Source organism: Anomaloglossus baeobatrachus, unplaced genomic scaffold (assembly GCF_048569485.1).
Source record: "Anomaloglossus baeobatrachus isolate aAnoBae1 unplaced genomic scaffold, aAnoBae1.hap1 Scaffold_60, whole genome shotgun sequence".
Taxonomy (NCBI): Eukaryota; Metazoa; Chordata; class Amphibia; order Anura; family Aromobatidae; genus Anomaloglossus; species Anomaloglossus baeobatrachus.
The window spans coordinates 155,453-299,631 of NW_027444964.1; positions in this window are offsets into that span (position 1 = coordinate 155,453).

Consider the following 144,179-nt stretch of genomic DNA (forward strand, 5'->3'; position numbering starts at 1 on the left):
TGGCGGATTCCGTTGTTCCCATAGACTTGTATTAGCGGTGGATTGTGACTGATGACACTGCGTTGCATCCTCCGCCCGACTGATCAGTCATGGAACGACTGACCGTCGGGCGGCAGGAATGCAGCCTGTAAAGTTTTTTGAGCAGTGCAATCCGTAGGCTTTCGCTGCGCATGCTCTCTCTGGCTCCCTGCACACATAACCGGGGTACACGTCGGGTTACTAAGCAAAGCGCTTTGCTCAGTTACCCGATATTTACCCTGGCTACGTGTGCAGGGAGCCAGCGCTAAGCGGTGTACGCTGGTAACCAAGGTAAATATCGGGTAACCAAGCAAAGTGCTTAGCTTAGTTACCCGATATTTACCCTGGCTACGTGTGCAGGGAGCCCGACACTTCCCCGCTCAGCTCTGCCCCCTCACGCACTCCGCATGTACACAGACACACACACACACACACTCTCACCTGTCCCCAGCCATGCAGTCTCCGACACTGACGTCCTCAACGCCATGGCCCTGCTCGGCTCCACCCACCCCGCACTCCACCCCCCGGAACCATACTCAGCGGCCGAACGATCAGCTGATCACCCGGCGGCCAGCTTCTGTGAGCTATCAGCTGATCACCCAGCGGCCGGCTGCTGTGAGCGATCAGCTGATCACCTGGCGGCCGGCTGCTGTGAGCAATCATCTGATCGCTCTCATTAGCCGGCCGCCGGGAGATCATCTATTCGCTCTCAAAAGTCGGTGGCTGATCGTTCTCTCTTTTACAACAGAGTCCGACAATTCAATTCTTGTCATCCATTGTACAACGCATCAGTCACATGCGTCAAGCAATGCATGTGACTGATGCAAAACAACGGAAATGTGAACCTAGCCTAAGCTGTAATGAAACAGGCAGTGTCCCAAAGTGAATTCTCATAAGAGAAATAACCGGGGGGTGGGGGGACCAATTACAGTTATTAATCAATAAACTGTTATTATGCAGTCATAAACCTCCCAAAAGAATTCAGGGGGAGATATAGCTTAATTCAAAGCACACATAGCAGAGAAAAACACGTTCATGAGTATAGCCTAAACAACCCATCCCACTCAAAGCCTGGATAAAGGCAGTCTGTAGGCAGGAACCATGTATGAGTGAGAAGGTCAAATGAAGAGCTATACACATAGAATGTATCCTATGGTTAATAAAATACACCGCCCGGATGTTTCTGTATTTGCCCAGCATTATTCATGAGTAAGATCTAACTGCTCTACTGGCTACTGTCTCTCCCCTGATGAGTGTAACAAATTGTGTCGGGAGGTCCAGGAGCTTTGATGACTGAAGTCAAAGGGTTGCCACCAAGGAGAGTATGGTGTGGTAATAATATTTGAACTCCCCCTCTATTTTATGGTGACCTTTTTCTCTTACTGCTTTTTGTTCATATCATCCCTATGGTTGTGATAAAGATACGACTGTCCCCCCCCTCCTATATCCTAGATGGACATTTTAAGTATTTAATTGGATTTTTTTTTTTTTCCCCATTGGATCTTTCTCCTATGTGAATTCTTTTTGGGACTCTGCCTGTTTCATTACAGCTTATTTGTTTGTCTGTCAGTGTGTTTTTTATTGTTATTCATTAATAAAAGTTATATTTTACTTTGTTTTTGGCACCCACATATCAGTATTGCCCTGCTATTTCTATCATAAATTTTGGGTAATCTTACACCATATTGATTATTTTTGTATTTTTCTCCTTGCCTCGTGATTTTCGAGTCTCCTCACCACATATTTGTTGCCTGATTTTCAGCCTCTACACATGCGATGATTGCTTCCCAATCACAGTAATGCTGTAGCCATCTTAACTACTGGCATTATGGGAGGCGCAGTGGAAAAAAAATGACTTGTAGTCATTAAAGCAGTAGAATTATGCTTAGTGAGTTTCCCCATTGCTGTCACACTGCGTCCGGTCCGATCATTAAAGTTCATGAATATGCACTATTTCCCCGCCCACTCTCTGTAACAGTGTTGGTGATTTGTTGCAGTCTTGCTACCCCCACCCACCCTCTGTGCCAGCGTCTGTGATTGGTTGCCATCACACTAGCTGTCTGGGTCCCTAGCGGGGACTAAAAATAAGTAAATAATTTAAAAAAAAATTATGTATGGTCCCTCGTATTTTGGTACCCGGCACAAATAAAGCAGATGCTTTAATATAATATAATATAAATAAAGCACATGCTGCAGCACCCAGCTGTGTGCGTTTATCTTGGCAGTATATGATAATATGAGGAACACCATGCGTTTTTTAATTATTTAAATATATACATTAAAAAATCGTTGTGACATTTCCCCAATTTTGATACCCAGCCAAGATAAAGTGGCTAGTATTCTCAGGCAGGGGAGTTCCATGGTTATTGGGCCCCCTCAGGATAAAAATAGCAGCCCGCAATCGCCCAAGAATTGGTGTGTCCATTAGAGTAATTTGTGGGCGGTTTCCATTGCTTAGGCAAATACGCGACTCTCCAAGCATGACATGGCGTCTGATAATTATTCCAGTCAGTTTTGCATTCAAGAAGTCAAATGGCACTCATTCCCTTCCAAGCCCTGCCATGTGCCATAACAGTAGTTTTCCATCACATATTAGGTATTGGTTTATTTAGGAGAAATTGAACAACAAACTGAACATTGCATTTTCTCCTGTTACCCTTGTGAAAGTGCAAAATTTTGGTGCTATAGTAACATTTTTGTGGGAAAAAGTTAGATTCATTTTTTCCTTCCATATTGCTTTTTTTATTTTCCTGTGAAGCATGTAAAAGGTTATAAACTGGTGGAAACGGGCTTGAGTGGTGAACGAGCTAAAATAGTCTCTTTCTATGAGGCCTGCAGTATCAAATTGGATTCCTGATGAAGCCACAAAACCGGGAATCAGAGACTCCTAATTGCCAGGGTGTGAGGACCATTGGGGATCACTATCTGTCGGCATTCCTCATCGGAAGTCCGGGGGCGTCTAGGTGGGGGTTCATTCTCACTAGAGGAGTTAGAAGAGGAGGTGGAAACACAGAGGAATATTGAATCCTCTCCCTCACTCTGTCAGATGCATGCGTGTGCCTCAGCTGAATACACTGTTTGGGATGAATGGCACTTTTTTTTTCATGGCTTCTTTGTGTGTTTGTAGCGTTTTCACGTGTGTTGTGTAACCAAATTTTATTCAGATGTGTTTATATAGTAAACGAAAAATAAAAGAAGAAAAAAATTAGAAGAAAGGAAGAGAACTGAAAAATATATAAGAACATTAAAGTGTATAATGCTGTAATTGAATGTTAATAAAGACCGTTATTGAACTCCTGCAACTGACCTGCTGTAACAGTATATCTATAGAGCAGTAGGAAAATATCGGTAATAAAATAATGCCTACAATAATTGTCCAGTACATTTCTAAACTAAATTAAAATGTAAAAATGACTAACCATGGTAGGAAAAACGTGTTATAATTGCTCTAGAAACCTACACAAATTATAGTGAAGAAGACAGACTTCAGTAAAAGCAGTTACTGAGCGCCCACAACTTACAAAAAGGGGAGGTTTACGCCATTGTTTTCTCCACACTCGAGAAAACCAGTCCAATGAGTATGAACAGGGTTGCATCAGTTTTTCCTCAGAGTTGGAGAGGAAAAAAATCTCCATGTTTTACATTCTGCCAGACCGCGAAAATCGGTCAGATGTCATCAAAATGCAGTTCTGATTATTGCCACGGACACACAGACTTAGGCCTGTTTCACACGTCAGTGAAAATCACGGATGTTTTTCACTGACGTGTAAAAAATGCATATGTCCCTCCATGTTCGGTGTTCGGTGATGCATTCAACGTGGGTTGTCCGTGTGCAATCCGTGATCCGTGCTCCGTCATCCGTGATTGCACATGGAGATATACTCACCTGTCCTGTTGCTACTGTCCGTGGTGCTGAAGTCTCCAGCTCTGTAGCATCTGCCTGCCACTGTCTCTAGTTTCTGCAGCTTCTTCTGGGTCCGTCTCTGGCTGCATAAATGAATATGCATACCATAATGAGACAGCCAGGAAAAAGCTGAAAGCACAGGCTGAACACAGCGTCGCTGGAGAAGGTGAGTTGAAAATGTTTTTTATTTTCAATGTCCATGTTTTTCTGGTACGTGTTTCACAGATCATACCACTGTGTGGTCCGTGGAACATCAGTGATGCCAGAAAAACGGACATGTCTCCTTGCGGCAATCACAGACATGCGTGTACACCGCACGGAGACACGGTCAGTGAGAAATCACTGATGTGTGCGCAGACTAATTGATTATAATGGGTCTGCGTATGCCCATGATTCTGGTACGTATAAACACTAGCACATACGTACCAGAATCACTGATGTCTGAAATAGGCCTTACATTGCCTATTTTGATCCCACACTTGGATCAAAATCTGACATGTCACCGATTTTTTTTTTTCCATGCTGACCACTCGTTATGAGGAAAAAAAATCAGACATGTGCATAGCCCCATAGAACATCAAAAATACGAGTGCTGTATGTGAAAGCAGTTCTGTGAAAGTTTTTTTTATTGTAGTTGATAAGTTTTACATGCATGTAGTAATGTGTTGTGTTTTTCTTTTTTTTTTAATCTGCAGTGAGGTGTTTCCTTCGGATTCTTCTACATCTGGTATGATTACATCTGTGACTTTATATTTTATTCACAATTTGTTTTATAGATTTTGGAAAAGGTACATGTAAAAATGTTCTAACATTAGCAATAAAATCATAAAAGAGCATGGATCAGGGGTGAGCAATTATTTTTCCAAAGGGCCTATATGAGAGACTAGCATTGCGTTATATTTGCAGACCACCACATGTATGGTTTTAGCATATAAAGATCTCTAAATTATGGATAAAAGAAAATATTAAAAAATAATTCTAACATAAACAGTCCCATTCTCACACCACATAAAAATACCCAATTAAAGGGCCAAAGCTCTCATTGAGCCCAATAGGAGTCCTTGTGTCCAATCTATAAATCCAGTGACTCAAGTTGCGCAAGGGCCTTAAATAGGTTACCACCTCTAACCTCTGATCTATGGCTATGTGCGCACGTTGCGTACTGTCCCTGCAGAAATTTCTGCAGCGATCTGAAGAGCACATGTGCGCTTTAAATCGCTGCAGAAATGTCCGTAGTGAAAAAAAAAAAAGCCGATTCCATGCGCTCTGCCTGCAGCTCCTCCCATAGACAGAGCAGGGGCTGCCGGCAAAGCGCACGGAAGAAGTGACATGTCGCTTCTTAGAACGCAGCGCTTCGGCAGCAGCCGAAGCGCTGCGCTCTAAAACGCCATGTGCACACGGCCCCTGCACAATCTCCATAGACTGTGCAGGGGACGCAGGACGCATGCAGTTACGCTGCGCTACAAAGCGCAGCGTAACTGCATGAATTACGCACACGTGCGCACATAGCCTTTAATAGGTTACCACCTCTAACCTCTGATCTATGGCCTTTATAATTAATTTGCTTGAGTCAGATTTATGGTACAATTGGAAAAGCAGAGTGAAGGCAGATAGCCGTAACGTACATGATGGGTAAGTCATTGTCACAATTTCAATTCACAGCAGTTCTTAAAAAATGCCTGACAATATTGGGAGAGTCTCCAAATGCATTCACTTCACACTCATTTAGGATAGGAGCAGCAAGAGAAGCTGCTAGATGGGGCTTAGGGCCTGACATAGTTAAAAAAATCGGGAGATGGGAATCGAGCAGATTTAAGAGCTACATTAGATTGCATTTATTATAAATGGCGTACATGTATATATATGTGTACATTTTGGTAATCTTATAGTAGTTGTGTCTTCATTTAGATAATTGTGTGATAATTGTGTTTTTTGTTTTTGTTTTTAGCTGAACAGCAATGCCTGGTTTGGATCATGGGACATTCATTTGTTTTTTGGGGGGCCTTACGTGCAGCAGTCAGGCCTAATGGCAAACAGTTGGGGTTGCCCAGTTCCTTGGCACGGGTGACATGGATAGGAAAGAGGGGAATGCAGTGGCATCAGCTGTTAAAAGAAATCCAGTATCATGTGGAGTTCTACCGCCTCCCGGACGTCTTACTTATCCATTTAGGTGGTAATGATTTAGCAATAAGAACATCAAGACATTTAGTTAGGAACATAAAGCTCGATATGTTGAATTTATGGAGGTCTTACCCAGAAACAGTGGTGGTCTGGTCGGATATAGTAGCTAGACAAATGTGGAGAACAGCGCGATCAGTGGCTCGCATCAATAATACAAGGATAAAGGTTAATAAAAAAATAACAAAATTTGTGTTGGAAAATGGAGGGGTGGCCATACGTCACCAGATGCTTGAAAATACAAAGGAACATTTTTGCAGAGATGATAAGGTACATCTTAATGACATTGGCATTGATATATGGATGTTGGGAATACAAGAAGGAGTAGAACGAGCCATTAAGTTGTGGAGGAACTCACTCTTGTAAGGTGTCACAAGAGCGAGTCTTGGCGGGATGTGGTTGTTTAAACCCCCTCTTTGTTGGTTGGAGAATTATGTTTTTAATGGGGTCCCTGGGCCAGAGCTCAGCGGACAGTGGAATATGGGTCCCTGGGGAGGAGCTCAGTGGACAGTGGAATAGATGGGTCCCTGGGGAGTAGCTCAGCGGACACAAGGAAAATGATCAAGGGGTATACCCAGATTCCCCCTTGAGCTAGGTGTACACGGCGGAGGGGGATATGGGGCTGGGACTTATAACAACCACATCTCTGGGCCGATAATCTTGTTTTTTCTTGTTGATGTTTTTCTTATAAAATAAAGGGCTGCTGTGGCCAAAAATTTTAATCCATGTCACGTAGTGTGTGGTGTCTTATTTATTAGGTTACCAGGAGCGCAATTCACTAATCCATCAGTCATGTTTTGGTAGGGTTTTTAGGTGTTTCGTCTCATGCAGAGTCTTTGTTTTCTCAATGTCCCTGATGTGCTCACGGACTCCCACCTTTAAATCCCTTGTGGTCATCCCTATGTAGACTTTCTGGCATGGACACTGGGAGTAATATATCACGCCCTTAGAAGCACAAGTATGTTGGTGATTTTTTGTAAGTTTGTGTTCCTTCTGATTTTTTTTAAAGGGAACCTGTCACCAGATTTGGCGACTATAAGCTGTGGACACTATCACTGAGTCCTTTTTTGCAGCATTCCACAATACTGTATATAAGAGCCCAGAGACCTCTGTATAATGTAAAAAATATTTTTTTAATAACTGGAGGGAGGGGGGGGGCGGTCTGGTCTGATGAGTGTTGCTGCTGTCCAAGCCCAGCACTTCCTTTCTCCGGTCCGACGCCTGCTCTCTGCTGCGATCTCTGTCCTTCTTCCCAGCCAGTTTGGATGACGCGTCTACATCATCCACAAAAGACGACATTGCGGTCCTGCCCAGGTGCACTTTGATCTGCCCTACTGAGGCAGATCAAAGTACTGTAATGCGTAGGTGTGAGGGAAGGTTAATGACTGCTGTTATTAACCCCTTATTGCCCCAATTGCTACCGCACCAGGGCATTCGGAAAGAGTTGGGTAAAGTGTCGGGATTGTCACATCTAATGGATGTGACAGTCCTGGATGGCTGCGGACTGCTTTTTTTAGGCTGGGGGGGCACAATAACCATGGACCGACCCATCCTGAGAATACCAGCTCCAAGCTGTCGGTTAATCATGACTGGGTATCAAAATGGGCGGGGAAAGGACCGCAGAACATTTTTAAAAAAAATTATTTATTTAAATATTTTTTATTTTTAAAAGCTGCATGCGGTTCCTTTAATTTTGATACACAGCCAAGATAACGTGCAAAGTTGGGGACTGCAGCCTGCAGCTGTATGCCTTGTCCTTGTTGGGACGACCCTACGCCATTTTTTTTTATTTATTTTTACACCAATCTAGATGTAGACAGCATGTGCATCTAGATTGAAAGCTGTCTTTTAAGGGTGCTTTACATGCTGCGACATCGCTAGCGATCTCGTTAGCGATGTAACACACCAGATCGCACATACGATCTGCTGAGATCGCACATAGGTCGTTTTTGTAGCGCCGGTCACATGTGCGATCTCGGCAGATCGTATGTGCGATCTGGCGTGTTACATCGCTAACGAGATCGCTAGCGATGTCGCAGCGTGTAAAGCACCCTTTACAGTACGAGTCCGTCCATCACTAATCCATAGACAAACAAAAAGTGCATAGTGCTCATATTGTTGTGTAAACAGAAATCTGATATGTAAAATTAAACATGACATGCCATAAGGCAAGCAAAATCAAGAAATACAAAAAACTAAATTATTGAGTAAATGTATTAAATATTAGTTGTATCCTAACTATAATTAAATTGTTGTACAATGTTGTTCTCCACTTTTCTTAGATAATAATCTTTTTTCTTATTTTCTCATAGGCACTTCATTCAGGGAAAATACCCAATCAAAGTCAACATCTAAGTCACTGAGCGGGTCGCGTGAAGTACCTCAAAATTTGCAGACCACCACAGGTATGGTTTTAGCATATACAGATCTCTAAATTATGAATAAAAAAAACAATTAAAAATAATTGTAACACAAACAGTCCCATTCTCACACCACATAAAAATACCCAATTAAAGAAAGCAGCCAAAGCTCTCATTGAGCCCAATAGGAGTCCTTGTGTCCAATCTATAAATCCAGTGACTCAAGTTGCGCAAGGGCCTTAAATAGGTTACCACCTCTAACCTCTGATCTATGGCCTTTATAATTAATTTGCTTGAGTCAGATTTATGGTACAATTGGAAATTTTTTGGTAGCGATTTTAGGTGTTCCGTCTCATGCAGAGTCTTTGTTTTCTCAATGTCCCTGATGTGCTCACGGACTCACACCTTTAACCCCCTAACCCCTGGACGATTTTTCAGTTTTTGTTTTTTGCTCCCCTTTTTCCGAGTCGTAACTTTTTTATTTTTCCCCTCAATCTTGCCATAAGAGGGCTTGTTTTTTGCGGGACGTATTGGTCTTTTAAGTGAAACCATGAGTTTTACCATATATGGTACTGGAAAACAGCAAAAAATTTCCACATGCGGAAAAATTACAAAAAAGTGTGATTGGACAATGGTTTATGGGTTCTTTATTCACCGTGTTCACTTTATGGTAAAACTGATGGGTGGGTGTGATACTTCAGGTTGGTTTGAGTTCGTTGATACCAAACATATTTAGGTTTACTTTTATCTAAGGGGTTAAAAAAAGGTTTGTCCAAAAAATTGGAGCACTTTCAGCGCCATTTTCTGCAACTTGTAGTGTTCTTATTTGTCGGGATATGGGGCTCACTGATGGCTTATTTGTTTGCATTTTTAGCTGAACCATTTTTGCGCAGATGCTACGTTTTGACTCCCTGGTATTGCATTTTGTTAAAAATTTGCGAAGACCAAAAAACTTAACTTTGCCGGTTGGAATTTTTTTTTCGGCTACACCGTCTACCGATCATATTAATTCATTTTATATTTTGATAGACTGGGCATTTCTGAACTCTGTGATACCAAATGAGTGTATATTTATTATTTTTTTAACCCTTTGATTTTTAGTGGGGCGAATGGGGAGTGATTTAAACTTTTAGTTGTATTTTTTTAATTCTTTACAACTTTTTTTAAACTTTTTTTATTTTAATAGTCCCTCTAGGGGTAAGGATTAGCTGTCTGATCGCTTGTTCATTTCTGCTGATCAGAGCGGCAGAGCTCTGATCAGCTGAAATGCTGCTGTCCTGTTACAACCAGCTGGCTGTAACAGGATGTGAGTCATGATAGCGACATGAGTCATGACATAACCCTGTGCTACCATGGCAACCATCGGCTTCCCGTGATCGCGTCACGGGGACTCCGATGGCGTCGAGGAAAGGAAATTTCCCTGCCATGGCCATTTACATTGCGCTGTCAGTATTTGACAGCACGGTCTAAGGGATTAAAAGGCATGGGTGAATCGTGGATCCACCCTTGCTTGTAAGCTACACATGTCTGCTGTTCAGATCAGCATATACGTGCGGGAATCGGTGCCGGTTTACTGCAGCAGCCGACGGTGATTACACCGCCATTATCTACGATGTACCCAGTACGTCCAATGTCTGTAAGAGGTTAAGTCTCTTGTGGTCATTCCTATGTAGATTTTCTGGCATGGATACTGGGCGTAATAAATCACGCCCTTAGAAGCACAAATATGTTGGTGATTTATTGTGTAAGTTTGTGTTCCTTCCGATTTTTTAATGGGAATCTGTCACCAGATTTGGGGACTACAAGCTGTGTCCAATACCACTGAGTTCTTATATACAGCATTCCAAAATACTGTATATAAGAGCCTAGGCCGCTCTGTAAAACGGAAAAAGTACTTTTATAATACTCACCTAGGGTGGGTCCAGTCCAATGGGTGTCGCAGCTCTCCAGTGCGGTGCCTCCTCTTTCAGGTCTGACGCATCCTCTCTGCTGCGATCTTCGGCCTCCTTCTTCCCAGTCCGGTGTGGATGATGTGTCTACGTCATCCACACGAGCCGACATTGCGGTCCTGCGCAGGCGCATTCATCTGCGCTGCTGAGGGCAGATCAAAGTACTGTAATGTGCAGGCACGAGGAAAGGTTAACCCCTTCACGACCGGCCCACTTTCCGGTATTTGGGGGGGGTTTGCCATTCTTCTGACAGACGTAACTTTTTTATTTTTCAGTCAATATGGTCATGTGAGGGCTCGTTTTGTGCAGAATGAGCTGTAATTTTAAATGAAACCATGAGTTTTACCATGCAGTGTACTGTAAAATGGCAAAAAAATTCCAAATGTGGAGAAATTGCAAAAAAAAGTGTGATTGCTCTATTGTTTTTGAGAAATTTTATTCACTGTGTTCACTATATGGTAAACCTGATGTGTTGCTGTGATGCCTGAGGTTACTGCAAGTTTGTAGACACCAAACATGAATAGGTTTACTTTTATCTAAGGGGCTATAAAAATAATCAGAAGTTTGTCCGAAAAAAGTTCTGAGACCCATAGCGTTCTCATTTTTTTAAATCTATGGCTCAGTGATGGCTTTTTTTGTATCTCGAGCTGACGTTTTTAACAGTATCATTTTTGCGCAGATGCTATGTTTTCATTGCCTGTTATTGCATTTTGCTTTTAATTTGTGGCAACCAAAAAGCGTAATTTTGACATTTGGATTTTTTTGCTGCTACACCGTTTACCAATCAGAACAAATGATTTTATATTTTGATAGATCGGGCATTTCTGAAGACAGCGATACCAAATGTGTGAATATATTTTTTTAACCCTTTATTTTTTAGTGGGGGCAAAAGAGGGGTGATTTGAACTTTTAGGTGTTTTTACTTTTTTTTTTACTTTTTCAAAACTTTTTCTTAAATTTTTGTTTAAATTTGACTAGTACCCCTAGAGGGCTATAAGGATCAGCTGTCTGATCACTCATTTATTTATCCCGATCAGAGCAGCACCATTTAGATCGCGAGAAATTATCATCTCTTGTAACAGCCAGTATTTGGCTTTTTCTTACAGGACCTGAGTCATGTGAGCTACAGGAGTCATCACATGACCCTGTGCTATCATGATAGCCACCAGATCGTTAAGGGGTTAAAGATCTCTTACGCATATGCACATGATATGTTACATGGATCTGCTTTGAGCATGGCAGATCAAAGTGCGCCTGCGCAGGACCTCAATGCCAGCTAGTGAGCATGATGTAGGACGCGTCATGCAGATGGGCCTCAGAAGAAGGTGGATGGCGATCGCCACAGAGAGGAAATGCCGGACTAGAGAGAGGAGGCAATGGGTTTGAGATAATGATCAATAACTTTGCTAGCTATTTCATCATCAGCTGACGGTCTCCTTTTTTTCTCAGCCCCAGATCCCCTAGAGTGGAGCCCCAAAAATTGGTCTGTGCGATTTCTTCCTGTAAGCTCCCAAAGTAAGTCTGCCATCTTGTCTTTCTTCTTCCTGCTCCAGCTGTAAGGCTACTTTCACATTTGACAGGATGCAAACCGCATATGACCGGATCCTGTGGATTGAATGTGCAACGCATGCAACCGCAATTGTTATTTTATTGTATGCTTCTATTTCTACTTGTGATGGATGAAGGGGAACACAGAATTTATCGGCTGGCACTGGAGTCAGCTGATCGGGAATAAGCTCAACTCCTGATCTCACAGCCCACACACGCTGTGATGGATGCAGGTTAACAGCAATCACTGCCTGCTGCCGATCACGTGTGACCATGTTCGGGCTGTGTGGTCATGAGTTCAGCTGAATTCAGATCAGCTGACTCCAGTGTTGGCCGATTGCTTGTTCTGTGTCCCCCTGCATCCATCGCAGAGTGTGCGGGCTGGAGTTCAACAGAGTTCAGATCAGCTGACTCCAGTGTCGGCCGAATTCAGCTGACCTCACAGGCAGCACATGCTGCGATGGATGCAGGGGGACACAGAACAAGTAATCGGCTAACACTGGAGTCAGCTGATCAGATTTCTTGATCTGCTGGCTGTATGGTTAGAAGTAGGGATGAGTGAGCACTAAAATGCTCGGGTTCTCGGTAGCCCATGAGTATTTTTTTTTTTTAAATTCATTAAAAAATAAACAAAAACCCCAAACACATAACCCTAACTCTAGGGTTAGGGGGTAAAAAAAATATAATGTGTGGACTCCCGCTGCATTTTCTATTGCTAAGGTAACCCAAGCAGCTACTGGCTGCTAACCCCCACTGCTCATATGACCTTCACAACCCCCAGCTGCCTATTTGTACCCGGTTGGGAACCAAAAATACAGGAAAGCCCTTTTTTAATTATTTCATGAATTTCATGAAATAATTAAAAAAAAAACAAAACGGCATGGGCTTCGCCCAATTTTTGTGACGAGTCAGGTACAACTAGGCAGCTGGGGATGGGAATACGCAGTGCAGGGTGGCCCAAGCTTTCTTGGCCCCCCCGCTGCGAATCGCAGTCTACAGTCGCTCCCGAAAATGGCGCTTTCTTAAAAGCGCTATCTTCTGGCGTTGTATCCAACATTTTTCCCTGCGGCCCTGGCCCTTGGGTAATAAGGGGTTAATACCAGCTTTGTTTTACCTGCTGGTATAAAGCCTGAGATTGCTAATGTCAGGCCAAGTTTGACCCGGCGATTAAGAATCTCCAATAAAGGGTTAAAAAAAAAGACATCACACAGAAAAAATACTTTATTAGAAATAAATACACAGACACTTTATTAGAAATAAATACACAGACACACTTAGGGACTCCATCTTTATTACTCCCTCTCACCCCTTCACGATCCTGGTCTTCTGTCTGAGAGAGAGGGAGATTTCTGTATTGACCATGCCAAGTTGCTTTCTGGGCATGCTCAGTACAAAAAACAGGATTCTGTCTATCAGGATCCGGCGACTTCCGGTACAGCAGGATCGGGGTCATTGAAATACATTGCAGGTACCACTGCATGTACTAATACAGATAGCCACCGGGTAGCGCTATAATAACACAAAAATCTAATATCACCCATGTAACGCAGCCTAAGCCTCAAAGGCTACCATTACTATTACCGATAGAGCTAACAGCCATGAATCATCGTGATCCGGACTCACCTATAAAGTGCACTTATAACTGGATGTTTTGAGTAGCCCTGACACGCGTTTCTCAGGCTTCCTCGCTTGAGGAAAGTGTAATGTGCATGTTTTTATATGTGTTATCTTGGGCGAGATCGTCGCTGTTTGGGCGCGTGCAGGGGGTGGGACGCCGCACATAGAGTCCGCCTCAGCCGGTCATTCCAGGGGAAGTGTGGATTGGAAGAATACTTCCACTAACGTCAGTTAACCCATGCATCCTTCTAAGGAAGCTCCCTTGGCGGGGACTCATGCTGAGGCAGCCCCGCACATGCGCACCCAACGAGACCATATCTACTACTGGCAAGTGAAAGGGCACGACCAGGGTGGTAAGAAAATCATCCAAACATAAGGAGAATCAGCCTTAGCCTAAAGAATATGACCATGTATAGTCCTTAAAAGATTTTCTAATGTCCCTATATCATAGTTTCATAGTTTCATAGTTTTTAAGGTTGAAGGGAGACTCTAAGTCTATCTAGTTCAACCTGTCGCCTAACATGTTGATCCAGAGGAAGGCAAAAAAACCCCAATGTGTCAAATAAGCTCCAATGGGGAAAAAAATTCCTTCCTGACTCCACATCTGGCAATCAGACTAGTTCCCTGGATCAACACCCTGTCATAAAATCTAATATACATAACTGGTAATATTATATTTTTCAAGAAATGCGTTCAGGCTCTGCTTAAATTTTACTAGTGAATCCCTCATTACAACATCATACGGCAGAGAGCTCCATAGTCTCACTGCTCGTACAGTAAAGAATCCTCATCTGTGATTATGATTAAACATTCTTTCCTCAAGACTTAGCGGATGCCCCCTGTTCCAGTCGCAGGCCTAGGTGTAAAGAGATCTTTGGAAAGGTCTCTGTACTGTCCCCTCATATATTTATACATTGTGATTAGATCCCCCTAAGCCTTTGTTTTTCCTAACTAACTAACCCCAAGTTTAATAACCTGTCTTGGTATTGCAGCCCCCCCCATTCCTCTAATAATCTAGGTCGCTCTTCTATCTACCTGTAAGATTATGCTATTTATAACCTTCTATACTTTTGCTAACAAGAAATGCATCCATTCCTCTCTTAAATTCATTCAGTGAGTTGTCTCATGCAGAGACAAAATTCATATAGTAATATGTGTGTATATATATATACCCCTAGATTCTAAATGGACCTTGCGATACCACAAATTTTCAATCCTGTGGGACCACAGTCATGGCGCAGCTGGAAATGTCTCTGGATCATCCTCAGGGAATCAAGATCCACAACATCACACACCGCAATTATGTCCCTAACATGTTCCCTCGTGCGGACGCGTTGTTCCCTTGATGTTAACCCAATATAAATTAGGCTACAGCAACATACTGCATAATAGATAACGTGACTTTTACTGCATGATTTGTAACTTTTTATTTTATACTCTTTAGGTCCATCCCAAGCTGACAACATCTCTGGGCAGACAAAAGGAAAACAACCAAATTTGGGACTCCCTTTCTCAAAGCGAGATACCACCCTAGGTACGTAATGGTTCTTCACCAGCATATCCTTTAGGCTTTTCCCCCTTCTAACAGGTAAGAGTGGGCGATGAGTAAAACGTCGTTCAAACTCTGGTCGGTCTTCAGTAACGACCAGTGTTTGTTCAAGATCTGCCTGATCGCCCCCCTCTGACTGTTAACTTGGAGATGAAATGTATCTGTGAGGGAAAAGATTCTTCCCTCTTACTTGTTGATAATAATTGTACCCGTGGAGAACCCTTTTCTGTCTGGTACCCCATTTTTATATTATAGTCCAGAAAATCAATTGCCTCCCGATCTGCCTTATAGGTTAGTTTGATGTTATATGGGTTATTGTTCAACCAAGTCATGAAGCTCTGCAGTTCAGGACCGGTACTTCTCCAGATAATGAAGATGTCATCTATCTTACCACCTAGATGTAAAATTAATAGATTAGGGATAAGCCAAATGGACGACAATGTTTTAATTTTGTTACATACATTTTTCCTTCTGAGTCCCAAGTCAATGGGAAACTCGAATAATTTTCCAGAGGACGTTGGAAATAGGCCTGCGAGAGCTGTAAAAATATTGCAATGGATGGAAAATTGTTGAAACTGAATGGCAACAGCATGCGGAAGATGCCTGAATCTATTTCTGACTCACATTTTATTTCTGGGAGTAATTTTGCTAAAGTATTTCGCCACTTTTATGGATAGTAGTGGTCACTCAGTTCAATGAGGTCACCTGAGGTCAGGTTACCTGCGATCATAGGTGGATGACAATGGGCAGCTCCAGCTGTGACCGCAAATAACCTAAGTTACGTCACCACACATCGCTGCGACTCATTCTCTGCCTTAAGATCACAGCGGGTGGTCATATTCTATGCCCATGCGCTGTCACTTCAGATGTAGCAGAGCTGCAATCATTATGGGACCTTGTGTGGATTACATCAGACCTGGGTGTTTTTAGGGTTAATAAAGGAGTGAAAGAGGGTGTTGTTTTTATCTTATTTTGTGTTTATTTATTTTCACTTACAGATTAGTAATGGGGGTAGGGTTTTCATAGACCTGTGAGCTGTTATTAACCCCTTATTAGCCTCATTGCCACCGCACCAGGGGAATCGGGAAGAATCGGGTAAAGTGCCAGGATTGTCACATCTAATGGATGTGACAATCCTGAGTGGCTGTGGGCTGTGTATGGTAAAACTGATGGGTGGGTGTGATACTTCAGGTTGGTATGAGTTTGTTGATACCAAATATGTTTAGGTTTACTTTTATCTAAGGGGTTAAAAAAAGGTTTGTCCAAAAAATTGGATCACTTTTTGCGGCATTTTCTGCTACTTGTAGTGTTCTCATTTTTCGGGATATGGGGCTCACTGATGGCTTATTTGTTTGCCTTTTTAGCTGTACCATTTTTGCGCAGATGCTACGTTTTGACTCCCTGGTATTGCAGTTTGCTCAAAATTTGCGTAGACCAAAAAACGTAACTTTGCCGGTTGGAATTGTTTTTTTACGGCTACGCCATCTACCGATCTAATTGATTCATTTTATATTTTGATAGACTGGGCATTTCTGAACTCTGCGATACCAAATGAGTGTATATTTTTTATTTTTTTAACCCTTTGATTTTTAGTGGGGCGAATGGAGAATGATTTAAACTTTTAGTTGTTTTTTTAATTCTATAAAACTTATTTTTTTACTTTTTTTAATTTTAATAGTCTCTCTAGGGGTAAGGATTAGCCGTCTGATCGCTTGTTCATTTCTGCTGATCAGAGCGGCAGAGCTCTGATCAGCTGAAATGCTCCTGTCCTGTTAAAGCCAGCCGGCTGTAACAGGATGTGAGTCTTGATAGCGACAGGAGTCATCACATAACCCTGTGCTACCATGGCAACCATCGGCTTCCTATGATAGCGTTACGGGGCCTCCGATGGCGGTGTAGAAAGCCAATTGGAATAGTCATGGGCCCTCGTGTGGATTTCCACAGACCTGCGTGTTTTTGGGGTTAATAAAGGAGTGAAATAGGGTATTGTTTTTATCTTATTTTGTGTTTGTGTTTATTTCTTTTCACTTCCAGATTAGTGATGGGGGTAGGGTTTTCATAGACCCTGCCATTACTAATCTAGAGCTTAGTGGCAGCTGTGAGCTGTTATTAACCCCTTATTAGCCTGATTGCCACCGCACCAGTGCAATCGGGAAGAGCCGGGTAAAGTGCCAGGATTGTCACATATAATGGATGTGACAATCCTGGGTGGCTGTGGGCTGCTATTGTTATAACGCGCCTGCTTTAATCTTATTTTATTTAATTTTCCTTTATTTTTTATTTCCAAAGGTTCCGGATCATTATCCGGAGTTCCCTGAGAACTCCAGGCCCGGGTCCGGTACTCGGGTATTTTTAAAATCGCTCGGATCCTAAATTTTACAGTCCGGGTCTGTCCATCACTAATCAATAGACAAACAAAAAAGTGCATGGTGTTTATGTAGTTGTGTAAACAGAAATATGATATTCAAAATTAAAAATGACATGCCATAAGGCAAGCAAAATCAAGAAATGCAAGAAACTAAATTATTGAGTAAATGTATTAAATATTAGTTGTATCCAAACTATAATTAAATTGTTGTACAATGTTTTTCTCCACTTTTCTTAGATAATAATCTTTTTTCTTATTTTCTCATAGGCACTTCATTCAGGGAAAAGACCCAATCAAAATCAACATCTAAGTTACTGAGCGGGTCGAGTGAAGTACCTCAAAATTTGCAGACCACCACAGGTATGGTTTTAGCATATACAGACCTCTAAATTATGGATACAAAAACTATTAAAAATAGTTTTAACACAAACAGTCCCATTCTCACACCACATAAAAATACCCAATTAAAGAAAGCAGCCAAAGCTCTCATTGAGCCCAATAGGAGTCCTTGTGTCCAATCTATAAATCCAGTGACTCAAGTTGCGCAAGGGCCTTAAATAGGTTACCACCTCTAACCTCTGATCTATGGCCTTTATAATTAATTTGCTTGAGTCAGATTTATGGTACAATTGGAAATGTTTTGGTAGGGTTTTCAGCTGAAATGCTGCTGTCCTGTTACAACCAGCCGGCTGTAACAGGATGTGAGTCATGATAGCGACATGAGTCATGACATAACCCTGTGCTACCATGGCAACCATCGGCTTCCCGTGATCGCGTCACGGGGACTCCGATGGCGTCGAGGAAAGGAAATTTCCCTGCCATGGCCATTTATATTGCGCTGTCAGTATTTGACAGCGCGGTCTAAGGGATTAAAAGGCATGGGTGAATCGTGGATCCACCCTTGCTTGTAAGCTACACATGTCTGCTGTTCAGATCAGCATATATGTGCGGAAATCGGTGCCGGTTTACTGCAGCAGCCGACGATGATTACACCGCCATTATCTACGATGTACCCAGTACGTCCGATGTCTGTAAGAGGTTAAGTCTCTTGTGGTCATTCCTATGTAGATTTTCTGGCATGGATACTGGGCGTAATAAATCACGCCCTTAGAAGCACAAATATGTTGGTGATTTATTGTGTAAGTTTGTGTTCCTTCCGATTTTTTAATGGGAATCTGTCACCAGATTTGGGGACTACAAGCTGTGTCCAATACCACTGAGTTCTTATATACAGCATTCCAAAATACTGTATATAAGAGCCTAGGCCGCTCTGTAAAACGGAAAAAGTACTTTTATAATACTCACCTAGGGTGGGTCCAGTCCAATGGGTGTCGCAGCTCTCCAGTGCGGTGCCTCCTCTTTCAGGTCTTACTCATCCTCTCTGCTGCGATCTTCGGCCTCCTTCTTCCTAGTCCGGTGTGGATGATGTGTCTACGTCATCCACACGAGCCGACATTGCGGTCCTGCGCAGGTGTATTCATCTGCGCTGCTGAGGGCAGATCAAAGTACTGTAATGTGCAGGCGCGAGGAAAGGTTAACCCCTTCACGATCGGCCGACTTTACACTTTCCGGTATTTGGGGGGGGAGGTTTGCCATTCTTCTGACAGACGCAACTTTTTTTATTTTTCAGTCAATATGGTCATGTGAGGGCTTATTTTTTGCACAATGAGCTGTAATTTTAAATGAAACCATAATTTTACCATGCAGTGTACGTAAAATGGCAAAAAAATTCCAAATGTGGAGAAATTGAAAAAAACAAGTGTGATTGCTCTATTGTTTTTGAGACATTTTATTCACTGTGTTTACTATATGGTAAAACTGATGTGCTGCTGTGATGCCTGAGGTTACTGTAAGTTTGTAGACACCAAACATGAATAGGTTTACTTTTATTTAAGGGGTTAAAAAAAAAAATAATCAGAAGTTTGTCCGAAAAAAGTGACGGACGTTTTGCGCCATTTTCTGAGACCCAAAGCGTTCTCATTTTTTTAAATCTATGGCTCAGTGATGGCTTTTTTTTGTATCTCGAGCTGACGTTTTTAACAGTATCATTTTTGAGCAGATGCTATGTTTTCATTGCCTGTTATTGCATTTTGCTTAAAATTTGTGGCAACCAAAAAGCGTAATTTTGGCATTTGGAATTTTTTTGCTGCTACGCCGTTTATCAATCAGAACAAATGATTTTATATTTTGATAGATCGGGCATTTCTGAAGACAGCGATACCAAATGTGTGAATATATTTTTTTTAACCCTTTATTTTTCAGTGGGGCAAAAGAGGGGTGATTTGAACTTTTAGGTGTTTTCACTTTTTTTTTTACTTTTTCAAAACTTTTTCTTAAATGTTTTTTTAAATTTGACTAGTACCCCTAGGGGGCTATTAGGATCAGCTGTCTGATCAGTCATTTATTTATCCCGATCAGAGCAGCACCATTTAGACTGGGAGAAATTATCATCTCTTGTAACAGCCAGTATTTGGCTTTTTCTTACAGGACCTGAGTCATGTGAGCTACAGGAGTCATCACATGACCCTGTGCTATCATCAGGGGCGGACTGGCCCACCAGGAGGTCGGAAGAACCCCCGGTGGGCCCCTGCTATTGATGGTCACGCCCCCTAGGTCCCGCCCCCCTACCCCCCTGGGCCCCTATGGATATGTGTGAGAGGGCCCCCCCCCCGCCGGTAATTTCACTAATCATATTGGCACATTGCTGATATGATTAGTGACAATCCCATTTCCTCTGCAGCGGCAAGCAGGGAGAGCGATCTCCCTGCTCTGCCTGCTGTCACTGTCAGTGCCGCGTGGCTCTGACTCATCTGCGCAGCGACACTGCAGGAGGAGGCAGTCTCAGAGGGTTGACTGCTTCCTTCCTGTGCAGGTGCTGGCAGCTGCAGGAGTGCGTGAGTATAGAAGGTGGGGGCCCGGGGGGAGGGGGAGGTGCGGGGGCCCAGGGGGGCAAGCAGGGGCCCCGGGGGGGGGTGTGCAGGGGCGTGTGTGGGGGCCGGGGGGGGGGGGGGGTGCGGGGGCCCCGGGGAGCGAGGAGGGGCCCCGGGGGTATGTGCGGGGGGGCTCTTCTTCTTACCAGTCACCTGCCTGTATCTATCAGTGTGTGCATGCCGGGCACACTAGCAGGAGGCAGCGCGCTGTGCTGTTCCGGCCCTGCTGTGTGCCCAACATGCACACACTGATGAGGAACGCGCCGGTGCCGGTGACCGCAGCTTCTTCCTATTGAAATGTATTTGCGTCTTTCAGATGTGAATACATTTGAACAGCGCGCCGGGACTGGGCCCCGCCCCCGACGTGTAGCAACGTGAAGAGATCAGCACATTGCCGACGTCATCACAGTGCTGCGGGCGCCACACTGGATTCATCAGGAAGCGAGCGCTCCATGGAGGAGCCGAAGAGACAGGTGTAATTAATGGAGATGTGTGGGGAGGGGCTGAGAACACATAACGGGGAACATTTGTGAAGGAGACACAGCTTTGTGACAGGCAGAGGAGGAGTACTGTATTACGAGGGAGGGGGGGAGGCAGGAGTGTGTAGTGATGGGGTAGTGTAATTTGTGTCTGCAGGGAGTGGTGATGTGGGGTGCAATTTATTATGTCTGGGGAGGGGTAATGGAGGGTGTATTGTATTGTATGGGCGGGAGGGGTAATGGAGGGTGCACTGTATTGTGTGTGTGTAGGGAGTGATGGGGGGCTGCATTGTGTGTGTGTGTAGGGGGTGATGGGGGGTGCATTGTATTGTGTGTGTGTGTAGGGGGTGATGCATTGTGTGTGTGTGTGTGTGTGTGTGTAGGGTGATGGGGGGTGCATTGTGTGTGTGTGTGTTTGTAGCGTGTGATGGGGGATGCATTGTATTGTGTGTGTAGGGTGTGATGGGGGATGCATTGTATTGTGTGTGTAGGGTGTGATGGGGATGCATTGTATTGTGTGTGTGCGTGTGTGTATGTAGGGGGTGATGGAGGGGTGCATTGTGTGTGTGGGGGGTTATGGGGGTGCATTGTGTGTGTGTGTGTGTGTTGGAGGGGGTGATGGGGAGGTGCATTGTATTGTGTGCGTTGGGAGATGGTAATGGGGGGTGCATGGTATTGTGTGTGTGTGTGTGTGTGTGTAGTGGGTGATGGGGGGATGTATTGTGTGTGTGTGTGTAGGGGGTCATGCATTGTATTGTGTGTGTGTAGGGGGTCATGCATTGTTTTGTGTGTGTGTGTGTGTGTATGTAGGGGGTGATTGGGGGGTGCATTGTGTGTGTGTGTGTGTGTGTGTAGGGGGTGATGGAGGGGTGCATTGTGTGTGTGTATGTGTGTGTGTGTGTGTAGGGGGTGATGGGGGGGTGCATTGTGTGTGTGTTTGTGTGTGTGTAGGGGGTAATGCGGGGTGCATTGTGTGTGTGTGTAGGGGCTGATGGACGGTGCATTATGTGTGTGTGTGTGTGTAGGGAGTAATGGGGATGCATTGTGTGTGTAGGGAGTAGTGGGTGTGCATTGTATTGTGGGTGGGTGTGTGTAGGGGGTGATGGGGGGTGCATTGTGTGTGTGTAGGGGCTTATGGACGGTGCATTGTGTGTGTGTGTGTGTGTGTGTGTAGGGAGTAATGGGGGTGCATTGTGTGTGTGTGTGTGGGGAGTAGTGGGGGTGCATTGTATTGTGGGTGTGTGTGTGTAGGGGGTGATGGGGGGTGCATTGTATTTGTGTGTGTAGCGGGTGAAGGGGGGGATGTATTGTGTGTGTGTGTGGGGGGTAATGGAGCGTGTATTGTGTGTGTGTGTGAGGGTAATGGGGGTGCATTGTAGTGTGTGTGTGTGTAGGGGGTGATCGGGGGTGCATTGTGTGTGCGTAGGGGGTGATGGGGGGTGAATTGTATTGTGTGCGTGGGGAGATGGTTATGGTGGCACGTGGGGCATAATTACTGTAGGGGCAAATTAGGGGACATTATTACTGATGAAATATAAGTTCATTTTGAGGATACTGTCTCCAATGGGGGAACAAGAGTCGGACGTGGTGTAGAAATTGGGGAAATAGTGAGGAATGTACTCTGGGAGTGATCGGCTATAGGTGACTGTTATTTTCTGCAGAGTCGCGTCTTGGCAGGAAGAAGTGATGACGGTCAGCGCCGGATGAAGAGAAAAAGCGAAGATGAATAAAGTCAGCTAGAGACGTCACTGGTAAGTCAGTCACGGTATTTCTCCCTTGTATGTGGTTGTATTCGGTCACTATGTGGTCTGGTCACGGTGTGGTGGTATTTCTCACTTGTATGTGGCTGTATTTGTTCACTGTTTGGTGGTAATATGTGGTCTGGTCACGGTGTGGTGGTATTTCTCCCTTGTATGTGGCTGTATTTGGTCACTGTTTGGTGGTAATATGTTGTCGGATCACTGTGTGGTGGTATTTATCCCTTGTATGTGGTTGTATTTGGTCACTATGTGGTGGTAATATGTTGTCTGGTCGCGGTGTGGCGGTATTTCCCCCTTGTATATGGTATTATTGATTTTGGTATAGTGGATTGTGTTGTGTATGGAGGTTACTTTTTCTCTCTATAAGGGGGAGATTTTTTCCAGTAGAAATTAAATACTTAAACATTTAACCCCTCCCCTCCCTGTCCTGCCCTGTCCTGTGACTATTACACTGCAGTAAATATGCACTTACAGAGATTCTCCAGTGAAAACAAGTAATCACCTTTACTAAGGCCACGTGCACACACTGAGTATTCAGTGAGTTTTTTTACCTCAGTATTTGAAGCCAAAACCAGGAGCAGTAAAATCAGAGAAAAAGTGTGTGAACGTAGCCTAAAGATAAGTGATAACTTATTCATCTGTGTGGACCGATTGCTGGGACCTGCACCGATCGTGCAACTTTTATCCCCCATTACACTGGAGCTCGTGTCCGACTCGACCCCTGATCCATTCATTCCCTCAGTGGCTGCGAGCGCTGCGCTTGTTATTATCTGGCTGCTCCACAGAGGATGAATGGAGCTGCGGTCACACATCCCACCCCACAGAGGATGAATGGAGCTGCGGTCACACACCCCACCCCACAGAGGATGAATGGAACTGCGGTCACACATCCCACCCCACAGAGGATGAATGGAGCTGCTGTCACACACCCCACCCCACAGAGGATGAGTGGAACTGCGGTCACACATCCCACCCCACAGAGGATGAATGGAGCTGCGGTCACACACTCCACCTGCTGCTGCAAAAAGTTCCCCAATCTTCCTATCGGTGCGGTTTCCACTGGTCTGGTTCCACCGATCAATAAGTTATCACCAACCTACCCTGTGGATCGGTGATAACTTGTTTTCACTAAAGACCCCATTACTGCAAACTACTATAATTGTACATCCCAGTTATGGTGCACAATATAGATGTGCAGGAGCCGTTTGTGTATACAGTCAAAGCAACACAATAATGGCAATAACACTAATGGGTGTTTATATTTAGCTGTAGGGTGGGCCCCTAGAGTCAATTCTCCTGGTGGGCCCCAGACAGCCCAGTCCGCCCCTGGCTATCATGATAGCCACCAGATCGTTAAGGGGTTAAAGATCTCTTACGCATATGCACTACAATACATGGATCTGCTTTGAGCAGGGCAGATCAAAGTGCGCCTGCGCAGGACCTCAATGCCAGCTAGTGAGCATGATGTAGGACGCGTCATGCACATGGGCCTCAGAAAAAGGAGGATGGCGATCGCCGCAGAGAGGAAATGCCGGACTAGAGAGAGGAGGCAATGGGTTTGAGATAATGATCAATAACTTTGCTAGCTATTTCATCATCAGCTGACGGTCTCCTTTTTTTCTCAGCCCCAGATCCCCTTGAGTGGAGCCCCAAAAATTGGTCTGTGCGATTTCTTCCTGTAAGCTCCCAAAGTAAGTCTGCCATCTTGTCTTTCTTCTTCCTGCTCCAGCTGTAAGGCTACTTTCACATTTGACAGGATGCAAACCGCATATGACCGGATCCTGTGGATTGAATGTGCAACGCATGCAACCGCAATTGTTATTTTATTGTTATTTTATTGTATGCTTCTACTTCTACTTGTGATGGATGAAGGGGAACACAGAATTTATCGGCTTGCACTGGAGTCAGCTGATCGGGAATAAGCTGAACTCCTGATCTCACAGCCCGCCCACGCTGTGATGGATGCAGGTTAACAGCAATCACTGCCTGCTGCCGATCACGTGTGACCATGTTCGGGCTGTGTGGTCATGAGTTCAGCTGAGTTCAGATCAGCTGACTCCAGTGTCGGCCGATTACTTGTTCTGTGTCCCCCTGCATCCATCGCAGAGTGTGCGGGCTGGAGTTCAACAGAGTTCAGATCAGCTGACCCCAGTGTCGGAGGAATTCAGCTGACCTCACAGGCAGCACACGCTGCGATGGATGCAGGGGGACCCAGAACAAGTAATCGGCCAACACTGGAGTCAGCTGATCAGATTACTTGATCTGCTGGCTGTATGGTTAGAAGTAGGGATGAGTGAGCACTAAAATGCTCGGGTTCTCGGTAGCCCATGAGTATTTTTTTTTTTAAATTCATTAAAAAATAAACAAAAACCCCAAACACATAACCCTAACTCTAGGGTTAGGGGGTAAAAAAATAAAATGTGTGGACTGCCGCTGCATTTTCTATTGCTAAGGTAACCCAAGCAGCTACTGGCTGCTAACCCCCACTGCTTATATGACCTTCACTGGCAATGGAAAATCCAGGGAAACCCTTTTTTTAACGTTTTTTGCCCAAAAACTAAAAAAAAAAAGACAGCTTCACCCTGTTTTTGTATGCTAGCCAGGTACAGCAAGCAGGTACGCGCTGCCCCCAACCCCCAGCTGCCTATTTGTACCCGGTTGGGAACCAAAAATACAGGGAAGCCCTTTTTTAATTATTTCATGAATTTCATGAAATAATTAAAAAAAACCAAAAAAACGACATGGGCTTCGCCCAATTATTGTGATGAGCCAGGTACAAGTAGGCAGCTGGGGATGGGAATAAGCAGTGCAGGGTGGCCCAAGCTTTCTTGGCCCCCCCGCTGCGAATTGCAGTCAACAGTCACCCCAGAATATGGCGCTTTCTTAAAAGCGCTATCTGGCGTTGTGTCCAACATCTCTCCCAGCGGCCATGGTGCCGGGTGGCACGTTGGGTAATAAGGGGTTAATACCAGCTTTGTTTTACCTGCTGGTATAAAGCCTGAGATTGCTAATGTCAGACCAAGTTTGACCCGGCCATTAAGAATCTCCAATAAAGGGTTAAAAAAAAGACATCACACAGAAAAAATACTTTATTAGAAAAAAATACACAGACACTTTATTAGAAATAAATACACAGACACACTTAGGGACTCCATCTTTATTACTCCCTCTCACCCCTTCACGATCCTGGTCTTCTGTCTGAGAGAGAGGGAGATTTCTGTATTGACCATGCCAAGCTGCTTTCTGGGCATGCTCAGTACAAAAAACAGGATTCTGTCTATCAGGATCCGGCGACTTCCGGTACAGCAGGATCGGGGTCATTGAAATACATTGCAGGTACCACTGCATGTACTAATACAGATGGCCACCTGGTGGCGCTATAACAACACAAAAATCTAATATCACCCATGTAACGCAGCCTAAGCCTCAAAGGCTACCATTACTATTATCGATAGAGCTAACAGCCATGAATCATCGTGATCCGGACTCACCTATAAAGTGCACTTATAACTGGATGTTTTGAGTAGCCCTGACACACAAAGTGTAATGTGCATGTTTTTATATGTGGTGTCTTGGGCGAGATCGTCGCTGTTTGGGCGCGTGCAGGGGGTGGGATGCCGCACATAGAGTCCGCCTCATCCGGTCATTCCAGGGGAAGCAGTTAACCCATGCATCCTTCTAAGGAAGCTCCCTCGGCGGGGACTCATGCTGAGGCAGCCACGCACATGCGCATCCAACGAGACCATATTACTACTGCCACCTACTACTGGCAAGTGAAAGGGCACGACCAGGGTGGTAAGAAAATCATCCAAAGATAAGGAGAATCAGCGTTAGCCTAAAGAATATGACCATGTATAGTCCTTAAAAGATTTTCTAATGTCCCTATATCATGCAGAGACAAAATTCATATAGTAATATGTGTATATATATATATATATATATATATATATATATATATACACCCCTAGATTCTAAATAGACCTTTTCAATACCACAAATTTTCAATCCTGTGGGACCACAGTCATGGCGCAGCTTGTAATGTCTCTGGATCATCCTCAGGGAATCAAGATCCACAACATCACACACTGCAATTATTCCCTAACATGTTCCCTCGTGCGGATGCGTTTTTCCCTTGATGTAACCCAATATAAATTAGGCTACAGTCACATACTGCATAATAGATAACGTGACTTTTACTGCATGATTTGTAACTTTTTATTTTATACTCTTTAGGTCCATCCCAAGCTGACAACATCTCTGGGCAGACAAAAGGAAAACAACCAAATTTGGGACTCCCTTTCTCAAAGCGAGATACCACCCTAGGTACGTAATGGTTCTTCACCAGCATATCCTTTAGGCTTTTCCACCTTCTAACAGGTAAGAGTGGGCGATGAGTAAAACGTCGTTCAAACTCTGGTCGGTCTTCAGTAACGACCAGTGTTTGTTCAAGATCTGCCTGATCGCCCCCCTCTGACTGTTAACTTGGAGATGAAATGTATCTGTGAGGAAAAGAAGGATTTTTGTGTACTCACCGTAAAATCTCTTTCTCTGAGTTTTCATTGGGGGACACAGGACCGTGGGTTATGCTGCTGCTGTCACTAGGAGGCTGACACTAGGTAAACAAAAAAATTTAGCTCCTCCCTAGCAGTATACACCCTGAGCCGGAGGCGTACTCAAATCAGTTTGGTGCACAAGCAGTAGGAGAAATACAAACACAACCATACCCAAATCCAGGTAACTACTATAATAAAGTCGCCATGCTAAAAGTGGCCGAGGAACATGGACCACTGAAACATTGCAGGCAATAAGTAAATGACAAAATAACAAAACCATAAACCAAAACCAAGCAGGGTGGGTGCTGTGTCCCCCAGTGAAGACTCAGAGAAAGAGATTTTACAGTGAGTACACAAAAATCCTTCTTTCTCTTTCGTTTTATTGGGGGACACAGGACCGTGGGACGTCCAAAAGCAGTCCCTGGGTGGGAAGAGGCAAGCCCCACGGATAGGATGGAAACGGCCTCCCTCGGCGGGCTTGCCCAAGATGTGAATGCACCTACCTTGTTCAGGTGTGCTACTGCCGCCTGCAAAACCTATTTCCCAAGACTGGCCTCTGCCGATGCTTGGGTGTGAACCTGGTTGAACCTGGTAAAGGAATGCAGACTAGACCAGGTGGCGGTTCCACGGACCTGGTCGGCCGACGTCTGATGCGTAAACGGCCAAGAGATTCCCACCGCACAGGTAGAGTGCGCCTTTACTCTCCGAGATGGAGAGCTGTCCTTTATCCCAGAGGTCTTGGAAATGGCGGAACGGATCCATCTGGCAATTGAGGCCCTGGGTACCAGCATGCCCCTCTTGGGTACGGATGGAATGAAGAACAGACCGACCGTCTTACGGGAAGGTGCGGTCCTGGAGGTATAGAGTCTGAGGGCTCGCACCAGGTCCAGAGTATGCAAGGCCCTTTCAAGGCTGTGAGAAGGACCAGGATCGGAGGACAGAGAAGACAATCTCCTCATTTGGCTGGAACGGCGAGACCGCCCTGGGCAGAAGGGAGGGATCTGGCCGGAGCACCACCTTGTCCTGGTGGAAGACCCGAAAAGGGGTAAGGACCGAAAGATCTTTTAGCTCTGATGATCTTCGTATAGAAGAGATGTCAACGAGGAACACCACTCTCCACAACAGGTGAGAAGGAAAGAATCTCGAAAGGTGCAAATGGTGGACCTTGAAGCGAACCCAGCACTAGCATAAGGTCCCACTGTTCAAGTGGACGACGATACGGCGGAGCTGGATGGACAACGCAGCGGGAAGAAGTACGGGAGCCTGCACTGGGTCCACTCGTCGACCCCTAGTGCCAGGTGGTCGCGGTAGCCCGCGATGAACCATGGAAACTGACAGTCGAATCAAGAGGCCATTAGGACCACCTTCGGAGTCCTTTATCTGCCACCGATCTGGTTGAAGCTTTCCCTGTTGAGGGACCATTCGCCTGAAGCGAGACCTTCCTTGCTAGGTAGGCATCTTGAATGTACAGCAACGGCAGAACTTCGCCGACTTCCATGGAGGTGATCACAGAGCGGGGGGACTCCATGCAAAATGCTCGAGGGCTCACCGACCTGCTGAGAAAGCTCCGGGTCGAGGACGGGGCGGACCGAGTCGACCTTCTTGGGGACCACAAAGAGGCTGCAGTAAAAACGCTGGAAGAGTTCTGATGGAGGGACTGGTACCGCAACTCCAGAGTGGAGGAGAGATTCCATGAAGGGGAGGAATACGCGAACACGCACGGGAGAACCAGGAGGGAGAGAATGAAAAAATGTCTGATGTAGATCTGATGTAGATGTAGAAAATGTATCTCACTTGGTTATGAGTTTTATGATCCTGTTAGCATGCCAGCCTGTTTGTTATTACAAGTCATTGCCTCTTTCTTTATCGTTCCTATGGGAGACCCAAACCATGGGTGTATAGCTTCTGCCTCCGGAGGACACACAAAGTACTACACTCAAACGTGTAGCTCCTCCCTCTTAGCATATACACCCCCTGCTAGCCATTCCTAGCCAGTTCAATGCTTTGTGTTTCAGGAGGTCACACACACATGCATTCTCTGATTTTTGATTTTTGATTTTTTTCTTTGGATCAAAGATTTGGAAGAAAAGCGGGTCCAGTCTGGACTCCCGGCATGTCCCTTCTCACCCCACTGTGTCGGCGGTGCTGTTAAGGTTGATTTTCCAAGGCTGGAGCTTTCCCATGCCGCGCTCCTTCGCCATCCCCTGGGGCTCTGGCTTGAAGTGGGAGCCAACACGGTTCTCACTGCTTTGCAGGAGACCGGTCTCCATCCGCAGACCTTTTCAGGACCCTGTCGGACGGAGCGATCACCCCCCAGGGACCTGGCACCTGCGCCTCACAAGCTAAGTACATGAGACGTTATTACCACAGAAAGTGGTCTTTCCAGGGGTCCTTTATACTTTATTTTGTGGGGAGAGTGTGTTTTATGTTTGTGTTAACATTTCCGGCCGGTTCTCCAGTTTTCACTGGAGAACCGCGCCGATGGTGCCTGCACGCCGGCCGCATGTTTAAATCTAGGCCCCGGCTTCGCCTTAGGCCTAGTTTCGGTTTCCACTGCCTCTGCTTGTCAGTCACGCAGAGGGACAGGATGGCTCCGCCCAGCGGCTGTGCAGCACAGGGAAGGGACACTCCTCACTGAGGAAGGATTCCCTCCCCTGTCTACCTCATTTGCCGCTCTCAGAGTAGGCCCCACCCCCTCTCCTCGCTCCGGTCGCCATTTTCTCAGCGTTCTCTGTGCCTGCATAGGCACAGAGATTCCACATTGTGACAAGTGGGGGCCTGGGCTGAGGGACTGGGGGCACAAAAATGTCTATTAAACGGCCTGGCAGCCACAACCTCCGGTTTGTGCAGCTGCTTATTTATCTGTTATATACTCTGCTGGGGGCCACTCTGGTCAGAGCTCCCACCTCTGCAGCATGTCTCACATCAGAGCAAGGCTGCAGGGCTGTTTTTAATTTGCACTGTATGAAGACTCGTACAGCCTGTACCGAGCACATAAACACAGGAGACGCAGAGTTAGCCTGGAGGCTCATCAGTGGTCCCTCCAGCTGCTCCGGCTTCGGTGGCTGAACCCCCGGTTTGGGCAGAATCCGCTCTTTCCAGGGGATGACTGTCCCGGACTCTGCGGAGCATGCATTAGCCCCCTTCTCAGGGTGTTTCTGCTGCTACTCGCTCAGCAAAGCTCACGGAGGACTCTCCTTCTGGTCTCAGACCCCGTCCTCCTAAAATGGAGACGCAGGGTCCCCTGTCCTTCCCCGTCCCGCAGCTCTGATTCACGAGCTGACTCACTGGACGAGTAGGATGTCTCTACCAGGGGCTCGGACGCTACTTTATGTACCATTGATCTGTCCGAAGGTGACGCAGATGCTAATGATTGGATTGCGTCCATTATACTTGTACTGGACCTCCATCCGCCTGTATCAGGGGAGCACTCCCCGCTGGCAGAAAGGCATCAGTATACCTTAAACAGAAGAAGGAGTGTGTTCCTTACCACTCTAGTTTTCAGCCCACTGTGTCCAGGCCCACAGCCTGTCCTGTCAGACCCCAAAGCGGAGTTCTGATGACTGTTTCTCCCTCCCACCAGTGGTGGTCAAGGAGTGAGCTAATTCGCCAAGGGTGGTCCCTCCGGTGTCTAGACTTTCAGCCCGGATAGTTGTATCAGTGGCTGACGGCACCTCTATAGGGATCCCACTGTACATTACTTTTGTACTGGACCTTAATCCGCCGGAGTTACCTTGCCTAAGAGAACAAGGAGTGTGTTCCTTAACCACTCCAGTTTTTCAGGCCTCTGTGACCAAGCCCAGAGTCTGCTCTGACAGACGCTTCCCATGAAGCGTGGTTCTGATGACTGTTTCCCTTTCCACCAGTGGTGGTCAAGGAGTGGGCTCATTCACCAAGGGTGGCTCAGCCCGGACCGTTATATCAGTGGCTGATGGCTCCTCATTTATAGTTTTGCTGTCCACCAGGTTGTCCTTCTGGCCAAATCTGTTTAGGGGCGGCAGGAGCTTCGTTCTCCTCAGCTTTATAGCAGTGCGGGCTTTCGTAGCCTTCTCTGCTTCTCTAGAGGAGATGCGTTCCCTCACAGGGACTCTATGCCCGAAATGGTTGCCTGAACTTCCAGATTCAGCCTTTTGATCCTATGCCATGTCTGCCATGCCGGAGACTCTCACAGCACCGCGGTGGCCTCGGCTAATTTCCTCGCTATCCGCAGGCTCCTGTGGCTTCGGAAGTGGAAGGCAGATGCTTCTATAGAAGTTCCTTGCTGGGCTCCCTTTTGTTGGGACCAGTCTTTCGAAAACAACTGGATGAAATTGTTAAGGAAGCTTTTGGCGGGAAGAGTTCTTCCATGCCACAATCCCAAATCAGGAAACCTGTCCAGGGCAGGATTCAGCGGAGGTTTTCGTTCTTGCGTTCCTCCATCTGAGCGTTTTCTAAGCCCTCGGCCTCGTCCACTAGTTCGGCCAAGGATCGTAAAACCCAAATGGCGCTCGAAGCCGCGTCTTCAGAAACCGCAGGAGATGCTGCCACTAAGTCAGCTTCCTCCGGGCTATCTGGCCACGCCAGCAACGTCCTTGGTCGGTGGCAGGCTCTTCCACTTTGGCGACGTATGATTTTATCACGTCTCCGATCAGTGGGGGCGGGATTACATCTCCATGGCTACAGGATAGATTTCTATCCACCCGCCAAACAGATTTTCTTCGGCGCTCCATTGGGAGACCCAGACGATTGGGTGTATAGCACTGCCTCCGGAGGCCACACAAAGCATTACACTAAAAAGTGTAAGGCCCCTCCCCTTCTGGCTATACACCCCCCGTGGGATCACGGGCTGCTCAGTTTTCAAGCTTTGTGCGAAGGAGGTCAGACATCCACGCATAGCTCCACTGTTTAGTCAGCAGTACCTGCTGACTATATCGGATGGAAGAAAAGAGGGCCCATACTAGGGCCCCCAGCATGCTCCCTTCTCACCCCATTCCTATTGGCGGTGTTTGTTAAGGTTGAGGTACCCATTGTGGGTACGGAGGCTGGAGCCCACATGCTGTTTTCCTTCCCCATCCCCCTGAGGGGCTCTGAGGAAGTGGGATCTTACCGGCCCCCAAGCCCTGAGGCCGGGCTCCATTCCCAGACCCGTAGAACCTGCTGGATACGGAGCTGGGTACCATTCAGGGACAAGGCCCTGCAACATTCAGGTACTCTGTGTCCCCGTATGGACAGGCCGCGCACACTCCAGACTTGCTGGGTGTGCTAGTGCGCCGGGGACAGTAGCGCTGCGCGCTGGGGTTACAGTCACTGCAGTTTCTCTGAGGGACTTTATGTGTTGGGGACTGCCGCGCCGGCCGCCCCTAGAGCGGCGGCGCGGCTGAGACTTGTGGTGCGCCGGGGACTTAGCGCCGACCGTGCTTTTACGACGGCGGCGCTTATAAATCTAGTCCCCGGCTTTTGCGGCCTAGCTCCGCTTCGTTCCCGCCCCCACCCTGTCAATCAGGGCAAGGGTGAGACGCTGTACGATAGTCAGCGCCGAGGGCTGGAGTCTTATTTACATACTCCAGCCCTCTCACTGGGCACAGTGGGACGCCAGTTCCCGCTCTTTGTCTGCAGCACGCCCAGGGCCCGCCCCTCTCCACAGGACGCCGGCAGCCATTCCTACATGCAGTCTGGCTTGAGAACGGACACAGGCTCTGGGAGACCAAGACAAGGGATTTCTGGCGACCACACACCCGCGTTAAGCGGGCGGTAAGCAGCACATTGGTGCTGGCCCCACTAGTGCCACAGTGTTATATTGGTGTATTTTCTTCGGCGCTCTATTGGGAGACCCAGACGATTGGGTGTATAGCACTGCCTCCGGAGGCCACACAAAGCAATTACACTAAAAAGTGTAAGGCCCCTCCCCTTCTGGCTATACACCCCCAGTGGGATCACTGGCTCACCAGTTTTCTGCTTTGTGCGAAGGAGGTCAGACATCCACGCATAGCTCCACTGTTTGTAGTCAGCAGTAGCTGCTGGCTATATCGGATGGAAGAAAAGAGGGCCCATATAGGGCCCCCAGCATGCTCCCTTCTCACCCGCGGTGGTGCTTGTAAGGTTGAGGTACCTATTGCTGGTACAGAGGCTGGAGCCCACATGTTGTTTTCCTTCCACATCCCCTGGAGGGCTCTGTGGAAGTGGGATCTTGCCGGCCCCCAAGCCCTGGGGCCGGGCTCCATCCACAGACCCAGAGAACCTGCTGGATTTGGAGCGGGAGTGCCGTTCAGGGACAAGGCCCTGCAACTTTCAGGTACTCTGTGTCCCCGGCAGGCACGGACACTCTCAGGGCTTGCTGAGCGTTATAGTGCGCCGGGGACATTAGCGCTGGGCGCTGGGGTTAGGTCACTGCAGCTTTGCTGAGTGACGTTACATGTTGGGAACTACTGCGCCGACCGCTCCTGGAGCGGCGGCGCAGCTGCGACTTGTGGTGCGCCGGGGACTTTGCGCCGACCGCGCTTTTACGGCGGCGGCGCTTCTAACTTTAGCCCCCGGCTTCTGCGGCCTAGCGCCGCTTCGTTCCCGCCCCCACCCTGTCAATCAGGGTAGGGGAGAGACGCTGCTCAATCGGCAGCGCCGAGGGCTGGAGCTTTATTTACATGCTCCAGCCCTCTCACTAGGCACAGGGGGAAGCAGACTTCCCGCTCTTCGTCGGTGTACGCCCAGGGCCCGCCCCCCCTCTCCACAAGGACGCCGGCAGCCATTACACATGCGATCTGGCTGGGGAGAGGCAGCAGGCTCTGGGAGACCCAGACTAGAGGGATTTCTGGCGACCACACACCGCTCCTAAGCGGGCGGTAAGCAGCACAGTAGTGCTGGCCCCACTAGTGCCTCAGTGATATATTAGTGTACTTCTTTCTTGGTACCATATATATATATATATATATATATATATATTTATATAGTGCACTGTAAGGTCGCTTCTTGGCTGAACACCCTGTACTGCTCTGAGGAGGCAGCAACATGTCATCCGCAAAACGCAAGGCTGCCAAGGCACGGGCTGTGTACACTGTTTGTACTGCATGTGGGGCTAATCTACCAGCAGGCTCCAACGACTCTCATTGTGTGCAATGTTCAGTCCCAGTGGCACTTCGTCAGCCAGAGCCTATTGTGGTGGTAGCCCAGGCAGAGACGCCTGTGAACCCTGCCCCGGTGACGGGGACAGACTTTGCAGTGTTTGCTGATAAAATGTCTGTGACTATGACAAAAATCCTGGAGACCTTGCAGGCCAGGCCAGTTCCTCAGACCATGGACACTGCTGTGTCTTTGCTCTCCGGTCCCCCTCAGTTGGAACTAATCCGTACTTCAAGGGGGTCTCAAGCATCACAAGCTGAAGTCTCTGACTCAGATGACAGTCCCAGGCAGCCTAAGCGAGCTCGCTGGGAAAGACCCTCGACGTCATCACACTGCTCAGGGTCTCAGCGACAAGAGTCTCTCTGTGATGAGACTGAGGATGGTGATCAGGATTCTGATCCTGAGGCCCCTCTCAATCTGGATGCCCCTGATGGTGACGCCATGGTTAATGACCTTATATCGGCGATTAATAGACTGTTGGATATTTCTCCCCCAGCCCCTTCAGCAGAGGAGGCAGCTGCACAGCAGGAGAAGTTCCATTTCCTGTATCCCAAGCGTAAATTAAGTGCTTTTTTGGACCACTCTGACTTCAGAGAATCAATCCAGAAGCACGACGCTCATCCAGACAAGCGTTTCTCTAAACGTTCTAAGGATACCCGTTATCCTTTTCCCTCTGAAGTGGCCAAACGCTGGACCCAGTGTCCAAAGGTGGATCCCCCAATTTCCAAGCTTGCGGCTAGATCCATAGTCGCAGTAGAGGATGGCGCTTCACTTAAAGATGCCAACGACAGACAGATGGACCTTTGGTTGAAATCTGTCTATGAAGCTATCGGCGCGTCGTTTGCTCCAGCATTCGCGGCCGTGTGGGCACTCCAAGCTATTTCAGCTGGTTTAGCACAGGTGGATGCTATCATGCATCCAGCAGTACCGCAGGTGGCGTCCCTAACTTCGCAAATGTCTGCGTTTGCGACCTATGCTATCAATGCTGTCCTAGAATCTACGAGCCGTACCTCTATGGCGGCCGCCAATTCTGTGGTTTTGCGCAGAGCCTTATGGTTAAAGGACTGGAAAGCAGATGCTGGTTCCAAAAAATGCTTAACCAGCTTGCCATAATCTAGAGACAGACTGTTTGGTGAGCCATTGGCTGAAATCATAAAACAGTCCAAGGGTAAGGAATCTTCCTTGCCACAGCCCAGAGCAAGTAAACCTCAACAGAAAAAGTGGCAGTCGAGGTTTCGGTCCTTTCGAGGATCGGGCAAGGCCCAATTCTCCTCGTCCAAAACGACTCAGAAAGGACAAGGGAGCTCAGATTCCTGGCGGGCTCACTCACGCCCCAGGAAAGCAAATGGAGGAACCGCTTCCAAGGCGGCTACCTCATGACTTTCGGCCTCCTCCCTCCGCATCCTCGGTCGGTGGCAGGCTCTCCCGCTTTTGCGACATTTGGCTGTCACAGGTCAAAGACCGGTGGGTAACAGACATTTTGTCTCGCGGGTACAGAATCGAGTTCAGTTCTCGGCCTCCACTTCGGTTCTTCAGAACCTCCCCACACCCCAACCGAGCAGATGCCCTGCTGCAGGCGGTGGACTCTCTAAGAGCAGAAGGAGTCGTGATCCCTGTCCCCCCTCAGGAACGGGGGCGAGGATTTTACTCCAATCTCTTTGTGGTTCCAAAAAAGGACGGCTCCTTCCGTCCTGTTCTGGACCTAAAACTGCTCAACAAGCATGTGAACGCCAGGCGGTTCCGGATGGAATCCCTCCGCTCAGTCATTGCCTCAATGTCCCAAGGAGATTTCCTAGCATCAATAGACATCAAAGATGCTTATCTCCACGTGCCGATTGCTACGGAGCACCAACGCTTTCTGCGCTTCGTGATAGGAGACGACCATCTTCAGTTCGTGGCTCTGCCATTTGGTCTGGCGACAGCCCCTCGGGTGTTCACCAAGATCATGGCAGCAGTGGTAGCAGTCTTGCACTCTCACGGACACTCTGTGATCCCTTACTTGGACGATCTACTGGTCAAGGCACCCTCTCTGGAGGCATGCCAACTCAGCCTGAATTTTGCACTGGAGACTCTCCAGGCGTTCGGGTGGATCATCAACTTCCCAAAGTCAAATCTGTCACCGACCCAATCACTAACGTATCTTGGCATGGAGTTTCATACTCTCTCAGCGATAGTGAAGCTTCCGCTGGACAAGCAGAGGTCACTACAGACTGGGGTGCAGGCTCTCCTTCAAAGTCAGTCGCACTCCTTAAGACGCCTCATGCACTTCCTCGGGAAGATGGTGGCGGCAATGGAGGCGGTTCCGTTTGCGCAGTTTCATCTGCGTCCACTTCAATGGGACATTCTCCGCCAATGGGACGGGAAGTCAACATCCCTGGACAGGAAAGTCTCCCTTTCCCAGACGGCCTAAGACTCTCTGCAGTGGTGGCTTCTTCCCACCTCATTATCACAGGGAAGATCCTTCCTACCACCGTCCTGGGCGGTGGTCACGACAGACGCGAGTCTGTCAGGGTGGGGAGCAGTTTTTCTCCACCACAGGGCTCAGGGTACGTGGACTCAGCAAGAGTCCACCCTTCAGATCAATGTTCTGGAAATCAGAGCAGTGTATCTTGCCCTACAAGCCTTCCAGCAGTGCCTGGAAGGCAAGCAGATCCGAATTCAGTCGGACAACTCCACAGCGGTGGCATACATCAACCACCAAGGAGGAACACGCAGTCGGCAAGCCTTCCAGGAAGTCCGGCGGATTCTGAGGTGGGTGGAAGACACGGCATCCACCATATCCGCAGTTCACATCCCGGGCGTAGAAAACTGGGAAGCAGACTTCCTCAGTCGCCAGGGTATGGACGCAGGGGAATGGTCTCTTCACCCGGACGTGTTTCAGGAGATCTGTCGCCGCTGGGGGATGCCGGACGTCGACCTAATGGCGTCCCGGCACAACAACAAGGTCCCAACCTTCATGGCACGGTCTCGCGATCACAGAGCTCTGGCGGCAGACGCCTTAGTGCAAGATTGGTCGCAGTTCCGGCTCCCTTATGTGTTTCCACCTCTGGCACTCTTGCCCAGAGTGCTACGCAAGATCAGATCCGACTGCAGCCGCGTCATACTCGTCGCTCCAGACTGGCCGAGGAGGGCGTGGTATCCGGATCTGTGGCATCTCACGGTCGGCCAACCGTGGGCACTACCAGACCGACCAGACTTACTGTCCCAAGGGCCGTTTTTCCATCGGAATTCTGCGGCCCTCAACCTGACTGCGTGGCCATTGAGTCCTGGATCCTAGCGTCTTCAGGCTTATCCCAAGGGGTCGTTGCCACCATGAGACAGGCTAGGAAGCCCACGTCTGCTAAGATCTACCACAGAACGTGGAGGATATTCTTATCCTGGTGCTCTGCTCAGGGAGTGTCTCCCTGGCCATTTGCATTACCTACCCTTCTTTCTTTCCTGCAATCTGGGTTAGAAAAAGGTTTGTCGCTCGGCTCCCTTAAAGGACAAGTCTCGGCGCTATCCGTCTTTTTTCAGAAGCGTCTAGCACGACTTTCTAAGGTGCGCACGTTCCTACAGGGGGTTTGCCATATCGTTCCCCCGTACAAGCGGCCGTTAGATCCATGGGATCTGAACAGGGTACTAGTTGCCCTCCAGAAGCCGCCCTTCGAGCCTCTGAGGGAGGTTTCACTTTCTAGACTATCACAGAAAGTGGCTTTTCTGGTAGCGATCACATCTCTTCGGAGAGTGTCTGAGCTAGCAGCGCTGTCTTCCAAGTCTCCCTTCCTGGTCTTCCACCAGGACAAGGTAGTGCTGCGCCCCATTCAGGAGTTTCTCCCGAAGGTGGTATCCTCTTTTCATCTTAATCAGGATATCTCCTTGCCTTCGTTTTGTCCTCATGCAGTTCATCGGTATGAGAAGGATTTACATTTGTTAGATCTGGTGAGAGCACTCAGAATCTACATTTCCCGCACGGCGCCCCTGCGCCGTTCGGATGCACTCTTTGTCCTTGTCGCTGGTAAGCGCAAAGGGTCGCAGGCTTCTAAGGCCACCCTGGCTCGATGGATCAAAGAACCAATTCTTGAAGCCTACCGTTCTGCTGGGCTTCCGGTTCCATCAGGGCTGAAGGCTCATTCTACCAGAGCCGTGGGTGCGTCCTGGGCATTACGACACCAGGCTACGGCTCAACAGGTGTGCCAGGCAGCTACCTGGTCGAGTCTGCACACTTTCACCAAACATTATCAGGTGCATACCTATGCTTCGGCGGACGCCAGCCTAGGTAGAAGAGTCTTGCAGGCGGCAGTTGCCTCCCTGTAGGGGAGGGCTGTCTTTGCAGCTCTAACATGAGGTATTTCTTTACCCACCCAGGGACTGCTTTTGGACGTCCCAATCGTCTGGGTCTCCCAATGGAGCGCCGAAGAAGAAGGGAATTTTGTTACTTACCGTAAATTCCTTTTCTTCTAGCTCCTATTGGGAGACCCAGCACCCGCCCTGTTGTCCTTCGGGATTGTTGGTTTTTTTCGGGTACACATGTTGTTCATGTTGAACGGTTTTCAGTTCTCCGATGTTACTTCGGAGTGAATTTGTTTAAACCAGTTATTGGCTTTCCTCCTTCTTGCTTTAGCACTAAAACTGAGCAGCCCGTGATCCCACGGGGGGTGTATAGCCAGAAGGGGAGGGGCCTTACACTTTTTAGTGTAATGCTTTGTGTGGCCTCCGGAGGCAGTGCTATACACCCAATCGTCTGGGTCTCCCAATAGGAGCTAGAAGAAAAGGAATTTACGGTAAGTAACAAAATTCCCTTCTTTTCTGTCAACTCCCCCCTGTTCCAAGGCCGCCGCCTTCTCACAGGCCGTGGCATTCTTGCAGGCCAATGGAGTAATTGTACCGGTTCCCAATTGGGAACGGTTCTGAGATTTCTGCTTAAATCTATTCCTAGTCCCCGTAGAGGGCAGGTACTTCCGACCTGGATCTCAAGCTTTTCAAGCATGTTCAGGTGCGGCGTTTTCACATGGAGTCTCGGTCTTGTTCCAGGTGTTTTCACCGGATCAATTGATAACCCAAGGACATTCCCTAGCATCCATCGACATCAGAGATGTCTATCTGCATGTGCCAATCGCAGCTTCTCACCAGCGTTGGCTACGTTTTGCAATCGGAGTGGTCCAATTCGTGGCTCTTCCCTTGGGGTTAGCCACGGCCCCTCGAGTACTCTCAAGGTTGGGGCAGCTGTGATTAGGGTCCTGCACCCCTAGAGGTTGGCAGTGATCTTTTGCCCTGAACGGCCTTCATCCAGTGCAGACTCTTAGCAGAGTGCCTCGCTCACTCTCGCCACGCTAACCAATTCGGGTGGCTTGTCATTCTGTCCAAGACCACTCTGACTTCGAACCAGAAGTTCACGTACCCAGGGACGCAATTCGAGACTCTGTCGGCACTTGTGAAGCTGCCCTTAGTCAAACAGTAGTCCCTCTGCTGGCGGTCGACGTCGTTCCATCAGGCACCGAATACAGGTACTGGATCATATGGTGGCGTCAATGGAAGCGATTCCCTTGCCCAGTTTCTCCTCCTCGGAGGCTGGATATTTTCCGCTGTTGGAACAAGCGAACTTCCTCCTTCCACGGGGTGGTGGCTTCGCCACAGACCAGGGGCTCGTTTCAGTGGTATCTTCGGCCACTCTGTCTCAGGGACGCTCCTTCCTGGCCCCGTCCCGGGTGATCCTCACCAGGATACTAGTCCATCCGACTGGGGAGCAGTGTTTCTCCACCATGGAGCGCAGGGCGCTTGGACTCTGTCCGAATCAGCCCTCTGGATCAATGTGCTGGAAATCAGAGCTGTGTTTCTAGCTCTCTAAGCCTTTCACCATCTGTTGGCGGCTGGGCACATTCGAGTCCAGTCAGACGGCGTGACAGCGTTTACCTACATCAACCTCCAGGGCGGCACACTCAGCCGCCTGGTAATGTTGGAGGCTCAACGCATTCTTCAGTGGACGAAGGACTCCTAGTCCACCATATCCGCAGCCCACATCCCAGACGTGAAGACTGCGAGGCAGATTATCTCAGCTGTCCATCCGCGGTCCACGATCCTCAGGTTTTTGCGGCAGACGCACTGGTGCATGTTTGGTCCCAGCTTCGTCTGTCTTACGTGTTTCACCCTCTAGCTCTTGCCCAGAATCCTGCGCAAGATCAGTAAGGAGGGCCGTCGGGTCATTCTCATACTCCAGACTGGCCCAGGCAAGCTTGGTACCCTGACCTGCTCCATCTGTCCGTAGTGTTGCCATGGCATCTTCCGGACCGTCCAGACCTTCTCTCAAAGGGTCCGTTTTTTCCGCCAGAATTCTGGATTCTCAGATTGACGGCGTGGCTCTTGAGTCCTGGATCTTGACGACTTCTGGTATCCCTCCTGAAGTCATCTCCACTATGACTCGAGCTCCGAAGTGTCCTTGGCCTTTTGGCCTTGCCGATCCTCCTGTCCCTTCTACAGTCCGGTCTACAGCTTAGGACTATCCCTCTTTAAGGGACAGCTCTTGGCTCTGTCAGTGTGTGCCAGCGGCGTATCATCCGGCTGGCTCAGGTGCGCTCCTTCAAGGGCGCATCTCACATTATTCCGCCTTACCGGCGGCCTATGGAGCCCTGGGACCTTAATCCGGTCCTCACGGTTTCCGGAAACCCCCCTTTGAGCCTCTCAGGGAGGTTTCTTTGTTTCGTTTTTCACAGAAAGTGGTCTTTCTAGTGGCCATAATTTCCCTCAAGAGAGTCTCTGTTTTGGCTGCACTCTCTTCTGAGTCACCCCCTTTTTTGGTTTTTCATCAAGACAAGGTGGTCTCCGTCCGACTCCGGACTTTCTCCCTAAGGTGGTTGCTGCTTCCACCTTAACCGGGGCATTTTCCCTGCCTTCCTTTTGTCCGGCTCCTGTTCATCGCTTTGAAAAAGCGTTGCATATCCTAGATCTGGTGCGGGCGCTCCGGATCTTTGTGTCTCGTTGTGTCTTGTGTCTTTGTGTCTGTTATTAGGCGGTGCACCTCTCTCTGGTGCTGACCACTAGTCAGCGTAGCGGTCTCTCGGCATCTACGCCGACCCTGGTTCGTCTTAGGTCGGCCATTTCCGATGCCTACCAGTGTACTCAAGTGCCTTCCCCGCCTGGGATCAGGGCACACTTGACCAGAGCTGTCGGTGCCTCTTGGGCTTTCAAGCACCAGGCTACGGCTCACCAGGTCTGTCAGACTGCCACTTGGATTAGTCTGCATACCTTTTCGAAGCACTACCCAATGCAGGCTCATGCTTCGGCAGACGCGGGCTTGGGCAGACGCTTTTTTCAGGCGGCTGTCGCCCATTTGTGAAGTTAGGTTTCGCCTACTTCTCAGTTTGTCTGTTTATTCCCACCCATGGACTGCTTTAGAACGTCCCATGGTTTGGGTCTCCCATAGGAACGATAAAGAAAAAGAGAATTTTGTTACTTACCGTAAATTCTTTTTCTTATAGTTCCGTCATGGGAGACCCAGCACCCTCCCTATTGCCTGTTGGCAGGTTTCTTGTTCCGTGTGTCTTCACCGGCTGTTGTTGTTGCAGACAGAGGTTCCGGTTGTTCCGGGTTTTACTCTGTCTCTACTTGTGGGTGGATGTCCTCCTTCAGCTTTTGCACTAAACTGGCTAGGACTGGCTAGCAGGGGGTGTATATGCTAAGAGGGAGGAGCTACACGTTTGAGTGTAGTACTTTGTGTGTCCTCCGGAGGCAGAAGCTATACACCCATGGTTTGGGTCTCCCATGACGGAACTATAAGAAAAAGAATTTACGGTAAGTAACAAAATTCTCTTTTTCTGTCTCAAGATAGCTGATTGATAGCATAATGAGCTAAATTGACCCACATCTAAGCACAAACCTTCCTATATAAGTAAACCTTGCTAAGGGGAAGCATTTATCATTATTATTATAAGACAATGTACACTCTGCCTTGCATCCACATAAAGTGACAGATTAAAGCTAATCTACCTGTGTAACAAAGCTTATAGTTCTCAAGACCTCATCATACAAAATGAGGCCATTGCAAAAGTACCTAGAAGCAACTCTGCTAATAGATAAGCTGGGCTACACAGGCAGACTGGGAGGCAGAACAAGATGGTGAAGAGAAGCTGGAGTTGGCTGGGGGAGGGGCCGTATGAGGGCGGGAAACAGGGCATCCACCGCCCACACTGTGATGCCTGGAGGCTGAGCGGTGGGCGGAGTCGGGGGCGGAACGGCCGGCAAGCCAATACCGTTGCAGCGGGGGGCGTGGCTGGGACGCAGGGAGACTAGGCCGAGACCGGGGCTTAAATTTTCAGCCGCCCGAGGGGGAGAAGGTAGGGGAGAGACTGTCCTACCTGACATCTGCGGTGCCGCTCCAGGGATGGTCCGGTGTGCAGGCAGTGGGCTCTGCACTTGCCTGTGTGCAGCGCACACCTGAAGGTAAGGCTGTGGGCTTCAGGGACGCGGGGAGAGGCGTCTAGAGAGGCAGAGAGGTGGACGCCTGATGGAGGGAAGAAGCTCTTCTGCGACTGTAGGCAGCGATGTGGGCCCCATCCGAAAAGGTGAAAACGCTGCGGGGGTCCAACCTCTTTAGCTTGTCCCTGTGCGCCCTTTGGAGTAATACCGCACGGTGGATCAGGGGTGCCCATGTAGGATCTGCCCCACATGCACTCCCGGGAGTGGTACCACGGGAATGGACGGGGGAGAGGGCCCGACACCTCAAACCTCTGCGACCCTGGGGAGTAGTACCCACAGGGCTGGAGGGAATGAGGGTGAACATAGGCGACACCTGCAGAAACAGAGAAAAAGGAGAATGAGAGCGATGAGCGTCGCCGAAAAAAATGACAAATACGCAAGAAAAATGTAGCTGAGGGGGGCCGAGATGGCCCACATCAGCCTCCTACGACACTAAGCAAAAACTGATTTGAGTCCGCCTCCGGCTCAGGGTGTATACTGCTAGGGAGGAGCTAACTTTTTTTGTCTACTTAGTGTCAGCCTCCTAGTGACAGCAGCAGCATAACCCACGGTCCTGTGTCCCCCAATGAAACGAAAGAGAAAAGATTCTTCCCTCTTACTTGTTGATAATAATTGTACCCGTGGAGTACCCTTTTCTGTCTGGTACCCCATTTTTATATTATAGTCCAGAAAATCAATTGCCTCCCGATCTGCCTTATAGGTTAGTTTGATGTTATATGGGTTATTGTTCAACCAAGTCATGAAGCTCTGCAGTTCAGGACCGGTACTTCTCAAGATAATAAAGATGTCATCTATCTTACCACCTAGATGTAAAATTAATAGATTAGGGATAAGCCAAATGGACGACAATGTTTTAATTTTGTTACATACATTTTTCCTTCCTGAGTCCTCTGATACCATACCAAAAAAATATTCAATGCACATGGTTCAAAAGATAGATTTTCAGCTTAGTTTCTCCTTGATGAAAAATGAACCTTGAAATGGTAGCCTCATTTTAACCAAAACCTGGTATTAATAATTGGACAAATTGAAGGACATGGCATTTGATTTACGAGTAATGCAACAACCTTTTCCCAGTTGATCAGTTTTAGACATCCTTAAAATTATCATTAGTGATGACTAGATATGGGCGAATGCTAAAATATTCGGGTTCGGATTGTTCAAATCCAATCATTTCTACATTTGTGTATTCATACCGAATAACAAACCCAACCCAGTAGTGGTCACTCAGTTCAATGAGGTCACTTGAGGTCAGGTTACCTGCGATCATAGGTGGATGACAATGGGCACCTCCAGCTGTGACCGCAAATAACCTACGTTACGTCACCACACATCGCTGCGACTCATTCTCTGCCTTAAGATCACAGCGGGTGGTCATATTCTATGCGCTGTCACTTCAGATGTAGCAGAGCTGGAATCGTTATGGGACCTCGTGTGGATTACATCAGACCTGGGTGTTTTTGGGGTTAATAAAGGAGTGAAAGAGGGTGTTGTTTTTATCTTATTTTGTGTTTGTGTTTATTTCTTTTCACTTACAGATTAGTAATGGGGGTAGGGTTTTCATAGACCCTGCCATTGCTAATCTAGGGCTTAGTGGCAGATGTGAGCTGTTATTAACCCCTTATTAGCCTGATTGCCACCGCACCAGGGGAATCGGGAAGAATCGTGTAAAGTGCCAGGATTGTCACATCTAATGGATGTGACAATCCTGAGTGGCTGTGGGCTGTTATTGTTATAACGCGCATGCTTTATTCTTATTTTCTTTATTTCTTCATCGTTCCTTATGGGAGACCCAGACCATGGGTGTATAGCTTCTGCCTCCGGAGGACACACAAAGTACTACACTAAAAAGTGTAGCTCCTCCCTCCGAGCATATACACCCCCTGGATGACAGAATCCAACCAGTTCAATGCTTTGTGTTCAGGAGGTCACACACACATGCATCCTCTTTTGATTTTTAATTAAAGAATTGGAAGAAAAGCGGGTCCATCCTGGACTCCCGGCATGTCCCTTCTCACCCCACTGTGTCGGCGGTGCTGTTAAGGTTGATCTCAAGGCGGGAGCCTTCCATGCCGCGCTCCTTCACCATCCCCTTTGGCTCTGGCTTGAAGTGGGAGCCTTCACGGTTCTCACTGCTCTGCAGGAGACCGGTCTCCATCCGCAGCCCTTTCAGGCCCCTGCTGGACGGAGCGCTCATCCCTCAGGGACATGGCCCTGCGTCTCAAAAAGCTAAGTATATGAGACGTTATTCAGGGGTCCCTTGTGTGGGGAGAGTGTGTTATTTGAGCATGGCAGCACCAGGGGTTCCTTTGCTGTGATTTCCGGCCGGTTCTCTGTTTTTTTCCTGAGAACCGCGCCGAGGGTGCCTGCTCGTCGGCCGCATGGATAAATTTAGGCCCCGGCTTTGGCCGCGGCCTACTTTCGTTTCTCTTCCCCTGCATGTCAGTCATGCAGGGGGACAGTGCGGCGCCGCCCACCGGCCGTTCAGCAGAGGGGAGGACACTCCTCTCTGGGGAGATGTTTCCCTCCCCTGTATTTCTCCTTAGCCCTCCGGTTCCCGCTCTTGGATTAATCCCCGCCCCCCCTCCTCACTCCAGCGCCATTTTCTCAGCGTTTTCACACTGATCGGCGCTGGCTGCTGCAGCTCTGCAAGCTGTCTGGGGGTCCAAGCTGGGAATCCGGAGGGCACACAAAAACGGCCTGGTAAGCCACAACCTCTGGTTGTGGACTTTTATACACTCTCTGGGGGTCTTTCTGAAGGAGTGAATTCTTTACTACAGAGCCTCCACCTCAGCAGCATGTCTGTCACTAGGAGCAAGGCTGCAAAGCTTTACTCTATATGCACTGCATGTAAGCTCATACTGCCCGAACCGAGCACATATCCACACTGTGATGCCTGCTCTACCGTGGTGGTGCCTCAGCCTGGAGTCTCCCCAGTGGTCCCTTCGGCTGCTCCAGCCCCGGTGGCTGAACCCCCGGCTTGGGTAGCATCGTTTTCTAAAGCTATCTCCCAGTCCTTTGCCGACTCCATGGGACAGCTGTCACGGACTCTGCAAACCATGCATCAGCCCCCTTCTCAGGGTGCCTCTGCTGCTCCGACTCGCTCTGCAGAGCTCACAGAGTATGTTTCATCTGATCCCAGACCCCGTCCTCCTAAACGGAGACGCAGGGACTCTTCTCCTTCCTCGTCCCACGGCTCTGATTCACGTGCTGAATCGCAAGGCGAGGAGGATGCCTTTACTGTGGGCTCAGACGCTACGTCTATGTACCCCATTGATCTATCTGAAAGTGATGCGGATGTTAGTGACTTGATTGCGTCCATTAACTCCGTACTGGACCTTAATCCACCAGTGTCAGACGAACAAGCTTCTTTGGTAGAAAAACACCAGTTTACCTCACCTAAGAGAGCAAGGAGTACGTTTTTTAACCACTCCAGTTTTCAGGCCACTGTGACCAAACCCAGGGCCTGCCCTGACAAACGCTTTCCTAAGCATACCTCTGATGACCGTTTTCCTTTTCCACCTGAGGTGGTCAAGGAGTGGGCTCAGTCACCAAAGGTAGATCCTCCGGTGTCTAGAATCTCAGCCCGGACAGTTGTGTCTGTGGCGGATGGCACCTCTCTTAAGGACTCCACTGACCGCCAGGTTAACCTTCTGGCCAAATCTGTATATGAAGCGGCAGGGGCCTCTTTCTCTCCGTCCTTTGCAGCAGTGTGGGCTCTTCAGGCCATCTCTGCTTCTCTGGCGGAGATGCACTCCCTCACTAGGGACTCTATGCCCGAAATGGTTGCCTTAACTTCCCAAGCTTCGGCTTTTTCATCCTATGCTATGTCTGCCATTTTGGAGGCGTCTCACCGCACAGCGGTAGCCTCCACTAATTCCCTCGCGATCCGCAGGATCTTGTGGCTTCGTGAGTGGAAAGCAGACGCTGCTTCCAAGAAGTTTCTAGCTGGGCTCCCTTTTTCTGGGACCCGGCTGTTCGGTGAACAACTGGATGAAATCATTAAGAAAGCTACTGGCGGGAAGAGTACTTCCTTGCCACAAACTAAAACCAGGAAACCTGTCCAGGGCAGGAACCAGTCGAGATTTCGGTCCTTTTGTTCCTCTAACTGGTCCTCCTCTAAGCCCTCAGCCTCGTCCACTAACTCAGCTAAGGATTGAAAACCCAACTGGCGCACGAAGCCTCGTCCTCCGAAGAACGGAGGAGCCGCTGCCACCAAGGCAGCCTCCTCTTGACTATCGGGCCGCGCCAGCAACGTCCTTAGTCGGTGGCAGGCTCTCCCACTTTGGCGACGTGTGGTTTCAACACGTCTCCGACCAGTGGGTGCGGGATATCATCTCGCACGGCTACAGGATAGAATTTTCTTCCAGCCCGCCAAACAGATTTTTTCTGTCCACTCCCCCCTGCTCCAAGGCCGCCGCCTTCTCACAGGCCGTGGCATCCTTGCAGGCCAACAGAGTGATTGTACCGGTTCCCGCTCGGGAACGGTTCAGAGGTTTCTACTCAAACCGCTTCCTAGTCCCCAAAAAGAACGGTTCCTTCCGGCCCATCCTGGATCTCAAGCTTCTCAACAAGCATGTTCAGGTGCGGCACTTTCGCATGGAATCTCTGCGATCAGTCATTGCCTCAATGACCCAGGGAGATTTTCTTGCATCCATCGACATCAAAGATGCCTATTTGCATGTGCCAATTGCAGTTTCACACCAGCGTTGGCTCCGTTTTGTAATCGGGGAGGAACACTTCCAATTCGTGGCTCTCCCCTTCGGGCTAGCCACGGCACCTCGAGTATTCACCAAGGTCATGGCAGCAGTGGTTGCGGTTCTGCACCTCCAGGGGTTGGCAGTGATTCCTTACCTGGACGACCTTCTAGTCAAGGCTTCATCCAGTGCAGACTGTCAGCGAAGTGTCTCGCTCACTCTTGCCACGCTTGTCCAATTCGGGTGGCTTGTCAATCTGCCAAAGTCCACTCTGACCCCGACCCAGAAACTCACGTACCTAGGGATGCAATTCGAGACTCTGCCGGCACTTGTCAAGCTGCCCTTAGTCAAACAGCAGTCCCTTCATTGGGCGGTGCGCTCTCTGTTGCGGGCCCACCGTCATTCCATCAGGCACCTCATGCAGGTACTGGGTCAGATGGTGGCGTCAATGGAAGCGGTTCCCTTTGCCCAGTTACATCTGCGTCCTCTGCAGCTGGACATTCTCCGCTGTTGGGACAAGCTGACCTCTTCCTTGCACAGGCTAGTGACTCTGTCGCCACAGACCAAGAGCTCTCTTCAGTGGTGGCTTCGGCCCCTCTCTCTATCCCAGGAACGCTCTTTTCTGATCCCGTCTTGGGTAATTCTCACCACGGACGCCAGTCTGTCCGGCTGGGGAGCAGTGTTTCTCCACCACCGAGCACAGGGCACTTGGACTCCGTCCGAATCAGCCCTCTCGATCAATGTTCTGGAAATCAGAGCTGTGCTCCTAGCTCTCGAAGCCTTTCACCACCTGTTGGCGGGCAAGAACATTCGAGTCCAGTCAGACAACGCGACAGCGGTTGCCTACATCAATCACCAGGGCGGGACTCGCAGCCGCCTGGCAATGTTGGAGGTACAACGCATCCTTCAGTCGACGGAGGACTCCAAGTCCACCATATCCGCAGTCCACATCCCAGGCGTAGAAAACTGGGAGGCAGATTATCTCAGCCGTCAAACCGTGGACAGCGGTGAGTGTGCCCTGCATCCGGCGGTGTTTCGGTCAATCTGCCGCAAGTGGGGCACTCCGGAAGTGGATCTCATGGCATCCCGGCACAACAACAAGGTCCCGGTTTACGTGGCTCGCTCCCACAATCCTCAGGCCTTGGCAGCGGACGCGCTGGTTCAGGATTGGTCCCAGTTCCGTCTAGCCTATGTGTTTCCTCCCCTAGCTCTCTTGCCCAGAGTCCTGCGCAAGATCAGAATCAGGGCCGTCGGGTCATAATCATTGCTCCAGACTGGCCCAGACGAGCTTGGTACCCAGACCTGTTCCGTCTGTCCGTGGAAGTGCCGTGGCATCTCCCGGACCGCCCAGACCATCTCTCACAAGGTCCGTTTTTCCGCCAGAATTCTGCGGCCCTCAGGTTGACGGCGTGGCTCTTGAGTCCTGGATCATGACGGCTTCAGGCATTCCTTCCGAGGTCATCTCCACTATGACTCAGGCTCGGAAGTCTTCCTCGGCCAGGATTTACCACAGGACTTGGAGAATTTTCCTGTCCTGGTGTCGTTCGTCCGGCCATGCTCCTTGGCCTTTTTCCTTGCCGACCATCCTGTCTTTTCTACAGTCCGGTCTGCAGCTAGGACTATCCCTCAATTCCCTCAAGGGACAGGTCTCGGCTCTTTCAGTGTTGTTCCAGCGGCGTATCGCGGCTGGCTCAGGTGCGCACCTTCATGCAGGGCGCATCTCACATCATTCCTCCTTATCGGAGGCCCTTGGATCCCTGGGACCTTAATCTGGTCCTCACGGCCTTACAGAAACCCCCCTTTGAGCCTCTTAGGGAGGTTCCCTTGTTTCGACTTTCCCAGAAAGTGGTTTTTCTGGTGGCCATAACTTCTCTCAGGAGAGTCTCTGATTTGGCTGCGCTCTCTTCGGAGTCACCCTTTTTGGTTTTTCACCAAGACAAGGTGGTTCTCCGTCCGACGCAGGATTTTCTCCCTAAGGTGGTATCTCCTTTCCACCTTAACCAGGACATTTCATTGCCTTCCCTTTGTCCGGCCCCTGTGCATCGCTTTGAGAAAGCATTGCATACTTTAGATTTGGTGCGGGCGCTCCGGATCTATGTGTCACGCACCGCTGCTCTTAGGCGGTGCACCTCTTTTTGTGCTGACCGCAGGTCAGCGCAAGGGTCTCTCGGCTTCCAAACCGACCCTAGCTCGTTGGATTAGGTCGGCCATATCCGATGCCTACCAATCTGCTCAGGTGCCTCCCCCGCCGGGGATTAAAGCGCACTCGACCAGAGCTGTCGGTGCCTCTTGGGCTTTTAGGCACCAGGCTACGGTTCAGCAGGTCTGTCAGGCTGCCACTTGGTCCAGTCTGCATACCTTTTCGAAGCACTACCAAGTGCATGCTCATGCTTCGGCAGATGCGAGCTTGGGCAGACACATCCTTCAGGCGGCTGTCGCCCATTTGTGAAGTTAGGTTTTGCCTACTTCTCAGCTTTCTGTTTATTCCCACCCATGGACTGCTTTGAGACGTCCCATGGTCTGGGTCTCCCATAAGGAACGATGAAGAAAAAGAGAATTTTGTTTACTTACCGTAAATTCTTTTTCTTATAGTTCCGACATGGGAGACCCAGCACCCTCCCTGTTGCCTGTTGGCAGTTCTTGTTCCGTGTGTTTTCACCAGCTGTTGTTGTAGACAGAGGTTCCGGTTATTCCGGGTTTTACTCTATATCTACTTATGGGTGGATGTCCTCCTTCAGCTTTTGCACTAAACTGGTTGGATTCTGTCATCCAGGGGGTGTATATGCTCGGAGGGAGGAGCTACACTTTTTAGTGTAGTACTTTGTGTGTCCTCCGGAGGCAGAAGCTATACACCCATGGTCTGGGTCTCCCATGTCGGAACTATAAGAAAAAGAATTTACGGTAAGTAAACAAAATTCTCTTTTTTTCTTTTTTTTATTTTTTATTTCCAAAGGTTCCGGAACATTATCCGGAGTTCCCTGAGAACTCCAGGCCCAGGTCCGGTACTAGGGTATTTTTAAAACCTCTCGGATTCTAAATTTTAGAGTCCGGGTCTGTCCATCACTAATCAATAGACAAACAAAAAAAGTGCATAGTGTTCATGTTGTTGTGTAAACAGAAATATTATATGCAAAATTAAAAATGACATGCCATACGGCAAGCAAAATCAAGAAATGCAAAAAACTAAATTATTGAGTAAATGTATTAAATAATAGTTGTATCCTAACTATAATTAAATTGTTGTACAATGTTTTTCTCCACTTTTCTTAGATAATAATCTTTTTTCTTATTTTCTCATAGGCACTTCATTCAGGGAAAAAACCCAATCAAAGTCAACATCTAAGTCACTGAGCGGGTCGAGTGAAGTACCTCAAAATTTGCAGACCACTACGGGTATGGTTTTAGCATATACAGATCTCTAAATTATGGATAAATAGAAAAAGAAACAATTAAAAATAATTTAACACAAACAGTCCCATTCTCACACCACATAAAAATACCCAATTAAAGAAAGCTGTCAAAGCTCTCATTGAGCCCAATAGGAGTCCTTGTGTCCAATCTATAAATCCAATGACTCAAGTTGCGCAAGGGCCTTAAATAGGTTACCACCTCTAACCTCTGATCTATGGCCTTTATAATTAAAGGGGTTATCCGGCTTATTTTGACTTTTCTTCATTATTACCCTATTGGGCTACATTGGGGCAGGTAAGTAGCTAGTGACCACTTACCTGCCCTGCTGTCAGCCTTTCTCCCCCGGCTCAGAGCGGTCATGTGACCGCTCCTGCCACGATTTTGCTGCTTCGGTCATTTCATGTCAACATGGGCAGGACCATGTTGACATGCAAATTTGGAACAGCATGTTGCCGCCCTGCTGGGCGGGTACAGTGTGTGGAGTCCCCGCCCCTCTTCCCTGCACCCTCCCACACATTCCTCCGCACCCCGTACTCTCCCCGCTCACGGTGTTACCGCCAGCACCAGGCCCCCTGCTCAGGATAGCAGGAGTGCCCGTGCAGTCTGTGTCCCGCTCCAGCCCCGCGGCTGCCTTCATTGCAGGCTCAGCAGCCTCTCACATTGCAGCGCAGGCAGGGATCTTAGATGACATTGCCTGCTGTGACGATCTTCGCTTCACTCCTGTCAGCGCTGTCAGTGCCTTCTATGCCGCTGCGTTCTCACGTCACTAGCGGTGACGTCTCGGGCGATACTGCTGAGAACGCGGCGGGCATAGAAGTCAGGGACAGATCTGACAGGAGTGAAGCGAAGATCGTCACCGCAGGTAATGATTTCATCTAACCTCCTGATAGCAGCGCTCGGCATCCCCTGCAGTGACCTGGGCTATTGATGTTAGCTCAGGTCACTGCATTACTCTCCCAGCCAATGAGGAACATTCTGTTCTTCATTGACTGGTACATTGACTATGGTATGGATCGTCATGGGACCCCCTTATTGGATTATGCCGGACCTGGATTTGTTTTTCTTTTGAATAAATTGGTGAATGAGGGAATGTTTTGAGTAGTGTTTTTTCAAATAAAACTATTTTTTTTGTTGTCTATTTTTTTCTATTACTGACTGGGTTTGTGATGTCGGATATCTGATAGACGCGTGACATCACTAACCCCAGGGCTTGATGCCAGGTGACATTACACATTTGGCATCAACCCCATATATTATCCCGTTTGCCACCGCACCAGGGCACGGGATGAGTTGGGGCGAAGCACCAGGATTGGCACATCTAATGGATGTACCACTTCTGGGGCGGCTGTGGCCTGCTATTTTTAGGCTGGGGAGTGTCCAATAACAGTAGGCCTCCCTAGTCTGAGAATGCCAGACCACAGCTGTCTGCTTTACCTTGGCTGGTGATCCAATTTGGGGGGACCCCATGTTTTTTGTTTTAAACTATTTATTTAATTTAAAATAACAGCGTGGGGTGCCCTCTGTTTTGGATTACCAGCCAAGGTGAAGCTGCCAGCTGTGGTTTGCAGGCTGCAACCATCTGCTTTACCCTAGCTGGCTACAAAAGTATGTTTTTTTTTTAATTATTTTTTATTTATTTTTTGGATAAATACAAGGCTAAGCACACTTTAGTGCCACATGAAAGTCACTAAAGGGTGCCAGCTTAGAATATGCAGGGGGGTAGGACATTATATGTCTTTCTCATCTATCTATCTATCTATCTATCTATCTATCTATCTATCTATCTATCTATCTATCTATCTATCTATCTATCTATCTATCTGTCTAACCCTCTGTTCATTCATTCATCCCTCTATTTCTCTGTCTCTATATCTATCTATTCATCTCTATATCTACTCATCTATTTATCTTTCTTGCTGCTTCCGTTTTTTGCAGTCCGCAAAAAAACGGAAGACACGGATGTATCCGTGAAAAAATTGGCCATTTTTTGCGGACCGCAAAAACGGAACGGTCATGTGAATGTAGCCTACATGTGTTCCCTATGGGGGTAGGGGTCGGTACAGAACGATGGTGAGGGGGAGGTCGCTACAGAGCGCCGTGTGTGTGTGTGTGTGTGGGGGGGAGGGTTGCAGAGCCTGATGTGTGTGGCGCAGAGCCCGATTTGTGTGTGTGTTTGTGTGTGTGTGTGTATGTGTGTGGCGCAGAGCCCTATGTGTGTGTGTGTGTGTGTGTGTGGCGCAGAGCCCGATGTGTGCGTGCGTGCGTTGTGTGTGTGTGTGTGTGTGTGTGTGTGGCGCAGAGCCCGATGTGGGGCTGTTATTTTCATTGCTAGAGTGATAACAGATCAGGTGCTGGGGTAGAATACTGACAGGGAATGTGTGTGCAGGGGGCGGGCAGGGGACGGGGCTGGACACTGAGGCCGGGCAGTGCCAGCTCTAACTGAGGTTTTGCACAGGAAGTGGTCAGTTTGCTAGAGCAAAATGTAAACAAAGAACTGCAGAGAATAAAGGGATAATTCAATAGGAACAAAAGTTAGAAAACAAAAATAACAATGTAGGGGTGTTTTATATGACAATACAGCACAGATAAACTCAACATTTTTTGGTAAGCTAATGTCGGACAACTCCTTTAATTTGCTTCAGTCAGATTTATGGTACAATTGGAAATGTTTTGGTAGGGTTTTTAGGTCTTCCGCCTCATGCAGAGTCTTTGTTTTCTCAATGTCCCTGATGGGCTCACGGAATCCCACCTTTAACCCCCTAACCCCTGGACGATTTTTCCGTTTTTGTTTTTTGCTCCCCTTTTTCCAAGAGTCGTAACTTTTTTATTTTTCCCGTCAATCTTGCCATAAGAGGGCTTGTTTTTTGCGGGACGTATTGGTCTTTTAAGTGAAACCATGAGTTTTACCATATATGGTACTGGAAAACAGCACAAAATTTCCATGTGCGGAAAAATTACAAAAAAGTGTGATTGGACAATGGTTTATGGGGTACTTTATTCACCGTGTTCACTGTATGGTAAAACTGATGGGTGGGTGTGATACTTCAGGTTGGTATGAGTTCGTTGATACCAAACATGTTTAGGTTTACTTTTATATAAGGGGTTAAAAAAAGGTTTGTCCAAAAAATTGGAGCACTTTCTGCGGCATTTTCTGCAACTTGTAGTGTTCTCATTTTCTTTGTCGCTCCATTGGGAGACCCAGACAATTGGGTGTATAGCTACTGCCTCCGGAGGCCACACAAAGTATTACACTTAAAAGTGTAAAGCCCCTCCCCTTCTGCCTATACACCCCCCGTGGGATCACGGGCTCCTCAGTTTTCATGCTTTGTGCGAAGGAGGTCAGACATCCACGCATAGCTCCACTGTTTAGTCAGCAGCAGCTGCTGACTATGTCGGATGGAAGAAAAGAGGGCCCATACTAGGGCCCCCAGCATGCTCCCTTCTCACCCCACTTTTGTCGGCGGTGTTTGTTAAGGTTGAGGTACCCATTGCGGGTACGGAGGCTGGAGCCCACATGCTGCTTTCCTTCCCCATCCCCCTTAGGGCTCTGGGTGAAGTGGGATCTTACCGGTCTCCAGGCACTGAGGCCGTGCTCCATCCACAGCCCCTGGGAATCTGCTGGACATGGAGCTGAGTATCTTCAGGGACATGGCCCTGCTACTTCAAGGTACTCTGTGTCCCCGTACAGACCGCGCACAGTCACACTACAGCATTGCTGGGTGTGTTAGTGCGCCGGGGACAACAGCGCTGCGCGCTTGTGCCATGACTAACTACAGCTTGCTGAGTGTGTCAATGTATTGGGAACTGCCGCGCCGGCCGCTGCTGTCAGTTTTACACTGCGGCGCGGCTGGGACTTGTGGTGCGCCGGGGACTTCCGCGCTGGCCGTGCATATATGACGGCCGCGCTTACTACTCGAGTCCCCGGCTTTTGCGGCCTAGTTTCGTTTCGTTCCCGCCCCCAGGCCTGCCAGTCAGGGGAAGGGCGGGACGCTGTACAGAACGTCAGCGCCGAGGGCTGGAGTCTACTTTACATACTCCAGCCCTCACACTGGGCACAGTGGGACGCCACTTTCCCGCACTTTGTCTGAGGCACGCCCACGGCCTGCCCCTCTCCACAGCACGCCGGCAGCCATTCCTGTGTGCAGTTTGAGCTGGAGAAGGGAGACTAGTTCTGGGAGACCCAGACACGGGATTCTGGCGACCACACACCCGCTTTTGAGCGGGCGGTAAGCAGCACCTGTGGTGCTGACCCCAATAGTGCCGAAGTGTACATTTGTATTTTTATGCTTGCATGCTATACATTGCACTGTACGGTCGTTATTGATTCTTGGCTATATACCCTCCTAGATTGCTCAGAGGAGACAACAGCATGTCGTCCGCAAAAAGCAAGGGTGCCAAGGCACAGGCTTTCTATGCTGCTTGTACCGCATGTGAGGCTATTCTACCGGCAGGTTCCACTGACCCCCATTGTGTGCAGTGCTCGGCTCCTGTGGCACTTGCTCGGCCGGGGCCTCTGCTAGAGGTGACCCAGGGAGAACCACCTGTGAATACTGTCCAGGTGACGGGGACGGAGTTTGCAGTTTTTGCTGATAGATTGTCTGTGACTATGACTAAAATTCTAGAAACTTTGCAGTCTAGACCGGTAACTCAGACCATGGGCACTGTTGAATCATTGCTCCCTGGTCCCCCTCAGTTGGAACAACTCCGGGCTCCGGGGGTGTCCCATGCATCCCAGGGTGAAGGCTCTGACACGGACGACAGTCCCAGACAGCCTAAGCGAGCTCGCTGGGAGCGGCCCTCGACTTCATCACACTGGTCAGGGTCCCAGCAGGAGGACTCTCTGTATGATGAGGCGGAGGTAGCTGATCAGGATTCTGATCCTGAGACCGCTCTCAATCTGGATACACCTGATGGTGACGCCATAGTGAATGATCTTATAGCGTCCATCAATAGAATGTTGGATATTTCTCCCCCAGCTCCTCCAGTGGAGGAGTCAGCTTCACAGCAGGAGAAATTCCATTTCAGGTATCCCAAGCGTAAATTGAGTACTTTTCTGGACCACTCTGACTTTAGAGAGGCAGTCCAGAAACACCACGCTTATCCAGATAAGCGTTTCTCCAAACGACTTAAGGATACACGTTATCCCTTTCCCCCTGACGTGGTCAAGGGCTGGACCCAGTGTCCCAAGGTGGATCCTCCAATCTCCAGGCTTGCGGCTAGATCCATAGTTGCAGTGGAGGATGGGGCTGCACTTAAAGATGCCACTGACAGACAGATGGAGCTCTGGTTGAAATCCATCTATGAAGCTATCGGCGCGTCGTTTGCTCCAGCATTCGCAGCCGTATGGGCACTCCAAGCTATTTCAGCTGGTCTTACACAGATTGACACGGTCACACGTACATCTGTTCCGCAGGTGGCGTCCTTAACCTCTCAAATGTCTGCATTTGCGTCTTACGCGATTAATGCTGTCCTGGACTCTACGAGCCGTACGGCAGTGGCGTCCGCCAACTCCGTGGTTTTACGCAGAGCCTTGTGGTTAAGGGAATGGAAGGCAGATTCTGCTTCCAAAAAGTGCTTAACCAGTTTGCCATTTTCTGGTGACCGACTGTTTGGTGAGCGATTGGATGAAATCATTAAACAGTCCAAGGGTAAGGATTCATCCTTACCCCAGCACAATTCAAACAAACCTCAACAGAGGAGGGGACAGTCGGGGTTTCGGTCCTTTCGAGGCTCGGGCAGGTCCCAATTCTCCTCGTCCAAAAGGACTCAAAAGGATCAGAGGCGCTCAGATTCTTGGCGGGCTCAGTCACGCCCAAAAAAGACAGCCGGAAGAACCGCTCCCAAGGCGGCTTCCTCATAACTTTCGGCCTCCTCTCTCTGCATCCTCGGTCGGTGGCAGGCTCTCCCGCTTTGGCGACATTTGGTTGCCACAGGTCAAAGACCGTTGGGTGAGAGACATTCTGTCTCATGGGTACAGGATAGAGTTCAGTTCTCGTCCTCCAACTCGATCCTTCAGAACTTCTCCACCTCCCGACCGAGCCGATGCTCTTCTGCAAGCGGTGTGCACTCTAAAGGCAGAAGGAGTGGTGATCCCTGTTCCTCTTCAGGAGCAAGGTCACGGTTTTTACTCCAATTTGTTTGTGGTGCCAAAGAAGGACGGGTCTTTCCGTCCCGTTCTGGACCTAAAACTGCTCAACAAGCACGTGAAAACCAGGCGGTTCCGGATGGAATCCCTCCGCTCCGTCATCGCCTCAATGTCTCAAGGAGATTTCCTAGCATCAATAGACATCAAGGATGCTTATCTCCACGTGCCGATTGCTCCAGAGCACCAGCGTTTTCTACGCTTCGTTATAGGAGACGAACACCTTCAGTTCGTAGCTCTGCCTTTCGGGCTGGCGACAGCCCCACGGGTCTTCACCAAGGTCATGGCAGCAGTAGTAGCAGTCCTGCACTCTCAGGGTCACTCTGTGATCCCTTACTTGGACGATCTACTTGTCAAGGCACCCTCTCAAGAGGCATGCCAACACAGCCTGACCGTTGCGCTGGAGACTCTCCAGAGTTTCGGGTGGATCATCAACTTTTCAAAGTCAAATCTGACCCCGACCCAATCGCTAACATATCTTGGCATGGAGTTTCATACTCTCTCAGCGATAGTGAAGCTTCCGCTGGACAAACAGCGTTCACTACAGACAGGGGTACAATCTCTCCTTCAAGGACAGTCGCATCCCCTGAGGCGCCTCATGCACTTCCTAGGGAAGATGGTAGCAGCAATGGAGGCAGTCCCTTTCGCGCAGTTTCATCTGCGTCCACTACAATGGGACATTCTCCGCCAATGGGACGGGAAGTCGACGTCCCTCGACAGGAACGTCTCCCTTTCTCAGGCGGCCAAGGAATCTCTTCGGTGGTGGCTTCTTCCCACCTCATTGTCAAAAGGAAAGTCCTTCCTACCCCCATCCTGGGCGGTGGTCACGACAGACGCGAGTCTATCAGGGTGGGGAGCAGTGTTTCTCCACCACAGGGCTCAAGGTACGTGGACTCAGCAAGAGTCCACCCTTCAGATCAATGTTCTGGAAATCAGAGCAGTGTATCTTGCCCTACAAGCCTTCCAGCAGTGCCTGGAAGGCAAGCAGATCCGAATTCAGTCGGACAACTCCACAGCGGTGGCATACATCAACCACCAAGGAGGAACACGCAGTCGGCAAGCCTTCCAGGAAGTCCGGCGGATTCTGAGGTGGGTGGAAGACACGGCATCCACCATATCCGCAGTTCACATCCCGGGCGTAGAAAACTGGGAAGCAGACTTCCTCAGTCGCCAGGGTATGGACGCAGGGGAATGGTCTCTTCACCCGGACGTGTTTCAGGAGATCTGTCGCCGCTGGGGGATGCCGGACGTCGACCTAATGGCGTCCCGGCACAACAACAAGGTCCCGGCTTTCATGGCACGGTCTCACGATCACAGAGCTCTGGCGGCGGACGCCTTAGTTCAAGATTGGTCGCAGTTCCGGCTGCCTTATGTGTTTCCACCTCTGGCACTGTTGCCCAGAGTGCTACGCAAGATCAGGTCCGACTGCCGCCGCGCCATCCTCGTCGCTCCAGACTGGCCGAGGAGGTCGTGGTACCCGGATCTGTGGCATCTCACGGTAGGCCAACCGTGGACACTACCAGACCGACCAGACTTGCTGTCTCAAGGGCCGTTTTTCCATCTGAATTCTGCGGCCCTGAACCTGACTGTGTGGCCATTGAGTCCTGGATCCTAGCGTCTTCAGGATTATCTCAAGGGGTCATTGCCACCATGAGACAGGCTAGGAAACCAACCTCCGCCAAGATCTACCACAGGACGTGGAAGATATTCTTATCTTGGTGCTCTGCTCAGGGAGTTTCTCCCTGGCCATTTGCATTGCCTACTTTTCTTTCCTTCCTGCAATCCGGTTTGGAAAAAGGTTTGTCGCTCGGCTCCCTTAAAGGACAAGTCTCAGCGCTATCTGTATTCTTTCAGAAGCGCCTAGCACGACTTCCTCAGGTACGCACGTTCCTGCAAGGGGTTGGTCATATCGTCCCTCCTTACAAGCGGCCGTTAGAGCCCTGGGATCTGAACAGGGTTCTAATTGCTCTCCAGAAGCCGCCTTTCGAGCCTATGAGGGATGTTTCTCTTTCTCGCCTTTCACAGAAAGTGGCCTTTCTAATAGCGGTCACGTCTCTTCGGAGAGTGTCCGAGCTAGCAGCGCTGTCATGCAAATCTCCCTTCCTGGTGTTTCACCAGGACAAGGTGGTTCTGCGCCCGATTCCGGAGTTTCTCCCTAAGGTGGTATCCCCCTTTCATCTCAATCAGGATATCTCCTTACCTTCTTTGTGTCCTCATCCAGTTCATCAATGTGAAAAGGATTTGCATTTGTTGGATCTGGTGAGAGCGCTCAGAATCTACATTTCCCGCACGGCGCCCCTGCGCCGCTCGGATGCTCTCTTTGTCCTGGTCGCTGGTCAGCGTAAAGGGTCGCAAGCTTCCAAATCCACCCTGGCTCGGTGGGTCAAGGAACCAATTCTTGAAGCCTACCGTTCTGCTGGGCTTCCGGTTCCCTCAGGGCTGAAGGCCCATTCTACCAGAGCCGTGGGTGCGTCCTGGGCATTACGGCACCAGGCTACGGCTCAGCAGGTGTGCCAGGCGGCTACCTGGTCGAGTCTGCACACTTTTACCAAGCATTATCAGGTGCATACCTACGCTTCGGCGGACGCCAGCCTAGGTAGACGAGTCCTTCAGGCGGCGATTGCCCCCATGTAGGAAAGGGCCGTTTTACGGCCCTATCACGAGGTATTATTTTACCCACCCAGGGACTGCTTTTGGACGTCCCAATTGTCTGGGTCTCCCAATGGAGCAACAAAGAAGAAGGGAATTTTGTTTACTTACCGTAAATTCCTTTTCTTCTAGCTCCAATTGGGAGACCCAGCACCCGCCCTGTTTCCTTCGGGCTTTTTGTTTTTTCGGGTACACATGTTGTTCATGTTCAATGGTTTCAGTTCTCCGATATTCCTTCGGATTGAATTTGTTTTTAAACCAGTTATTGGCTTTCCTCCTTCTTGCTTTGGCACTAAAACTGAGGAGCCCGTGATCCCACGGGGGGTGTATAGGCAGAAGGGGAGGGGCTTTACACTTTTAAGTGTAATACTTTGTGTGGCCTCCGGAGGCAGTAGCTATACACCCAATTGTCTGGGTCTCCCAATTGGAGCTAGAAGAAAAGGAATTTACGGTAAGTAAACAAAATTCCCTTCTTCTTTATCGTTCCTATGGGAGACCCAGACATTGGGTGTATAGCTTCTGCCTCCGAAGGACACACAAAGTACTACACTAAAAAGTGTAGCTCCTCCCTCTGAGCCTATACACCCCCTGGAGAGCCAGATCTAGCCAGTTCATTGCTTTGTGTTCAGGAGGCATACATCCACACATGCATTCTCATCTGATTTTTCATTTTTGGAAAGAGTTTGAAGAAAAGCGGGTCCAACTCTGGACCCCCGGCATGTCCCTTCTCACCCCACTGTGTCGGCGGTGCTGTTAAGGTTGATTCCACGGCTGGAGCCTTACATGCCGCGCTCCTTCACCATCCCTCGGGCTCTGGCTTGAAGTGGGAGCCAGCACGGTTCTCCATGCTTGGCAGGAGACCGGTCTCCATCCGCAGCCCTTCAGGATCCTGCTGGACGGAGCACTCATCCCCAGGGACCTGGAACCCTGCGTCTCAGCAAGCTAAGTACCTGAGACGTTTACATTCGGGGTCCCTGTACTTTATTATGTTGGGAGAGTGTGCTGAGTGAGTTTTCTGACTTTTCCGGCCGGTTCTCTGGCTGTCGCCTGAGAACTGCGCCGATGGTGCCTGCGCGCCGGCCGCACTGCTCAAATTTAGGTCCCGGCTTCGCCGGAGGCCTACTTTCGGTTTCACTGCCCTCGCATGTCATTCATGCAGAGGGACAGTGCGGCTCCGCCCAGCGGCCGTTCTGCACAGGGGAGGGACACTCCTCACTGGGTTCATGTCTCCTCCCCTGTAAGTCTCTTTGGCCCTCCAGATCCCGCTCTCAGAGCAGGTCCCGCCCCCTCTCCTTGCTCCGGCGCCATTTTATCAGCGTTTTCTCTGCGATCAGCACTGGCTGCAGCATCCCTGCTGAGGTGCTTGGGGGTCCGGGCTTAGGGATCTGGAGGGCACACAACACCGCTCCAGCGGTCTGGTAAGCCACAACCTCTGGTTGTGGGCCTCTGTAATACTCTCTGGGGGTCACTCTGGCAAGAGCCCCCACTTCAGCAGCACGTCTCACACGAGGAGCAAGGCTCCAAGGCTATATTCAGCATGCACTGCATGTAAGCTCGTGCTGCATGAACCGAGCACATATCCACATTGTGATGCCTGCTCTAACCTGACAATGCCTCAGCCTGGAATCGCACCCACAGTGGTCTCTCCGGCTGCTCCGGCTCCTGTGTCTGAACCCCCGGCTTGGGTAGAATCCTTATCTAGGTCTATCTCCCAGTCATTTGCCGACTCCATGGGACAGCTGTCCCGGACTTTGCTGAACATGCATCAGCCCCCTTCACAGGGCGCCTCTGCTGCTAGGGCTCTCTCAGCGGAGCTCACAGAGGATTCCTCATCTGGTCCCAGACCCCGTCCTCCTAAGAGGAGACGCAGGGCTACCTCCCCTTCCTCGTCCCGCGGCTCTGTTTCAGAAGCTGACTCGCAGGAAGAGGAGGATACCTTCACAGGGGGCTCGGAGGCTACCTCCATGTGCCCCATTGATCTGTCCGAAAGTGACTCAGATGTTAGTGATTTGATTGCGTCCATTAATTCTGTACTGGACCTCAATCCGCCAGTATCAGAGGAGCAACCCTCTCTGGCAGAAAAGCACCAGTTTACCTTGCCTAAGAGGACAAAGAGTGTGTTCTTTAACCACTCCAGTTTTCAGGCCGCTGTGACCAAGCCTAGGGCCTGTCCTGACAAACGCTTCCCAAAGCGTGGTTCTGATGACCGTTTTCCCTTTCCACCTGAGGTGGTCAAGGAATGGGCTCATTCACCAAAGGTAGACCCCCCGGTGTCTAGACTCTCAGCCTGGACCGTTGTATCAGTGGCTGATGGCACCTCTCTTAAGGATTCCACTGACCGCCAGGTTGACCTTCTGGCCAAATCTGTATATGAGGCGGCAGGGGCCTCGTTCTCCCCATCTTTTGCGGCAGTGTGGGCTCTCAAAGCCATCTCTGCTTCTCTAGAGGAGATGCATTCCCTCGCCAGGGAATCTATGCCCGAAATGGTTGCCTTAACTTGCCAAGCTTCCGCTTTTTCATCCTATGCCATGTCTGCCATGCTGGAGGCTTCTCACCGCACTGCGGTGGCTTCGGCTAATTCCCTCGCTATCCGCAGGATCTTGTGGCTTCGAGAGTGGAAGGCAGATGCTTCTTTAAAGAAGTACCTTGCTGGGCTCCCTTTTGCTGTGTCCAGGCTATTCGGTGAACAACTGGATGAAATTATTCAGGAAGCTACTGGCGGGAAGAGTACTTCCATGCCACAAACCAAAACCAGGAAACCTGTCCAGGGTAGGAACCAGTCGAGGTTTCGTTCCTTTCGTTCCTCCAACTGGTCGTCCTCTAAGCCCTCGGCCTCGTCCACTAACTCAGCCAAGGACCAAAAATCCAACTGGCGCACAAAGGCGCGTCCACAGAAGGCCGCAGGAGCTGCTGCCGCTAAGGCAGCCTCCTCTTGACTATCTGTCAACACGTCTCCGATCAGTGGGTGCGGGATGTCATCTCCCACGGCTACAGGATAGAATTCTCTTCCAGCCCGCCAAACAGATTTTTTCTGTCAACTCCCCCCTGCTCCAAGGCCGCCGCCTTCTCTCAGGCCATGGCATCCTTGCAGGCCAACGAAGTAATTGTACCGGTTCCCGCCCGGGAACGGTTCAGAGGTTTCTACTCAAATCTCTTCCTAGTTCCAAAAAAGAACGGTACCTTCCGGCCCATCCTGGATCTCAAGCTTCTCAACAAGCATGTTCAGGTGCGGCATTTTCGCATGGAATCTCTGCGGTCAGTCATTGCCTCAATGACCCAAGGGGATTTCCTGGCATCCATCGACATCAGAGATGCCTATCTGCATGTGCCAATTACAGTTTCTCACCAGCGTTGGCTACGTTTTGCAATCGGAGAGGAACATTTCCAATTCGTGGCTCTCCCCTTCGGGTTAGCCACGGCCCCTCGGGTATTCACCAAGGTCATGGCAGCAGTGATTGCGGTTCTGCACCTCCAGGGGTTGGCAGTGATTCCTTACCTGGACGACCTTCTAGTCAAGGCTTCATCCAGCGCAGACTGTCAGCGGAGTGTCTCACTCACTCTTGCCACTCTAGCCAAATTCGGGTGGCTGGTCAATCTGCCCAAATCCACTCTGACTCCGACCCAGAGGCTCACGTACCTAGGGATGCAGTTCGAGACTTTGCCGGCACTTGTGAAGTTGCCCTTGATCAAACAGCAGTCCCTCCAACTGGCGGTGCGCTCTCTCCTGAGGCCCCGCCGTTATTCCATCAGGCACCTGATGCAGGTGCTGGGTCAAATGGTGGCGTCAATGGAGGCTGTTCCCTTTGCCCAGTTCCATCTGCGTCCTCTGCAGCTGGACATTCTCCGCTGTTGGGACAAGCGGCCTTCCTCCTTGCACAGGTTAGTGGCTCTGTCGCCACGGACCAGGAGCTCTCTTCAGTGGTGGCTTCGGCCCCTCTCTCTGTCTCAGGGACGCTCCTTCCTGGCTCCGTCCTGAGTGATCCTCACCACGGATGCCAGTCTATCCGGCTGGGGAGCGGTATGTCTCCACCACCGAGCACAGAGCACTTGGACTCCGTCCGAGTCAGCCCTCTCGATCAATGTGCTGGAAACCAGAGCCGTGCTCCTGGCTCTCCTAGCTTTTCACCACCTATTGGCGGGCAAGCACATCCGAGTCCAGTCAGACAACGCGACAGCGGTTGCCTACATCAATCACCAGGGCGGGACACGCAGCCGCCTGGCAATGTTGGAGGTACAACGTATCCTTCAATGGACGGAGGACTCCAAGTCCACCATATCCGCAGTCCACATACCAGGCGTGGAAAACTGGGAGGCAGATTATCTCAGCCGTCAGACCGTGGACAGTGGCGAGTGGTCCCTGCATCCGGCAGTGTTTCAGTCAATATGTCGCAAGTGGGGCACTCCGGACGTGGACCTAATGGCATCCCGTCACAACAACAAGGTTCCGGTTTACGTGGCTCGCTCCCACGATCCTCAGGCATTCTCCGCGGATGCACTGGTTCAAGACTGGTCCCAGTTTCGTCTGTCCTACGTGTTTCCCCCTCTAGCTCTCTTGCCCAGAGTCCTGCGCAAGATCAGAATGGAGGGCCGTCGGGTCATCCTCATTGCTCCAGACTGGCCCAGGCGAGCTTGGTACCCAGACCTGCTCCATCTGTCCGTGGAGGTGCCGTGGCATCTTCCGGACCGTCCAGACCTTCTCTCACAAGGTCCGTTTTTCCGCCAGAATTCTGCGGCTCTCAGATTGACGGCGTGGCTCTTGAGTCCTGGATCTTGACGGCTTCTGGCATTCCTCCTGAAGTCATTTCCACTATGACTCGGGCCCGGAAGTCTTCCTCGGCCAAAATCTATCACAGGACTTGGAAAATTTTCCTGTCCTGGTGTCGCTCTTCCAGCCATGCTCCTTGGCCTTTTTCCTTGCTGACCCTTCTATCCTTTCTACAGTCCGGTCTGCAGCTAGGACTGTCCCTCAATTCTCTCAAGGGACAAGTCTCGGCTCTGTCAGTGCTTTTCCAGCGGCGTATCGCCCGGCTGGCTCAGGTCCGCACCTTCATGCAGGGCGCGTCACATCATTCCGCCTTACCGGCGGCCCTTGGATCCCTGGGACCTCAATTTGGTCCTCACGGCCTTGCAGAAACCCCCCTTTGAGCCTCTTAGGGAGGTTTCTTTGTTTCGTCTTTCACAGAAAGTGGTCTTTCTAGTGGCCATAACTTCCCTCAGGAGAGTCTCTGATTTGGCTGCGTTTTTTGGTTTTTCATCAAGATAATGTGGTTCTCCGTCCGACTCCGGACTTTCTTCCTAAGGTGGTCTCTCCTTTCCACCTTAACCAGGACATTACGCTGCCTTCCTTTTGTCCGGCTCCTGTTCATCGCTTTGAAAAAGCGTTGCATACTCTGGATCTGGTGCGAGCGCTCCGAATCTATGTGTCACGCACCGCTGCTCTTAGGCGGTGCACCTCTCTTTTTGTGCTAACCACAGGTCGGCGTAAGGGCCTCTCTGCTTCTAAGCCGACCTTAGCCCGTTGGATTAGGTCGACCATTTCGGATGCCTACTAGTGTTCTCAGGTGCCTCCCCCGCCGGGGATCAATGCACACTCGACCAGAGCTGTCGGTGCCTCTTGGGCTTTCAGGCACCAGGCTACGGCATAGCAAGTCTGTCAGGCTGCCACTTGGACTAGCCTGCATACCTTTTCAAGGCACTACCAAGTGCATGCTCATGCTTCGGCAGATGCGAGCTTGGGCAGACGCATCCTTCAGGCGGCTGTCGCCCATTTGTGAAGTTTGGTTCTGCCTACTTCTCAGTTTTTTCTGTTTATTCCCACCCATGGACTGCTTTGAGACGTCCCAATGTCTGGGTCTCCCATAGGAACGATAAAGAAAAAGAGAATTTTGTTTACTTACCGTAAATTCTTTTTCTTATAGTTCCGTATTGGGAGACCCAGCACCCTCTCTGTTGCCTGTTGGCAGTTTCTTGTTCCGCGTGTTATCACCGGCTGTTGTCGTGGACAGAGTCTCCGGTTGTTCCGGTTCTTGCTCTGTTTTACTTGTGGGTGGCTATTCTCCTTCAGCTTTTGCACTAAACTGGCTAGATCTGGCTCTCCAGGGGGTGTATAGGCTCAGAGGGAGGAGCTACACTTTTTAGTGTAGTACTTTGTGTGTCCTCCGGAGGCAGAAGCTATACACCCAATGTCTGGGTCTCCCAATACGGAACTATAAGAAAAAGAATTTACGGTAAGTAAACAAAATTCTCTTTTTTCGGGATATGGGGCTCACTGATGGCTTATTTGTTTGCATTTTTAGCTGTACCATTTTTGCACAGATGCTACGTTTTGACTCCCTGGTATTGCATTTTGCTGAAAATTTGCGAAGACCAAAAAACGTAACTTTGCCAGTTGGATTTTTTTTTACGGCTACGCCATCTACCGATCTAATTGATTCATTTTATATTTTGATAGACTGGGCAATTCTGAACTCTGCGATACCAAATGAGTGTATATTTTTTATTTTTTTAACCCTTTGATTTTTAGTGGGGCGAATGGAGAATAATTTAAACTTTTAGTTGTTTTTTTAATTCTATAAAACTTTTTTTTTACTTTTTTTATTTTAATAGTCTCTCTAGGGGTAAGGATTAGCCGTCTGATCGCTTGTTCATTTCTGCTGATCAGAGCGGCAGAGCTCTGAACAGCTGAAATGCTGCTGTCCTGTTAAAGCCAGCCGGCTGTAACAGGATGTGAGTCATGATAGCGACAGGAGTCATCACATAACCCTGTGCTACCATGGCAACCATCGGCTTCCCATGATCGCATTACGGGGCCTCCGATGGCGATGTAGAAAGGCAATTGGAATAGTCATGGGCCCTCGTGTGGATTACCACAGACCTGCGTGTTTTTGGAGTTAATAAAGGAGTGAAATAGGGTATTGTTTTTATCTTATTTTTTGTTTGTGTTTATTTCTTTTCACTTCCAGATTAGTAATGGGGGTAGGGTTTTCATAGACCCTGCCATTACTAATCTAGAGCTTAGTGGCAGCTGTGAGCTGTTATTAACCCCTTATTAGCCTGATTGCCACCGCACCAGTGCAATCGGGAAGAGCCGGGTAAAGTGCCAGGATTGTCACATATAATGGATGTGACAATCCTGGGTGGCTGTGGGCTGCTATTGTTATAACGCGCCTGCTTTAATCTTATTTTATTTAATTTTCCTTTATTTATTTTTTATTTTCTCATAGGCACTTCATTCAGGGAAAAGACCCAATCAAAGTCAACATCTAAGTCACTGAGCGGGTCGAGTGAAGTACCTCAAAATTTGCAGACCACCACGGGTATGGTTTTAGCATATACAGACCTCTAAATTATGGATAAAAAACTATTAAAAGAAGGATTTTTGTGTACTCACCGTCAAATCTCTTTCTCTGAGTCTTCATTGGGGGACACAGGACCATGGGTGTATGCTGCTGTGACTAGGAGGCTGACACTAAGTAAACATAAAAAAAGTTAGCTCCTCCCTAGCAGTGTACACCCTGAGCCGGAGGCGGATCTATGCCAGTTAAGTGTACAAGCAGTAGTAGGAGAAACCTGAGCAACCATAACTAATCAAAGTAATAACAAGAAACACACAGTATCTTATCTAAACCTATACTGTATATAAATATCTATATATATATATATATATATATATATATATATATATATAAAAACATAAATAAAAACATAAATAAGCCGGGTACAGAAGAACGTGTTTCCATAAAGAACCAGTAACACCCGGCAACTAAGAGCAACCCCATATCCAAACAGGGTGGGTGCTGTGTCCCCCAATGAAGACTCAGAGAAAGAGATTTTACGGTGGGTACACAAAAATCCTTCTTTATCGCTTTCATTGGGGGACACAGGACCATGGGATGTCCAAAAGCAGTCCCTGGGTGGGTACAGGAGTAATCATACAGATTCAAAATATACCCAAAACTCTGTAAGAATGCTCGGTGCAAACGTAAACCGGCTTATCATAGGTGTGCCAAAGCCGCTTGCTGTATCCTGGAAAACCTGGAAAAGGTAGAAAAGCTTGACTACGCGGCGGCTCTGAAGACTTGCTTGGCTGACGCCTGGCGTCTGACTGTCCTAGACGCCCCAATTGCACCGGTGGAAAGGCCTTTACACTCCTCGGAGAAAACCTGACTCTAATCCTGTAGGCCTCTGATATGGTCGGCCTGACCTAACTTGCAGTGATAGCCTTGGACGCCGGCATGCCCCTCCTGGGTCCCGTAGACAGGACGAATAGGCCGTCCAAGATGCAGAGGGGTGCGGATCTCGAAACGTAACTCCTCCGAGCTCGCACTAGATCCGGTGTAAGCCGTGACCTCTCCAAGAATCGAATGGAGGCTGGACCGAAGGATGGAGCCACCATCACCTCATTCAGATACTACATCCGGTAGGAAAAAACCTGAGACGGGTGCCGAACAATCTCGTCTTGGTGAAAAAAACAAGAAAAAGTGACCCGCATGAGAGGGATTACAGAGCAGACCTTCTTCTGATTGAAGTGACTGTCCCCAACAAAGGCACCTTCCCGGATAGGCGTGAGATTGAGGATCGAACGGGGCTAATTGAAGAGACCCTAGAGCCAGCTGGAGGTCCCATGGTTCTAGCAGGGAACGATCTAGCGGTGCCAGATGGACGACTCCTTGGATGAACGTCCTGACTTGCGGCCGAGATGCAAGATTTCTTTGGAAAAGAGATATAGAGCCGACACCTGATTTCTCTGGAAAAGAGAGATATAGCCGACACCTGCCCTTTGAAGGTTGCTGGCGAGAGACCCGCCTGTAAGCCTGACTGTAGGAAGGCCAGTAACACTGGGAGTGACAGATCCAGTGGAGATGCGTTGACGTTGACCTCACCCTCTTGAAAGGAGGCCTTCTGAGTTTTGACCATGGTCTGTAACACCTGTGGGATAACGCCTTCCTGGGCTAGTAGCCATGGTTCCACAGCCATGCGGTCAAATTGAGAACCTCTGAATATTGATGTAAAAGAGGACTTTGCGACAGGAAGTTCAGACGATCTGGAAGCCACCATGGGGTGTCTGATGAGCTGCGTGAGCTCTGCGAACAACGCTTGCCTGGGTCAATCCATGGCAATGAGAGCCACTAGGATGCCCTCTGCTCTGAGTTTCTTGAGGACTCTTGTGACTTGATTGTTGAATCGAGAAGCCATCAGGTCAACATTCGGAATATCTCATCTGAGGCAGATCCATTCGAAAGCCTCTCTGTTTAGGGATCATTCGACTGCCACCAGACCTTGCTGATATAGTCCGCTGCCCAATTCTCCACGGCGGGGAAAAATGAATGTGGACAAAATCTGGAGTGGTGAGGCTATGCCCACTGTACGATCTTCTTCACCTATGTCATCACCATGACGCTCCTTGTTTCTCCCAGGTGATGTCCGACTGGATTCTGGATGGCGATTCTTGTATGAAGGGCTGAAAAAAATCTGTAGGGCTCGCAGAAAATACTCTGATCCCTAAAACAAAATTGATAGGCAGACGGCTCTCCTGTGAGGACCACCGATCGTGAGCCGTGTGCTTCGGAACACCGCTCTCCAGTCGGAAGACTGGTATCGATGGTGACTGCCTGCCAGTGTACTGGTATGAAAGACATTCCACTGGACCGATGAGGGCCGCTGGTCCACCATAAAAACGAGCGGCGGTATCCCGGAGTCAAATGGATCCTGCGATTCAAGGTGAACAGAGAATTGTCCCATCTGTTCGGCCAAGTCAGCTGAAGGAGACGAAGGTGGAAGCGGCAAACGGAACCGCCTCTATTGCCGCCACCATCCAACTGAAGACTCTCCGCTCGGAGTGACGGAGGATCTGGAGGTCTCTTTGGAGGGACACGCGTCCTTGGATGGTATCGAACTCCATGCCTAGAAAGGTAATCCTGCTGGCCGGGGTCAGAGAGGGCTTCTTCCAAATGATGCGCTAGCCTAGTCGGGACAGGATATCGATGGTGACCTAAACACTTAGGAGACCGTCGTCAAAAAGAAGAACCCCTGATCGACAAGGCGACCAGGTACAGAATCACCAAAAATGATCATCTGCTATTGCCAGACGCAGGAACATCTGTGCTGGTGCGACCTGTATGTCCGACGATAGACTTGCTGGAGAAAACTATTATGTCCCCTGAGTCCAGCAACTCGCCGACCCAGGGGTCCGTGATCCAAGTCCGCCAGACGTGATTGAGATGAGACAGGCGCCTCCCCCTGGTCTGCGCCCGCGCGCAACGACCAAGAGTCATCTAGCGGGGTAGCGCTGTGATCCGGATGTCGTTGTCGATGGCTGGCGTGGCTGAGAAAACGCCAGAAAGGGCATGGATTGAGGTACGGAATCTTCCTGTTCCTCTGTGGGGACCTGGTTTTCTTGTGTGTGTGGAACCGAAGCTCCCGTGATCTCGTCGATGACCTGATCCAGCCAGTCCCCAAACAAACGACCTCCTGTAAAGAGGAGGACTGTAAGTGATATCCTAGAAACCGCGTCCGCATACCAGTCTCTGAGCCAGATCGCCCGACAGATGGCCCCCGTGCTGCTAGCCGCTTTCACTGGGCAGTAAGCTGCTGACGGAGATGCGATGAGTATGTACTCACCTGCTAGAGCAAACTGTGTGCCAAGTGTGAATTCCGGATTGCTCGATCCTGCGCGAAAAACCGTTGTGGAGGTTATCGGACCCGGACATCATGGATGCTGCCAGCTAGATGGCGGCGAGGGCAGAAGGAGTACTGTGTCTGTCGTCTGAAGAAAAACCGGAGCGATGGGCGACCATAGGCGAGCCTGTCCATTCCTTCCTGAGAGACTCAGGAAGGGAGAAAAAAGGAGATCAAACGACTTACCCTTGTTGAATATCTTGACTGGTTGTCTGTGCTTGTATAGAATTTCAGCAACGACTGGATGGTCACCAAATTGCCTGTGTGCCCGCTTAACCTGTGTTAAAGGAGACATGCAAGCACTGGGTAGCCACAGAGTCCGTCTGGGGCTCTAGCATATGACTTACCGCTTTGGCCGGACTAACCACCCTACCTCTGACCTCAGTCCTCTGATCTGGAATCAGCATCAAGGCTGCATCCGACTCTTCTCCTGAAAAAAGGGTCGGCCGGTCTCGGAGACAAGGAACACTCGGGGCCTGGAGGTGATGGAAATCTCCGGGAGGGCTTGAGAGGAGGCCCAGCAGGTCCCCTTCTGCGATCCAGTGGTAGGGTCTGGATCAGACCGACTGTTGTCCAGAGTCAGCTGGACCGGGGGAGCATGGCCGAGTGTAGGGAGCGACTGCAACGCCTGCGCGATGGTCCTAGACGCCCTTGAGAGAGAGTCCACAGACTGGGATAGAGGGTCTACCCCTCCGGATAAGGGAGCGCAGCGGAGCTCGGGTGCTGGCGGTGGCATGGGGCGCAAGCCGAGCGGGGGGCGTAGCCTGGATTGGGAGGATTATACCTAGCCGGCTGTGCGTGCATAAAAAGCTATAGGGTGCTTAGGAAAAAAACACTAGTGACGCTAGTGGGGAGACAGGAGAAAAGGGGGAAAAAACAAAAAAAAATTAAAGAGATATAGTCTGTTCCTAAGCAGGAGCAGCACTCACCCAGGTCCTGTCTCCCACCCAGGTCCGCGGAGGTCTCAGAAACTGCAGGGACAGCCTTGCTAAAGAAGAAAAACCGTCCTTCATTTTTTTTTTTTTGCAGTAGGGGGCTGCCCGGATAGGGACCGGGCAGGACCTGCAGGGGTCATGCTTGGGACAAAAAAACACGAGCGCGCAACACGGGGAGGCGGAGATCTGATGGTCTGAGGTAGGCCGAAGCAGGGGACTAGATTAGTGGGTGGCCCGCCGGGAGCGCAGCGCTGAGAGCAGAGAAGTCCTACCTGCGTTCTGCCGACGTCTCTGAGATGCTCGGTCCCATCCTGCCTGCTGGAGAGTTGCCAAGCTGCTGAGCGCTCCTGCGCTGTGTAACCACGATCCCCTGTGAACGCTGGGGAGGCCTGTTGTAGCTGAGCGCTCCTGCGCTGCAGATGTGATCCTCTCCCTGTATGATAGGGGACGCTGGGAGGAATGGGGGCGTGCTGCAGCACTGAGCTGGCTGTCTCCGGGCAGAAGTCGAGGGGGGCGTGGCCGGAAAAAACGCGCGCGCGCGCAAACAGGGGGGCGGAGCGCACCGGCCTGATGTAGGCCCGAAGCCGGAAGCTAAATTAGTGAGCGGCCACCGGGAGCGCAGCGCTGCTAGCGGAGAAGATCCTACCTGCGTCCTGGCGGCGTCGCTCTGATCCACGGCACCAATCTGTGATGCTGCGCCTGCCGGTGAGTCCAGTCTGCCCCTGGGAGACACCGGGGGAAAACGCTGGGGAGCTTGGGGAAAAATGCAGAGCGCTCCTGCGCTGCATGAAGAGATCCACTGCCTGGGCCCAGGGTAGGAGGAAGAACGCTGGGGGAGGCCTGGTGCTGTGAGCGCTCCTGCGCTGCAGTCTGCGATCCTGACATCGGGTCCTGGAGCAGAGATCCCTCGTCGCCTCCACCAGAAGTACCCCTTGGGATGGTACCATAGGGGCCGACGGGGAGTGTGCCCTTACAAAAATTAAAAATATCGGTCCCCAAGCAGCCCCTGGGGTGGTACCATGGGGCAGGAGGGGGATAGGGCCTGGCGTCTCGAGCCCCAGACAACCCTGGGGACGGTTCCCGGAGGGGAGGAGAAGGTGAGGGTTCTCTCTGATGCAGGGACTCCAACCCTGCAGAAGAGACAAAAAACCTAGAAGAGATGAGAAGGCTGAGCGGCGCCGTATTAGCACGAAAAAACGGAAAAAAGCAATAGCCTAAGCTGAGGTTGGCCCACAGAGATATGGGCCCACTTCAGCCTCCTACGACACTAAGCAAAAAACTGGCATAGATCCGCCTCCGGCTCAGGGTGTGCACTGCTAGGGAGGAGCTAACTTTTTTATGTCTACTTAGTGTCAGCCTCCTAGTCACAGCAGCATACACCCATGGTCCTGTGTCCCCCAATGAAAGCGATAGAGAAAAATATTTTAACACAAACAGTCCCATTCTCACACCACATAAAAATACCCAATTAAAGAAAGCAGCCAAAGCTCTCATTGAGCCCAATAGGAGTCCTTGTGTCCAATCTATAAATAAAGTGACTCAAGTTGCGCAAGGGCCTTAAATAGGTTACCACCTCTAACCTCAGATCTATGGCCTTTATAATTAATTTGCTTGAGTCAGATTTATGGTACAATTGGAAATGTTTTGGTAGGGTTTTTAGGTGTTCCATCTCATGTAGAGTCTTTGTTTTCTCAATGTCCCTGATGTGCTCACGGACTCACACCTTTAACCCCCTAACCCGTGGACGATTTTTCCGTTTTTGTTTTTTGCTCCCCTTTTTCCGAGAGTCGTAACTTTTTTATTTTTCCCGTCAATCTTGCCATAAGAGGGCTTGTTTTTTGCGGGACGTATTGGTCTTTTAAGTGAAACCATGAGTTTTAACATATATAGTACTGGAAAACAGCAAAAAATTTCCACGTGCGGAAAAATTACAAAAAAGTGTGATTGGACAATGGTTTATGGGGTACTTTATTCACCGTGTTCACTGTATGGTAAAACTGATGGGTGTGATACTTCAGGTTGGTATGAGTTCGTTGATACTAAACATGTTTAGGTTTACTTTTATCTACGGGGTTAAAAAAAGGTTTGTCCAAAAAATTGGAGCACTTTCAGCGCCATTTTCTGCAACTTGTAGTGTTCTCATTTTTCGGGAAATGGGGCTCACTGATGGCTTATTTGTTTGCATGTTTAGCTGAACCATTTTTGCGCAGATGCTACGTTTTGACTCCCTGGAATTGCATTTTGCTCAAAATTTGCGAAGACCAAAAAACTTAACTTTGCCGGTTGGAATTTTTTTTTACGGCTACGCCGTCTACCGATCATATCAATTCATTTTAGATTTTGATAGACTGGGCATTTCTGAACTCTGTGATACCAAATGAGTGTATATTTATTATTTTTTTAACCCTTTGATTTTTAGTGGGGCGAATGGGGAGTGATTTAAATTTTTAGTTGTTTTTTTTAATTCTTTAAAACTTTTTTTTAAACTTTTTTTATTTTAATAGTCCCCCTAGGGGTAAGGATTAGCTGTCTGATCGCTTGTTCATTTCTGCTGATCAGAGCGGCAGAGCTCTGACCAGCTGAAATGCTGCTGCCCTGTTACAACCAGCCGGCTGTAACAGGATGTGAGTCATGATAGCGACATGAGTCATGACATAACCCTGTGCTACCATGGCAACCATCGGCTTCCCGTGATCGCGTCACGGGGACTCCGATGGCGTCGAGGAAAGGAAATTTCCCTGCCATGGACAATTACATTGCGCTGTCAGTATTTGACAGCGCGGTCTAAGGGATTAAAAGGCATGGGTGAATCGTGGATCCACCCTTGCTTGTAAGCTACACATGTCTGCTGTTCAGATCAGCATATATGTGCGGAAATCGGTGCCGGTTTACTGCAGCAACCGACGATGATTACACCGCCATTATCTACGATGTACCCAGTACGTCCAATGTCTGTAAGAGGTTAAGTCCCTTGTGGTCATTCCTATGTAGATTTTCTGGCATGGATACTGGGCGTAATAAATCACGCCCTTAGAAGCACAAATATGTTGGTGATTTATTGTGTAAGTTTGTGTTCCTTCCGATTTTTTAATGGGAATCTGTCACCAGATTTGGGAACTACAAGCTGTGTCCAATACCACTGAGTTCTTATATACAGCATTCCAAAATACTGTATATAAGAGCCTAGGCCGCTCTGTAAAACGGAAAAAGTACTTTTATAATACTCACCTAGGGTGGGTCCAGTCCAATGGGTGTCGCAGCTCTCCAGTGCGGTGCCTCCTCTTTTAGGTCTGACGCATCCTCTCTGCTGCGATCTTCGGCCTCCTTCTTCCCAGTCCGGTGTGGATGATGTGTCTACGTCATCCACACGAGCCGACATTGCGGTCCTGCGCAGGCGCATTCATCTGTCCTGCTGATCAAAGTACTGTAATGTGCAGGCGCGAGGAAAGGTTAACCCCTTCACGACCGGCCGACTTTACACTTTCCGGTATTTGTGGGGGTTTGCCATTCTTCTGATAGACGTAACTTTTTTATTTTTCAGTCAATATGGTCATGTGAGGGCTCATTTTTTGCAGAATGAGCTGTAATTTTAAATGAAACTGTGAGTTTTACCATGCAGTGTACTGTAAAATGGTAAAAAAAATTCCAAATGTGGAGAAATTGCAAAAAAAAGTGTTATTGCTCTATTGTTTTTGAGAGATTTTATTCACTGTGTTCACTATATGGTAAACCTGATGTGCTGCTGTGATGCCTGAGGTTACTGCAAGTTTGTAGACACCAAACATGAATAGGTTTACTTTAATCTAAGGGGTTAAAAAAATAATCAGAAGTTTGTCCGAAAAAAGTGACGGACGTTTTGCGCCATTTTCTGAGACCCATGGCGTTCTCATTTTTTTAAATCTATGGCTCAGTGATGGCTTTTTTTTGTATCTCGAGCTGACGTTTTTAACAGTATCATTTTTGCGCAGATGCTATGTTTTCATTGCCTGTTATTGCATTTTGCTTAAAATTTGTGGCAACCAAAAAGCGTAATTTTGGCATTTGGAATTTTTTTGCTGCTACGCCGTTTACCAAACAGAACAAATGATTTTATATTTTGATATATATCCGGGCTAAAGACAGCGATACCAAATGTGTGAATATATTTTTTTTTAACCCTTTATTTTTCAGTGGGGCAAAAGAGGGATGATTTGAACTTTTAGGTGTTTTTACTTTTTTTTTACTTTTTCAAAACTTTTTCTTAAATTTTTTTTAAATTTGACTAGTACCCCTAGGGGGCTATTAGGATCAGCTGTCTGATCACTCATTTATTTATCCCAATCAGAGCAGCACAATTTAGACTGGGAGAAATTATCATCTCTTGTAACAGCCAGTATTTGGCTTTTTCTTACAGGACCTGAGTCATATGAGCTACAGGAGTCATCACATGACCCTGTGCTATCATTTTAGCCACCAGATTGTTAAGGGGTTAAAGATCTCTTACGCATATGCACTACAATACATGGATCTGCTTTGAGCAGGGCAGATCAAAGTGCGCCTGCGCAGGACCTCAATGCCAGCTAGTGAGCATGATGTAGGACGCGTCATGCACATGGGCCTCAGAAGAAGGAGGATGGCGATCGCCGCAGAGAGGAAATGCTGGACTAGAAAGAGGAGGCAATGGGTTTGAGATAATGATCAATAACTTTTCTAGCTATTTCATCATCAGCTGACAGTCTCCTTTTTTTCTCAGCCCCAGATCCCCTTGAGTGGAGCCCCAAAAATTGGTCTGTGCGATTTCTTCCTGTAAGCTCCCAAAGTAAGTCTGCCATCTTATCTTTCTTCTTCCTGCTCCAGCTGTAAGGCTACTTTCACATTTGACAGGATGCAAACCGCATATGACCGGATCCTGTGGATTGAATGTGCAACGCATGCAACCGCAATTGTTATTTTATTGTATGCTTCTACTTCTACTTGTGATGGATGAAGGGGAACACAGAATATATCGGCTGGCACTGTAGTCAGCTGAACGGGAATAAGCTGAACTCCTGATCTCACAGCCCGCACACGCTGTGATGGATGCAGGTTAACAGCAATCACTGCCTGCTGCCGATCATGTGTGACCATGTTCGGGTTGTGTGGTCATGAGTTCAGCTGAGTTCAGATCAGCTGACTCCAGTGTTGGCCGATTACTTTCTGTGTCCCCCTGCATCCATCGCAGAGTGTTCGGGCTGGAGTTCAACAGAGTTCAGATCAGCTGACTCCAGTGTCGGCCGAATTCAGCTGACCTCACAGGCAGCACACGCTGCGATAGATGCAGGGGGACCCAGAACAAGTAATCGGCCAACACTGGAGTCAGCTGATCAGATTAGTTGATCTGCTGGCTGTATGGTTAGAAGTAGGAATGAGTGAGCACTAAAATGCTCGGGTTCTCGGTAGCCCATGAGTATTTTTTTGTTTTAAATTCATTAAAAAATAAACAAAAACCCCAAACACATAACCCTAACTCTAGGGTTAGGGAGTAAAAAAATAAAATGTGTGGACTGCCGCTGCATTTTCTATTGCTAAGGTAACCCAAGCAGCTACTGGCTGCTAACCCCCACTGCTTATATGACCTTCACTGGCAATGGAAAATCCAGGGAAGCCCTTTTTTAACGTTTTTTGCCCAAAAACTAAAAAAAAAAAGACATCTTCACCCTGTTTTTGTATGCTAGCCAGGTACAGCAAGCAGGTACGCGCTGCCCCCAACCCCCAGCTGCCTATTTGTACCCGGTTGGGAACCAAAAATACAGGGAAGCCCTTTTTTAAGTATTTCATGAATTTCATGAAATAATTAAAAAAAACAAAAAACGACATGGGCTTCGGCCAATTTTTCTGACGAGCCAGGTACAACTAGGCAGCTCGGGATGGGAATACGCAGTGCAGGGTGGCCCAAGCTTTCTTGGCCCCCCCCTGCTGCGAATTGCAGTCAACAGTCGCCACAGAATATGGCGCTTTCTTAAAAGCGCTATCTTCTGGCGTTGTGTCCAACATCTCTCCCAGCGGCCCTGGTGCCGGGTGGCACGTTGGGTAATAAGGGGTTAATACCAGCTTTGTTTTACCTGCTGGTATAAAGCCTGAGATTGCTAATGTCAGGCCAAGTTTGACCCGGCCATTAAGAATCTCCAATAAAGGGTTAAAAAAAAGACATCACACAGAAAAAATACTTTATTAGAAATAAATACACAGACACACTTAGGGACTCCATCTTTATTACTCCCTCTCACCCCTTCACGATCCTGGTCTTCTGTCTGAGAGAGAGGGAGATTTCTGTATTGACCATGCCAAGCTGCTTTCTGGGCATGCTCAGTACAAAAAACAGGATTCTGTCTATCAGGATCCGGCGACTTCCGGTACAGCAGGATCGGGGTCATTGAAATACATTGCAGGTACCACTGCATGTACTAATACAGATGGCCACCTGGTGGCGCTATAACAACACAAAAATCTAATATCACCCATGTAACGCAGCCTAAGCCTCAAAGGCTACCATTACTATTACCGATAGAGCTAACAGCCATGAATCATCGTGATCCGGACTCACCTATAAAGTGCACTTATAACTGGATGTTTTGAGTAGCCCTGACACGCGTTTCTCACCTGGCTTACTCGCTTGAGGAAAGTGTAATGTGCATGTTTTATTATGTGGTGTCTTGGGCGAGATCGTCGCTGTTTGGGCGCATGCAGGGGGTGGGACGCCGCACATAGAGTCCGCCTCATCCAGTCATTCCAGGGGAAGCGTGGATCGGAAGAATACTTCCACTAACGTCAGTTAACCCATGCATCCTTCTAAGGAAGCTCCCTTGGCGGGGACTCATGCTGAGGCAGCCCCGCACATGCGCACCCAACGAGACCATATCTACTACTGGCAAGTGAAAGGGCACGACCAGGGTGGTAAGAAAATCATCCAAACATAAGGAGAATCAGCCTTAGCCTAAAGAATATGACCATGTATAGTCCTTAAAAGATTTTCTAATGTCCCTATATCATGCAGAGACAAAATTCTTATAGTAATATGTGTGTATATATATATACCCCTAGATTCTAAATGGACCTTGCGATACCACAAAGTGGGACCACAGTCATGGCGCAGCTTGAAATGTCTCTGGATCATCCTCAGGGAATCAAGATCCACAACATCACACACCGCAATTATGTCCCTAACATGTTCCCTCGTGCGGACGCGTTGTTCCCTTGATGTTAACCCAATATAAATTAGGCTACAGCCACATACTGCTTAATAGATAACGTGACTTTTACTGCATGATTTGTAACTTTTTATTTTATACTCTTTAGGTCCATCCCAAGCTGACAACATCTCTGGGCAGACAAAAGGAAAACAACCAAATTTGGGACTCCCTTTCTCAAAGCGAGATACCACCCTAGGTACGTAATGGTTCTTCACCAGCATATCCTTTAGGCTTTTCCCCCTTCTAACAGGTAAGAGTGGGCAATGAGTAAAACGTCGTTCAAACTCTGGTCGGTCTTCAGTAACGACCAGTGTTTGTTCAAGATCTGCCTGATCGCCCCCCTCTGACTGTTAACTTGGAGATGAAATGTATCTGTGAGGCAAAAGATTCTTCCGTCTTACTTGTTGATAATAATTGTACCCGTGGAGAACCCTTTTCTGTCTGGTACCCCATTTTTATATTATAGTCCAGAAAATCAATTGCCTCCCGATCTGTCTTATAGGTTAGTTTGATGTTATATGGGTTATTGTTCAACCAAGTCATGAAGCTCTGCAGTTCAGGACCGGTACTTCTCCAGATAATAAAGATGTCATCTATCTTACCACCTAGTGTAAAATTAATAGATTTTGGATAAGCCAAATGGACGACAATGTTTTAATTTTGTTACATACATTTTTCCTTCTGAGTCCTCTGATACCATACCAAAAAAATATTCAATGCACATGATTCAAAAGATAGATTTTCAGCGTAGTTTCTCCTTGATGAAAAATGAACCTTGAAATGGTAGCCTCATTTTAACCAAAACCTGGTATTAATAATTGGACAAATTGAAGAAGGACATGGCATTTGATTTACGAGTAATGCAACAACCTTTTCCCAGTTGATCAGTTTTAGACATCCTTAAAATTATCATTAGTGATGACTAGATATGGGCGAATGCTAAAATATTCGGGTTCGGATTGTTCAAATCCAATAATTTCTACATTTGTGTATTCATACTGAATAACGAACCCAATCCAAGTCAATGGGAAACTCGAATAATTTTCTAGAGGACCTTGGAAATAGGCCTGCGAGGGCTGTAAAAATATTGCAATTGATGGAAATTTGTTGAAACTGAATGGCAACAGCATGCGGAAGATGCCTGAATGTATTTCTGACTCACATTTTATTTCTGGGAGTAATTTTGCCAAAGTATTATGCCACTTTTATGGATAGTAGTGGTCACTCAGTTCAATGAGGTCACCTGAGGTCAGGTTACCTGCGATCATAGGTGGATGACAATGGGCAGCTCCAGCTGTGACCGCAAATAACCTAATTTACGTCACCACACATCGCTGCGACTCATTCTCTGCCTCAAGATCACAGCGGGTGGTCATATTCTATGCCCACGCGCTGTCACTTCAGATGTAGCAGAGCTGGAATCGTTATGGGACCTCGTGTGGATTACATCAGACCTGGGTGTTTTTGGGGTTAATAAAGGAGTGAAAGAGGGTGTTGTTTTTATCTTATTTTGTGTTTGTGTTTATTTCTTTTCACTTACAGATTAGTAATGGGGGTAGGGTTTTCATAGACCCTGCCATTGCTAATCTAGGGCTTAGTGGCAGATGTGAGCTGTTATTAACCCCTTATTAGCCTGATTGCCACCGCACCAGGGGATTCGGGAAGAATCGGGTAAAGTGCCAGGATTGTCACATCTAATGGATGTGACAATCCTGAGTGGCTGTGGGCTGCTATTGTTATAACGCGCCTGCTTTATTCTTATTTTCTTTATTTTTGCTTTTTTTATTTTTTATTTCCAAAGGTTCCGGATCATTATCCGGAGTTCCCTGAGAATTCCAGGGCCGGGTCCGGTACTCGGGTATTTTTAAAACCTCTCGGATTCTAAATTTTACAGTTCGGGTCTGTCCATCACTAATCAATAGACAAACAAAAAAAGTGCATAGTGTTTATGTAGTTGTGTAAACAGAAATATTATATGCAAAATTAAAAATGACATGCCATAAGGCAAACAAAATCAAGAAATGCAAAAAACTAAATTATTGAGTAAATGTATTAAATATTAGTTGTATCCTAACTATAATTAAATTGTTGTACAATGTTTTTCTCCACTTTTCTTAGATAATAATTGTTTTTCTTATTTTCTCATAGGCACTTCATTCAGGGAAAAGACCCAATCAAAGTCAACATCTAAGTCACTGAGCGGGTCGCGTGAAGTACCTCAAAATTTGCAGACCACCACAGGTATTTTAGCATATACAGATCTCTAAATTATGGATAAAAAGAAACAATTAAAAAATAATTTAACACAAACAGTCCCATTCTCACACCACATAAAAATACCCAATTAAAGAAAGCAGTCAAAGCTCTCATTGAGCCCAATAGTAGTCCTTGTGTCCAATCTATAAATCCAATAACTCAAGTTGCGCAAGGGCCTTAAATAGGTTACCACATCTAACCTCTGATCTATGGCCTTTATAATTAAAGGGGTTATCCGGCTTATTTTGACTTTTCTTCATTATTACCCTATTGGGCTACATTGGGGCAGGTAAGTAGCTGGTGATCACTTACCTGCCCTGCTGTCAGCCTTTTTTCCCGGGCTCAGAGCGGTCATGTGATCGCTCCTGCCGCAATTTTGCTGCTTCCAGTCATTTCATGTCAACATGGGCAGGACCATGTTGACATGCAAATCTAGAACAGCATGTTGCCGCCCTGCTGGGCGAGTACAGTGCGTGGGGTCCCCGCACCTCTTCCCTGCACCCTCCTACACATTCCTCCGCACCCAGTACTCTCCCCGCCCACGGTGTCAACGCCAGCACCAGGCCCCCTGCTCAGGATAGCAGGAGTGCCCGTGCAGTCTGTGTCCCGCTCCAGCTCCGCGGCTGCCTTCATTGCAGGCTCAGCAGCCTCTCACATTGCAGCGCAGGCAGCCGCGGGGATAACGAGCGCTGCCATCAGGATGTTAGATGACATCATTGCCTGCTGTGACAATCTTCGCTTCACTCCTGTCAGCGCTGTCACTGCCTTCTATGCCGCTGCGTTCTCACGTCACTAGCGGTGACGTCTCGGGCGATACTGCTGAGAACGCGGCGGGCATAGAAGTCAGGGACAGCGCTGACAGGAGTGAAGCGAAGATCGTCACCACAGGTAATGATTTCATTTAACCTCCTGACAGCAGCGCTCGGCATCCCCTGCAGTGACCTGGGCTATTGATGTTAGCTCAGGTCACTGCATTACTCTCCCAGCCAATGAGGAACATTCTGTTCTTCATTGACTGGGACATTGACTATGGTATGGATTGTCATGGGACCCCCTTATTGGATTATGCTGGACCTGGATTTGTTTTTCTTTTGAATAAATTGGTGAATGAGGGAATGTTTTGAGGAGTGTTTTTTCAGATAAAACTTTTTTTTTTGTTGTCTATTTTTTTTTATTACTGACTGGGTTTGTGATGTCGGATATCTGATAGACGCGTGACATCACTAATCCCAGGGCTTGATGCCAGGTGACATTACACATTTGGCATCAACCCCTTATATTACCCCGTTTTCCACCGCACCAGGGCACGGGATGAGTTGGGGCGAAGCACCAGGATTGGCACATCTAATGGATGTGCCACTTCTGGGGCGGCTGTGGCCTGCTATTTTTAGGCTGGGGAGTGTCCAATAACAGTGGGCCTCCCTAGTCTGAGAATACTAGACCACAGCTGTCTGCTTTACCTTGGCTGGTGATCCAATTTGGGGGGACCCCATGTTTTTTGTTTTAAATTATTTATTTAATTTAAAATAACAGTGTGGGGTGCCCTCTGTTTTAGATTACCAGCCAAGCTGAAGCTGCCAGCTGTGGTTTGCAGGCTGCAGCCATATGCTTTACCCTAGCTGGCTACAAAAGTATGGGGGACCCATTGTCGTTTGTTTTTTTTTTAATTATTTTTGATTTATTTTTTGGATAAATACAAGGCTAAGCACACATTAGTGCCACATGAAAGTTACTAAAGGGTGCCAGCTTAGAATATGCAGGGGGGGTAGGACATTATATGTCTTTCTCATCTATCTATCTATCTATCTATCTATCTATCTATCTATCTATCTATCTATCTATCTATCCCTCTGTTCATTCATTCATCCCTCTATCTCTCTGTCTCTATATCTATCTATTCATCTCTATATCTACTCTTCTATTTATCTTTCTTGCTGCTTCCGTTTTTTGCGGTACGCAAAAAAAAACGGAAGGCACACGGATGACACACGGATGTATTCGTGAAAAAATTGGGCATTTTTTTCGGACCGCAAAAACGGAACGGTCATGTGAATGTAGCCTACATGTTTTCCCTATGGGGGTAGGGGTTGGTACAGAACGATGGTGAGGGGGAGGTCGGTACAGAGCGCCGTGTGTGTGTGTGTGTGTGGGGGAGGGTTGCAGAGCCTGATATGTGTGGCGCAGAGCCCGATGTGTGTGTGTGTGTGTGTGTGTGTGTGTGGCACAGAGCCCGATGTGGGGCTGTTATTTTCATTGCTAGAGTGAGAACAGATCAGGTGCTGGGGTAGAATACTGACAGGGAATGTGTGTGCAGGGGGCGGGCATTGGACGGGGCTGGACACTGAGGCCGGGCGGTGCCAGCTCTAACTGAGGTTTTGCACAGGAAGTGGTCAGTTTGCTAGAGCAAAATGTAAACAAAGAACTGCAGAGAATAAAGGGATAATTCAACTGGAACAAAAGTTAGAAAACAAAAAATAACAATGTAGGGGTGTTTTATATGACAATACAGCACAGATAAACTCAAATTTTTTTGGTAAGCTAATGTCGGACAACTTCTTTAATTTGCTTGAGTCAGATTTATGGTACAATTGGAAATGTTTTGGTAGGGTTTTTAGGTGTTCCGCCTCATGCAGAGTCTTTGTTTTCTCAATGTCCCTGATGTGCTCACGGACTCCCACCTTTAACCCCCTAACCACTGGACGATTTTTCCGTTTTTGTTTTTTGCTCCCCTTTTTCCGAGAGTCGTAACTTTTTTATTTTTCTCGTCAATCTTGCCATAAGAGGGCTTGTTTTTTGCAGGACGTATTGGTCTTTTAAGTGAAACCATGAGTTTTACCATATATGGTACTGGAAAACAGCACAAAATTTCCACGTGTGGAAAAATTACAAAAAAGTGTGATTGGACAATGGTTTATGGGGTACTTTATTCACCGTGTTCACTGTATAGTAAAACTGATGGGTGGGTGTGATACTTCAGGTTGGTATGAGTTCGTTGATACCAAACATGTTTAGGTTTACTTTTATCTAAGGGGTTAAAAAAAGGTTTGTCCAAAAAATTGGAGCACTTTCAGCGCCATTTTCTGCAACTTGTAGTGTTCTCATTTTTCGGGATATGGGGCTCACTGATGGCTTATTTGTTTGCATTTTGCAATTTGTGAAGACCAAAAAACGTAACTTTGCCGGTTGGAATTTTTTTTTACGGCTACGCCGTCTACCGGTCATATTAATTCGTTTTAGATTTTGATAGACTGGGCATTTCTGAACTCTGTGATACCAAATGAGTGTATATTTATTATTTCTTTGTCGCTCCATTGGGAGACCCAGACAATTGGGTGTATAGCTTCTGCCTCCGGAGGCCACACAAAGTATTACACTTTTAAAAAAGTGTAACCCCTCCCCTCTGCCTATACACCCTCCCGTGGATCACGGGCTCCTCAGTTTTATGCTTTGTGTGGAAGGAGGCACACATCCACTCATGGAAAAAAAAAAAAAAAGAGTTATCATACATAGTATGACAGAAGAAAAGAAGTCCCCTATGGGGTCCCCGGCATGCTCCCTTCTCACCCTACTATGTCGGCGGTGTTGTTAAGGTTGAGGTACCCATTGCGGGTACAAAGGCTGGAGCTACATGCCGTCTCCTTCACCATCCCTTATGCGGCTCTGGGAGAAGTGGGAGCTTCATCGGTCATTCACCTGCTGAGACCGTGCTCCATCCGCAGCCCCTGGTGGAACCTGCTGGACCGGAGCGTTTTCATCCCCAGGGACCGGGCCCTGCACCTTCATGGTACTCTGTGTCCCCATGGGGGGACGGTACGGGGAGAGAGGTCGCCTCTCTCCCCAGTAGCGCCGTCCGTTGTTTTTTCATCGGACTTCCGCGCCGACCGTGCCTGCTTGTCGGGCATGGCCTTAAATTTAGTCCCCGGCTTCATCGCGGCCTAGTCGCGAAAAATCCCGCCCCCGGGCCTGCTTGTCAGGGGGAAGGGCGGTATTACCGACAGAGGGCTGGAGCATCGTTGCATGCCTCCCCTCCCCTCTTATGGACCACTATGGGGCCTCCAGATTCCCGCCTTTTGCTGGCGCCGCCCATGGCTCCACTCCCTCCTTGAGAGCTCCGGCGGCCATGTTTGGCATTCTGCCGGTGTATGCTGCAGCTGCACATCTCTACAGCTCTGGGGGACCCACGACAGGGAATCTGGAGGACACCAGCGGTTGGTAAGCCACACCGGTCACCCGGTGCTGGTTCCCCTAGGGTGCCGTGATATATATATCTACATATATTATATATATTCGGAACGGCTGTTTAACCCTTTCCCATATACCCTCAGTGGTCGCTCTCCTAAGGGACACTTATTGCTTGCAGCATGTCGTCCACAAGGAGCAAAGCCCTTAAGACACAGGTTTTTTTCGCAGCCTGTACCTCTTGTGGGGCTATGTTGCCTGCGGGATCCACCTACCCTCACTGTGATCAATGCTCGACTCCTGCCACGCTTGCTCAGCCGGAGCCCGGGGCACTTGTGGGCCCCTCGGCTCATGTAGATCCCCCTGCTCCTCCTGAGCAGGCTGCAGGGACAGAGTCACCGTCATTGGCCTCTTTCGCTGAGAAACTCTCTGTCACTTTCTCAATCCATTGCACAGTTTATGGACAAATGGTCATCTAAGCTCCTTGAGGCTTTGCAATCCATACCGGGCTCTTCACAGGCCCCGGCCCCTGTTAGTTTGTCTCCTCCAGGGCCTTCTCGGTCCGCGCCGCAGCGCGCTCCCAGGATAGCCCCTAGGTCCCAGGCGGAGGACTCCTGCCTGGATCGCAGTCCCAGACCGGCTAAGCGGCCTCGCTGGGACTCTTCCCCGGCTTCCTCACGCTGCTCTGGATCTCAGCTGGAGGACTCTCAGGATGACGAGGCGGACGTGGGAGCTCAGGGCTCTGACCCTGACTTCGCCCTCAACCTTGATACCCCTGAGGGGGACGCCTTAGTAAATGATCTTATTTCGTCCATCAACCAGGTGTTGGATCTCTCTCCCCCGCCTCCAACGGTAGAGGAGTCGGTTTCTCAGCAGGAGAAACACCAATTTCGATTCCCCAAACGTACGCGCAATACGTTCTTTGATCACTCTAACTTCAGGGACGCTGTCCAGAAGCCCAGAGCGGTCCCGGAAAAGCGTTTTGCTAAAAGGCACTCTGACACGCGTTATCCCTTTTCACCTTAGGTCGTTAAGGGCTGGGCGCACTCACCCAAGGTGGATCCGCCAGTCTCTAGATTGGCTGCTAGGTCCGTTGTGTCTGTTGCCGATGGCTCATCCCTGAAGGATGCCACTGACAGACAGATAGAGCTCTTGGTGAAGTCTATTTATGAGGCCATGGGCGCGTCTTTTGCCCCGGCCTTTGCGGCTGTGTGGGCTCTCCAAGAAATCTCGGCATGTCTGACTGAGATTAATGCTGTCACGCGGAATTCTGCTCCGCATGTGTCTTCCTTGACCTCTCAGGCATCAGCATTTTCATCCTACGCCATGAACGCCGTCCTGGACTCTGCTAGCCGTACGGCTGTAGCATCCGCTAACTCCGTGGCAGTCCGCAGGGCCATGTGGCTGCGCGAATGGAAAGCAGACTCTGCTTCCAAAAGGTTCTTAACTGGTTTGCCTTTTTCTGGCGAACGTTTGTTTGGCGAACGGTTGGATGAGATTATTAAGGAATCCTCGGGAAAGGACTCCTCCTTACCCCAGTCCAAACCTAAGAGACCTCAGCAGAGAAAAATCCAATCGAGGTTTCGGTCCTTTCGTCCCTCCGTCAAACCCCAATCCTCTTCGTCCAACCGGCCGGAGAAAGGCCAGAGGAACTCCTATGGGTGGCGGTCCAAGTCACGCCCCCAAAAGGCCGCAGGAGGCACTGCCTCCAAGACGGCCTCCTCATGACACTCGGCCTCATCTAGCCACATCCTCGGTCGGTGGCAGGCTCTCCCGCTTTGGCGACGCCTGGTGGCCACACGTTCAAGACCGATGGGTGAGAGACATTCTGTCTCATGGTTACAGGATAGAGTTCAGCTCTCGACCTACGGCTCGTTTTTTCAGAACCTCCCCACCCCCCGCACAGGCAGACGCACTGTTTCAGGCAGTGGACGCTCTAAAGATGGAAGGAGTTGTGATTCCCGTTCCCCTTCAGGAACGTGGTCGCGGATTTTACTCCAACTTGTTCGTGGTGCCAAAAAAGGACGGGTCTTTCCGTCCCGTTCTGGACCTCAAGCTGCTCAACAGACATGTGAGAACCAGACGGTTTCGGATGGAATCTCTCCGCTCGGTCATCGCCTCGATGTCACAAGGAGACTTCCTAGCATCGATCGACATCAAGGATGCTTATCTCCATGTGCCGATCGCACCCGAACACCAACGTTTCCTGCGTTTCGCCATCGGGGACGAACACCTTCAGTTCGTCGCATTGCCCTTCGGCCTGGCGACAGCCCCACGGGTCTTCACCAAAGTCATGGCATCCGTCGTGGCGGTCCTGCACTCTCAGGGCCACTCGGTAATCCCATACTTGAACGATCTCCTAGTCAGGGCCCCTTCTCGGGTGGCGTGTCAACGAAGTCTTACCGTCACTCTGGCGACTCTCCAGCAGTTCGGGTGGATCATCAATTTCCCGAAATCCAAGTTGACGCCGACCCTATCACTGACTTACCTCGGGATGGAGTTTCATACCCTTCCAGCGTTAGTCAAGCTACCGCGGGACAAACAGCTTTCTCTGCAGGCGGGGGTGCAGTCACTTCTTCGGAGTCAGTCACACCCCTTAAGGCGCCTCATGCACTTCCTGGGGAAGATGGTTGCAGCTATGGAGGCAGTGCCGTTCGCGCAATTCCATCTACGGCCACTCCAATGGGACATTCTTCGCAAATGGGACAAGAGTTCGTCTTCCCTCGACAAGAACATCTCTCTTTCACTTGCAACCAAAACATCACTTCAGTGGTGGCTCCTACCCACATCTCTGTCTCGGGGAAAATCCTTCCTCCCCCCAACCTGGGCCGTGGTCACCACGGACGCGAGCCTGTCAGGTTGGGGAGTGGTTTTTCTCCACCACAGGGCTCAAGGAACCTGGACTCCAATAGAATCGTCCCTTCATATCAATATTCTGGAGATAAGGGCAGTATATCTAGCCCTATTGGCTTTCCATCGTTGGCTGGAGGGCAGGCAGATCCGAATCCAGTCGGACAACGCCACTGCCGTCGCCTACATCAACCACCAAGGCGGCACTCGCAGTCGTCAAGCCTTCCAGGAAGTCGAGCGGATTCTGCAGTGGGTGGAAGTCACAGGCTCCACCATCTCCGCAGTTCACATCCCGGGCGTGGAAAACTGGGAAGCAGATTTTCTCAGTCGTCAGGGCATGGACGCGGGGGAATGGTCTCTTCACCCAGACGTGTTTCGAGAGATCTGTCGCCGCTGGGGAATGCCGGACGTCGATCTCATGGCATCGAGACACAACAACAAGGTCCCGGCCTTCATGGCACGGTCTCAGGATCACAGAGCTCTGGCAGCGGACGCTCTGGTCCAGGATTTGTCGCAGTTTCGACTGCCATATGTGTTTCCCCCTCTGGCAATGCTGCCCAGAGTACTACACAAGATCCGGTCCGACTGCCGTCGCGCCATTCTCGTCGCTCCAGACTGGCCGAGGCGGTCGTGGTATCCGGATCTGTGGCATCTCACGGTGGGTCAACCGTGGGCGCTTCCAGACCGTCCAGACTTGCTGTCACAAGGGCCGTTTTTCCATCTGAATTCTGTGGCCCTCAACCTGACTGTGTGGCCATTGAGTCCTGGCTCCTAGCGTCTTCAGGGTTATCTCAGGATGTCATTGCCACCATGAGACAAGCCAGGAAGCCAACGTCCGCCAAAATCTATTACAGGTCTTGGCAACTTTTCTTATCCTGGTGCTCTGATAACGGTTTGTCTCCATGGCCGTTTGCTTTACCCACATTTCTTTCATTCCGACAATCTGGAATGGACAAGGGTTTGTCCCTCGGCTCTCTCAAGGGCCAAGTGTCGGCGCTCTCCGTGTTTTTTTTTCAAAAGCGTCTAGCCAGGCTTCCGCAGGTCCGCACGTTCCTGCAGGGGGTTTGCCACATGGTCCCACCTTACAAACGTCCGTTGGATCCTTGGGATCTTAACAGGGTTCTGACGGCTCTTCAAAAGCCGCCTTTTGAGCCGCTGCGGGATGTTTCTCTTTCCCGTCTTTCTCAGAAGGTGGCCTTCCTGGTGGCGGTCACATCACTTCGGAGAGTGTCTGAGCTTGCAGCGCTGTCATGCAAAGCCCCCTTCCTGGTTTTTCACCAGGATAAGGTGGTTCTGCGTCCTGTCCCGGAATTTCTTCCTAAGGTGGTATCCCCCTTTCATCTAAATCAGGATATCTCCTTGCCTTCCTTTTTCCCTAATCCAATTCACCAGTGTGAAAAGGATTTGCACTCTTTGGATCTAGTGAGAGCACTCCGGTTCTACGTGTCTCGCACGGCGCCCCTGCGCCGTTCAGACGCGCTCTTTGTCCTTGTCGCTGGCCAGCGTAAGGGCTCTCAGGCCTCCAAGTCAACCTTGGCTCGGTGGATCAAGGAACCGATTCTCAAGGCCTACCGTTCTTCTGGGCTTCCACTTCCTTCAGGGTTGAAAGCCCATTCTACCAGAGCCGTAGGAGCGTCCTGGGCTTTGCGGCACCGGGCGACGGCTCAGCAGGTGTGTCAGGCAGCTACATGGTCTAGTCTGCACACTTTCACGAAGCACTATCAAGTGCATGCCTATGCTTCGGCAGACGCCAGTCTAGGTAGGAGAGTCCTCCAGGCGGCGGTTGCCCACCTGTAAGAGGGGACCGTTTTCGGCTCCTTTTATTGAGGTATTCTTTTACCCACCCAGGGACTACTCTTGGACGTCCCAATTGTCTGGGTCTCCCAATGGAGCGACAAAGAAAAAGGGAATTTTGTTTACTTACCGTAAATTCCTTTTCTTCTAGCTCCTATTGGGAGACCCAGCACCCGCCCCTGTGCCCTTCGGGCTGGTTGTTCTTTTGTGTACACATGTTGTTGATGTTGATTTGTTCTTATGGTTCATAGTCTTCAGTTCTCCGAACATCCTTCGGATTGAATTTACCCTAGACCAATTTATAAGTTTTCTCCTTCCTGCTTTTGCACCAAAACTGAGGAGCCCGTGATCCACGGGAGGGTGTATAGGCAGAGGGGAGGGGTTACACTTTTTTAAAAGTGTAATACTTTGTGTGGCCTCCGGAGGCAGAAGCTATACACCCAATTGTCTGGGTCTCCCAATAGGAGCTAGAAGAAAAGGAATTTACGGTAAGTAAACAAAATTCCCTTTTTTTTAACCCTCTTATTTTTAGTGGGGCGAATGGGGAGTGATTTAAATTTTTAGTTGGTTTTTTTAATTCTTTAAAACTTTTTTTTAAATTTTTTTTATTTTAATAGTCCCCCTCGGGGTAAGGATTAGCTGTCTGATCGCTTGTTCATTTCTGCTGATCAGAGCGGCAGAGCTCTGATCAGCTGAAATGCTGCTGTCCTGTTACAACCAGCCGGCTGTAACAGGATGTGAGTCATGAGTCATGACATAACCCTGTGCTACCATGGCAACCATCGGCTTCCCGTGATCGCGTCACGGGGACTCCGATAGCGTCGAGGAAAGGAAATTTCCCTGCCATGGCCATTTACATTGCGCTGTCAGTAATTGACAGCGCGGTCTAAGGGATTAAAAGTCATGGGTGAATCGTGGATCCACCCTTTCTTGTAAGCTACACATGTCTGCTGTTCAGATCAGCATATATGTGCGGAAATCGGTGCCGGTTTACTGCAGCAGCCGACGATGATTACACCGCCATTATCTACGATGTACCCAGTACGTCCAATGTCTGTAAGAGGTTAAGTCCCTTGTGGTCATTCCTATGTAGATTTTCTGGCATGGATACTGGGCGTAATAAATCACGCCCTTAGAAGCACAAATATGTTGGTGATTTATTGTGTAAGTTTGTGTTCTTTCCGATTTTTTAATGGGAATCTGTCACCAGATTTGGGGACTACAAGCTGTGTCCAATACCACTGAGTTCTTATATACAGCATTCCAAAATACTGTATATAAGAGCCTAGGCCGCTCTGTAAAACGGAAAAAGTACTTTTATAATACTCACCTAGGGTGGGTCCAGTCCAATGGGTGTCGCAGCTCTCCAGTGCGGTGCCTCCTCTTTCAGGTCTGACGCATCCTCTCTGCTGCGATCTTCGGCCTCCTTCTTCCCAGTCCGGTGTGGATGATGTGTCTACGTCATCCACACGAGCCGACATTGCGGTCCTGCGCAGGCGCATTCATCTGCCCTGCTGATCAAAGTACTGTAATGTGCAGGCGCGAGGAAAGGTTAACCCCTTCACGACCGGCCGACTTTACACTTTCCGGTATTTTTGGGGGGTTTGCCATTCTTCTGACAGACGTAACTTTTTTTATTTTTCAGTCAATATGGTCATGTGAGGGCTCATTTTTTGCAGAATGAGCTGTAATTTTAAATGAAACCGTGAGTTTTACCATGCAGTGTACTGTAAAATGGCAAAAAAATTCCAAATGTGGAGAAATTGCAAAAAAAAGTGTGATTGCTCTATTGTTTTTGAGACATTTTATTCACTGTGTTCACTATATGGTAAACCTGATGTGCTGCTGTGATGCCTGAGGTTACTGCAAGTTTGTAGACACCAAACATGAATAGGTTTATTTTAATCTAAGGGGTTAAAAAAATAATCAGAAGTTTGTCCGAAAAAAGTGACGGACGTTTTGCGCCATTTTCTGAGACCCATAGCGTTCTCATTTTTTTAAATCTATGGCTCAGTGATGGCTTTTTTTAGTATCTCGAGCTGACGTTTTTAACAGTATCATTTTCTTTATCGTTCCTTTGGGAGACCCAGACCTTGGGTGTTTAGCTTCTGCCTCCGGAGGACACACAAAGTACTACACTTGAAAGTGTAGCTCCTCCCTCTGAGCTTATACACCCCCTGGTGAGCAGACCCAGCCAGTTTATCGCTTTGTGTTCAGGAGGCATACATCCACACATGCATTCTCATATGATTTTTTCCTTTTTGGAATGAGATTGAAGAAGTGCGGGTCCACGTCTGGACCCCCGGCATGTCCCTTCTCACCCCACTGTGTCGGCGGTGTTGTAAAGTTGATTTCCAAGGCTGGAGCCTTACATGCCGTGCTCCTTCACCATCCCTCCTGGGCTCTGGCTTGAAGTGGGAGCCAGCACGGTCTCCATGCCTGGCAGGAGACCGGTCTCCATCCGCAGCCCTTCAGGACCCTGCTGGACCGGAGCACTCATCCCCAGGGACCTGGCCCTGCGTCTCAGCAGCTAAGTACCTGAGACGTTTATATATTGGGGGTCCCTGTGCTTTATTGTTTGGGGAGAGTGTGCTTACTGTATTTATTGGCATTTCCGGCGGATTCTCTAGCTGTCGCCCGAGAACCGGTCTCTGGTTGTGGACCACTGTATATACTCTCTGGGGTTCATTCTCTTGCAGAGCCCCCACTCCAGCAGCATGTCTCACATGAGGAGCAAGGCTCCAAAGCTTTATACTGTATGCGCTGCATGTAAGCTCCAGCTGCCTGAACCGAGCACCTATCCACATTGTGATGTCTGCTCTAACTTGGTGGTGCCACAGCATGGAGTCTCACCCCCAGTGGTCTCTCAGGCTGCTCCTGCACCTGTGGCTGAACCCCCGGCTTGGGTAGAATCCTTTTCTAGGTCTATTTCCCAGTCTTTTGCTGAGTCCATGGGACTTCTGTCCAGGACTTTGATGAATATGCATCAGCCCCCTTCACAGGGTGCCTCTACTGCTAAGGGTCCCTTAGGACCGGAGCTCACAGAGGATTCATCATCAGGGCCCAGACCCCGTCCTCCTAAGAGGAGACGCAGGGTTTCCTCTCCCTCCTCCTCCCGCGGCTCTGATTCAAGAGCTGACTCGCAGGATGAGGAGGATGCCTTTACAGGGGGCTCGGAGGCTAACTCCATGTACCCCATTGATCTGTCCGAGGGTGACTCAGATCTTAGTGACTTGATTGCTTCCATTAATTCTGTACTGGATCTCAATCCGCCAGTATCAGAGGAACAACCCTCTCTGGCAGAAAAACACCAGTTTACCTAGCCTAAGAGAGCAAAGAGTGTGTTCTTTAACCACTCCAGTTTTCAGGCTGCTGTGACCAAGCCCAGGGCCTGTGCTGACAAACGCTTCCCAAAGCGTGGTTCTGATGACCGTTTTCCCTTTCCACCTGAGGTGGTCAAGGAGTGGGCTCATTCCCCAAAGGTAGACCCTTCGGTGTCTAGGCTCTCAGCCCGGACCGTTGTGTCGGTGGCTGATGGCACCTCCCTTAAGGATTCCACTGACTGTCAGATTGACCTTCTGGCCAAATCCGTGTATGAAGCGGCGGGGGCCGCGTTTTCCCCGACTTTTGCAGCAGGAGATGCATTCCCTCACCAGGGAATCTATGCCCGAAATGGTTGCCTTAACTTCTCAAGCTTCAGCTTTTTCATCTTACGCCATGTCTGCCATGCTGGAGGCTTCTCACCGCACTGCGGTGGCTTCGGCTAATTCCCTCATTATCCGTAGGATCTTGTGGCTTCGAGAGTGGAAGGCAGATGCTTCTTCTAAGAAGTACCTTGCTGGGCTCCCTTTTGCTGGGTCCCGGCTGTTCGGAGAACAGCTGGATGAAATTATTAAGGAAGCTACTTTCGGGAAGAGTACTTCCATGCCACAAACCAAAACCAGGAAACCTGCCCAGGGTAGGAGTCAGTCGAGGTTTCGCTCCTTTCGTTCCTCCAACTGGTCGTCCTCTAAGCCCTCGGCCTTGTCCGCTAACTCAGCCAAGGACCAGAAATCCAACTGGCGCCCAAAAGCGCGTCCACAGAAGACCGCTGGAGGTGCTGCCACTAAGGCAGCCTCCTCGTGACTCTCTGCCCGCTCCGGCGACGTCCTTAGTCGGTGGCAGGCTCTCCCACTTTGGCGACGCTTGGTTTCAACACGTCTCCGATCAGTGGGTGAGAGATATCATCTCCCACGGCTACAGGATAGAATTCTCTTCCAGCCCGCCAAACAGATTTTTTCTCTCAACTCCCCCTTGCTCCAAGGCCGCCGCCTTCTCACAGGCCGTGGCAGCCTTGCAGGCCAACGGAGTAATTGTACCAGTTCCCGCCCGGGAACGGTTCAGAGGTTTCTACTCAAATCTCTTCCTAGTTCCCAAAAAGGACGGTACCTTCCGGCCCATCCTGGATCTCAAGCTTCTCAACAAGCATGTTCAAGTGCGGCACTTTCGCATGGAGTCTCTGCGATCAGTCATTGCCTCAATGACCCAAGGGGATTTCCTGGCATCCATCGACATCAGAGATGCCTATCTGCATGTTCCAATTGCAGTTTCACACCAGCGTTGGCTACGTTTTGCAATAGGAGAAGATCATTTCCAATTCGTGGCTCTTCGCTTCGGGTTAGCCACGGCCCCTCGGGTATTCACCAAGGTCATGGCAGCAGTGATTGCAGTTCTGCACCTCCAGGGGTTGGCAGTGATTCCTTACCTGGACGACCTTCTAGTCAAGGCTTCATCCAGCGCAGACTGTCATCGGAGTGTCTCGCTCACTCTCGCCACTCTAGCCCAATTCGGGTGGCTTGTCAATCTTCCCAAATCCTCTCTGACTCCGACCCAGAGTCTCACGTACCTAGGGATGCAGTTCGAGACTTTGCCGGCACTTTTGAAGTTGCCCTTAGTCAAACAGCAGTCACTCCAGCTAGCGGTGCGCTCTCTGCTGAGGCCCCGCCGTTATACCCTCAGGCGTCTGATGCAGGTGCTGGGTCAAATGGTAGCGTCCATGGAGGCTGTTCCCTTTGCCCAGTTCCATCTGCGCCCCCTGCAGCTGGACATTCTCCGCTGTTGGGACAAGCGGCCTTCCTCCTTACACAGGTTAGTGGCTCTGTCGCCACGGACCAAGAGCTCTCTTCAGTGGTGGCTTCGGCCCCTCTCCCTGTCCCAAGGGCGCTCCTTCCTGACCCCGTCCTGGGTGATTCTCACCACGGATGCCAGTCTATCCGGCTGGGGAGCGGTATGTCTCCACCACAGAGCGCAGGGCACTTGGACTCCGTCCGAGTCAGCCCTTTCAATCAATGTGCTGGAAACCAGAGCCGTGCTTCTAGCTCTCCTAGCTTCTCACCACCTGCTGGCGGGCAGGCACATTCGAGTCCAGTCAAACAACGCGACCGCGGTTGCCTACATCAATCACCAGGGCGGGACACGAAGCCGCCTGGCAATGATGGAGGTACAACGCATCCTTCAATGGGCGGAGGACTCCAAGTCCACCATATCCGCAGTCCACATCCCAGGCGTGGAAAACTGGGAGGCAGATTATCTCAGCCGTCAAACCGTGGACGGTGGCGAGTGGTCCCTGCACCCGGCAGTGTTTCAGTCAATCTGCCGCAAATGGGGCACTCCGGACGTGGACCTAATGGCATCCCGTCACAACAACAAAGTTCCTGTTTACGTGGCTCGCTCCCACGATCCTCAGGCCTTCGCCGCGGACGCTCTGGTTCAAGACTGGTCCCAGTTTCGTCTGTCCTACGTGTTTCCCCCTCTAGCTCTCTTGCCCAGAGTCCTGCGCAAGATCAGAATGGAGGGCCGTCGGGTCATCATCATTGCACCGGACTGGCCCAGGCGAGCTTGGTATCCAGACCTGCTCCATCTGTCCGTAGAGATGCCGTGGCATCTCCCGGACCATCCAGACCTACTCTCGCAAGGTCCGTTTTTCCGCCCGAATTCTGCGGCTCTCAAATTGACGGCGTGGCTCTTGAGTCCTGGATTTTGACGGCTTCTGGTATCCCTCCTGAAGTCATCTCCACTATGACTCGGGCCCGTAAGTCTTCCTCCGCTAAGATCTATCACAGGACTTGGAAAATTTTCCTGTCCTGGTGTCGCTCTACCGACCATCCTCCTTGGCCATTCTCCTTGCCGACCCTTCTGTCTTTTCTACAGTCCGGTCTGCAGCTAGGACTGTCCCTCAACTCTCTCAAGGGACAAGTCTCAGCTCTGTCAGTTCTGTTCCAGCGGCGTCTCGCTCGGCTGGCTCAGGTTAGCACCTTCATGCAAGGCGCGTCTCACATCATTCCGCCTTACCGGCGGCCCTTGGATCCCTGGGACCTTAACTTGGTTCTCACGGTTTTGCAGAAACCCCCTTTTGAGCCTCTTGGGGAGGTTTCTTTGTATCGTCTTTCTCAGAAGGTGGCCTTTCTGGTGGCCATAACTTCCCTCAGGAGAGTCTCTGATTTGGCTGCGCTCTCTTCGGAGTCACCTTTTTTAGTTTTTCATCAAGACAAGGTGGTTCTCCGTCCGACTCCGGACTTTCTTCCTAAGGTGGTCTCTCCTTTCCACCTTAACCAGGACATTACCCTACCTTCCTTCTGTCCGGCTCCTGTTCATCGCTTTGAAAAAGCGCTGCATACTCTGGATCTGGTGCGTGCTCTCCGGATCTATGTGTCTCGCACCGCTGCGCTTAGGCGGTGCACCTCTCTTTTTGTGCTAACCACAGGTCGGCGCAAGGGCCTCCCTGCTTCTAAGCCGACCTTAGCCCGTTGGATTAGATCGACCATTTCGGACGCCTACCAGAGTACTCAGGTGCCTCCCCCGCCGGGGATCAAGGCACATTCGACCAGAGCTGTCGGTGCCTCTTGGGCTTTCAGGCACCAGGCTACGGCTCAACAAGTCTGTCAGGCTGCCACTTGGACTAGCCTGCATACCTTCTCGAAGCACTACCAAGTGCATGCTCATGCTTCGGCAGATGCGAGCTTGGGCAGACGCATCCTTCAGGCGGCTGTCGCCCATTTGTGAAGTTAGGTTCTGCCTACTTCTTAATTTTTCTGTTTATTCCCACCCAGGGACTGCTTTGGAACGTCCCATGGTCTGGGTCTCCCAAAGGAACGATAAAGAAAAAGAGAATTTTGTTTACTTACCGTAAATTCTTTTTCTTATAGTTCCGTATTGGAAGACCCAGTACCCTCCCTGTTGCCTGTTGGCAATTTCTTGTTCCGCGTGTTATCACCGGCTGTTGTCGTGGACAGAGTCTCCGGTTGTTCCGGCTCTTGCTCTGTTCTACTTGTGGGTGGCTATTCTCCTTCAGCTTTTGCACTAAACTGGCTGGGTCTGCTCACCAGGGGGTGTATAAGCTCAGAGGGAGGAGCTACACTTTTAAGTGTAGTACTTTGTGTGTCCTTCAGAGGCAGAAGCTAAACACCCAAGGTCTGGGTCTCCCAATACGGAACTATAAGAAAAAGAATTTATTGTAAGTAACAAAATTCTCTTTTTTGCGCAGATGCTATGTTTTCATTGCCTGTTATTGCATTTTGCTTAAGATTTAGGGGGTGATGCGGGGTGCATTGTGTGTGTGTAGGGGCTGATGGACGGTGCATTATGTGTGTGTGTGTGTGTGGGTGTAGGGAGTAATGGGGGTGCATTGTGTGTGTAGGGAGTAGTAGGGGTGCATTGTATTGTGAGTGTGTGTGTGTAGGGGGTGATGGGGGGTGCATTGTGTGTGTGTAGGGGCTGATGGACGGTGCATTGTGTGTGTGTTTGTGTAGGGAGTAATGGGGGTGCATTGTGTGTGTAGGGAGTAGTAGGGGTGCATTGTATTGTGAGTGTGTGTGTGTAGGGGGTGATGGGGGGTGCATTGTGTGTGTGTAGGGGCTGATGGACGGTGCATTGTGTGTGTGTTTGTGTAGGGAGTAATGGGGGTGCATTGTGTGTGTAGGGAGTAGTGGGGGTGCATTGTATTGTGTGTGTGTGTGTGTTGGGGGTGATGGGGGGTGCATTGTGTGTGTGTAGGGGCTGATGGACGGTGCATTGTGTGTGTGTGTGCGTGTAGGGAGTAATGGGGGTGCATTGTGTGTGTGTGTGTGTGTGTGTGTGTGGAGTAGTGGGGGTGCATTGTATTGTGGGTGTGTGTGTGTAGGGGGTGATGGGGGGTGCATTGTATTTGTGTGTGTAGCAGGTGAAGGGGGGATGTATTTGTGTGTGTGTGTGTGTGTGTGTGGGGGGGGGTAATGGAGCGTGTATTGTGTGTGTGTGTGTGTGTATGTGTGAGGGTAATGGGGGTGCATTGTAGTGTGTGTGTGTAGGGGGTGATCGGGGGTGCATTGTGTGTGCGTAGGTGGGGATGGGGGGGTGCATTGTATTGTGTGCGTGGGGAGATGGTAATGGGGGGTGCATGGTATTTGGGTGTGTGTATGTAGTGGGTGATGGGGGGATGTATTGTATTGTGTGTGTGTGTGTGTGTGTGTGTGGAGAGGGGCGCGGAGTCATTAATCGAGCTATAGTTACATTTAATTCTCAAAATTTTCGTTTCATTCACCTTTTCCGTTCTAATATTTTACAATGTGAACGACCATGGCTTTGATCCTGGGTACGCCCATGCACAGGCCTGAGTGGGCCCCGGCACCCAGCCTTTCAATCGTAAACTTCAGTGATCGTACAAGTTCTGTATGATCACTGAAGTTTTCGCAGTTGCAGGACCTTTAGTGACATCACATGTGTCATGTGACTCACCAAAGGTCCTAGCGGTGCACTGCGGGAGTCCCCAGGCCTGCACCAACCGCGCCGGTATTCAGATGTATGCGCGTCTTTCAGGCGCGCAATACATTTGTACAGTGCGGCCGGTGACAGGAGGGAGAGCAGCTCTGCTCAGCCCCGCAACGTACCGTCATCGCCAGGGCTGCAGAGGAGCGCGCCTCAGTCCTGCACCGACATCATCATCACCGAGGCCGCAGCTGCAGGGATGAAGAGGAGGACGCGCAGGCACAGGTAAGCGCTCCAGAGGAGTCGAAGATGTACTTTTATATGAGGGGCTGCGGGTGGGGGAGGAGCAGTGTTATTTTACAAGTGGCATTAAGAAGCGGTGGGGGACTTTATGGAGCATATTATGGGGCAGTGGCGGACATAATAGGGCAGTGGGGGACATAATAGGGCAGTGGGGACATTATAGGGCAGTGGGGGACATTATAGGGCAGTGGGGGACATAATAGGGCAGTGGGGGACATAATAGGGCAGTGGGGGACACAATAGGGCAGTGGGGGACACAATAGGGCAGTGGGGGACACTATAGGGCAGTGGGGGACTTTATAGGGCAGTGGGGAACATTATAGGGCAGTGGGTGACATTATAGGGCAGTGGGTGACATTATAGGGCAGTGGGGGACATTATAGGGCAGTGGGGGACATTATAGGGCAGTGGCGGACATAATAGGGCTGTGGGGGACATAATAGGGCAGTGGGGAACATTATAGGGCAGTGGGGGACATGATAGGGCAGTGGGGGACATGATAGGGCAGTGGGGGACATGATAGGGCAGTGGTGGACATGATATGGCAGTGGTGGACATGATAGGGCAGTGGGGGACATGATAGGGTAGTGGGGGACATGATAGGGCAGTGGGGGACATGATAGGGCAGTGGGGGACATGATAGGGCAGTGGGGAACATCATAGGGCAGCGGGGGACATCATAGGGCAGCGGGGGACATAATAGGGCAGCGGGGGACATTATAGGGCAGTGGAAGGACATTATAGGGTAATGGGGGCCATTATGAAGCAAATTGGGGCATTATAGGTCAGTGGGGGACGTTGTGAAAGAAATTGGAACATTATAGGGCAATGGGGGACATTATGAGGCATCAAAGATTTTGGAAGGCAGCATAGTATAATGAGGAGGGGGGGATTTATACAGGGATGTAGTTGGGAGAGATATTATAGAAAGGGCAATTTTTGGGGGGACATTTTGGAAAGGGGCACTTTGTGGGGCTATTTTGGAGAGCAGGATTGTGGGGTGATATTTTGAGCAGGAAGCAATTAACAACCCCTTCTGATTCCACTTGTTTCCCCAGACATTATTAAATAAAAGGGGCCAGGATGAGGGACATAATTACTATATGGGGCCAGGATGAGGGACATAATTACTATATGGGGCCAGAATGAGGGACATACATTATTAGTTTATGGTGGCACATGGGGCATAATTACTGTAGGGGCAAATTAGGGGACATTATTACTGATGAAATATAAGTTCATTTTGAGGATACTGTCTCCAATGGGGGAACAAGAGTCTGACGTGGTGTAGAAATTGGGGAAATAGTGAGGAATGTACTCTGGGAGTGATCGGCTATAGGTGACTGTTATTTTCTGCAGAGTCGCGTCTTGGCAGGAAGAAGTGATGACGGTCAGCGCCGGATGAAGAGAAAAAGCGAAGATGAATAAAGTCAGCTAGAGACGTCACTGGTAAGTCAGTCACGGTATTTCTCCCTTGTATGTGGTTGTATTCGGTCACTATGTGGTCTGGTCACGGTGTGGTGGTATTTCTCCCTTGTATGTGGCTGTATTTGTTCAGTGTTTGGTGGTAATATGTGGTCTGGTCACGGTGTGGTGGTATTTCTCCCTTGTATGTGGCTGTATTTGGTCACTGTTTGGTGGTAATATGTTGTCTGATCACTGTGTGGTGGTATTTATCCCTTGTATGTGGTTGTATTTGGTCACTATGTGGTGGTAATATGTTGTCTGGTCGCGGTGTGGCGGTATTTCCCCCTTGTATATGGTATTATTGATTTTGGTATAGTGGATTGTGTTGTGTATGGAGGTTACTTTCTCTCTATAAGGGGGAGATTTTTTCCAGTAGAAATTAAATACTTAAACATTTAACCCCTCCCCTCCCTGTCCTGCCCTGTCCTGTGACTATTACACTGCAGTAAATATGCACTTACAGAGATTCTCCAGTGAAAACAAGTAATCACCTTTACTAAGGCCACGTGCACACACTGAGTATTCAGTGAGTTTTTTTACCTCAGTATTTGAAGCCAAAACCAGGAGCAGTAAAATCAGAGAAAAAGTGTGTGAACGTAGCCTAAAGATAAGTGATAACTTATTCATCTGTGTGGACCGATTGCTGGGACCTGCACCGATCGTGCAACTTTTATCCCCCATTACACTGGAGCTCGTGTCCGACTCGACCCCTGATCCATTCATTCCCTCAGTGGCTGCGAGCGCTGCGCTTGTTATTATCTGGCTGCTCCACAGAGGATGAATGGAGCTGCGGTCACACATCCCACCCCACAGAGGATGAATGGAGCTGCAGTCACACACCCCACCCCACAGAGGATGAATGGAACTGCGGTCACACATCCCACCCCACAGAGGATGAATGGAGCTGCTGTCACACACCCCACCCCACAGAGGATGAGTGGAACTGCGGTCACACATCCCACCCCACAGAGGATGAATGGAGGTGCGGTCACACACTCCACCTGCTGCTGCAAAAAGTTCCCCAATCTTCCTATCGGTGCGGTTTCCACTGGTCTGGTTCCACCGATCAATAAGTTATCACCAACCTACCCTGTGGATCGGTGATAACTTGTTTTCACTAAAGACCCCATTACTGCAAACTACTATAATTGTACATCCCAGTTATGATGCACAATATAGATGTGCAGGAGCCGTCTGTGTATACAGTCAAAGCAACACAATAATGGCGATAACACTAATGGGTGTTTATATTTAGCTGTAGGGTGGGCCCCTGGAGTCAATTCTCCTGGTGGGCCCCAGACAGCCCAGTCCACCCCTGGCTATCATGATAGCCACCAGATCGTTAAGGGGTTAAAGATCTCTTACGCATATGCACTACAATACATGGATCTGCTTTGAGCAGGACAGATCAAAGTGCGCCTGCGCAGGACCTCAATGCCAGCTAGTGAGCATGATGTAGGACGCGTCATGCACATGGGCCTCAGAAAAAGGAGGATGGCGATCGCCGCAGAGAGGAAATGCCGGACTAGAGAGAGGAGGCAATGGGTTTGAGATAATGATCAATAACTTTGCTAGCTATTTCATCATCAGCTGACGGTCTCCTTTTTTTCTCAGCTCCAGATCCCCTTGAGTGGAGCCCCAAAAATTGGTCTGTGCGATTTCTTCCTGTAAGCTCCCAAAGTAAGTCTGCCATCTTGTCTTTCTTCTTCCTGCTCCAGCTGTAAGGCTACTTTCACATTTGACAGGATGCAAACCGCATATGACCGGATCCTGTGGATTGAATGTGCAACGCATGCAACCGCAATTGTTATTTTATTGTTATTTTATTGTATGCTTCTACTTTTACTTGTGATGGATGAAGGGGAACACAGAATTTATCGGCTTGCACTGGAGTCAGCTGATCGGGAATAAGCTGAACTCCTGATCTCACAGCCCGCCCACGCTGTGATGGATGCAGGTTAACAGCAATCACTGCCTGCTGCCGATCACGTGTGACCATGTTCGGGCTGTGTGGTCATGAGTTCAGCTGAGTTCAGATCAGCTGACTCCAGTGTCGGCCGATTACTTGTTCTGTGTCCCCCTGCATCCATCGCAGAGTGTGCGGGCTGGAGTTCAACAGAGTTCAGATCAGCTGACCCCAGTGTCGGACGAATTCAGCTGACCTCACAGGCAGCACACGCTGCGATGGATGCAGGGGCACCCAGAACAAGTAATCGGCCAACACTGGAGTCAGCTGATCAGATTACTTGATCTGCTGGCTGTATGGTTAGAAGTAGGGATGAGTGAGCACTAAAATGCTCGGGTTCTCGGTAGCCCATGAGTATTTTTTTTTTTTAAATTCATTAAAAAATAAACAAAAACCCCAAAAACATAACCCTAACTCTAGGGTTAGGGGGTAAAAAAAATAAAATGTGTGGACTCCCGCTGCATTTTCTATTGCTAAGGTAACCCAAGCAGCTACTGGCTGCTAACCCCCACTGCTTATATGACCTTCACTGGCAATGAAAAATCCAGGGAAGCCCTTTTTTTAACGTTTTTTGCGCAAAAACTAAAAAAAAAAAAGACAGCTTCACCCTGTTTTTGTATGCTAGCCAGGTAGAGCAAGTAGGTACGTGCTGCCCCCAACCCCCAGCTGCCTATTTGTACCCGGTTGGGAACCAAAAATACAGGGAAGCCCTTTTTTAATTATTTCATGAATTTCATGAAATAATTAAAAAAAAACAAAAAAACGACATGGGCTTCGCCCAATTTTTGTGATGAGCCAGGTACAAGTAGGCAGCTGGGGATGGGAATACGCAGTGCAGGGTGGCCCAAGCTTTCTTGCCCCCCCCGCTTCGAATTGCAGTCAACAGTCGCCCCAGAAAATGGCGCTTTCTTAAAAGCGCTATCTTCTGGCGTTGTATCCAACATCTCTCCCAGCGGGTGGCACGTTGGGTAATAAGGGGTTAATACCAGCTTTGTTTTACCTGCTGGTATAAAGCCTGAGATTGCTAATGTCAGGCCAAGTTTGACCCGGCCATTAAGAATCTCCAATAAAGGGTTAAAAAAAAAGACATCACACAGAAAAAATACTTTATTAGAAATAAATACACAGACACTTTATTAGAAATAAATACACAGACACACTTAGGGACTCCATCTTTATTACTCCCTCTCACCCCTTCACGATCCTGGTCTTCTGTCTGAGAGAGAGGGAGATTTCTGTATTGACCATGCCAAGTTGCTTTCTGGGCATGCTCAGTACAAAAAACAGGATTCTGTCTATCAGGATCCGGCGACTTCCGGTACAGCAGGATCGGGGTCATTGAAATACATTGCAGGTACCACTGCATGTACTAATACAGATGGCCACCTGGTGGCGCTATAATAACACAAAAATCTAATATCACCCATGTAACGCAGCCTAAGCCTCAAAGGCTACCATTACTATTATCGATAGAGCTAACAGCCATGAATCATCGTGATCCGGACTCACCTATAAAGTTCACTTATAACTGGATGTTTTGAGTAGCCCTGACACGCGTTTCTCACCTGGTTTCCTTGCTTGAGGAAAGTATAATGTGCATGTTTTTATATGTGGTGTCTTGGGCGAGATCGTCGCTGTTTGGACGCGTGCAGGGGGTGGGACGCCGCACATAGAGTCCGCCTCATCCGGTCATTCCAGGGGAAGCAGTTAACCCATGCATCCTTCTAAGGAAGCTCCCTCGGCGGGGACTCATGCTGAGGCAGCCACGCACATGCGCATCCAACGAGACCATATTACTACTGCCACCTACTACTGGCAAGTGAAAGGGCACGACCAGGGTGGTAAGAAAATCATCCAAACATAAGGAGAATCAGCGTTAGCCTAAAGAATATGACCATGTATAGTCCTTAAAAGATTTTCTAATGTCCCTATATCATGCAGAGATAAAATTCATATAGTAATATGTGTATATATATATATATATATATATATATAAATATATATATATATACACCCCTAGATTCTAAATGGACCTTGTCAATACCACAAATTTTCAATCCTGTGGGACCACAGTCATGGCGCAGCTTGTAATGTCTCTGGATCATCCTCAGGGAATCAAGATCCACAACATCACACACCGCAATTATTCCCTAACATGTTCCCTCGTGCGGATGCGTTTTTCCCTTGATGTAACCCAATATAAATTAGGCTACAGTCACATACTGCATAATAGATAACGTGACTTTTAGTGCATGATTTGTAACTTTTTATTTTATACTCTTTAGGTCCATCCCAAGCTGACAACATCTCTGGGCAGACAAAAGGAAAACAACCAAATTTGGGACTCCCTTTCTCAAAGCGAGATACCACCCTAGGTACGTAATGGTTCTTCACCAGCATATCCTTTAGGCTTTTCCCCCTTCTAACAGGTAAGAGTGGGCGATGAGTAAAACGTCGTTCAAACTCTGGTCGGTCTTCAGTAACGACCAGTGTTTGTTCAAGATCTGCCTGATCGCCCCCCTCTGACTGTTAACTTGGAGATGAAATGTATCTGTGAGGAAAAGAAGGATTTTTGTGTACTTACCGTAAAATCTCTTTCTCTGAGTCTTCATTGGGGGACACAGGACCGTGGGTTATGCTGCTGCTGTCACTAGGAGGCTGACACTAGGTAAACAAAAAAATTTAGCTCCTCCCTAGCAGTATACACCCTGAGCCGGAGGCGTACTCAAATCAGTTTGGTGCACAAGCAGTAGGAGAAGTACAAACACAACCATACCCAAATCCAGGTAACTACTACAATAAAGTCGCCATGCTTAAAGTGGCCGAGGAACATGGACCACTGAAACATTGCAGGCAATAAGTAAATGACAAAAAAACAAAACCATAAACCAAAACCAAGCAGGGTGGGTGCTGTGTCCCCCAGTGAAGACTCAGAGAAAGAGATTTTACAGTGAGTACACAAAAATCCTTCTTTCTCTTTCGTTTTATTGGGGGACACAGGACCGTGGGACGTCCAAAAGCAGTCCCTGGGTGGGAAGAGGCAAGCCCCACGGATAGGAAGGAAACGGCCTCCCTCGGCGGGCTTGCCCAAGATGTGAATGCACCTACCTTGTTCAGGTGTGCTACTGCCGCCTGCAAAACCTATTTCCCAAGACTGGCCTCTGCCGATGCTTGGGTGTGAACCTGGTTGAACCTGGTAAAGGAATGCAGACTAGACCAGGTGGCGGTTCCACGGACCTGGTCGGCCGACGTCTGATGCGTAAACGGCCAAGAGTTTCCCACCGCACGGGTAGAGTGCGCCTTTACTCTCCGAAACGGAGAGCTGTCCTTTATCCCAGAGGTCTTGGAAATGGCGGAACGGATCCATCTGGCAATTGAGGCCCTGGGTACCAGCATGCCCCTCTTGGGTACGGATGGAATGAAGAACAGACCGACCGTCTTACGGGAAGGTGCGGTCCTGGAGGCATAGAGTCTGAGGGCTTGCACCAGGTCCAGAGTATGCAAGGCCCTTTCAAGGCTGTGAGAAGTACCAGGATCGGAGGACAGAGAAGAAAATCTCCTCATTTGGCTGGAACGGTGAGACCGCCCTGGTCAGAAGGGAGGGATCTGGCCGGAGCACCACCTTGTCCTGGTGGAAGACCCGAAAAGGGGTAAGGACCGAAAGATCTTTTAGCTCTGATGATCTTCGTATAGAAGAGATGTCAACGAGGAACACCACTCTCCACAACAGGTGAGAAGGAAAGAATCTCGAAAGGTGCAAATGGTGGACCTTGAAGCGAACCTAGCACTAGCATAAGGTCCCACTGTTCAAGTGGACGACGATACGGCGGAGCTGGATGGACAACTCCCTGAAGGAAGGCCTTGATCCGCGGGCGATAGGCGAGAGTCCTCTGAAACAGAATTGACAGAGCCGACACTTGGCTTTTAAGCGTGGAGAATGTGAGACTTGCATCCAGACCTGACTTGAGGGGCGGGAGAAGGAGAGAGAAGAGATGCTGTGTTCTTCAGACCACCGGAGGAAGAAACGCTCCACGTGCGGTAGTGGATTCTCGCAGAAGATGGCATCCTGACCCTAATCATTGTCTATATTAACTTGTCTGTCGAAAAGCCTGCCTGAGGTATTACCCAGGATACAGGAGCCAGACTGACAAATTTAGGACTTTGAGTTCTGGTGGGAGAGGGAGAGAGAGAAGGCCCTGCCACAGAAGATCAGGATGGTCTGGAAGGCACCCCGGGACGACCTCGTGGGGCTGAATAAGTTCCGCGAACTATGCTATTCTGGGCCACTCTGGAACCATTAGAATAACTGGAAATCCTTCCGCCCTGATGTTCTTGAGAACCTTCGGAATCAGGGGCCGCAGCGGGAAGAAGTACGGGAGCCTGCACTGGGTCCACACGTCGACCCCTAGTGCCAAGTGGTCGCGGTAGCCCGCGATGAACCATGGAAACTGACAGTCGAATCAAGAGGCCATTAGGACCACCTTCGGAGTCCTTTATCTGCCACCGATCTGGTTGAAGCTTTCCCTGTTGAGGGACCATTCGCCTGAAGCGAGACCTTCCTTGCTAGGTAGGCATATTGAATGTACAGCGACGGCAGAACTTCGCCGACTTCCATGGAGGTGATCACAGAGCGGGGGGACTCCATGCAAAATGCTCGAGGGCTCACCGACCTGCTGAGAAAGCTCCGGGACGGGGCGGACCGAGCCGACCTTCTTGGGGACCACAAAGAGGCTGCAGTAAAAACGCTGGAAGAGTTCTGATGGAGGGACTGGTACCGCAACTCCAGAGTGGAGGAGAGATTCCATGAAGGGGAGGAATACGCGAACACGCACGGGAGAACCAGGAGGGAGAGAATGAAAAAACGTCTCGGTGGCATTGAATCAAATCTATTTCGTGGTCTGAGACAATGATCCCTCTGACCTAGGTGTCTGCATCTAAAGGGAGCCAGACATGCTGGGAGCAAGACAGTAGCCCCCCTACTAGTCTGGCACTGCTGCCCGCAGACCGCGAGTCATTTGGAGGAGCGGTGATGAGACCTGGAGGCAGACTTCATGGACTGGAGGGGACGCGAACACCAGGAGGGATTGGTCATGAATGACGGAGCCTTCTTGTCCCTCCGAAGGGAGGATGTTTTCCGAGGATGAGGTGTTCTGGACGTGCTTGGGCTGAACTTAGGGAAGAGGAGTACTCTTTTCTCCCATAGCCTTGAAGATCGACTGGACTAGCCTAGCACCGAAAGGACGCTCCCCTAAGAACGGAAGGGAAGTCAGCTACTTACAGAAGCCGGATCAGCGTTCCAGGTCCTGACCCTGAGGACTCGACAGATGGCCACACTGTTGCAGGGGCCTGGGCCGCGCAATTGGCATACGCCAGGGCTGCGTTGAGAAGGTACTCACCAGCGAGTGTGAACTGCGAAGAGATGCTATCCAGTTCCGGAACGGCAGAGACGGCACAGAGTCCGCTGCGCAGAATGTCCGCCCAGGACATCAGTGGCTTTGCAACCCCAACCGAGGCAAAGGCTGGGGAAGGGGAAGTTCCCGCTGGTTCGAAGGCAAAACGGGCCCACCTGTGAATGGTACGATCCGTGGAGTCCCTGAGAGACGCACTGTTAGGGGTGAGAAGTCAGGCAGGATCTGGCGGGCTGACCACAGGGAAGCCTGCCCATTCTTCTTGGAGCCCTTCAGAGAAGGGATAATGTAAAATAATGGACTTACTGCTGGTACATACCGTGACCGGCTGTTGCCTGTGGTTGCTCCGTAGCTCAGTGAACTCTGAATGTCCACTGAATGCGTTATGGACTCGCCTCGTCCGCTTAAAGGAGACTTGGGTGCTCTGAGAAGAGACGGGATCACCTGTATCCTCAGAGTCTGATTCACCGATTCTACCAGGCTGTCCACCATGCGCCGAACATCAGCCGACTGCTCGGAATCCAGCAGAGGTGGTACATCTGAGTCATCACCCGATAGGTTGGAGGACTCGCGGGAGGAGAGGAGTCTGGACCTGGGGATGCGGGAGAAGCCTGGGAGGACTCTGAAGACGAGACATGGCAGGTCCGCTTCTGAGCTGTAGCAGAGGACTGTGGGACGAGGCTCACTTACTCCTGAGGAGGCTGCGCTGGGCCTGTGGAGGGCAGACCGAGCGTCGGAAAGAGACGCAGAGCTTGCGCAATGGTCCGAGAAGCCTTAGCGGGGGGAGTCTAGGGACTGAAACAGGGATGCCGACCATTCGGGAGGAGGCGGGAAGCTGGACCCTGCAGGAACGGAGGCTGCGTGGCAGCATCTGAGGCATTGATGGCAGTGTCCTGTTGGTGCTGCGGGTCTGCAGAGCAGCCTGGGCATAGCGGGACATCCTGACCTAGAGGGAATTCACCAAGGGAAGGGGACCTATTTGGATCGGGCGGACCAGGATTATGTAAAGGTACTCTCGCTGGGGCTGCTAGGCAGGAGAACAACTAAACTGTCGCTAACCAGTGAAAGTTATCTAGCGAGGGTTATCTCCATAGGAGCAGAGGGTACCCAGGTCCTGTGCGCTGCCCACCAGTCCAGAGAGAGAAATCCAGGTCACATCGAAGCCAGGAGGTAAAGAACAGCGCGCTGCTGCCTCATACGTAGAAAAAGGGGTTGAGGCCCCACGGTTATATGCTCTAAAGGGGGTTGTGTGGTGGAACACTTATCAAATTTGTTTGCCAGAGCAGTAGCTTTCTCCCAAGGGCGATTCTGATATTATAGTTCATGCCCGGTTCTGTCTATTTAAACTCCTGAGAAAAACTGGATCAGAACTAGGAAGCCATCATTAGAGCAATAAGGGGGGGGCAAGGACTCCCACACCTCTACAAGACAAATACTAACTCCGCTTTCTGCTTATAGTAATGAAATGGTATATATCATTAGTTCTAACTGAGCTTGATCTAGATGTAGAAAATGTATCTCACTTGCTCATGAGTTTTATGATCCTGTTAGCATGCCAGCCTGTTTGTTATTACAAGTCATTGCCTCTTTCTGTCTCAAGTTAACTGATTGATAGCATAATGAGCTAAATTGACCCACATCTAAGCACAAACCTTCCTATATAAGTAAACCTTGCTAAGGGGAAGCATTTATCATTATTATTATAAGACAATGTACACTCTGCCTTGCATCCACATAAAGTGACAGATTAAAGCTAATCTACCTGTGTAACAAAGCTTATAGTTCTCAAGACCTCATCATACAAAATGAGGCCATTGCAAAAGTACCTAGAAGCAACTCTGCTAATAGATAAGCTGGGCTACACAGGCAGACTGGGAGGCAGAACAAGATGGTGAAGAGAAGCTGGAGTTGGCTGGGGGAGGGGCCGTATGAGGGCGGGAAACAGGGCATCCACCGCCCACACTGTGATGCCTGGAGGCTGAGCGGTGGGCGGAGTCGGGGGCGGAACGGCCGGCAAGCCAATACCGTTGCAGCGGGGGGCGTGGCTGGGACGCAGGGAGACTAGGCCGAGACCGGGGCCTAAATTTTCAGCCGCCCGAGGGGGAGAAGGTAGGGGAGAGACTGTCCTACCTGACATCTGCGGTGCCGCTCCAGGGATGGTCCGGTGTGCAGGCAGTGGGCTTTGCACTTGCCTGTGTCCAGCGCACACCTGAAGGTAAGGCTGTGGGCTTCAGGGACGCGGGGAGAGGTGTCTGGAGAGGCAGAGAGGTGGACGCCTGATGGAGGGAAGAAGCTCTTCTGCAACTGTAGGCAGCGATGTGGGCCCCATCCGAAAAGGTGAAAACGCTGCGGGGGTCCAACCTCTGTAGCTTGTCCCTGTGCGCCCTTTGGAGTAATACCACAGGGTGGATCAGGGGTGCCCATGTAGGATCTGCCCCACATGCACTCCCGGGAGTGGTACCACGGGAATGGACAGGGGAGAGGGCCCGACATCTCAAACCTCTGCGACCCTGGGGAGTAGTACCCAAAGGGCTGGAGGGAATGAGGGTGAACATAGGCGACACCTGCAGAAACAGAGAAAAAGGAGAATGAGAGCGATGAGCGTCGCCGAAAAAAATGACAAATACGCAAGAAAAATGTGGCTGAGGGGGGCCGAGATGGCCCACATCAGCCTCCTACGACACTAAGCAAAAACTGATTTGAGTCCGCCTCCGGCTCAGGGTGTATATATGGAGGAGCTAACTTTTCTTCGGCGCTCCATTGGGAGACCCAGACGATTGGTGTATAGCTACTGCCTCCGGAGGCCACACAAAGCATTACACTAAAAAGTGTAAGGCCCCTCCCCTTCTGGCTATACACCCCCCGTGGGATCACGGGCTGCTCAGTTTTCAAGCTTTGTGCGAAGGAGGTCAGACATCCACGCATAGCTCCACTGTTTAGTCAGCAGTAGCTGCTGACTATATCGGATGGAAGAAAAGAGGGCCCATATAGGGCCCCCAGCATGCTCCCTTCTCACCCCATTCCTATTGGCGGTGTTTGTTAAGGTTGAGGTACCCATTGCGGGTACGGAGGCTGGAGCCCACATGCTGCTTTCCTTCCCCATCCCCCTGAGGGGCTCTGAGGAAGTGGGATCTTACCGGCCCCCAAGCCCTGAGGCCGGGCTCCATCCACAGACCCATGGAACCTGCTGGATACGGAGCTGGGTACCGTTCAGGGACAAGGCCCTGCAACATTCAGGTACTCTGTGTCCCCGTATGGACAGGCCGCGCACACTCCAGACTTGCTGGGTGTGCTAGTGCGCCGGGGACAGTAGCGCTGCGCGCGGGGGTTACAGTCACTGCAGCTTCTCTGAGGGACTTTATGTGTTGGGGACTGCCGCGCCGGCCGCCCCTGGAGCGGCGGCGCGGCTGAGACTTGTGGTGTGCCGGGGACTTCGCGCCGACCGGACGGCGGCGCTTATAAATCTAGTCCCCGGCTTTTGCGGCCTAGCTCCGCTTCGTTCCCGCCCCCACCCTGTCAATCAGGGAAAGGGAGAGACGCTGTTCTATAGTCAGCGCCGAGGGCTGGAGTCTTATTTACATACTCCAGCCCTCTCACTGGGCACAGTGGGACGCAAGTTTCCCGCTTTTCGTCTGAACACACCCAGGGCCCGCCCCTCTCCACAGGACGCCGGCAGCCATTCCTGCATGCAGTCTGGCTGGGGAACGGACACAGGCTCTGGGAGACCCAGACAAGGGATTCGGGCGACCACACACCCGCGTTAAGCGGGCGGTAAGCAGCACATTAGTGCTGGCCCCACTAGTGCCACAGTGTTATATTGGTGTACTTTTTTCTCTGTACCATATATATATATATTTTGCACTGTAAGGTCGCTTCTTGGCTGTATACCCTATATTGCTCTGAGGAGACAACAACATGTCATCCGCAAAACGCAAGGGTGCCAAGACAAAGGCTGTATACGCTGCTTGTGCCGCTTGTGGGGCTGATCTACCGGCAGGTTCCAATGACCCCCATTGTGTGCAATGTTCGGTCCCTGTGCCACTTCGTCAGCCGGAGTCTATGGTGGTAGTGGCCCAGGCAGAGTCACCGGTGAACCCTGTTCCGGTGACGGGGACAGAGTTTGCAGTTTTTGCTGACAAGATGTCTGTGACTATGACAAAAATCCTAGAGACCTTGCAGGCCAGGCCAGTTACTCAGACCATGGACACTGCTGTGTCAATGTTCCCCGGTCCCCCTCAGTTGGAGCTAATCCGTGCTTCTAGGGGGTCCCAGCCATCTCAGGCTGAAGGCTCTGACTCGGATGACAGTCCCAGGCAGCCTAAGCGAGCTCGCTGGGAGAGACCCTCCACGTCATCACGCTGGTCAGGGTCTCAGCGAGACGAGTCTCTGTATGATGAGACAGAGGAGGGTGGTCAGGAGTCTAATCCTGAGACCGCTCTCAATCTGGATACTCCTGATGGTGACGCCATGGTAAATGACCTTATAGCGGCCATCAATAGACTGTTGGATATTTCTCCCCCAGCCCCTTCAGCAGAAGAGGCAGCTGCACAGCAGGAGAAGTTCCATTTCAGGTATCCCAAGCGTAAACTGAGTACTTTTCTGGACCACGCTGACTTCAGAGAATCAGTCCAGAAACACCATGCTTATCCAGACAAGCGTTTCTCCAAACGTCTTAAGGATACACGTTATCCCTTTCCCCCTGACGTGGTCAAACGCTGGACCCAGTGTCCAAAGGTGGATCCCCCAATCTCCAGGCTTGCGGCTAGATCCATAGTTGCAGTGGAGGATGGGGCTTCACTTAAAGATGCCAACGACAGACAGATGGACCTTTGGTTGAAATCTGTCTATGAAGCTATCGGCGCGTCGTTTGCTCCAGCATTCGCAGCCGTGTGGGCACTCCAAGCTATTTCAGCTGGTCTGGCGCAGGTGGACTCTGTCATACGTCCATCAGTGCCGCACGTGGCGTCCTTGACCTCGCAAATGTCTGCGTTTGCGACTTACGCTATCAACGCTGTCCTGGACTCTACGAGCCGTACCTCAATGGCGTCCGCAAACTCTGTGGTTTTGCGCAGAGCCTTGTGGTTAAAGGAATGGAAAGCGGATTCTGCTTCCAAAAAAATGTTTAACCAGCTTGCCATTATCTGTAGACAGACTGTTTGGTGAGCAATTGGCGGAAATCATTAAACAGTCCAAGGGTAAAGACTCCTCCTTACCCCAGCCCAGATCAAGCAAACCTCAACAGAGGAGGTGGCAGTCGAGGTTTCGGTCCTTTCGAGGCTCGGGCAAGGCCCAATTGTCCTTGTCCAAAGGGACTCAGAAGGAGCAAAGGAGCTCAGATTCCTGGCGGGCTCACTCACGCCCCAAGAAAGCAACCGGAGGAACCGCTTCCAAGGCGGCTGCCTCATGACTTTCGGCCTCCTCCCTCCGCATCCTCGGTCGGTGGCAGGCTCTCCCGCTTTGGCGACATTTGGCTGCCACAGGTCAAGGACCGGTGGGTAACAGACATTTTGTCTCACGGGTACAGGATAGAGTTCAGTTCTCGTCCTCCGCCTCGGTTCTTCAGAACTTCCCCACATCCCGACCGAGCAGATGCCCTTCTGCAGGCGGTGGGCTCTCTAAGAGCAGAAGGAGTGGTGATCCCTGTTCCTCTTCAGGAACAAGGGCAAGGTTTTTACTCCAATCTCTTTGTGGTTCCAAAAAAGGACGGCTCGTTCCGTCCTGTTCTGGACCTAAAACTGCTCAACAAGCATGTGAACGCCAGGCGGTTCCGGATGGAATCCCTCCGCTCCGTCATTGCCTCAATGTCTCAAGGAGATTTCCTTGCATCAATAGACATCAAAGATGCTTATCTCCACGTGCCGATTGCTACAGAACACCAACGTTTTCTACGTTTCGTGATAGGGGACGACCATCTTCAGTTCGTAGCTCTGCCATTTGGTCTGGCGACAGCCCCACGGGTTTTCACCAAGGTCATGGCGGCAGTGGTAGCAGTCTTGCACTCTCAGGGACACTCGGTGATCCCTTACTTGGACGATCTACTTGTCAAAGCACCCTCTCAAGAGGCATGCCAACTCAGCCTGAATGTTGCGCTGGAGACTCTCCAGACTTTCGGGTGGATCATCAACTTTTCAAAGTCAAATCTGTCACCGACTCAATCACTAACGTATCTTGGCATGGAGTTTCATACTCTCTCAGCGATAGTGAAGCTTCCGCTGGACAAGCAGCGGTCACTACAGACAGGGGTGCAGTCTCTCCTTCATGGTCAGTCGCACCCCTTAAGGCGCCTCATGCACTTCCTAGGGAAGATGGTGGCAGCAATGGAGGCAGTCCCGTTTGCGCAGTTTCATCTGCGCCCACTTCAATGGGACATTCTCCGCCAATGGGACGGGAAGTCAACTTCCCTGGACAGGAAAGTCTCCCTTTCCCAGACGGCCAAGGACTCTCTGCAATGGTGGCTTCTTCCCACCTCATTATCACAGGGAAGATCCTTCCTACCCCCATCCTGGGCGGTGGTCACGACAGACGCGAGTCTGTCAGGGTGGGGAGCAGTTTTTCTCCACCACAGGGCTCAGGGTACGTGGACTCAGCAGGAGTCCACCCTTCAGATCAATGTTCTGGAAATCAGGGCAGTGTATCTGGCCCTACTAGCCTTCCGGCAGTGGCTGGAAGGGAAGCAGATCCGAATTCAGTCGGACAACTCCACAGCGGTGGCATACATCAACCACCAAGGAGGGACACGCAGTCGGCAAGCCTTCCAGGAAGTCCGGCGGATTCTAATGTGGGTGGAAGACACGGCATCCACCATATCCGCAGTTCACATCCCGGGCGTAGAAAACTGGGAAGCAGACTTCCTCAGTCGCCAGGGTATGGACGCAGGGGAATGGTCCCTTCGCCCGGACGTGTTTCAGGAAATCTGTCGCCGCTGGGGGGTGCCGGACGTCGACCTAATGGCGTCCCGGCACAACAACAAGGTCCCGGCCTTCATGGCGCGGTCTCGCGATCAAAGAGCTCTGGCGGCAGACGCCTTAGTGCAAGATTGGTCGCAGTTCCGGCTCCCTTATGTGTTTCCACCTCTGGCACTCTTGCCCAGAGTGCTACGCAAGATCAGATCCGATTGCAGCCGCGTCATACTCGTCGCTCCAGACTGGCCGAGGAGGTCGTGGTACCCGGATCTGTGGCATCTCACGGTCGGCCAACCGTGGACACTACCAGACCGACCAGACTTACTGTCCCAAGGGCCGTTTTTCCATCGGAATTCTGCGGCCCTGAACCTGACTGTGTGGCCATTGAGTCCTGGATCCTAGCGTCTTCAGGATTATCCCAAGGGGTCGTTGCCACCATGAGACAGGCTAGGAAGTCCACTTCTGCTAAGATCTACCACAGAACGTGGAGGATTTTCTTATCCTGGTGCTCTGCACAAGGAGTATCCCCCTGGCCATTCGCGTTACCTACTTTTCTTTCCTTCCTGCAATCTGGGTTGGAAAAGGGCTTGTCGCTCGGCTCCCTTAAAGGGCAAGTCTCGGCACTATCCGTGTTTTTTCAGAAGCGTCTAGCACGACTTTCTCAGGTGCGCACGTTCCTGCAGGGGGTTTGTCATATCGTCCCTCCGTACAGACGGCCGTTAGATCCATGGGATCTAAACAGGGTACTAGTTGCTCTCCAGAAGACGCCTTTCGAGCCTCTGAAGGATGTTTCACTTTCACGACTCTCACAGAAAGTGGCCTTTCTGGTAGCGGTCACGTCTCTTCGGAGAGTGTCTGAGCTAGCAGCGCTGTCATCCAAGGCTCCCTTCCTGGTGTTCCACCAGGACAAGGTAGTGCTGCGCCCCATTCAGGAGTTTCTCCCTAAGGTGGTATCCTCTTTTCATCTTAATCAGGATATTTCCTTACCTTCCTTTTATCCTCATCCAGTTCATCGGTATGAAAAGGATTTGCATTTGCTAGATCTGGTGAGAGCACTCAGAATCTACATTTCCCGCACGGCGCCCCTGCGCCGCTCGGATGCACTCTTTGTCCTTGTCGCTGGTAAGCGCAAAGGGTCGCAGGCTTCCAAAGCCACCCTGGCTCGATGGATCAAAGAACCAATTCTTGAAGCCTACCGTTCTGCTGGGCTTCCGGTTCCATCAGGGCTGAAGGCCCACTCAACCAGAGCCGTGGGTGCGTCCTGGGCATTACGACACCAGGCTACGGCTCAACAGGTGTGCCAGGCAGCTACCTGGTCGAGTCTGCACACTTTCACCAAACATTATCAGGTGCATACCTATGCTTCGGCGGACGCCAGCCTAGGTAGAAGAGTCCTGCAGGCGGCAGTTGCCTCCCCGTAGGGGAGGGCTGTCTTTGCAGCTCTAACATGAGGTATTTCTTTACCCACCCAGGGACTGCTTTTGGACGTCCCAATCGTCTGGGTCTCCCAATGGAGCGCCGAAGAAGAAGGGAATTTTGTTACTTACCGTAAATTCCTTTTCTTCTAGCTCCTATTGGGAGACCCAGCACCCGCCCTGTTGTCCTTCGGGATTTTTGGTTGTTTTCGGGTACACATGTTGTTCATGTTGAACGGTTTTCAGTTCTCCGATGTTACTTCGGAGTGAATTTGTTTGAACCAGTTATTGGCTTTCCTCCTTCTTGCTTTAGCACTAAAACTGAGCAGCCCGTGATCGCACGGGGGGTGTATAGCCAGAAGGGGAGGGGCCTTACACTTTTTAGTGTAATGCTTTGTGTGGCCTCCGGAGGCAGTAGCTATACACCAATCGTCTGGGTCTCCCAATAGGAGCTAGAAGAAAAGGAATTTACGGTAAGTAACAAAATTCCCTTCTTTTTGTCTACTTAGTGTCAGCCTCCTAGTGACAGCAGCAGCATAACCCACGGTCCTGTGTCCCCCAATGAAACGAAAGAGAAAAGATTCTTCCCTCTTACTTGTTGATAATAATTGTACCCGTGGAGTACCCTTTTTTGTCTGGTACCCCATTTTTATATTATAGTCCAGAAAATCAATTGCCTCCCGATCTGCCTTATAGGTTAGTTTGATGTTATATGGGTTATTGTTCAACCAAGTCATGAAGCTCTGCAGTTCAGGACCGGTACTTCTCCAGATAATAAAGATGTCATCTATCTTACCACCTAGATGTAAAATTAATAGATTAGGGATAAGCCAAATGGACGACAATGTTTTAATTTTGTTACATACATTTTTCCTTCCTGAGTCCTCTGATACCATACCAAAAAAATATTCAATGCACATGGTTCAAAAGATAGATTTTCAGCTTAGTTTCTCCTTGATGAAAAATGAACCTTGAAATGGTAGCCTCATTTTAACCAAAACCTGGTATTAATAATTGGACAAATTGAAGGACATGGCATTTGATTTACGAGTAATGCAACAACCTTTTCCCAGTTGATCAGTTTTAGACATCCTTAAAATTATCATTAGTGATGACTAGATATGGGCGAATGCTAAAATATTCGGGTTCGGATTGTTCAAATCCAATCATTTCTACATTTGTGTATTCATACCGAATAACAAACCCAACCCAGTAGTGGTCACTCAGTTCAATGAGGTCACTTGAGGTCAGGTTACCTGCGATCATAGGTGGATGACAATGGGCACCTCCAGCTGTGACCGCAAATAACCTAAGTTACGTCACCACACATCGCTGCGACTCATTCTCTGCCTTAAGATCACAGCGGGTGGTCATATTCTATGCCCACGCGCTGTCACTTCAGATGTAGCAGAGCTGGAATCGTTATGGGACCTCGTGTGGATTACATTTGACCTGGGTGTTTTTGGGGTTAATAAAGGAGTGAAAGAGGGTGTTGTTTTTATCTTATTTTGTGTTCACTTACAGATTAGTAATGTGGGTAGGGTTTTCATAGACCCTGCCATTGCTAATCTAGGGCTTAGTGGCAGATGTGAGCTGTTATTAACCCCTTATTAGCCTGATTGCCACCGCACCAGGGGAATCGGGTAAAGTGTCAGGATTGTCACATCTAATGGATGTGACAATCCTGAGTGGCTGTGGGCTGTTATTGTTATGACGCGCATGCTTTATTCTTATTTTCTTTATTTTTCCTTTTTTTATTTATTATTTCCAAAGGTTCCGGATCATTATCCGGAGTTCCCTGAGAACTCCAGGCCCGGGTCCGGTACTCGGGTATTTTTAAAACCTCTCGGATTCTAAATTTTAGAGTCCGGGTCTGTCCATAACTAATCAATAGACAAACAAAAAAAGTGCATAGTGTTCATGTTGTTGTGTAAACAGAAATATTATATGCAAAATTAAAAATGACATGCCATAAGGCAAGCAAAATCAAGAAATGCAAAAAACTAAATTATTGAGTAAATATATTAAATATTAGTTGTATCCTAACTATAATTAAATTGTTGTACAATGTTTTTCTCCACTTTTCTTAGATAATAATCTTTTTTCTTATTTTCTCATAGGCACTTCATTCAGGGAAAAGACCCAATCAAAGTCAACATCTAAGTCACTGAGCGGGTCGAGTGAAGTACCTCAAAATTTGCAGACCACCACAGGTATGGTTTTAGCATATACAGATCTCTAAATTATGGATAAAAAGAAAAAGAAACAATTAAAAATAATTTAACACAAACAGTCCCATTCTCACACCACATAAAAATACCCAATTAAAGAAAACAGCCAAAGCTCTCATTGAGCCCAATAGGAGTCCTTGTGTCCAATCTATAAATCCAATGACTCAAGTTGCGCAAGGGCCTTAAATAGGTTACCACCTCTAACCTCTGATCTATGGCCTTTATAATTAAAGGGGTTATCCGGCTTATTTTGACTTTTCTTCATTATTACCCTATTGGGGCAGGTAAGTAGCTAGTGACCACTTACCTGCCCTGCTGTCAGCCTTTCTCCCCCGGCTCAGAGCGGTCATGTGATCGCTCCTGCCGCGATTTTGCTGCTTCGGTCATTTCATGTCAACATGGGCAGGACCATGTTGACATGCAAATTTGGAACTGCATGTTGCCGCCCTGCTGGGCGGGTACAGTGTGTGGAGTCCCCGCCCCTCTTCCCTGCACCCTCCCACACATTCCTCCGCACCCCGTACTCTCCCCGCCCACGGTGTCACCGCCAGCACCAGGCCCCCTGCTCAGGATAGCAGGAGTGCCCGTGCAGTCTGTGTCCCGCTCCAGCCCCGCGGCTGCCTTCATTGCAGGCTCAGCAGCCTCTCACATTGCAGCGCAGGCAGGGATGTTAGATGACATCATTGCCTGCTGTGACGATCTTGGCTTCACTCCTGTCAGCGCTGTCAGTGCCTTCTATGCCGCTGCGTTCTCACGTCACTAGCGGTGACGTCTCGGGCGATACTGCTGAGAACGCGGTGGGCATAGAAGTCAGGGACAGATCTGACAGGAGTGAAGCGAAGATCGTCACCGCAGGTAATGATTTCATCTAACCTCCTGATAGCAGCGCTCGGCATCCCCTGCAGTGACCTGGGCTATTGATGTTAGCTCAGGTCACTGCATTACTCTCCCAGCCAATGAGGAACATTCTGTTCTTCATTGACTGGGACATTGACTATGGTATGGATCGTCATGGGACCCCCTTATTGGATTATGCCGGACCTGGATTTGTTTTTCTTTTGAATAAATTGGTGAATGAGGGAATGTTTTGAGGAGTGTTTTTTCAAATAAAACTATTTTTTTTGTTTTTTTTTTTTTATTACTGACTGGGTTTGTGATGTCGGATATCTGATAGACGCGTGACATCACTAACCCCAGGGCTTGATGCCAGGTGACATTACACATTTGTCATCAACCCCATATATTACCCCGTTTGCCACCGCACCAGGGCACGGGATGAGTTGGTGAGTTGGGGCGAAGCACCAGGATTGGCACATCTAATGGATGTGCCACTTCTGGGGCGGCTGTGGCCTGCTATTTTTAGGCTGGGGAGTGTCCAATAACAGTGGGCCTCCCTAGTCTGAGAATACCAGACCACTGCTGTCTGCTTTAACTTGGCTGGTGATCCAATTTGGGGGGGACCCCATGTTTTTTATTTTAAACTATTTATTTAATTTAAAATAACAGCGTGGGGTGCCCTCTGTTTTGGATTACCAGCCAAGGTGAAGCTGCCAGCTGTGGTTTGCAGGCTGCAACCATCTGCTTTACCCTAGCTGGCTACAAAAGTATGTTTTTTTTTAAATTATTTTTTATTTATTTTTTGGATAAATACAAGGCTAAGCACACTTTAGTGCCACATGAAAGTCACTAAAGGGTGCCAGCTTAGAATATGCAGGGGGGTAGGACATTATATGTCTTTCTCATCTATCTATCTATGTATCTATCTATCTATCTATTTATCTATCTATCTGTCTATCTATCTGTCTAACCCTCTGTTCATTCATTCATCCCTCTATCTCTCTGTCTCTATATCTATCTATTCATCTCTATATCTACTCATCTATTTATCTTTCTTGCTGCTTCCGTTTTTTGCGGTCCGCAAAAAAAAGGAGGACACGGATGTATCCGTGAAAAAATTGGCCATTTTTTGCGGACCGCAAAAATGGAACGGTCATGTGAATGTAGCCTACATGTGTTCCCTATGGGGGTAGGGGTCGGTACAGAACGATGGTGAGGGGGAGGTCGCTACAGAGCGCCGTTTGTGTGTGTGTGTGTGTGTGGGGGAGGGTTGCAGAGCCTGATGTGTGTGGCGCAGAGCCCGATGTGTGTGTGTTTGTGTGTGTGTGTATGTGTGTGGCGCAGAGCCCGATGTGTGTGTGTGTGTGTGGCGCAGAGCCCGATGTGTGCGTGCATGCGTTGTGTGTGTGTGTGTGTGTGTGTGTGTGTGTGTGTGGCGCAGAGCCCGATGTGGGGCTGTTATTTTCATTGCTAGAGTGATAACAGATCAGGTGCTGGGGTAGAATACTGACAGGGAATGTGTGTGCAGGGGGCGGGCATTGGACGGGGCTGGACACTGAGGCCGGGCAGTGCCAGCTCTGACTGAGGTTTTGCACAGGAAGTGGTCAGTTTGCTGGAGCAAAATGTAAACAAAGAACTGCAGAGAATAAAGGGATGATTCAATAGGAACAAAAGTTAGAAAACAAAAAATAACAATGTAGGGGTGTTTTACATGACAATACAGCACAGATAAACTCAACATTTTTTGGTAAGCTAATGTCGGACAACTCCTTTAATTTGCTTGAGTCAGATTTATGGTACAATTGAAAATGTTTTGGTAGGGTTTTTAGGTGTTCCGTCTCATGCAGAGTCTTTGTTTTCTCAATGTCCCTGATGGGCTCACGGAATCCCACCTTTAACCCCCTAACCACTGGACGATTTTTCCGTTTTTGTTTTTTGCTCCCCTTTTTCCGAGAGTCGTAACTTTTTTATTTTTCCCGTCAATCTTGCCATAAGAGGGCTTGTTTTTTGCGGGACGTATTGGTCTTTTAAGTGAAACCATGAGTTTTACCATATATGGTACTGGAAAACAGCACAAAATTTCCATGTGCGGAAAAATTACAAAAAAGTGTGATTGGACAATGGTTTATGGGGTACTTTATTCACCGTGTTCACTGTATGGTAAAACTGATGGGTGGGTGTGATACTTCAGGTTGGTATGAGTTCGTTGATACCAAACATGTTTAGGTTTACTTTTATCTAAGGGGTTAAAAAAAGGTTTGTCCAAAAAATTGGAGCACTTTCAGCGCCATTTTCTGCAACTTGTAGTGTTCTCATTTTTTGGGATATGGGGCTCACTGATGGCTTATTTGTTTGCATTTTTAGCTGTACCATTTTTGCGCAGATGCTACGTTTTGACTCCCTGGTATTGCATTTTGCTGAAAATTTGCGAAGACCAAAAAACTTAACTTTGCCGGTTGGAATTTTTTTTTACGGCTACGCCGTCTACCGATCATATTAATTCATTTTAGATTTTGATAGACTGGGCATTTTTTAACTCTGTGATACCAAATGAGTGTATATTTATTATTTTTTTAACCCTTTGATTTTTAGTGGGGCGAATGGGGAGTGATTTAAATTTTTAGTTGGTTTTTTTAATTCTTTAAAACTTTTTTTTAATTTTTTTTTATTTTAATAGTCCCCCTAGGGGTAAGGATTAGTTGTCTGATCGCTTGTTCATTTCTGCTGATCAGCTGAAATGCTGCTGTCCTGTTACAAGCAGCCGGCTGTAACAGGATGTGAGTCATGATAGCGACATGAGTCATGACATAACCCTGTGCTACCATGGCAACCATCGGATTCCCGTGATCGCGTCACGGGGACTCCGATGGCGTCGAGGAAAGGAAATTTCCCTGCCATGGACATTTACATTGCGCTGTCAGTATTTGACAGCGCGGTCTAAGGGATTAAAAGGCATGGGTGAATCGTGGATCCACCCTTGCTTGTAAGGTACACATGTCTGCTGTTCAGATCAGCATATATGTGCGGAAATCGGTGCCGGTTTACTGCAGCAGCCGACGATGATTACACCGCCATTATCTACGATGTACCCAGTACGTCCAATGTCTGTAAGAGGTTAAGTCCCTTGTGGTCATTCCTATGTAGATTTTCTGGCATGGATACTGGGCGTAATAAATCACGCTCTTAGAAGCACAAATATGTTGGTGATTTATTGTGTAAGTTTGTGTTCCTTCCGATTTTTTAATGGGAATCTGTCACCAGATTTGGGGACTACAAGCTGTGTCCAATACCACTGAGTTCTTATATACAGCATTCCAAAATACTGTATATAAGAGCCTGTAAAACGGAAAAAGTACTTTTATAATACTCACCTAGGGTGGGTCCAGTCCAATGGGTGTCGCAGCTCTCCAGTGCGGTGCCTCCTCTTTTAGGTCTGACGCATCCTCTCTGCTGCGATCTTCGGCCTCCTTCTTCCCAGTCCGGTGTGGATGATGTGTCTATGTCAACCACACGAGCCGACATTGCGGTCCTGCGCAGGCGCATTCATCTGCCCTGCTGATCAAAGTACTGTAATGTGCAGGCGCGAGGAAAGGTTAACCCCTTCACGACCGGCCGACTTTACACTTTCCGTTATTTGTGGGGGGTTTGCCATTCTTCTGACAGACGTAACTTTCTTTATCGTTCCTTTGGGAGACCCAGACCATGGGTGTTTAGCTTCTGCCTCCGGAGGACACACAAAGTACTACACTTAAAAGTGTAGCTCCTCCCTCTGAGCTTATACACCCCCTGGTAGCCAGTCCTAGCCAGTTTATCGCTTTGTGTTCAGGAGGTCATACATCCACACATGCATTCTCATCTGATTGTTTGACTTTTGGAAAGAGTTTGAAGAAAAGCGGGTCCATGTCTGGACTTCCGGCATGTCCCTTCTCACCCCACTGTGTCGGCGGTGTTGTTAAGGTTGATTTACAAGGCTGAAGCCTTACATGCCGCGCTCCTTCACCATCCCTTCTGGGCTCTGGCTTGAAGTGGGAGCCAGCACGGTCTCCATGCCTGGCAGGAGTCCGGTCTCCATCCACAGCCCCTTGAGGATTCTGTTGGACCGGAGCACTCATCCCCAGGGACATGGCCCTGCGTCTCAGCAGCTAAGTACCTGAGACGTTTTTGTTGGGGGTCCCGGTTCTTTATTGTAAGGGGAGAGTATGCTGTATGTGATTGTTTTTAACTTTTCCGGCGGGTTCTCCAGCTTTTGCCCGAGAACCGCGCCGATGGTGCCTGCTTGTCGGCCTCGCCGCTTAAATTTAGGCCCCGGCTTCGCCGGAGGCCTAGTTTCGTTTTCCTGCCCTCGCATGTCACTCATGCAGAGGGACAGGTTCGGCTCCTCCCGGCGGCCGTTCTACACAGGGGAGGGACACTCCCCACTGCTGGGGCGTCCCTCCTTCCCGGCAGGTCTCTATAGCCCTCCAGTTCTCGCTCTTTTATAGGAGCGCCCTAGTCCCGCCCCCTCTCTTCGCTCCGGCGGCCATTTCTCAGGCAGAGTTCACTCTGCTCTGGGACATCCTGCATTCTGCATCTCTGCTGAGGTGCTGCGCTCTGGGGGACCGAGCTTCGGGATCTGGAGGGCACACAACACCGCGCTCAGCGGTCTGGTAAGCCACAGCCGGTCTCCGATTGTGGACCTCTGTATATTCTCCCTGGGGTTCATTCTCTGCAAATCCCCTACTCCAGCAGCATGTCTCACACAAGGAGCAAGGCTCCAAAGCTTTATTCTGCATGCACTGCATGTAAGCTCCTGCTGCCTGAGCCGAGCATTTATCCACACTGTGATGGTTGCTCTAACTTGGCGGTGCCACAGCCTGGAGTTTCACCCCAAGTGGTCTCTCAGGCTGCTGCTGCACCTGTGATTTAACCCCCGGCCTGGGTAGAGTCCTTTTCTAGGTCCATATCCCAGCCATTTGCTGAGTCCATGGGACTTTTGTCCAGGACTTTGATGAATATGCATCAGCCCCCCTCACAGGGTGCCTCTAATACTCTTGACAGAGGACTCCTATCCTCTGACCTCCGTCCATCAGAGCTCACGGAGGATTCATCATCTGATCTCAGACCCCGTCCTTCTAAGAGAAGGCGCAGGGTTTCCTCCCCCTGCCCATCCCACGGCTCTGTCTCAAGAGCTGACTCTCAAGATGAGGAGGATGCCCTCACTGGGGGCTCGGAGGCTATGAATCCCATCGATTTCTCTGAGGGTGACTCAGATCCTAGTGATTTGATTGCTTCTATTAATTCTGTGCTGGATCTCAATCCGCCAGTGTCAGAGGAGCAACTCTCTTTGGCAGAAAAACATCAGTTTACCTCGCCTAAGAGAGTGAAGAGTGTGTTCTTTAACCACTCCAGTTTTCAGACCGCTGTGACCAAACCCAGGGCCTGCCCTGACAAACGCTTTCCAAAGCGTGGTTGTGATGACCGGTTTCCATTTCCACCTGAGGTGGTCAAGGAGTGGTCTCACTCCCCAAAGGTAGACCCTCCGGTGTCTAGGCTATCAGCCCGGACCGTTGTGTCGGTGGCTGACGGCACCTCACTTAAGGATTCCACTGACCGTCAGATTGACCTTCTGGCCAAATCTGTGTATGAAGCTGTGGGGGCCGCGTTTTTCCCGACTTTTGCAGCAGTGTGGGCTCTCAAAGCCATCTCTGCTTCTCTAGAGGAGATGCATTCCCTCACCAAGGAATCTATGCCTGAGATGGTTACCTTAACTGCTCAGGCTTCAGCCTTTTCATCTTATGCCATGTCTGCCATGCTAGAGGCTGCTCACCGCACTGCGGTGGCTTCAGCTAATTCTCTTGTTATCCGCAGGATTTTGTGGCTTCGAGAGTGGAAGGCAGATGCTTCTTCCAAGAAGTTTCTTGCTGGGCTCCCTTTTGCTGGGTCACGGCTGTTTGGTGAACAGCTGGATGAAATCATTAAAGAAGCTACTGGCGGGAAGAGTACTTCCATGCCACAAACCAAGACCAGGAAACCCGCCCAGGGTAGGAATCAATCGAGGTTTCGTTCCTTTCGTTCCTCCAACTGGTCATCCTTTAAGCCTTCCGCCTCGACCGCTAACTCAGCCAAGGATCAGAAATCCAATTGGCGCCCAAAAGCGCGTCCGTAGAAGACCGCAGGAGGTTCTGCCACTAAGGCAGCTTCCTCATGACTCTCGGCCCGCTCCAGCCATGTCCTTAGTCGGTGGCAGGCTCTCCCACTTTGGCGACGCTTGGTTAAAGCAAGTCTCCGATCAGTGGGTGAGAGACATCATATCTCACGGCTACAGGATAGAATTCTCTTCCAGCCCTCCAAACAGATTTTTTCTCTCAACTCCAAGGCCGCTGCCTTCTCGCAGGCCGTGGCGTCCTTGCAGGCAAACGGAGTGATTGTCCCAGTTCCCGCTCAGGAACGGTTCAGAGGTTTTTACTCAAATCTCTTCCTAGTTCCAAAAAAGGACGGTACCTTCCGGCCCATCCTGGATCTCAAGCTTCTCAACAAGCATGTCCGGGTGCGGCATTTTCGCATGGAGTCTCTGCGATCAGTCATTGCCTCTATGACCCAAGGGGATTTCCTGGCATCCATCGACATCAGAGATGCCTATCTACATGTGCCAATCGCAGTGTCACATCAGCGTTGGTTACGTTTTGCGATAGGAGAGGATCATTTCCAATTCGTGGCTCTCCCCTTCGGGTTAGCCACGGCCCCTCGGGTATTCACCAAGGTCATGGCGGCAGTGATTGCGGTCCTGCACCTCCAGGGATTAGCAGTGCTTCCTTATCTGGACGACCTTCTGGTCAAGGGTCCATCCAACGCAGACTGTCAGCGGAGTGTTTCGCTCACTCTCGCCACCCTAGCCCAATTCGGGTGGATTGTCAATCTTCCCAAATCCACTCTGACTCCGACTCAGAGTCTCACGTACCTAGGGATGCAGTTCGAGACTTTGCCGGCACTTGTGAAGTTGCCCTTAATCAAACAGCAGTCTCTCCGGCTAGCGGTGCGCTCTCTCCTGAGGCCCCGCCGTTATTCCCTCAGGCGCCTGATGCAGGTGCTGGGTCAAATGGTGGCTTCCATGGAGGCGGTTCCCTTTGCCCAGTTCCATCTGCGTCCTCTGCAGCTGGACATTCTCCGCTGTTGGGACAAGCGGCCTTCCTCCTTACAGAGGTTAGTGGCTCTGTCGCCACGGACCAGGAGCTCTCTTCAGTGGTTGCTTCGATCCCTCTCCCTGTCCCAAGGGCGCTCCTTCCTGGCTCCGTCCTGGGTGATTCTCACCACGGATGCCAGCCTATCCGGCTGGGGAGCGGTACATCTCCACCACAGAGCGCAGGGCACTTGGACTCCGTCCGAGTCAGCCCTTTCAATCAATGTGCTGGAAACCAGAGCTGTGGTTCTAGCTCTCCTAGCCTTTCACCACCTGTTGGCGGGCAGGCACATTCAAGTCCAGTCAGACAACGCGACAGCGGTTGCCTACATCAATCACCAAGGCGGGACACGCAGCCGCCTGGCAATGTTGGAGGTCCAACGCATTCTTCAATGGGCGGAGGACTCCAAGTCCACCATATCCGCAGTCCACATCCCTGGCGTAGAAAACTGGGAGGCAGATTATCTCAGCCGTCAATCCGTGGACGGTGGCGAGTGGTCCCTGCACCCGGCAGTGTTTCAGTCAATCTGCCGCAAGTGATGTACTCCGGACGTGGACCTAATGGCATCCTGTCACAACAACAAGGTTCCGGTTTACGTGGCTCGCTCCCACGATCCTCAGGCCTTCACCGCGGACGCTCTGGTTCAAGACTGGTCCCAGTTTCGTCTGTCCTACTTGTTTCCCCCTCTAGCTCTCTTGCCCAGAGTCCTGCGCAAGATCAGAATAGAGGGCCGTCGAGTCATCCTCATTGCACCGGACTGGCCCAGGCGAGCTTGGTATCCGGACCTGCTCCAACTGTCCGTGGAGATGCCGTGGCATCTTCCGGACCGTCCAGACCTGCTCTCGCAAGGTCCATTTTTCCGCCCGAATTCTGCGGCACTCAAATTGACGGCGTGGCTCTTGAGTCCTGGATTTTGACGGCTTCTGGTATTCCTCCTGAAGTCATCTCCACTATGACTCGGGCCCGTAAGGCTTCCTCCGTCAAGATCTATCACAGGACTTGGAAAATTTTCCTGTCCTGGTGTCGCTCTTCCGGCCATTCTCCTTGGCCATTCTCGTTGCCGACCCTTCTGTCTTTTTTACAGTCCGGTCTGCAGCTAGGACTGTCCCTCAACTCTCTCAAGGGACAAGTCTCAGCTCTATCAGTGCTGTTCCAGCGGCGTCTTGCCCGGCTGGCTCAGATCCGCACCTTCATGCAAGGTGCGTCTCACATCATTCCGCCTTATCGGCGGCCCTTGGATCCCTGGGACCTTAACTTGGTCCTCACGGTATTGCAGAAACCCCCTTTGAGCCTCTTAGGGAGGTTTCTTTGTATCGTCTTTCTCAAAAGGTGGCCTTTCTAGTTGCCATAACTTCTCTCAGGAGAGTCTCTGATTTGGCTGCGCTCTCCTCGGAGTCACCTTTTTTGGTTTTTCACCAAGACAAGGTAGTTCTCCGTCCGACCCCGGACTTTCTTCCTAAGGTGGTCTCTCCCTTCCACCTTAACCAGGATATTTCCTTGCCTTCATAGCAAGGAGGATTTGCGGGGCACTACTTTCACTGAGGACTGTCCACATTAAACAATCAGCGGCTAGTTGCAGGAGGCACACACAGTGCTATTTGATCTCTGCTGTGGCAGGAGAAAACTATCAGGTCGGACTATACTGAATACAGCTACGGGGTGCTTGTTCCAAAAGCATCAGAGCATGAAACATTAGGCAAAGAGAGAAAAAAGGAACCGCACTCACCGGTAATTGCTGTGAAGTATTCAGGTTTATTTCATGGTCGGAGGATACATGCTTCGGCGTAACAGGGAGGGAATGAGGATGGTTAGCACAAAAAAGACTACGGCCGTTTCGCCCCTGTAGGTGGGGCTGGTAAGACCCGTCGAAGCCCCACCTACAGGGGCGAAACGGCCGTAGTCTTTTTTGTGCTAACCATCCTCATTCCCTCCCTGTTACGCCGAAGCATGTATCCTCCGACCATGAAATAAACCTGAATACTTCACAGCAATTACCGGTGAGTGCGGTTCCTTTTTTCTCTCTTTGCCTAATATTTCCTTGCCTTCCTTCTGTCCAGCCCCTGTTCATCGCTTTGAGAAAGCGCTGCATACTCTAGATCTGGTGCGTGCTCTCCGGATTTATGTGGCTCGCACCGCTGCGCTTAGGCGGTGCACCTCTCTTTTTGTGCTAACCACAGGGCGGCGCAAGGGTCTCTCTGCTTCTAAGCCGACCTTGGCCCGTTGGATTAGATCGATCATTTCGGACGCCTACTAGAGTACTCAGGTGCCTCCCCCGCCGGGGATCAAAGCACACTCGACCAGAGCTGTCGGTGCCTCTTGGGCTTTTAGGCACCAGGCTACGGCTCAACAAGTCTGTCAGGCTGCCACTTGGACTAGCCTGCATACCTTTTCGAAGCAGTACCAAGTGCATGCTCATGCTTCGGCAGATGCGAGCTTGGGCAGACGCATCCTTCAGGCGGCTGTCGCCCACTTGTGAAGTTAGGCTCCGCCTACTTCTTAGTTTTTTTCTATTTTTCCCACCCAGGGACTGCTTTGGAACGTCCCATGGTCTGGGTCTCCCAAAGGAACGATAAAGAAAAAGAGAATTTTGTTACTTACCGTAAATTCTTTTTCTTATAGTTCCGTATTGGGAGACCCAGCTCCCTCCCTGTTGCCTGTTGGCAATTTTCTTGTTCCGTGTGTTATCACCGGCTGTTGTCGTGGACAGAGTCTCCGGTTGTTCCGGTTCTTACTCGGTTCTACTTGTGAGTGGCTATTCTCCTTCAGCTTTTGCACTAAACTGGCTAGGACTGGCTACCAGGGGGTGTATAAGCTCAGAGGGAGGAGCTACACTTTTAAGTGTAGTACTTTGTGTGTCCTCCGGAGGCAGAAGCTAAACACCCATGGTCTGGGTCTCCCAATACGGAACTATAAGAAAAAGAATTTACGGTAAGTAACAAAATTCTCTTTTTTTTATTTTTCAGTCAATGTGGTCATGTGAGGGCTCATTTTTTGCACAATGAGCTGTAATTTTAAATGAAACCGTGAGTTTTACCATGCAGTGTACTGTAAAATGGCAAAAAAATTCCAAATGTGGAGAAATTGAAAAAAAAAAGTGTGATTGCTCTATTGTTTTTGAGAGATTTTATTCACTGTGTTCACTATATGGTAAACCTGATGTGCTGCTGTGATGCCTGAGGTTACTGCAAGTTTGTAGACACCAAACATGAATAGGTTTAATTTTATCTAAGGTGTTAAGAAAATAATCAGAAGTTTGTCCGAAAAAAGTGACAGACGTTGTGCGCCATTTTCTGAGACCCATAGCGTTCTCATTTTTTTAAATCTATGGCTCAGTGATGGCTATTTTTTGTATCTCGAGCTGACGTTTTTAACAGTATCATTTTTGCGCAGATGCTATGTTTTCATTGCCTGTTATTGCATTTTGCTTAAAATTTGTGGCAACCAAAAAGCGTAATTTTGGCATTTGGAATTTTTTTGCTGCTACGCCGTTTACCAAACAGAACAAATGATTTTATATTTTGATATATATTTGGGCTGAAGACAGCGATACCAAATGTGTGAATATTTTTTTTTTTAACCCTTTATTTTTCAGTGGGGCAAAAGAGGGATGATTTGAACTTCTAGGTGTTTTTACTTTTTTTTTTTACTTTTTCAAAACTTTTTCTTAAATTTTTTTTAAATTTGACTAGTACCCCTAGGGGGCTATTAGGATCAGCTGTCTGATCACTCATTTATTTATCCCAATCAGAGCAGCACAATTTAGACTCGGAGAAATTATCATCTCTTGTAACAGCCAGTATTTGGCTTTTTCTTACAGGACCTGAGTCATGTGAGCTACAGGAGTCATCACATGACCCTGTGCTATCATGATAGCCACCAGATTGTTAAGGGGTTAAAGATCTCTTACGCATATGCACTACAATACATGGATCTGCTTTGAGCAGGGCAGATCAAAGTGCGCCTGCGCAGGACCTCAATGCCAGCTAGTGAGCATGATGTACGACGCGTCATGCACATGGGCCTCAGAAGAAGGAGGATGGCGATCGCCGCAGAGAGGAAATGCCGGACTAGAGAGAGGAGGCAGTGGGTTTGAGATAATGATCAATAACTTTGCTAGCTATTTCATCATCAGCTGACGGTCTCCTTTTTTTCTCAGCCCCAGATCCCCTTGAGTGGAGCCCCAAAAATTGGTCTGTGCGATTTCTTCCTGTAAGCTCCCAAAGTAAGTCTGCCATCTTGTCTTTCTTCTTCCTGCTCCAGCTGTAAGGCTACTTTCACATTTGACAGGATGCAAACCGCATATGACCGGATCCTGTGGATTGAATGTGCAACGCATGCAACCGCAATTGTTATTTTATTGTATGCTTCTACTTCTACTTGTGATGGATGAAGGGGAACACAGAATTTATCGGCTGGCACTGGAGTCAGCTGATCGGGAATAAGATGAACTCCTGATCTCACAGCCCGCACACGCTGTGATGGATGCAGGTTAACAGCAATCACTGCCTGCTGCCGATCACGTGTGACCATGTTCGGGCTGTGTGGTCATGAGTTCAGCTGAGTTCAGATCAGCTGACTCCAGTGTTGGCCGATTACTTTCTGTGTCCCCCTGCATCCATCGCAGAGTGTTCGGGCTGGAGTTCAACAGAGTTCAGATCAGCTGACTCCAGTGTCGGCCGAATTAAGCTGACCTCACAGGCAGCACACGCTGCGATGGATGCAGGGGGACCCAGAAGAAGTAATCGGCCAACACTGGAGTCAGCTGATCAGATTACTTGATCTGCTGGCAGAATGGTTAGAAGTAGGGATGAGTGAGCACTAAAATGCTCGGGTTCTCGGTAGCCCATGAGTATTTTTTTTTTTTAAATTCATTAAAAAATAAACAAAAACCCCAAACACATAACCCTAACTCTAGGGTTAGGGGGTAAAAAAAATAAAATGTGTGGACTCCCGCTGCATTTTCTATTGCTAAGGTAACCCAAGCAGCTACTGGCTGCTAACCCCCACTGCTTATATGACCTTCACTGGCAATGGAAAATCCAGGGAAGCCCTTTTTTTAACGTTTTTTGCCCAAAAACTAAAAAAAAAAGACAGCTTCACCCTGTTTTTGTATGCTAGCCAGGTACAGCAAGCAGGTACGCGCTGCCCCCAACCCCCAGCTGCCTATTTGTACCCGGTTGGGAACCAAAAATACAGGGAAGCCATTTTTTAAGTATTTCATGAATTTCATGAAATAATTAAAAAAAACAAAAAACGACATGGGCTTCGGCCAATTTTTGTGACGAGCCAGGTACAACTAGGCAGCTGGGGATGGGAATATGCAGTGCAGGGTGGCCCAAGCTTTCTTGGCCCCCCCGCTGCGAATTGCAGTCAACAGTCGCCCCAGAATATGGCGCTTTCTTAAAAGCGCTATCTTCTAGCGTTGTGTCCAACATCTCTCCCAGCGGCCCTGGTGCCGGGTGGCACGTTGGGTAATAAGGGGTTAATACCAGCTTTGTTTTACCTGCTGGTATAAAGCCTGAGATTGCTAATGTCAGGCCAAGTTTGACCCGGCCATTAAGAATCTCCAATAAAGGGTTAAAAATAAGACATCACACAGAAAAAATACTTTATTAGAAAAAAATACACAGACACTTTATTAGAAATAAATACACAGACACACTTAGGGACGCCATCTTTATTACTCCCTCTCACCCCTTCACGATCCTGGTCTTCTGTCTGAGAGAGAGGGAAATTTCTGTATTGACCATGCCAAGCTGCTTTCTGGGCATGCTCAGTACAAAAAACAGGATTCTGTCTATCAGGGTCCGGCGACTTCCGGTACAGCAGGATCGGGGTCATTGAAATACATTGCAGGTACCACTGCATGTACTAATACAGATGGCCAACTGGTGGCGCTATAACAACACAAAAATATCACCCATGTAACGCAGCCTAAGCCTCAAAGGCTACCATTACTATTACCGATAGAGCTAACAGCCATGAATCATCGTGATCCGGACTCACCTATAAAGTGCACTTATAACTGGATGTTTTGAGTAGCCCTGACACGCGTTTCTCACCTGGCTTCCTCGCTTGAGGAAAGTGTAATGTGCATGTTTTATTATGTGGTGTCCTGGGCGAGATCGTCGCTGTTTGGGCGCGTGCAGGGGGTGGGACGCTGCACATAGAGTCCGCCTCATCCAGTCATTCCAGGGGAAGCGTGGATCGGAAGAATACTTCCACTAACGTCAGTTAACCCATGCATCCTTCTAAGCAAGCTCCTTTGGCGGGGACTCATGCTGAGGCAGCCCCGCACATGCGCACCCAACGAGACCATATCTACTACTGGCAAGTGAAAGGGCACGACCAGGGTGGTAAGAAAATCATCCAAACATAAGGAGAATCAGCCTTAGCCTAAAGAATATGACCATGTATAGTCCTTAAAAGATTTTCTAATGTCCCTATATCATGCAGAGACAAAATTCATATAGTAATATGTGTGTATATATATATACCCCTAGATTCTAAATGGACCTTGCGATACCACAAATTTTCAATCCTGTGGGACCACAGTCATGGCGCAGCTTGAAATGTCTCTGGATCATCCTCAGGGAATCAAGATCCACAACATCACACACCGCAATTATGTCCCTAACATGTTCCCTCGTGCGGACTCGTTGTTCCCTTGATGTTAACCCAATATAAATTAGGCTACAGTCACATACTGCATAATAGATAACGTGACTTTTACTGCATGATTTGTAACTTTTTATTTTATACTCTTTAGGTCCATCCCAAGCTGACAACATCTCTGGGCAGACAAAAGGAAAACAACCAAATTTGGGACTCCCTTTCTCAAAGCGAGATACCACCCTAGGTACGTAATGGTTCTTCACCAGCATATCCTTTAGGCTTTTCCCCCTTCTAACAGGTAAGAGTGGGCAATGAGTAAAACGTCGTTCAAACTCTGGTCGGTCTTCAGTAACGACCAGTGTTTGTTCAAGATCTGCCTGATCGCCCCCCTCTGACTGTTAACTTGGAGATGAAATGTATCTGTGAGGAAAAAGATTCTTCCCTCTTACTTGTTGATAATAATTGTACCCGTGGAGAACCCGTTTCTGTCTGGTACCCCATTTTTATATTATAGTCCAGAAAAACAATTGCCTCCCGATCTGCCTTATAGGTTAGTTTGATGTTATATGGGTTATTGTTCAACCAAGTCATGAAGCTCTGCAGTTCAGGACCGGTACCCCTCCAGATAATAAAGATGTCATCTATCTTACCACCTAGTGTAAAATTAATAGATTAGGGATAAGCCAAATGGATGACAATGTTTTAATTTTGTTACATACATTTTTCCTTCTGAGTCCTCTGATACCATACCAAAAAAATATTCAATGCTCATGATTCAAAAGATAGATTTTCAGCGTAGTTTCTCCTTGATGAAAAATGAACCTTGAAATGGTAGCCTCATTTTAACCAAAACCTGGTATTAATAATTGGACAAATTGAAGAAGGACATGGCATTTGATTTACGAGTAATGCAACAACCTTTTCCCAGTTGATCAGTTTTAGACATCCTTAAAATTATCATTAGTGATGACTAGATATGGGCGAATGCTAAAATATTCGGGTTCGGATTGTTCAAATCCAATAATTTCTACATTTGTGTATTCATACCGAATAACGAACCCAATCCAAGTCAATGGGAAACTCGAATAATTTTCTAGAGGACCTTGGAAATAGGCCTGCGAGGGCTGTAAAAATATTGCAATTGATGGAAAATTGTTGAAACTGAATGGCAACAGCATGCGGAAGATGCCTGAATCTATTTCTGACTCACATTTTATTTCTGGGAGTAATTTTGCCAAAGTATTACGCCACTTTTATGGATAGTAGTGGTCACTCAGTTCAATGAGGTCACCTGAGGTCAGGTTATCTGCGATCATAGGTGGATGACAATGGGCAGCTCCAGCTGTGACCGCAAATAACCTAATTTACGTCACCACACATCGCTGCGACTCATTCTCTGCCTTAAGATCACAGCGGGTGGTCATATTCTATGCCCACGCGCTGTCACTTCAGATGTAGCAGAGCTGGAATCGTTATGGGACCTCGTGTGGATTACATTAGACCTGGGTGTTTTTGGGGTTAATAAAGGAGTGAAAGAGGGTGTTGTTTTTATCTTATTTTGTGTTTGTGTTTATTTATTTTCACTTACAGATTAGTAATGGGGGTAGGGTTTTCATAGACCCTGCCATTGCTAATCTAGGGCTTAGTGGCAGATGTGAGCTGTTATTAACCCCTTATTAGCCTGATTGCCACCGCACCAGGGGATTCGGGAAGAATCGGGTAAAGTGCCAGGATTGTCACATCTAATGGATGTGACAATCCTGAGTGGCTGTGGGCTGCTATTGTTATAACGCGCCTGCTTTATTCTTATTTTCTTTATTTTTCCTTTTTTTATTTCCAAAGGTTCCGGATCTTTATCCGGAGTTCCCTGAGAACTCCAGGCCCGGGTCCGGTACTCGGGTATTTTTAAAACCTCTCGGATTCTAAATTTTACAGTCCGGGTCTGTCCATCACTAATCAATAGACAAACAAAAAATGTGCATAGTGTTCATGTTGTTGTGTAAACAGAAATATTATATGCAAAATTAAAAATGACATGCCATAAGGCAAACAAAATCAAGAAATGCAAAAAACTAAATTATTGAGTAAATGTATTAAATATTAGTTGTATCCTAACTATAATTAAATTGTTGTACAATGTTTTTCTCCACTTTTCTTAGATAATAATCGTTTTTCTTATTTTCTCATAGGCACTTCATTCAGGGAAAAGACCCAATCAAAGTCAACATCTAAGTCACTGAGCGGGTCGCGTGAAGTCCCTCAAAATTTGCAAACCACCTCAGGTATGGTTTTAGCATATACAGATCTCTATATTATGGATAAAAAGAAAAAGAAACAATTAAAAAATAATTTAACACAAACAGTCCCATTCTCTCACCACATAAAAATACCCAATTAAAGAAAGCAGTCAAAGCTCTCATTGAGCCCAATAGTAGTCCTTGTGTCCAATCTATAAATCCAATAACTCAAGTTGCGCAAGGGCCTTAAATAGATTACCACCTCTAACCTCTGATCTATGGCCTTTATAATTAAAGGGGTTATCCGGCTTATTTTGACTTTTCTTCATTATTACCCTATTGGGCTACATTGGGGCAGGTAAGTAGCTAGTGATCACTTACCTGCCCTGCTGTCAGCCTTTTTTTCCCGGCTCAGTGCGGTCATGTGATCGCTCCTGCCGCAATTTTGCTGCTTCCGGTCATTTCATGTCAACATGGGCAGGACCATGTTGACATGCAAATCTAGAACAGCATGTTGCCGCCCTGCTGGGCGAGTACAGTGCGTGGGGTCCCCGCACCTCTTCCCTGCACCCTCCCACACATTCCTCCGCACCCCGTACTCTCCCCGCCCACGGTGTCAACGCCAGCACCAGGCCCCCTGCTCAGGATAGCAGGAGTGCCCGTGCAGTCTGTGTCCCGCTCCAGCCCCGCGGCTGCCTTCATTGCAGGCTCAGCAGCCTCTCACATTGCAGCGCAGGCAGCCGCGGGAATAACGAGCGCTGCCATCAGGATGTTAGATGACATCATTGCCTGCTGTGACAATCTTCGCTTCACTCCTGTCAGCGCTGTCACTGCCTTCTATGCCGCTGCGTTCTCACGTCACTAGCGGTGACGTCTCGGGCGATACTGCTGAGAACGCGGCGGGCATAGAAGTCAGGGACAGCGCTGACAGGAGTGAAGCGAAGATCGTCACTGCAGGTAATGATTTCATTTAACCTCCTGACAGCAGCGCTCGGCATCCCCTGCAGTGACCTGGGCTATTGATGTTAGCTCAGGTCACTTCATTACTCTCCCAGCCAATGAGGAACATTCTGTTCTTCATTGACTGGGACATTGACTATGGTATGGATTGTCATGGGACCCCCTTATTGGATTATGCTGGACCTGGATTTGTTTTTCTTTTGAATAAATTGGTGAATGAGGGAATGTTTTGAGGAGTGTTTTTTCAAATAAAACTTTTTTTTTGTTGTCTATTTTTTTATTACTGACTGGGCTTGTGATGTCGGATATCTGATTGACGCGTGACATCACTAATCCCAGGGCTTGATGCCAGGTGACATTACACATTTGGCATCAACCCCATATATTACCCCGTTTGCCACCGCACCAGGGCACGGGATGAGTTGGGGCGAAGCACCAGGATTGGCACATCTAATGGATGTGCCACTTCTGGGGCGGCTGTGGCCTGCTATTTTTAGGCTGGGGAGTGTCCAATAACAGTGGGCCTCCCTAGTCTGAGAATACCAGACCACAGCTGTCTGCTTTACCTTGGCTGGTGATCCAATTTGGGGGGACCCCATGTTTTTTGTTTTAAATTATTTATTTAATTTAAAATAACAGCGTGGGGTGCCCTCTGTTTTTTATTACCAGCCAAGCTGAAGCTGCCAGCTGTGGTTTGCAGGCTGCAGCCATCTGCTTTACCCTAGCTGGCTACAAAAGTATGGGGGACCCATTGTCGTTTGTTTTTTTTTTAATTATTTTTTATTTATTTTTTGGATAAATACAAGGCTAAGCACACTTTAGTGCCACATGAAAGTCACTAAAGGGTGCCAGCTTAGAATATGCAGGGGGGTAGGACATTATATGTCTTTCTCATCTATCTATCTATCTATCTATCTATCATCTGTCTATCCCTCTGTTTATTCATTCATCCCTCTATCACTCTGTCTCTATATCTATCTATTCATCTCTATATCTACTCATCTATTTATCTTTCTTGCTGCTTCCGTTTTTTGCGGTCCGGAAGGCACACGGATGACACACGGATGTATCCGTGAAAAAATTGGCCATTTTTTGCGTACCGCAAAAACGGAACGGTCATGTGAATGTAGCCTACATGTTTTCCCTATGGGGGTAGGGGTTGGTACAGAACGATGGTGAGGGGGAGGTCGGTACAGAGCGCCGTGTGTGTGTGTGTGTCCGGGAGGGTTGCAGAGCCTGATATGTGTGGCGCAGAGCCCGATGTGTGTGTCTGTGTGTGTGTGTGTGTGTGTGTGGCACAGAGCCCGATGTGGGGCTGTTATTTTCATTGCTAGAGTGATAACAGATCAGGTGCTGGGGTAGAATACTGACAGGGAATGTGTGTGCAGGGGGCGGGCATTGGACGGGGCTGGACACTGAGGCCGGGCAGTGCCAGCTCTAACTGAGGTTTTTCAGAACTGCAGAGAATAAAGGGATAATTCAACTGGAACAAAAGTTAGAAAATAAAAAATAACAATATAGGGGTGTTTTATATGACAATACAGCACAGATAAACTCAAAATTTTTTGGTAAGCTAATGTCGGACAACTTCTTTAATTTGCTTGAGTCAGATTTATGGTACAATTGGAAATGTTTTGGTAGGGTTTTTAGGTGTTCCGTCTCATGCAGAGTCTTTGTTTTCTCAATGTCCCTGATGTGCTCACGGACTCCCACCTTTAACCCCCTAACCACTGGACGATTTTTCCGTTTTTGTTTTTTGCTCCCCTTTTTCCGAGAGTCGTAACTTTTTTATTTTTCCCGTCAATCTTGCCATAAGAGGGCTTGTTTTTTGCAGGACGTATTGGTCTTTTAAGTGAAACCATGAGTTTTACCATATATGGTACTGGAAAACAGCACAAAATTTCCACGTGCGGAAAAATTACAAAAAAGTGTGATTGGACAATGGTTTATGGGGTACTTTATTCACCGTGTTCACTGTATGGTAAAACTGATGGATGGGTGTGATACTTCAGGTTGGTATGCGTTCGTTGATACCAAACATGTTTTTCTGCATGTTTTTCTGCATTCCATTTTCTGCAACTTGTAGTGTTCTCATTTTTCGGGATATGGGGCTCACTGATGGCTTATTTGTTTGCATTTTTAGCTGTACCATTTTTGCGCAGATGCTACATTTTGACTCCCTGGTATTGCATTTTGCTGAAAATTTGCGAAGACCAAAAAACGTAACTTTGCCAGTTGGATTTTTTTTACGGCTACGCCATCTACCGATCTAATTGATTCATTTTAGATTTTGATAGACTGGGCATTTCTGAACTTTGCGATACCAAATGAGTGTATAGTTTTTTATTTTTTTAACCCTTTGATTTTTAGTGGGGCGAATGGAGAATGATTTAAACTTTTAGTTGTTTTTTTAATTGTATAAAACTTTTTTTTTACTTTTTTTTATTTTAATAGTCTCTCTAGGGGTAAGGATTAGCCGTCTGATCGCTTGTTCATTTCTGCTGATCAGAGCGGCAGAGCTCTGTTCAGCTGAAATGCTGCTGTCCTGTTAAAGCCAGCCGGCTAAAACAGGATGTGAGTCATGATAGCGACAGGAGTCATCACATAACCCTGTGCTACCATGGCAACCATCGGCTTCCCATGATCGCGTTACGGGGCCTCCGATGGCGGTGTAGAAAGGCAATTGGAATAGTCATGGGCCCTCGTGTGGATTACCACAGACCTGCGTGTTTTTGGGGTTAATAAAGGAGTGAAATAGGGTATTGTTTTTATCTTATTTTGTGTTTGTGTTTATTTATTTTCACTTCCAGATTAGTAATGGGGGTAGGGTTTTCATAGACCCTGCTATTACTAATCTAGAGCTTAGTGGCAGCTGTGAGCTGTTATTAACCCCTTATTAGCCTGATTGCCACCGCACCAGTGCAATCGGGAAGAGTCGGGTAAAGTGCCAGGATTGTCACATATAATGGATGTGACAATCCTGGGTGGCTGTGGGCTGCTATTGTTATAACGCGCCTGCTTTAATCTTATTTTATTTAATTTTCCTTTATTTATTTTTTATTTCCAAAGGTTCCGGATCTTTATCCGGAGTTCCCTGAGAACTCCAGGCCCGGGTCCGGTACTCGGGTATTTTTAAAATCGCTCGGATCCTAAATTTTACAGTCCGGGTCTGTCCATCACTAATCAATAGACAAACAAAAAAGTGCATGGGGTTTATGTAGTTGTGTAAACAGAAATATGATATTCAAAATTAAAAATGACATGCCATAAGGCAAGCAAAATCAAGAAATGCAAAAAACTAAATTATTGAGTAAATGTATTAAATATTAGTTGTATCCAAACTATAATTAAATTGTTGTACAATGTTGTTCTCCACTTTTCTTAGGTAATAATCTTTTTTCTTATTTTCTCATAGGCACTTCATTCAGGGAAAAGACCCAATCAAAGTCAACATCTAAGTCACTGAGCGGGTCGAGTGAAGTACCTCAAAATTTGCAGACCACCACAGGTATGGTTTTAGCATATACAGACCTCTAAATTATGGCTAAAAAAACTATTAAAAATAATTTTAACACAGTCCCATTCTCACACCACATAAAAATACCCAATTAAAGAAAGCAGCCAAAGCTCTCATTGAGCCCAATAGGAGTCCTTGTGTCCAATCTATAAATAAAGTGACTCAAGTTGCGCAAGGACCTTAAATAGGTTACCACCTCTAACGTCTGATCTATGGCCTTTATAATTAATTTGCTTGAGTCAGATTTATGGTACAATTGGAAATGTTTTGGTAGGGTTTTTAGGTGTTCCATCTCATGTAGAGTCTTTGTTTTCTTTGTCGCTCCATTGGGAGACCCAGACAATTGACAATTGGTAGTATAGCTTCTGCCTCCGGAGGCCACACAAAGTATTTCACTTTAAAAAGTGTAACCCCTCCCCTTTGCCTATACACCCTCCCATGGATCACGGGCTCCTCAGTTTTATGCTTTGTGTGGAAGGAGGCACACATCCACTCATGCATTCTCATTTTAGTTATGTCGGTTGGAAGAAAAGAGGGCCCCCACGGGGCCCCCGGCATGTTCCCTTCTCACCCCACTACGTCGGCGGTGTTGTTAAGGTTGAAGTACCCATTGCGGGTACAGAGGCTGGAGCCACATGCCGTCTCCTTCACCATCCCTTATGCGGCTCTGGGAGAAGTGGGATCCTAAGCGGTCATCCATTTACTGGGACCGTGCTCCATCCGCAGCCCCTGTGGGACCCTGCCGGACCGGAGCCTCTTCAACCTCAGGGACCGGGCCCTGCAACTCTAAGGTACTCTGTGTCCCCATAGGGGACTGTGCAGGGAGCGCACCTTCTTCCCGGAAGCCGCGGCGGCTGCTGAATTCAGGAGGCCGGTGGACTTCCGCGCCGACCGTGCCTGCTTGTCGTGCGCGGTTTAAAATTTAGTCCCCGGCTTCATCGCGGCCTAGTCTCAAAAATCCCGCCCCCGGGCCTGCCTGTCAGGGGTAAGGGCGGGATTACCGACCTGACGTCGGATGTGAGGGCTGGAGCATCCTGCATGTTTCCTCCCCCCTCACTGATCACTGTGGGGACCCCAGATTCCCGCACTTTTCTGGCGCCGCCCACGGCTCCACTCCTCCCCTGAGAGCTCCGGCAGCCATTTTTTGGCATTCTGCCGGTGGAGGATTCTCAGTGAACAGCTCTGCAGCTCCGGGAGATCCAAGGCAGGGAATCTGGAGGACACACAGCGCTCGTTAGCGGTCGGTAAGCCACACCGGTCACCCGGTGCTGGTCCCCCTAGGGTGCCGGATTAGATACGTATATATCTATATCTATCTGTTCGGTCGGGCTGTATACCCCCTTCCCATATACCCTCAGTGATCACTCTCCTAGGAGACAACAGCATGTCGTCCACAAGGAGCAAAGCTGCTAAGGCACAGGGTTTTTTTGCGGCCTGTACCTCTTGTGGGGCTATGTTACCTGCGGGTTCCACCTACCCTCACTGTGAGCAATGCTCGACCCCTGTTTCGCTTGCTCAGCCGGAGCCTCGGACACTGGTGGGCCCCTCGGCTCATGTAGACCCCCCTGCTCCCCCTGACCAGGCTGCAGGGACAGAGTTCGCCTCTTTTGCTGAGAAACTCTCTGAGTCACTTTCTCAATCTATTGCACAGTCTATGGACAAATGGTCTTCTAAGCTGCTAGAGGCTTTGCAGTCCAGACCGGACCTTTCACAGGCCCCGGCCCCTGTTGGCTCGTCGCCTCCAGGCCCCTCTCGGTTCGCGCCGCAGCGTGCTCCCAGGTTGGCCCCTCGGTCTCAGGCGGAGGACTCCTGCCCGGACCGTAGTCCTAGACCGGCTAAGCGGGCTCGCTGGGACTCTTCCCCGACTTCCTCTCGCTGCTCGGGATCCCAGCTTGAGGACTCTCTGGAGGACGAGGCGGACGTCGCAGCTCAGGGCTCTGACCCTGACGTCGCCCTTAACCTTGATACACCTGAGGGGGACACCTTAGTAAATGATCTTATCTCGTCCATCAACCAGGTGTTAGATCTCTCTCCCCCGCCTCCTCCTGTAGAGGAGTCGGCGTCTCAGCAGGAGAAACACCAGTTTCGGTTCCCCAAACGTACACGCAATACGTTTTTTGATCACTCTAACTTCAGGGACGCTGTCCAGAAGCCCAGAGCGGCCCCGGACAAGCGCTTTACTAAGCGCCTCACTGACACACGTTACCCCTTCCCATCTGAAGTGTATCTAGCCCTATTGGCTTTTCATCGGTGGTTGGAGGGCAGGCAGATCCGTATTCAGTCGGACAACGCCACTGCCGTCGCATACATCAACCACCAAGGCGGCACTCGCAGTCGTCAAGCCTTCCAGGAAGTCCGACGGATTCTGCAGTGGGTGGAAGCCACAGCCTCCACCATCTCCGCAGTTCACATCCCGGGCGTAGAAAACTGGGAAGCAGATTTTCTCAGTCGTCAGGGCATGGACGCGGGGGAATGGTCTCTGCACCCAGACGTGTTTCGAGAGATCTGTCGCCGCTGGGGAACGCCGGACGTCGATCTCATGGCGTCACGGCACAACAACAAAGTCCCGGCATTCATGGCACGGTCTCAGGATCACAGAGCTCTGGCGGCGGACGCGTTAGTTCAGGATTGGTCGCAGTTTCGACTGCCTTATGTGTTTCCCCCTCTGGCAATGCTGCCCAGAGTACTACGCAAGATCCGGTCCGACTGCCGTCGCGCCATTCTCGTCGCTCCAGACTGGCCGAGGCGGTCGTGGTATCCGGATCTGTGGCATCTCACGGTGGGTCAACCGTGGGCGCTTCCAGACCGTCCAGACTTGCTGTCACAAGGGCCGTTTTTCCATCTGAATTCTGTGGCCCTCAACCTGACTGTGTGGCCATTGAGTCCTGGCTCCTAGCGTCTTCCGGGTTATCTCAGGATGTCATTGCCACCATGAGACAGGCCAGGAAGCCTACGTCCGCCAAGATCTATTATAGGTCTTGGCAAATCTTCCTATCTTGGTGCGCTAATAACGGTTTTACTCCATGGCCGTTTGCCTTACCCACTTTTCTTTCATTCCTTCAATCCGGAATGGACAAGGGTTTGTCACTGGGCTCTCTCAAGGGCCAAGTATCGGCGCTCTCCGTGTTTTTTCAAAAGCGTCTAGCCAGGCTTCCGCAGGTCCGCACGTTCCTGCAGGGAGTTTGCCACATAGTCCCACCTTACAAGCGTCCGCTGGAACCCTGGGATCTTAACAGGGTGCTAACGGCTCTTCAGAAACCACCTTTCGAGCCGCTGCGGGATGTCTCTTTATCACGTCTTTCGCAGAAGGTGGCCTTCCTAGTGGCAGTCACATCACTTCGGAGAGTGTCTGAGCTAGCAGCGCTGTCATGCAAAGCCCCCTTCCTGGTGTTTCACCAGGATAAGGTGGTTCTGCGTCCGGTCCCGGAATTTCTCCCTAAGGTGGTATCCCCTTTTCATCTCAATCAGGATATCTCCTTGCCTTCATTTTGTCTTAATCCAATTCACCAGTGTGAAAGGGATTTGCACTCTTTGGATCTTGTGAGAGCACTCCGGCTCTACGTGTCTCGCACGGCGCCCCTGCGTCGTTCACATGCGCTCTTTGTCCTTGTCGCTGGCCAGCGTAAGGGCTCGCAGGCTTCCAAGTCAACCTTGGCTCGGTGGATCAAGGAACCGATTCTCGAAGCCTACCATTCTTCTGGGCTTCCGCTTCCTTCAGGGCTGAAAGCCCATTCTACCAGAGCCGTGGGTGCGTCCTGGGCATTGCGGCACCGGGCTACGGCTCAGCAGGTGTGTCAGGCAGCTACGTGGTCTAGTCTGCACACTTTCACGAAACACTATCAAGTGCATACCTATGCTTCGGCAGACGCCAGTCTAGGTAGGCGAGTCCTTCAGGCGGCGGTTGCCCACCTGTAAGAGGGGGCCGTTTTTCGGCTCTTTTTATTGAGGTATTCTTTTACCCACCCAGGGACTGCTCTTGGACGTCCCAATTGTCTGGGTCTCCCAATGGAGCGACAAAGAAGAAGGGAATTTTGTTTACTTACCGTAAATTCCTTTTCTTCTAGCTCCTATTGAGAGACCCAGCACCCGCCCCTGTACCCTTCGGGCTGGTTGTTTTTTTGTGTACACATGTTGTTCATGTTGAATTGTTCTTTTGGTTCATGGTTTGCAGTTCTCCGAACATCCTTCGGATTGCATTTACCCTAGACCAATTTATAAGTTTTCTCCTTCCTGCTTTTGCACCAAAACTGAGGAGCCCGTGATCCACGGGAGGGTGTATAGGCAGAGGGGAGGGGTTACACTTTTTAAAGTGTAATACTTTGTGTGGCCTCCGGAGGCAGAAGCTATACACCCAATTGTCAATTGTCTAGGTCTCCCAATAGGAGCTAGAAGAAAAGGAATTTACGGTAAGTAAACAAAATTCCCTTCTTCTCAATGTCCCTGATGTGCTCACGGACTCACACCTTTAACCCCCTAACCCCTGGACGATTTTTCCGTTTTTGTTTTTTGCTCCCCTTTTTCCGAGAGTCGTAACTTTTTTATTTTTCCCGTCAATCTTGCCATAAGAGGGCTTGTTTTTTGCGGGACGTATTGGTCTTTTAAGTGAAACCATGAGTTTTAACATATATGGTACTGGAAAACAGCAAAAAATTTCCACGTGCGGAAAAATTACAAAAAAGTGTGATTGGACAATGGTTTATGGGGTACTTTATTCACCATGTTCACTTTATGGTAAAACTGATGGGTGGGTGTGATACTTCAGGTTGGTATGAGTTCGTTGATACTAAACATGTTTAGGTTTACTTTTATCTAAGGGGTTAAAAAAAGGTTTGTCCAAAAAATTGGAGCACTTTCAGCGCCATTTTCTGCAACTTGTAGTGTTCTCATTT